Source organism: Taurulus bubalis (genome assembly GCF_910589615.1).
Source record: "Taurulus bubalis genome assembly, chromosome: 16".
Classification (NCBI taxonomy): Eukaryota; Metazoa; Chordata; class Actinopteri; order Perciformes; family Cottidae; genus Taurulus; species Taurulus bubalis.
In genome coordinates this window covers 14,481,736-14,625,914 of record NC_136604.1, presented here as the reverse complement: position 1 = coordinate 14,625,914, position 144,179 = coordinate 14,481,736, and the positions used below count along the sequence as shown (strand labels likewise).

Genomic DNA, 144,179 nt, shown 5'->3' with positions numbered 1-144,179 from the left:
GTTTTCAATGTCTCATGTGATAATATTTTGCAAAGCAATTGTTTTACCCAAATCGATGCTAATGCATCATTGGCCACCAGGAGGCGCTATCGCCCAAGCTTTGTGGATGAAAAGGACTGACCTGTAGGGTATTCACTCCAACTCAACTGGAGTCTTATGGACCTGTTCATTAATTGAAATGTTGCAGCTCCGCAAGGCTCTTTGCTGTTCAACTGAATAGAGATTTCATTATGGTCAGTAAGATCTCACTCCAAATAAAAATAAAAATATCAAAGCTGCTTCAACCATGCCTATTTCTACTGAGCTTTTCCTCACTGTCTCCTCCCTGCTTCCCTTTCTCTCAACGTCTTCTCAAGAGTCCGAGGCTGAGGGGCCAGAAATGGGGTGAGGCGCTGACAGATTTTCGTTTCAAACTTCTTTTTTTTCAGCAAGTGAAAAGAAGCAGTCGTGGATTTGATGTCAGAGACTGAGATGGACGCCTTGATAAAGTGGGTCTGGCTCGCAGAGATTGTCAGCCTTCTACTTGGAAAAGAAAACAGAAAAGGCCCTACATAAACAGAGGAAAATGGCCCTGGCCGAGCAGAAAAACAGATCCTGTATGAGGTGACCTGGTAGCTTTGGAACGATATCAGCTCAGATGTGCTTGGCAGAAACACACATATGTGCAAGCCATTATATGCAGTGCTACAAATACGTACACAATTATCCTTATGTGTTACTTTGAGGAAGAAAGTGGAGGGACTGAACCATTTTTGTGCTTTTTAAGCATGCGGATATGTTTGTTTTCTGGCCTACCGTGCCTTTTTTCGCCCTGTACCCACTCTGTTTCTGTAGCTATTGTGTCTGCTTCACTTATGGACTCCCCTCACCCTATCTCCCTCTCCTCCGTCTCGCTTCCCCTCCCTTTTCTCCCATATCATATCCATGTATTCCCCCAGGAGCTGATTAAAAGGCTTTCTAGCAGGGTGAGGGGAGAGGAGGAGCTGGGGGGACGGCAGCAGAGAAGAGTGGTCCTTATTACCCCATATGTCTGGACAGGAGAGGGTGGAGTGGAGGTCCTCTTCCAGTTAATCAATAGAGATACCGTACTTCTACACTCTCCGTGTCTCTCTGTCTCTCGCTCTCTTCCCGTGTCTCCTCTTCCCTCCTCCCTCAGACTCTCCCATTAGCGATAATGTGTCTGGTATTGACACTGCAAGGTCTGGGTACTATGACAGAAATACAGTTCTGCTCGGTGAGGCCGAGTTCCACGTCAAAACTCCGTGGTCAACGAAACGACCTCACTCATCGACTTGCTTTTGAACCAGGTTGATTGTGTGTTACATCCTTTCATTGTTGGCCGATCACGATGAGATTTACCACAAAATCAGTGGAATTGATTTCAAAAGCAATTCATCTCCTTCTATATGTTTGGTAACGTTAATGATACATTTAAAGAGATTATAGTGTATGGAAATTGCCACAAGGAGCATACATTTAGTATTTTAAATACGTTTAAGATGATTTGCATTCCTCTAACGAGAATATGAATGTAAAAACATTACAATTGATTATACTGGCACTTTATCTCAGCAAGGTACCCTTGATATTTTAGTATCTTCCAGGAAACTGATGTGTGAGTAACCCCTTTTATCCCATTAGCGATTGATTTTCATGGCCACTAGCTGACTTTTTCCATATTCATATTCTTATGGTGGTTGAAACATTGTTGGTTCAGTAATTTGAGATAATTGTGTAAGAAGCTAAAACTGAAATGTCTTTTAGTGACATTTGTAAGTACTCTCAGTTGTTCGTCTTCATTTTGATTTAATTTATTGATCTAACAAACACTCTGCATGTGACCATGTATGAGCACATATTTTTTGATAGGCCACCAATAGCATTGCAGTCAAGATTATTTTCGGGTAAAAGAGGAAAAAAGTGCAAGATTATTGAGCAAGTAAAGCAGTGTAACTTTAGAAAGAACAATATGGAGCAACTTATGAGTGGTAATGTGATTACCAAACGCAAACTTGCATATGAAAAGTATATTTAAGGTTAACGTTTGGAACACACCATTGTTGACTAGAACAGGGGGGATCCCTATATGTCCCCTGGCTCGGCGAAGGTCGTGCAGGGCCGTAGGGTTTCAGATGCAGAGACTTCTGAGAGATGCCTGGGGTAGCAGTGGGGAGAACGACCTCTGACCTCGCTGACTCGGTAACCCTTTGGGTCACAGAGGGAGGGGCCGGCACTACGGGGGATTGGCTGTAATTGATGTAGGGAGGGGGGCCTGTGGGGGCTGCTGGAAGCAGAGAGGGCGAGAGAGATGGAGGGGAAACCTGAGGCCCCAGAGAGAGGCAGGAGTAGGAGAGCTGATGAGGGCTCTGGTCTGTGTCCAGGGGTCTGTGGTGCTGGTCTGGATCCTGTGGGAGGCAGATTAGGTGAGATGACGGTAGATCAGAGCCTCGACTGTCCAAACCGCAGACACATCTTATTAGTTGAAGTGACTAGTTAACTAAGCAGGAAAGAAAATCTAAATCTTGCATTATTTAAAGATAATATAGTATGTCTATTAAATGCAAAAAAACTTGAATTTCCTTTTTGCCATATGCACTTAATAGTCTTTAACTGCTAGTATTTCAGATTAATATATCTCTTATGTTATACTATTGAACATTTTCAAGTATTTCAGTGTTAAGAACCTTTGAAAAGACTAAATAACCGGAGGGGTTTCCACTTTGCCACATTCTCTGATAATCACCAACGTACATCTGTTCTCTCTAAAGTCCTCTTTCCTGGACTGTGAACCCTGAGCCAAACAAGTATTTGCTGTTATGATAAGACTGATTTATCCGTAATCAGACACGCAGTTAAATCTCTCTCCCCTCTTGAGGTAGTTGTCAAAGGATTGAACTCTTTGCTAGTTTTTGGCAGAAAGTCACAGTTGCTCTTTCTTCAGCCAAAGGTCAAAGGGCACGCTGGATTGCTGGGTTCTGGGGAGGAGGGGTGGACAAGGGAGGCAATGGCTGACAGATGTTTACAGAGGCCTGACTGCACTTCTGTGACCATAAGAAGGGAGAAGGATTTGTACTTGTACTATATCTTACCACTACCATCTCCACTGTAAAGGACATGTGGTGAACGCTCTTCTTTTCTGTGGCAAAAACACTGGGCTCCCCTGTCGGCCTCCTTGGCCGCCAACCTATCCAGATGGCCTGCGTCTATCTCACCAGGGGCCTGGGCCGAGTGGGTCCCGTGTAGGCCCCCTATACCATCCAGCCCATCGATTTCTACCCGCCTCAGTGTGGACTGGTTCCTTGACTGCCCCTCTTTCACAGCAACAGGATTCCTCAGCGCTCCGTGTTCGAGCAGGCTGCTCTCGAGTTACCAGCAACCCGACGCAGATCGTGTCAAAGTTGTTGTTTTAGAGCACTGGCTGAGGAGAGGGAAAATGTGTACGATGTTTGTGAGGGAGAGAGATTCAGAGTTTCCTGTCCACATCATAGCACTCTTGAGAATTCTAGTCCTGTCACGGCGTCGAACATAAACATGTCCTCCTAAAGCTATAAACACAAGGTCGAAAAAATAGTTTGGAGGTGTATTGGTGTAAGATCCGTGTGGCTAATCCGGTCTGTGCTTTGGGTTGCTGCTCATCCTTATAAATTGTGAAGGAATTCAAAATGTCCACGTCATGTCAATTTTCATTTTACAACTCCCATTTGGGCCATCGCTTAATTTTCATTCCACTCGTCTTCACTTCGAACGCTTATTGAAAGGGAAAGTTTGGAATACAGTGATTTAGTTTTATTGTTGATACATTCACATAACCTTATAGCGACCCGGTTTTACAGATTGTGGTGTGAGATTAAGCAAGCACGCATATCAATGATGATGACCCTGATTTGCCATGCTCGACTAGGACAAAACAGATGGTGTTATGAGGGGAAAACAATTTGGCTCGCAGAGCATGTTCTATACTCCAAGACCACTGGTTCGTTAGGCCACTGAGATAGTTTGCATGTTTCCAATCCTCGTATTTTAGGGTAGAAAAATAGCAAAGAAACAAAGAAACTAAGAAAAGTAACCACTCAGCCAGCTGGATCAGCTTAATACAGGTCTGTCATTGCTATTTTGTTTTGTGCATTCAACATTCATTTAGTTTATTTTCCCAGAGATGGTTAAAGGGCCCCAAAGAATATGTTGTAAAATGAAAAGAAGTGGAATGAACGCACCACTTCAATAGAAAGTGATAAAATCTCAGATGAAAATAAAACTAAATTATGATAAATACCTGGAAAGGATTTAAATGCATAAAAACCGGGAAGGTAATTTTACAAGCAGGCAATCCAGAGTATTTGTCCTGCCTGTGATGCTCCATTATTGTTCTTACAAATCAATTTGAACGGGAAATGCATCCAATAAATAGAAACATAACTTCAAAGGTATTCATCTGCAGTTGTAAAATGATAGGCTGCAAAAGCACAGCCCTCCTTTCTTGTTTAAAGCAACTGATCCCCATAGCTAATACCCATGATGGAGCACTCCCTGTGTCTCTTCAGCCTCCATGAGTGACAGCATTGTTCAAGTGAGAGGAGGTGTGTGTGTGTGTACTGGGGACACGGTGCTGGTTTCACAGGACTGTGACTGGTGGAGTGTAACGCTGATGAAGACTTCATCCAATCTGCTGTGTTCATGATGGGAGAGCAGAGAGAGTGACCCTTATCCTCCCCCGAACTTTCTGACCCCACAGTGTTATCACTTTTATTCCCTGTTCTTCTTCTTTCAGTTCCCTCCTCTTATGCTGCAATCCACTCACACAACTTGTGCATCTGCACTTCAAGTCAAGTCAATTTTATTTAGCCCAATATCAGGAACCTGCAAAAAAAGGCACCAAGCCGAAAAATGAATGCTTAAACAGTCTCATTAGTATCCGCTTCAGTGAGGTTTTAGTGTCCATTGATGATGTAGCCCTGTAGTAAAAACACTGTTGCATGCACACCGTATGCACAAATGAAAACATGCACACGCGCAAACGCGTAGCGCCATCTATTCCCACACCTCCCTACAGCATTAACACCCTTTACGCTAGCACGTAAGCATTAGCCTTCATGGCGTGTATATCAGCCCGCCTTTGTTTGTGAATGGTAATAGAGGAGCTCCTAAAGGGAGATGGAGGGGGAATAAATGGAGGATTTTCAGCTTGTTAAACGGGGCATTAGAGGGCTTGTGACTGGGAGGTGTAGGCTATAAAACCCAACGGTTCGGCTGCACTCATGTTTTAGTGTATTGGCTCATGGGCTGACAGCTTTGCTGTTTGGGTGTCGTTTTGGACCATGCCTTGGGGCATGCTTTACGCTGCTCATTTGGCTAAGGGGCACCTTCAGGACTCACCGGAGGCAGATTTAGGGAGAGACGGAGCCCCACGGAGACTGGCTCCCCTGCACCAATCTGAGTGATATAAAACAGGGAGCGTAGGAGGAATGTATATGTCGCTCTCGCACTTCATTTCTTCCTTCGAGTATCTCAGTTTGTCTTGTGGTTTTTTCTTTCATTTGTCTCTTTGTTGTCGCAGGTTTCTTTCTGCCTCTAAGCCAGATGTAAAGCTAATTGAGTTAGCGCTAGATATGATTTGCTATCAAGGTTTCTGAGAAACAGGCAGACATGTGTTTGAAATCTGGACATCTAAGTTTTGTACAAATGCAGAGGCATACATGTGAGCCTTCATGCATGCGCGCCCACACGCACGCACACACACACACACACACACACACACACACACACACACACACACACACACACACACACACACACACACATTTATTATGTTTCTCCATGAGGCCTGGAGGTAATTTTAGGGGCCCTTAAATGACATAGGCTGCCATAATGATATCCGCATGCTGACATATTTTCATATTTTCAATGAAGTATTCTTCTTGTCTGTTCTCCATATAGCACCAAGCCATCTGGAATAACAACATTGATTTAAGCTGCAGAACCAGGGATGAAAAACAGATGAGGGAAAGAGAAGGAGCGAGAAGAAGAAAGGAACAGAGAAGGCTGTACAAAAGGCTTGCTGCTCTCGACATGTATCTGCGGTGGAACATTCCCACTCAGCAGTTATTACGAGAAATCGCTGGTTTTGTTTATGCCGTATATCATTTTTATTACTCCAAAGGTCAGTATCATAAGAGTACAGATTTACAGTCATCGGCTTGATCTCATTCAGCTCATACGTCAAGACATACAATTCAGAGATAATATCAGTAACCCACCCGATAACATCATATGAATAGCAGGGGGCTCTTTTGTGAGGAGCAACCTCATGTGATCCGAAGGAGATTTAACTGTTAGCAACAGTGTCCAGGCAACGAGTCTGAACCCTCGGAGCGTCCATGCGAGGCATTCAAAGAATCTGTGGACTGTCATGGTGTCTGAACAGCCTCCTGGTTGCGTTCGCCAATGCACAAAACTGTCAGCCGGCAACACATCACAGACAGAGGCGAGGACATTCAGCAGAGCTGCCCATTTTCTACAAAGGATGTCTGCATGTCTGTGTTTGATTGGTGTAAACTAAAGAGCAATGAGGTTATCCAAAGACAATTAACATTTTTCACTCTGTAATTATCAACGTATATAAATAGGACAAAAACAAATACCAAAAACTAGCTTTTCAAAATAATCTTCAAAATAAGTCTATTAAAATTGAGAGCAAAAAATATCAAAAGATGGATAAACTGAGTGCACAACCTGTTGGCAGTTTACCAGGCAAAATCCTTTAATCTGTGTTGCTTAATGTAGTATATGCCTAATGGTTATATCTTCTTCCGCAACCTTTGAAATGTTGCCTTTTGACCCCAATACAGGAAATCAGAGACAAGCGGGTGAGTAATCAGACCTCAGAAGCAAGAAGAAGTGAGGAGAGAGAGGGATTTCCTCTCTAAGATGATACAGTCATCCGTCATAATAGCTGTCACAACGGTATGGTTCAACAGTTCCCATTTCCCTATCTGCTGTGTATGTTTGTGTGTAGTATTTGTCTGCAGCAACACACATGTGAGACGGTCTGTATGTACAAGTTTGATCTTATGGCATACAGAGTAATAACAATACTGGTACCTGCTTTGAGTAGTGGAGGAAATTAATTATTCTCATCCTTTTCTTAAGTGAAATTAACCAATACGTCAGTGTGAAATACTCCACTATAAATCCACCATTCAAAATGTTAATGTACATTTATTATCATCAAAATGTATTTAACGTATCAAAAGCTAAAATGGCCCCTGTGAGAAGTATATTATTGTAAATAACATTTTGGATCATACATATTGATACATTTATCCAGAACTTTGTAGCTGGTTTAATGTGAAGTTATTATTATTATACTGTTGGGCAGTTTAATTTCTAAAAATGATATAGTATATGTTTTGTACGTACATTTCATCAGAGTATCAACATAACTAACTACACTATAGCTGAACATGCATATAGTGGAGAAAAAAAGTATAATATTTGCGGAGTAGAAGTGTAAAGTAGAAAAGATTGTACCAGTGCCTCCAAAATGTAAAGCATTTGACTGAACATACTTAGTTACAGTCCACTAGTGCTTAATCAATATAATCAGTGGTTCAAGAGGTAATCAGATCATTGACTTTGAAGTCATAAATAATAATATAAAAACTAGCAATACCATTTAAGTACAACTACAAGAAGTATTGGCAACACAAATATACGTAATGTATCAAAATCCATCCCAGTCAGTGTAATAATATTGAATATTCATTTTATAACTATAGCTGTGTAATAATGGAATAAAAAGTACAATATTTCCATCTGAAAAATAATGAAGAGGAATTAGAATAAGTAAACCTCAATTGCAATTCAGCATAGTACATGAGTAAATGTATTTAGTTACTTTACGCCACTGTATATATTGTAGATCACATGTTGTGATCATTGTCAAAGCTGGCAATGATCACACATTTGAAACAAATCTTAACTGTAGCTGTAGGCCTACATAGCCATGACTGAAACAACTTTTAATATGATACCATTCATAGTGTCAACTTCTTGACAATACACTTCATTACAATACAGTGAAGAAAACTAATTCATTGTGTGCCCTTCTCAATCAAACCCTGATTCCTCCCACACAGTTCAAGTGCACAACAGGAGCTCACTTCTCTCTGGCTTTAGACGTGCAGACGTCCCAACCAAAACGCCGCATTGTGCTGCGTGGACCAATAAAGAGTGAATCGAACACATGAGAAGAACCAGAAGTGTTTTTCAGTTGACAGTCACTTCATCATTATTCACGAGACGGGCCTTTGTCTGCTTTGTTTTAGTGGCCATGTTAAATTAGCTCAAAACAGATGGGTGCTGTCTCGTTGTCAAGCCCTCTCTATGAGAGCTATGTGTGTGTCCTGTGTGTGCGTCTGTGTGTGTGTGTGTGTGTCGGTGTGTGTAGGTAAGCGAGACTGGGTTTATCCCTCTCTACATTTGTATGTGTGGCTAATTACAGCGACAATGTATGCACAAATCTGTCTTTCCTCTTTGGCTGTCTAACTGTCCAGCTGTCGCATGTGCAAACGTGCATGTGTGTGTGTCTGTGTGTGTTTGTGTGTGTGGTCTGGTGTGCAGATGTCGCAGGGTTGTTGTCCTGCCAGTAACAAGGGCTTTTGGGGAGCAAAGCGGAGGGGAGGACAGCCAAGGGATTGGCAAGGCCGTGATGTGCGATCCACAGGGAGTCAAGTCGAGCGCCTTGATGTACATGTGTGTTGTTCGGCGGCAAAAGGTGTTTATGGTGTCTCATTTCCATAGTTTAACATGTATGTTATTTGTCACACACACAGTTTGTGTATGTATCCAAACCTGATCTTGGATGATGTCATGTGCAGCTGCTGCGTGGCTGACAGACAGTTTCCGCACCACAACATGGGGCCCTATGGTCCGCCTGTCAGGCCGATTGACAGGTGAAAGACACCAATGAGAGCCAGCCATCCCTCCCCTTAGGAGCCATGGCGCTGAGTGACAGCCAGTAAGCAGCCAGAAAGAGCGTCTATGAACCTGAAAGTAATCTCTTTAACTCTCTCTTTCTCTTTTTCGGCACTGCTCTCTGCTCTTTCTCCTTCTTCTTGGCCTCTCCCTTCATCTGCCTCGCTTTGGCTCTCTCGCATCTTCTCAGCCTCCTTTCAAAAAGTCTCTCTTTCTTTCTTTCTTTCTTTCTCTGTGGGTATTTTTCTCTTCCACCGAAGTCCTCTGTCTTTTTTCACTGTCTTTCCTCCTCCCCTCTCTTTCTCCCTTTCACTCTGTCTGTCACTGCTCTGTGCTGTTTTCTATCACTGTGTCACTGAGTCTTAAGCAGCAGCTTGACTGCCTCTCACTTCTGTCTCTCAGTCCAAACTGGGGTGGAAAGTGGTTTAACTTCGAGTCAAAATAGGCACAGGGTTGTGTGAGAAGGACTTCGTTCTGTGTGTGAGTGTGTGTGCGTTTGAGCGGTAGAGAGAGAGCATGAGTTACTGTGTACTCTTCTCTTCTCCTGTCCTCAAGACTGCAGACTTTTGCATTGACCCACTCTGAAGACTCTTTTTGCATACATGGGTGGGTTATTTTTATGCAGTTGATTTAAGGAAATCTTGCAGTGAGTTTCTCCACCCTTACCCTCTGGGACTCCACCCTCCGTTCCATGCCCCCTCACCGGACCCACAGTAAGCCCACCCAAGTGCTTTTCAGCCTGGCACTCTGCCCGCGGCCCACACACCCATCTGACCCCGTAGCCACAGGCCCATTGCCCCGGCCCCCTTTGCACCCGTTGACCCCTCACCTCTTGACCCACTGTCCCACGCTCCCTCTGGCTTTTTCTTTTGCCACCTCAGTCAACCATCACCACCCGCACTGGCCTTCCACCCCTGAAATGTACAGAAAAAGCTTGGAAACATCTGTTTTGTACATGTGCAGCACATATATTTGTGTGTTTTATATTTATTAATATGTGCGTGTGTGTTAGTGAAGGGGTTTCCAGCCGTGTTTAATGAGGCCAACAATGGGAGAAAATCTGTCTCTCCACTCTGTCTCTTTCTCCATCTTTTTCTCAACTTCAACTCTGCCTCCCAACCTCTTTATCTCAATATGTTTCTGTCTCATTTGTCTATCGCGTCCTTTCAATCCATCTTCATCTGCGTCGCGTCTCACTCGCTCAGTCAGTCAATATATGTGCCTCGTGAACGTTGATGTGTCTCCCGGTGAGTCTCTCGTTGTCTGTTTCTGTCTTATTCTTTGTTGTTTTTCTCTGTGTGCCTTCCCTTTGCCATGTGAGAAACTCTTAAGGGCCTTTGTAACGAGCTTGAGTCACTTCCATGGTGACCGGCATTGACTGACAGCTCTTACAGAGGTCTCTTCATGGTAGGGCCCGGGGAGGGCATGAAGGAATGTGTGTGTAAAATAAAGAGAGAGTGTGTGTGTTGTTGGGTGCCTTTTTACATCTGAGCATCTACACACATACATGTGTGAGTGTTTTCTGCTCACCAGTGCCAGCGCTCATCCTCTGGCAGGTTCATTTTTCTTGTCGAAGGGTTGCTGTGATGTTTATCTCAGTGACATAGACAAATAAACCAAGGCAGAGTCAATCTAAACTGGGCCTTCTATGGTTCTGCAAGTCTGCTTGTTTATCCTCCATGTTTCCTTTGAACTCCAGCCCCCAAACACACATTGATACTCTTACGTGATTAGAGTAAAAACAAAAAAAGACACCCAAAACACCTAGGATTTCATCTGAAGAACAATGGTGGGGTTCATCCAAAGTTGGGTCACCATTTAGCTCTGTGGCGGAGGTGATTCAGACCTGCTCAGCTCCCATGCAAAAAGAAAACCCTTCAGGCACTATCTCGGAAATCGGACAAAATGAAACAGAAGGAAGCTTTTACGTGAGTATTTTGTTGTAATTATTTCTATCTTCAAAATGCTTTAAAACAGCAAAAGACTCTGCACTTTATCTTGGCTGGACTTTTTCTGGAACAGGCCTCATTATTCTCTGTCGGCCATTAGAGCCAAATATTTGAAGAGTGATTTTAATCAAAACGATAACATCAATTGCTCTGCGGAATGGAAAACAGAATTGTTGAAATGAAAGGCTATGCTGTAACTACCTTAAGTGGACTGAATGATAACAAGAGGCGGGACAGGACATGGTCAGAGATTGACCTTTTGACTGACAGGAGCCCCACGGTTTGATGGACAAACACGATGGACCTGTGGAGCTCAAGAATGTCAGCTTGACTTTAAACTGCAGATCTGTTTCATTTTCCACATTTCTCCATGTCTGTGCAATGTCTAAGAGGTGGAAATTTGTATCGGTATATCTCGCATCAATCCAAGTCAAACATCAACACCCTGGCAGTCCGAAACTCAAAGCCATAAAATAACACATTCCATAGCACCCATTGAGAGGGCTTGAACTACTGCAAAAACATTCAACATATAGGGAAACTACAGAAAATGCAGCGATATTTTTAAGTATTGAAATGATCTGGAAGCGGGAATAAAGCAGGTCTTTGCCTCCTCTTACATGAAGCTTGCAAACCACATTACCAAAATACCCAACTGTCGAAAGAGTGGATTATTTTGTGGTAAATGGCTGACAATCAAAGTGGTCATACGTCTTTGAAAAGCAGCAAGGAAAACCATCTCAAACTGGCAGTACTAACAGCACGCTGCAGATTGATGGTCATTCATTTCAGTGTTCCAGTTTTCAGTGGGAACCTCCATCATTTCAAAGTAATAGTCACAGATGGGCAAACATGCCAAAGGGAGACGCAGTTCTGTGTTATTTATATTTTTCGGTTGATTTCTTGATTGTAACGTCTTTTTTTAAGTTGGAAAGCGTCCTTTGAAAAGAACCAGCACTTTTCCTTGAACAGAGATGGAGTAAATGGCAGGCATAAAAAAAGAAAAATGGATGACTGCCATGGTTTCTTTAAAGTGACAGCCTGCTGCTCCATCTCTCTGAGCTATCAATCTCCGGGGCATCCTAATTATCCATAATTGGTCATAATTGGATTTAATTGGCTTTGATTGGCTGTAATTGGGGCGATGGGCTAATCTGATTCAAGATCAGAGGACTAGGGGTCCTGTGTGGTTTGTGAGTGAGTATTCCCTCGCCCCTCCGCTGACCCAAGATGAACACATCAAACGCTTGTTTGTAACACAGCTGATTGCTACCGATCATTGCCGTGTGATTTGGGAGGAGAACTAAATAACAAGTTTGTATGTGTTTATGTTGCTGGCTACAACTTCCCAGATAAAGCTGTGAGTTTTTTAAGAATTCCAATGGCAAACTACTTCCTTACATAAATAAATCCCTGCTGGGTATGAGTACGCATCATACATGTAAGTGCATTCATGCGTCCAAACACACACACACACACACACACACACACACACACACACAAAACGACCTCAAAGAGAAACTGAGAGGGTGTTAGATGGCAGGAGAGATCGTAAGTAAACAGTAATGTAATACAGCACTAATTTGAATCACATTTTCCTGCCCAGAGCTGCTGAATTCCTAATTGTGCATGAAGCTGTCCAGAAGTCATGCTGAATTATAATATCCCGGACAGAAAGAGTAAAGTGACTTGCAGCATTTTGATTTGGTCTGATGAGGGACTTTGAGAGGAGGGGAGGGGAGGGACCCCTACATGTGTTTGCATTGGAGAGAAAAATCCCTTCTGCCCTTCTTTCTGTCTTTCTGGCTCTCACTGTCTTTTGTTCCTGATTTCGGTGTCTTGACAGGCAGATGGAAGCTATTACACTGTAATAATAAACCATGGGAGGAAACCATGGGAGAGACGAGATGACAGAGATGCAGAAGGGGAGATCTTCAGAGCGCTCACGGGCCAGCACACGTGTCGATCGGTCCCGCAGATCAGCGCCTGTGCTCATTTCCATCACCGTGACGGCTCAGCCCTACATCGCACCACCGGGAAAGAAATGGAGAACGTGGCCTCTATTGCCAAATGTATGCAATCCCTTTTCCAGAGATGTGAGATCATTGATCACAGCGTGATTAGGTTTGATTCCGCGTGCAGATGTTTTACACTTTGAAGCCTGATCCTGAAAGATTAACACATTTTCTTTAAAACAACAAAGTCATTTATCCCACCATCTTTCCAATCTCCGTGGCAGGTGCTGTATGTTTTATTTAAATTTTTTCCCGTTTTGTGCTGCGGTCAGGCTCTGACAGTAGCCCTGTCTCTCGCCCTGTCTCCCCTCAGTCACAGTGTGTTTAACATCTGCCCCGTAGGCCTGTACCTCTCACAGCCTTTCAGCACCCGTTGCTGCTCGCTCGACATCGCAGCGCCATGGTGCTCTGCAGTCGCACCAAAAACCAAAAGCCCTTATAGCTGCAACTCAAGTGTCATTGTTGTTGGCGTCACGATCAAACAGAGACTAGTGCTTTTATACTAAAACCTGTCAACGATCTTAGAGAGAGCAGCGAACTGGGTACATGTCAAACTGTGACTGTAGGACAGATCTAAAGACATCAAGCACCTGCATGAAAAGAAGTAGAATAATGATGGCATCAAAAGGTGAAAAAGTGTTTGTTGAAAATAGAGAGAAGTGATTGGAGCTTGGGGGGGACAGAGGTTGAGTGGGTTAATTTGTAGCGTGTGCTTACGCATGAATGTCAGCATATGTGTGTGTATGTGTAAGGGGCAGCTGGTCCTCGGATGAGGGAGAGAGCCATCATCCAGAGGCAGGCCCCTCCCTTGAAGCACCGCACCCTCCCCCTCGCCTCTCACCTCTCACCTCTCACCCCTCACCCGAACAGCAGCATAATACGTCTGTTGAAGGATCAGGGTAGGCAAGGCTGCTTTCTGCTCGCATCAGCATCCTCTCTGTCCTCCAAATTGCCTTTGAAAGCACTTAGTGCCATGTGGGGAGGGGGGAGGAGGGGGGGGGGGGGGGGGTAAGGAATGTTTTGTTCTTTTTCCCATGTTTGCAGCATTTGCATGGCAGAGACACCAACAATGAGTGACTACAGGACGTGTAGAAGCTGATGTGTGCAGCTCGTACTGATATCCTCAAGGTTGGGTCAGTTAACAGAAAGCTTATTTTTTTAAGGTGGTGCGATTACACACATTATCATCGGAAAAACTGAGTAAACTCACAATTCGTTGTAGAAAGCCACGAACTGAATCGAAGATTGGTCTGCAACATGATTGTATTCCAAGGCTCTATTACTCCACTATATGAATGTATGGGGATACAAGAAGAAACGAGAGGCCTAAAAGAAGATATCAGAGAGGTGGGTTTTTAGATCAGTCAGAGAAGGACTCCTCTCACTGCACATACAGTCAGCACATTAGTTGTTAGCCAGTTAAAGCTAACATCTGAACAATCAGGGCATTGGCTGTTTGGCAGAAATAAACTACAAAAGTAATTAAGTGGCCAAACTTAAACAAAAAAAGGCAAAAATGTGCTTTTTGTTCCATTTGAGCAAACTTCAGTCAACCTTTCAACGATTCAGCAATGACCTTGAAGGATCACTAAAGGCCTTGCATCGCTTGGAACAAGTTAGTTTGTATGATGTGTTGTCTGACCTCTTCTGAAGGCCAATATTTCCAGTCATGTTCGTTCAAACTCAAAGGCATGAAAAACCTTGTCCTAGAGCTGCACTCTGTTCAGATAGTGATAGTGGTGCACACTTTGGTACACTCTTTTGCCCAAGAAATTCACGTTGTTGCACTTGTTTCTACACACAAATACTGATGGAAGTAGTTGTGGGAGGAATTAAAAAGTTCAAATCCTGCCTACACCACTTCCACACACCTGACCAATCGCTGCGTATGATAGTCGGATTGTCAGTTTTAGAAAGGTTGTTTGGAATATTGTCAGAAGAGGGTTCTTGGTCTACAATCTGATAAACTAGTATACAAACATGTCCTATTTGGTGGAATACAAATTTAAAGGGTATTTCTTACACAGAACTGAACACACCAGTTTGTCGAAATGCATCAGAACCGAATGTGCCTCCACTGGCAATCATACAAACTGACATTTGGGCTTTTACCCTATCCTTGTCTGCTTTGTGTCCCGGGTCCAGGGAGTCACTGCAGTCATCACAGTAAAACAACCATGATTTCACCCAATATTCCTGTCATGTTTCAACAGGCTGTTTATTAAAAACCCTCAGCCTGCCAGCAACCGCACTGCACACTCTCAACCAATGCGCCCTCTTTCACATCACAACCGTCGCTTCCAATCTCTGTCTTTTCCCCTCGTTTCATGCTACGGCTCTTATTTTCCTTCCTGCTGTCCCACTGGTGGTTTCCTAAGCATGACATCATCACTCAGCGCCCGAGTGAGGGCTCGATGACCCATGGTGCACTTCAGTTGCAACTCAAGTTTGACTTGTGTGAAAGAAAAAAAAGAACATTCCTTCGAAAATTTTATGCAGGGGTGTTGAGTCATGGACTGTAACCGGTGTGTATTTCTGTCACACACATCAACAAGATGTCCATCACTGAGCTCAAAACAAACACACAGGAGACTACACCTCCTATTTAGAACAGGATTAGACAATAACTGCATTTGGGAATGATTTAGGATGGGAATGGCGGTTTTCCTTTTCCTCCAATTACTAGATGTCTGATTGGCAGTGAGGGCACAGGGAGGCCAGCTGCGCAGTATCAGGCAGGCACTTCCTGGAACAGGGTTTCCTTCCGGCTACGACAGGGGCCTCAGCTCTGATTAAAGAACAGGAGGACAAGGAACACCTGAAAGAAATAACATGCTAATCAGACAGGAGACATGCATGTCCATACACGCTTGCAACAACACGAGGAAAGTAACTTGTCATCAGCAGAAACACGCAACACACAAGCATACAGCCTTTAATCAAGATGGGTTCTTCTCTTGCCAAATGTTTAACAAATACTGGTGTGTGCGTGGGACTGCTCAGCTGAACTTGATTTCCCAATGCCTGCTGCTCCGGATACCACAAAAACACCCTTTTGGCTCCATTGTCTGCCTCGCAAGGAATTCCCAACCTCTCCCATCGCTTGATTAGCACCGATTGCGTGATCCTCGCTCGACTGTCAGACTTTCCCCATGTCGAGAAAAACACATGTTGTTAACGTGTTGTTAGCTTTGAATTACAGCTCCCGGGAACCACACGTCCTCCCATTTTCCCTCTAAGGTGAGCAGAGGTGCATGGGAAAAATCTGGAGATTGAAGAACATGTTGAGGTAGAAATGAACGCAGAATGGTTTAGCATTTGGACAATCCAATGCAAGAAGAGGCAGGCATGCAGCCCCTCAGACACACACTGTGGACACATGCCCACATGTGGGCATAGACACTACGTCAGTTTACGAAGCTGCCATTCGTTAATTTCCTAGCAACTGTGTGTCTATTTTGCTGTGATAGTTTGTGTCTTGGCGGGATACTGCTGGATTAAGACGATGGAAACGTTCTGCTTTGGACCATGTCCGTGCTGCGCTCTGCAATTCCTCCACATTTCCCCCGTTCCGAAGGCTTTTCTCTGTCTTCCCATATTGCGATTTACACCTCTTCCTTTCAACTCTCAATCGTTTCATCCAGCCATATGGTGCCCCTTCCCCACTGAGCTGAGTTGGCTACTAACAACCCACAGCTGGGCTCACACATCCATTTATTCTAAAGTTAGTAGAAATAGCCAGCAGCAAGTGATCCGCAAGTCTATCTCTCAAATGCTTAGCTTGAGAGACAGCATGACCTGAGGGTTGTGGTGGCACTGGGTAATGTTGTCCTAGTGTTACTTAGGGCTTGTCGGAGGCTGATCGCTGGCAGATGCTGTTTGTGTAATGGCAGAAGGTCACAGCAGGGTAAACCAGCGGCGACAGGAGAGCTACAGATCTGCAGAAAATAGAACAGACGTTGTTGTTGCCATGTCTAAGTCAAATGGAGAACATAGAGCAGGTCTCTTCGGTCTGGAGCTGAGATCCGAACCCTGGTTCCTTCTCCTGTCAGGACCTCGGGCCTGGACACTGTCAGCCACCGGAGGCACATACACACACACACACACACACACACACACACACACACACACACACACACACACACACACACACACACACACACACACACACACACACACACACGCACGCACGCACAGTTTTTAGCTGACTGAGTCCTTGTTGGAGCCCTTTTGCACATTTTAGAACTGTTTCCCTAGATCCAAATCTAACATGTCATGAGGCCAGAGGATTAATTGTTAATCTTAACAGCCGTCATTATCTGGGATAATTCTAAATTCCTTCATTTTCGCCTGCCAGCACATGTGGCTTGTCCGTTTGACTGCTGAGGAGGTCCAGAACACTTTCTTTCTTTCTTAACTTCACCCTTTTTCTTTCACTTTAATTTTTTTCCCTTTCTTTTTGTCTCTCTTTAGGACTCTGTCTCCCTCCTGTTGCTTCCTGGAGCTAATTTTCAGAATGATTTCATGGCCACAGAATGTCCTAATTGCGGAGAGCTGGTCTCTTTCGCTGCGGGGCTACTTTTTAGGCCTGCTATTTCAGTGTGTGTGTATGTGTATGTTTTCAAAAAAGGGGGGGAAACCAGGTTTTGGGGTGAGTCGGGGAGTTTTAAGGCCGGGGTACCTGTCATTTTGATGGACGTCTGAGGGACCTGACTGCCCTTGCGCCCCTGACCTCCTTCTCTAGCCCTCTACTGCGCCAACATCTCACTCTGTCAGACAGTTAAACCCAGGTGGGGGAACAAGATGTGTGTGTGTGAGCGTGTGTGTGTGAGTCTGTCTGTGAGCGTGTCTGTGAATGTGTGTGTGTGTGTGTGTGTGTGTGTGTGTGTGCGTGTGTGTGAGAGAGCGACCTAGAACACAAGCTTCTTTACAAAGAAACCCCGAAAGGACAAAATAGCACAATTAAACTCTGCTCATAATGTCTCAGGCAGAGCCATAAAGTAACACAGGCCTCTTTTTGCATGTTTTGCACAATATTATGAATTCCCACTTAATGAAATCAAAGAACAAGAATTCCCATTATCATCTCTCTTATGTAATTATGTCATTTGGAGTCGAGTCTACGCATTCGGTTCACTTTTTCCCATCGCTCAGTTTGAAGGTAATGAGTTTTGTCTCATGGCTTATGCAACAGTGTGTGTTCATACGCGTTTCTTCACGTGTGTGTTCTCCGCGTTACACGCCATTATTTACACACGCTCTTTCTAATTTCACACTTCACACGCTTTCTGTCATCGGCTGGAAATAGAAAAATGAAAAAACAGGCGGCAGCGGTTGATGAAAGTGAAATTGAAAAATGAAAAGAAGTCAGGACGCTGGGAAGGAGGGAGTGCTGTCGATGGCTTCGCCCTCGGACGCGTGATGGAAACCAATCACCGTGAAAACAGCCTGAATCAGCAGACCACATTGAAACCCTTGCAAACACACACATACAGTAGATGCACACGCCTCGACACACACACACACACACGTTACCTCAGTATTGCTTTTGCCTGAGATCTGTGCTGTTACATCAACGCGATGGGTTTACCCAGCTGCACAGAGATTCCATTAAACACACACAGTCAATCTGATACACAAGCACGCACAAACACGAAACCAACACACCACAGCAACCACTCAACTGTACATATATCCTTCCATGTATTTTCTGTGCAATATTCTGTGCTTTTTCTCTTTCTCAGTCTCAAATCTGCTTGAATTATTCTCTCGTTTTGGCCTTCCTTCATCTCTCTGTCCTTCCCCTCCTCTTTCTTACCCAACATTTCCCTGTCAGATGGTTGTGGCAGAGACTCGCGGCCTAGTGGTGGGGGTCCTGTGGTGAAGGGAAAGAGGGGGGGGGGCTGTCCATGTCTGAGCCTGACAGGAGCGGGGCTGCCTTTACACTGTCCAAACGGGCCGAGCCGTCACTCCTGATTAGCCTTCGTGATGCACAGAGCCAGGGAGTCGGGGTCTCTGGAAGCCATTACTCAGCCAGTGAGTGAGTACCCTGTCCCCTCCTCTCACCCTTCCAACCTTCCCACCACCACCCGCCCCTCTGGCTCAACTTAATCACTCACAGCTGAGGAGAGCTAGTGGAGGAGGAGGAGGAAGACGTGGAGGAGGGAAAAGAGGCAGAAGCAGTAGGAGAGCAAAGGGGCGGAGTCGTGGCTCAATCAGCAACAAGTGCGATTGATTCCTTGTTGAACGCATGACTTTTCATTCCCATCGAGTGCCTGAGCAATCGAGCTAGTGGAGAAAATACATCCTCATTATTCAATTAGGGATGGCAAAATTAGAGTAACCTTCTGTCTTTTTGTAAATAAACTAGTCCCTTGGTGTAAGCAGTTTATATCCATGACCTTTTGGCTATTCTCAGCAACAACATCGAGTGTGGAAAATATCCCACATTTTTGGACCACCCTTTGAGTTGGTTCGGTCAGACCCGTCGCTGATCATTTGCAGCAGCATGGTTTGGCTGTTGATCAGTCTGTGAACAAATGTAAGACACATTTAGCTTATTCAGCAGTCATAGAACATATGAAAAGATATTGAATAAACCTTAAAATTATAAAAAATAGGATTGTACTGTATATCGATTTGCAAGTCAACGTACCTAACATTGCCAGGCAGTGCGTTAGCGGGGTGATCAGACGGACTCGGCTCTGGAATTGGACGTGCAATGTGACTATTAATATTTTGCATTAGCCGGGTTGAATTTATTATTTGGGATGCCGTGGCGGGCTAATCAAGGAGGCTAGGTGGTGTAGAAATGGAGGAAAACCTCCGGACCCCCGGCCAATTATGTATCTTTCCAAGTTTTCTCCCCCACTTTAAAACATAACCAGGCGCCTATGAGAACACACACACACTGACACATACTCACAACAGGCCCATTTGCCCCCCGACGGTGAGCTGCCATGTTCTGTGAGAGGAAAGTCTGCCTCACAGGAACAGGAAATGAAGGAGTAGACACATACACAGGCTGCCTTGTGTCACCATGGGTACCAGCCGAGACACACACACACACACACACACACACACACACACACACACACACACACACACACACACACACACACACAGTGGCCTATGTCCACCCTCAGCTGGAGCTTGTTAAAATCGAGACTGCTGGGCCAGCTTGTCTTTGTCAGAACTCTGATGCCACATACAAGCTGATGGTCGGGAACTATTTGAATGTGTGTGTATGTGTGTGTGTGTGTGTGTGTGTGTGTGTGTGTGTGTGTGTGTGTGTGTGTGTGTGTGTGTGTGTGTGTGTGTGTGTGTGTGTGTGTGTGTGTGTGTGTGTGTGTGTGTGTGTGTGTGTGTGTGTGTGTATCTGTGCAGACTGGCAACAAGGCCAAAAGATGCTGAGCGATGGTGACACGTCAACCACAGGCCTCCGTGTTTTCCCGCAATCCCTCTCTTCCGTTAGCAGCTATACCCATGATGGCTGCTGGGTGGGCACGAGTCAAAGCGAGAAACCCGAGCCTTCATCAAACACACACTAATCAGCCACACGGGCACAAACAAATCCTCAGTTAGCTAAGATCCACACAGAGATCAAACGCCCAATAGCCGCCCGGGAAGCCAATATTCAGGCAAAGTTTGAGCTTCTAACTTTTCTTCTGATATCAACTGTGAAAGTTTTTCTGGAGCTCTTGTTTGGTGAGAGGAGACCATCCTACCCAAGAAAAATGACAGCATCAGTTGCCCAAGTGTGAAAGCTCTCGAACAGACATAGTAATTATGGCTACTCCGTTGGGACAAAAGGAGGAAGTAGTGTCTGCAGAAGGAGAACGGTCAGGGTGGATAAATGGGACAACAACACATTGAAATAAAACACGGGGGACTGCTGTTCCGTCTCCGTTTCCTATCATCAGTCAACATTGGTTTCTTTTAATTGTCCTCACCTAATCTAATCCTAGGTGTTGTTACAACAATGGTCTCCTAGCCTTAAAAATGTATTTTTTTCACCCAAACCAAGAGCTTTCCCTAAACCTTACCAGGTCACTTCTGTGCCGGAATCCTTACCACACTTTAATCATATTTGCTGTTATTTTTCCAACAGCAATTTAAAAAACAAAATTGTTGGAGGACTTGTTGGGTAAAAAGGTGGACAATGCCTCACGTCTGCTTTGATTCAGGGACACCTCACATGAACGAGGAGGGGGGGGATATGTGGCTCAGGAGCTGAAAAGGAAGACACGTCTGATGATGGATCACATTCCCCGCTCGCCTCCACCTCTAATCTTCTGTCTTCTGCTGTCCTTTGCCTTTCATCTTTGAAGTGCTGCGCCCAGGTGTAGAGAAAAAGATGCGTTTAACTGCGTGTGAGAGAGTGAGACACCCACAGAGCGGCAGAGAGGTGAATGAAAACATTCCTCACCTGTCGGCGGAGGAGCACGGTTCAGCTGACAGCTTATAAAGTGTGACCGCGGTTCAGTTTGTTGCTCTTTGGGGTAATGGTTCAGCAGTCAAAGAACGGCCATAAAACTCCGAAAGGGAGGCACCCGGGGAACAAGGAAGATTAAAGGAGGAGGATGGTTACGGAGATAGAGGACCAGAGAAAGGAAGATTGTTTATCTTCAAATTCCAAATATTGGACAATTGAATCACCCACTTTCATGTTAATTATCTTTAGTATCTAGCCACGTCGGAATCCATTTAGTTTCAATCCATCTACAATATCTTTGAAAAATCTCATGAAAACACTTAATATCCATTATTGTGAACAGAGAGGCAGGTGAATGTTTAGCCCCTTAGTCACTTTTACACTTAAACCATAATAATAGGAGTCTGTTGCTGCTTCCACAGTTCCATTAATGCCATGCAGAAAATCAACTTAAAGGTTATATATTGTTACAAATTTCAAATAATAAAAGTCCTTTCCTCTCGTCTCTCTCTAGGGGTTACCGGGTAGACAGTGTCCCCGGCTCGCCATCCAATTAGTGCAGAATTTGAGCATTGTAACGAGCCTGGGGGGAATAAGGGGAGTTTGATTACAACACCTAAACCTTCCTGTTGCCCCCAGCCGTCACCCCGAAAGTCTCACTGACAGCCAAGTCACAGCTGGGGACAACGGTGTAAAATACTACGGCCCACATTTGTGTTAAGTACAATTTGTGAATGAGCAGCCACTGCTGTGAAAATAGGGGGTACAGTTTTTCTACATTTTGTCAAGCATTGTTTGCATTTATTATAGTAAGGCGTAGAATTAATCTTTCAGAACAAGAGGCTTATTGAGGGAGCTGCAGACAGAGAGTGGGAAAGAGAGAAATATACAAAGCATAAGTGCCTGGTTTTTCCTACATGCCTGTTCGTGCTTCAGGCTTCATTTGGAATGCATGGCGTAAAAAACATAATAAACGCAGGCATTGAATCATTCAACAGCGCTGATTTGCTTGGCCAAACACAGACTTGGGAGTTTATTTGTCTCTGTTGTAGGGAATCAGAGGCTTGGAGAGGACTGGATTCAGTCATCCCTGTTAGAAACATGATTCAAACACACGGCTCCTACTATTTGGAGAACTTTGTAAACAACATTGTAAACATTGTGTGGGTGATATTTGATTTCCTACCGACATGACATGTTTAATGATTTCTGAATTTGTTTCAGCACAACTCTCTGATCAGACCACAGAAAAGGATGTAAAAGAATAAACTTCTTGTCAAATGTAAATCTGGACAAAAAGTAGGGCGACCCAGCTTCTCAAAGTTGATCCACTAATAGCTCACACACACCACGTGGCTTTGTCCCCTGGACGTGGCCCAAACTCCTGCAAACTCCAGGAAAAGATCCGTCAGATCATCTGGGAACGCTGCGCCCTTAAAACGACTCCACCTGGCCACCTCGCATGTCATCGTGTTCCACCGTAGCCCCAATGTGATACCGGCACCAAAGGATTCTGTTGATGCCAATATTATCCTCAATGTCAGCTCGGATCTGCTGTCAGCCTTTTACTAATGCGCAGTGACAGGGGCCCCGCTGTGAGGACCGCACTCTGTCTTCTGATCGGGCAGCCAGATGGACAGCTCGGCAGCAGGAGGGGACCCGATATCAGTGTCAGCAATCAGATCTCACCCTCTGAGAGCTTGTTTGTGTGTGTGTGTGTGTGTGTGTGAGTGTGGGCGAGAGAGAGTGCACAGTGCCAAGTGATTGTTGGGAGCATATGTGCTGACGGCGGCCAGAGTGTGTGTTGAAATGAAGATTAATGAATAAGAGACCTGAATGCATGTGTGGGGACGAGACGGGAGGGTCAGCGGACGCATGTCAAAGAGTGCACAAACTTGAGCTTGTGTTTACCTACAGTGTGTGTGTGTGTTAGTGTGTGCCAGGTTATACTGTATCTTTAAGTTTTCAACACTCCTTGTCCCACAGCTGTGAGGTGCAGAGTGACATGAGAGAAACTCACAAAGCTTCACTACAACCGCACGATTCAACAAGTCCAAAGAGTCAACTTTTCTTCTGGGTGTGGTGTGTGTGCGTGTGTTTGGATGTTTTTGTGAGTGAAAAGAAAAATGAGATGATTATTTACATGTGTACATTTGTAACAATTTCAACGTCAAACTCATTGATTGACAAGTGAAAAGTCCTGGCTGAGCCACATCTATCAGCAAGCAGAGAGAAAAACATATGTGTCTTCAGATACAAAATGATAACTTCAGCTCTAACAGTGAAAGAATGAACCAGTCTGTGAGAAAATTACAGCGAAACTGATTTTTAAATCTTTGGCAGATGTAAATTTGGAATAATGCTGCGAACCGCTAAAAGAAGTAAAACTACATTGCTCACACAAAAAGTGTTGTGAGAAGATGAGTTTGTATCTTTTAATAGTGCACAATAACAAACAATCACAAAGTGTGTTTGGAAATTATATCACTAAACATTTTCATGACCTATTTTGAGTAGTTTTTTGATGCATGGACCCCAACAAAATTAGTTTTCCCAAAGTTTGAAAACTCACGAAGCAAAAATTATATGTTATCAATCGTTATTGATCAATTTCCAATTGTATATCTCCTATTTTTAAGATGATTACATTTTTTTCAAAACAGGCCTGTTCAGAACTGCTTGGTCTCCAGTATAGCTGCGCGGAGCTTTCTTCAGATTCGCTCATCCAACCAACGTCACACTCAACTCAACTTGAATTGCCTGCTTGCCTGGCAAACTCACGGCGATGATGAGGTAGTCACTGATCTGTTTCGGGATTTTGTTACCTTTGGACAGAGCCAGTCTTTTTCCCCGGACAGAAATGAGCGCGGTATTGAATTCTCATCCAACTCTTGGCAAGAAAGAGAATAAACGTATTTCCCGTAATGTTAAACTACTCCTTGAAAGACAAATACAGTCTTGAGATAATCACATGTCCAATGTCACGGTGCTTTACATCAGCTGTGGTATAGCTGCTCACAGCTACGTATGCAAGCTTCTGAATGTTAGAAATAAACTTTCTGTACCTCTGTATTTTCTTTTTTGTTTTAAAATCTTATCTTTGAAAAACAGTTTACTTGTGGAAGGACGTGCACTCTAAGGATTGCAAAGGGGGTAAAACGTTCCACTCATACTGAAGCTGTAGCCTGTCTTTTAATTGTATCAATGAGTAGAAGTGTTGACAGTTACAAGCCAAAAATGAAGTACTGCTTGATGCCTGTGTTGTGTGCTGGATCCACAATAAACATGTCCTTCGACTGATTAATATCACAGCCTGTACAAGACAGTTTGTCTCAAATGACAAAAGACAGTAAACCGAGACAACAGCAAAAACAAATGAGCAACACCAGGGACATAAATACCGAGACGTCAACACTCACAGCAAGACACTGACACAAGCCTTATGAGGGTTGGAGGCACGCAACATAATTATGAAGTACAGATGTATTAGTCAAACTTCCCCACCCCTCCTTTCAACCCGTGTGTGTGTGTGTGTGTGTGTGTGTGTGTGTGTGTGTGTGTGTGTGTGTGTGTGTGTGTGTGTGTGTGTGTGTGTGTGTTTGTTGGGAAGTGTGCATGTGTTTCCCTGACAGCTCTTCGTTTGCTCTCTCGTCCCGCCTTTCAGCCCCGGCATTGATAGATGTGACGGTGCGAGGCAGGGAGTGAGAGCATCTACCCTTTTCAGCATCAGATGGCTCTATTGAGAAGAAGAAGCAGGGGAATGCCAGGCCTCCCCCCCCCTCGTCCCACCCATTCTTTCTGCCCCTCCAGTCAAGCGGAAGAAATCGGAAGTCCACTCTCCAACAGAGAGCTGGGACTAGTTGAGATGCTGGCTCTCACTTGAGGCTTCAGGTTTAGCCATCACATGTGTACTAATAAATCAGCAGTATTAGTCAGATTTGGTGGTTATCCTTTTCATCACTCAGCAGCTGAACACAATGCATTCTCTCTGCTGTTACCTGAGAGATCATCTATATCTGTTGTGCTCTTTTTTTTTACGTCTTCCCTTTTGTGTCACTTTGCTTCTCTATTCATCTGTCTGCCCTTCAATCTATCTGTCAATCCGTCCATTTATCTGGCAGCATCTGTCATTTCTCTTGTCACTTAAATCATCCGTCCATTAGGCCATCCGTCTTTCAAGCTGCCCACTCGTCTACTTTTCAGAGCGCCCCTTATTCATTCATCTGCCCATCCTGCCTATTGTGCACAGTGACAATGCTTTGGCTGCCGCTCTCGACTTCTCTCTGCCGAGTTATGGTGACAGACTTGAAGTAGAAAATGGCGTGCTTTTACACAGATAAGGCCAAACACGCACCTGTGCGTGTTGCAACACACACACACACACACACACACACACACACACACACACACACACACACACACACACAAACATGGAGCTTCCCATGACCTTATGTACCTGTTGTTTTCAGCTTACATGCCAGGTGAGCCGCTGCTCTTGAACCAAACTCTCACACTGCGACATAAACAGGTTGTGTAACTTCTATGAAGTGAATTGAGCACTGGGTGAGCAGAGAGGAGGTGTGTGTGTGTGTGTGTGTGTGTGTGTGTGTGTGTGTGTGTGTGTGTGTGTGTGTGTGTGTGTGTGTGTGAGTGTATACATGTGGTTGACAGGGGGGTTAGAAGCCAGGGGCCCTCTCTCAGTCTCTCTCTTTAGCGGGCGAGTGAAATACAGGCCTGGTTGTCAAGGTGACAGGCCCTGACAGCACACTCCAACTAAACCGTCAACAGCCTTTCACACACACACACAACACACAACACACAGATCTCCCTCTCTTTGCTTTTACTCCCAACACACTGCATTACCTTTTTCTCAAAGTCTTTTTCTCCAGATTTCTTTTCCTCCTGTTGTCGACTCTTCTGCCTCTTTATATTTTCCTCTGACTGCAAGTTCATACTTGGCAGCAGCTCTTTGCACACACAGATTGCCTTCCCTCAAGCTCAGGCAGGTTTGCACCACTCAGAGCACTTAATGTGTATTTAGATTTGCTTGTGCGAAGAAGCCGGGTGCTGCTATTTTGCAAATCGCCCAGGTGAGGGTGTTGAGAGATGAGAGAGCTAAGTGAGAAATCATACAGCAAAGGGAAAAGGAGAACGGCGAGTGACTGAGGGCAATATATTATTATAATGTTTTGCCCTTCAATCATTTATATGTACCCATCCCATCCAAGTCCCTCTCGTCATATCAATGCTCTTTACCGCTTGTTCCCGTGGTTTGTCTGTTTGTTTGACAGCTGGGAGGTCTCCCACCATGAGGTACCTGTCAAAGCCTGTCACAAACCTCTTTCTGCCCTGCGGGTACACACACACACACACACACACACACACACACACACACACACACACACACACATACACACACACGCAAACGTACAAGACAAACAGAGAAGGAGTTAAAGGAAGATTTTCATGAAGTAAAGCACACTGAATATTGTTGCCGCACACAGAATGCAATTGTTGATTGTCTGTCCATAGAGCACATGGTTTCAATATATTTCAATCCTTTTTGCCTGCAGATTGAATATAAACCCACAACTGTTACCACAATGGCCAAACACAGTAGCTTGCTGGTTTTAGTTCTCCAGAACTGCTTCTCAAAGAGGAGTTTATTGTATCGTTGTTAGTAGTTTTCTACTGGTTACGTTGGAAAGGTTCAACCCGTCTTCACTTTCACGAGCAGGAATGACATTCCAGACTCTTTGGCAATGATTGCATACAATGTAAATCACCAGGACATGATTTGGAACACAGATGTTGACTTTTCTGATGGAACAAGACATAACAAATAACCACCAAATAAATAAGCAACATATTGGCTCAATTGAATACAAGTGTGGTTTTTTGCCGGGTCAATTTCCAGTCATGCATTTTGCCGCTAAAGCAGTTGTTGATTTGCTGAAACCATGAGCGGTCCTTGAGTATAGAGTCATAAATTAGCACAACAACGGGTCCATGTGGAGAGCAAAATGGGCCATCTCGAAACTCACCAGCTATCGTTTGGAAAACATTTAGTATTTATGCTCTTTTTTTTGTTTATCCGCATTCATATGCAGACATTTGTTTATACAGATTAGCTGTATTCATCGTTTCTCAACTCCAACTTCATTCTCACATCTCCTTCAACTGCAAACAATGACAGGTACATGGAAGAAGAAGTCTTGTCATATGACTAATAGTCGATTACTTCCTGGTGAACTAAGAAATTCAGTAACACCTACTATTTATAATCTGACAATAACCATCTGACCTTAGTCATTGTTCTGAAAGTCTTATTGTACTGTACTGGCCTTCATCTCATCAGGCCAATACACAGATGTGAGGCTCATGCTGAATTGATATATGATGCTGATAAATGATAGTCCAACACAATCCTCCAACACTTTTGCGTTCAACTAACATCCAATGTGAATGATGCAACTCTATATAATTAGCTTCTTTATGTAAATATTTTTTTTTAACTTGTTTGCCAATGCTATAACGAGTCCTGGGTTCCTTTTAAACCTTTAACCGCTTCAAGTTCACCTGAGCCCCAGGAGTGAGCTTTGTTGGCTTTTAGGAACCGGTTGACTGAGAGACTCCTTCGTTAATCTGAGGCCTCTGACAACTGCCTGTCAGCAACTGAGGGGGATTTCCACACTTTCTGTGTCTGGTTGTGTTTGAGAACAAAACCGTTCATTAGTGCGAGGCATAAATTTTGATGCGGGATCTCTCATCAGTGGCTGACTTGACATTGAGCGTCTCTGAGGTAATTCAGGTGTTTCCCTATGAGCTGCATGCTCATAAATTTAAGGCTGACAGCACAGTTTCAAGCATTCACCTGTGTATGTAAACAATCCTCACTAAATCAATTTTAAACGGAGGATTAAAACATTTGCTAACCTGTCTGCACAGTGACAGTGAGATCAGAGAGGATACACAAAAGATTTAGGCTGATGCGCAAATGATGACATGTTGCAATGACGTCTGATACAGTTTAATTATAGCTGCTAATGACAGGTGTTTGTCTACACATTTAACTAGGGCTAGATTGGTGTGCTAAAATGACAAAAATCTGAAAATACGTTACCTGTTTTATCTTTTTATTATGCAGAACAACGAACCGTAAGCACCATTGACATATTATCTCCTTATTAAGTAGATATGGCAAACATGTTTGCAAACAGTTGCATATCTGCACATCGAGCTGACAGACGAACATAAGCATTCACTGAGAGTCAAGTTTCTGATGAGTGTAAGTCCAAAATGCACTCTCCTTTTTGCTCTTTTTTGGTCTCTACAAACTCCTGAGGGAAACATCTGGTTCTTAAGTTGCTAAATGCTCCAATATGTTCACCAGCTTGTTGCTGACTTTTTCTGCTGTTTGATGCTGAGCAGGAAACGTGGGTTTTTCCACAGAAAGCTGCTGCCCGGTGCTGCTGAGATGATGATTATGAAAGTGGTGAGACTGGATTGAAACTCAATAAGTAAAGGTATAAAGACACAGAAAAGCTCCATAAATCTGAGAGGAACTTCAGCGCCGAGTGAAAGTTCCCTGGAGGTTCATCTATGAGTGACTTCTTTCACATTACTCATAGTCATTTTATCCATTGTAAATATATAAATATTGATTAGAGCAGCTTTAATCAGAATTTCAACAATAACAAATTGGCCTCTGTGCATCATCTGGCAAGATCTACTGGCTGGCAAACTGGTCATTGACCAACCCGGTATGGAAATCTGATTTTTGTGAACCGGCAATGTGTTTTTCCTTCCCAACACGGGGAGAACATGTTCAGTGGGAGGCAGCAGTGAAAAGGACAGTTTGACGGTTGCAACTTGAAACATTTGAAATCGCTCAATCGGGATTGGTCAAGGCAGTCCACTGTACCCGCTTTACCAGGTCTCAGGAGGATACACATTTTATATTTTTGTTTATTTGGAAACCAATAATTTGATTTCAAGTCCATGTACAGATCACTTATTCATACATTAAATATAAAAAAATGTATAAACTGAATTTCAAAAAACACATGTTGCCGCGCTCAACAACACACACCTGTGTGGGCTGATCCGTTGTCAAACTACACATGTGTGTGTTAAAAGGATACATGAATGACACAACATGTGTTAACATGTCCTTGACACAGCAGGTGTGTTGAAAAAAAGACACATTCCTTCTAAGAGTGTCCAAACTCCACAGAGAAAAGGTCGGACCCTTCTTCCCTCTTAAACCCTGCACCACCAATTAACCACCAATTTATCAAATTACATTTTGAAAACAATGTGTAAGAAACACGACTCCAAATAACTGATGCTCGGTGGCTGCTGGTTGTGTAAATAAGCAACTGTTTGCTAACAAGTTTGCGATGTGAGCTTAAAGGTGGTGATATGTCAGTATTGTTATTACTTGTTTCTGCTGCCCCCAGGTGGCCCAATAAATCATCTTTGGGCCCTTTCATCGTACAGTTTTTTCTGACTGCTTAGGCACTATCTTTGAAACTATAGGCTATTTTTGCAAAACTCTACACACTAACCACAAAACCTTACACCAAACCAGCAAAACATTATATATCTCTTGCAAAGGCAAACAATTCTTGCAAAACTCTTCAAACTCTTTGAAAAACATTTGTTTTTGCGTCAATACAGTACACACAAACCATTATTTGAATAAGCACACGAAGCACCAACTACGCACTGATAGTATAAATGAAAAACACTTGTGGCTTTTGCTTGTTCTGTGTAGTAAACACACACACAGGTATCCAAATGCCACAGGTATCCAAATGCGTACAAATAAGAAAAGTTTAATTTTTGTTCCTAACACTCAAACAACAAACACAAGCGCAGTAGAAGAAAACAATAACATTCTTCACGTCCTCGTCCTCGTCCTCCTCTAATTCTCACCCCTCTTACTCTCTGTCCAATATTGGCCTCCATTGTTGTCCAAACCAAATGTTTACCTGTGGCCTATTTATAGTGCTCAAGCTTTGATTTGTAAGTGAACTCATTATCTAAAAGTGTTTTCACATGTGTCAATGTGGAAAAGCAATTGGCAAAATAGTGTAGCAATGTAGAGACCAATGTTTACAGTTTTCCTAGAAGTGTGTTAATGAATTGCAAACTGAGTGTAAAGCAGAGAACGTGCATTCAGTTTGGCACACTTGGTAAATGCATTGGCTAAAAGTGTTAATGGTTTCAGAAATCGTGCTTCAAGACTCACTGTTAGTGTTTAAGCATTCAGAAAAAACTGTAAACTGCGAACAGGCCTATAGTTCAGCATCTTTGTTCAAAATCCTAAAAAACTCAAAGAGGCTCATAGAGTAATAAGTGGGAGATATGATATGTAAATGCCAAATTCCCTGGTTTGATGCTATAGCAGATAGATGGTACGTGTGTTCATGGATTGCATGTTTGTAATTGTAATGTGCATGTGTGGCATGCACTCTATATATATCTGCTTGCGTGTGTCGGCGAGGGTCTGCTTGTTTCCATGTGAGTTCAATGCCCCAGTTGCAAATCCCAAACATAGATTCTTGAGATGCTCTCTCCCTCTACCCGCTTCACTGTCATGCTATGGCGTGACATGATTTCCCGGCATGAATATTCACCAAGCCAAAGCATAGACTTGTCATAGCTGTAGAGAGATCTGCATCTCCTTTAATCTACCACACTTTTGAGCTCAAACGATACCAGATTAAGTTTTCAGAGCAGTCACACACAAGATGAAACTAAAGTCAAAGGCTCTCAGTGTCTTTGTTTCATTTTTCCACTGCATGATGAACAGCCGCTGTTGTGCCGCACTGTGTGTGCATCTGTTCTTACGTGGTGTATGTATAGATGTTTGCATGCATCCACTCTCCCTTCTAACCGTCCTCTCCCCCCGCTGTTGCAACAGTTGCTCTCTCCTATCAACCATTGTTGGTCAGAAAACCACCACACATGTTCTCGTTCCCAGTGTAGGAGGCTTATACGAAGCCTCACACGCCTCATTCAGTCACCACCTCTATTGTGGTCATGTTGAGACCATGTCTTCATTCATATTTCCATACCCTGATTCTAATATTATTCTGATTTCAGTCTACCGTCCTGCTGTACAGGGGGTCCCCTCTCCCACTCACTCTCACCAAGAGCAGATGGCCGTGGCTGGGCTAGGCAGCGTGACTGAGCCCCTATTGTCTCTGGATGTAGCGTAGCCTCCTAGCCCAGATGGCATTTGTACCTTTTGTGTCCATGCTGACTCTCTGCAGAGTGAGACAGTGAATGCTGTCTACTCCAGTGGGTGGTAGCCCTCTGCTTGCTTTCATTAGCTTCTCTCTCTCTCTGTCTCTTTGTCTCTCACTCTCTTGTTTCTCAATGTGTCAATTCAGTCCACTTCAAATGGGCTTTATTGGCATAAAGGTTTAGAAACACTGTTGCCAAAGCAAAATAAACATATAAATGACTGTTGACCGAAGAGTCAAGTTTTGACTTATATTGATCAAAGATATGTGGACCGTAAATGTGGACGGGGCCTTGGAAGGCTTTCAACAAGATGTTGGAGGCTGGTTGAAGGGATTTATTCCAGTTGGATAGGGTTTTATTCCATGGCTCTGTATAAGTCAAGTTCTTACGCTTCAATCAGGGAAAACAGTGTATTCTTTTTTTCAATCTTTATCTGTGGCTTCATACTGTTGGAACAGAGCTGCACAACATTTACAATATTAGTGTATGCTGCACCGTTGCAGTTTCTCATAATTGACAAACAGCTCTGACCAAAAGTACACAAGTATTTGAACAGGGGTACTTTTGACCATATGTATATATCGGTATAATGGTATGTGTTGGCTGATAAGTAACACGATTGTCATACAGATCATGTAGCTTGCTAGCGTTGTACCCTGCAAGTTGTATCTTTCATATTTTGTGAAATGTGTAATATTTGTATAAATTTCCAGTGAAGTTTGCTGTAGTAGATATATTTTCAGTTTCTGATGAGTTTAAACTCTAAAAACCCAACATAAGATATCCTTACGAAAAATGCATGCTGATGTCATGTGTTTATGTTAAAATAGAAAATATAGTTATCAGATTTCTTTCCATCATTATACACATCAAAGTTCACTCTCGAACTTGGAAATAGTATTTTGACAAAACAAACTCAACTCATGGTTCACTTACCCGAGCTTTCAACTATCACAGCAGTTTCTTCCATTCATCATGGAGATTGATCTGTTGACATGAGCTCAGTGACTATTGTGATTTCTACCACATAGAACTTTTATTGCTTTGTTTTGGTTTTATTTTTTCAGGCCCACTGATTAAGACCATGTGACATGTTTGAAAGCTCAAGAAAATCTATTAAGTGCACCTTGAGTTGAGGTTGTTTTGTCACAATAATTAGATAGTATTCCGTAATGGAGAGAAACATTAAAAGTGGATTTTATGATCATCATGGGGCAAAGCCACATTATTACGTGACTTCATTATTCCACTAGTTTTATTGTTGCTCTCCTTTGTCTCCAAAGGTAAATAATGTCAGTTCATATTTATTAGTTACTTTATTAGTAGACACTAATAGCTAATTCTCCTTCTGTGTGGGAGTTTGTGCATTTGTCTTTGTGCCGCTCCAAAACATGTTGTTTTGTTTAAGTTTTTTTTGTGCCGTTGGTTCCTTGTTCCTAAAGCATGCACTTTTTCCCATGCTCAGGCTTAATGTCTAAAACCGCACAGACAGCCACACACACACAAACATATGCATGCACATGCACACATTTCTCTTGTTTGCTGGTTTGGCTGTTTGTTCACATATTCTGAGAGCAATAGAGGATTTAGGTGGTGAAGGCACTGGGAGATTATAGTGATGATCTGACTATGTAGGTATCTGACGGCTCAAATTGTGTGTGGGCACGCGCGCGTGTGTGTGTGTGTGTGTGCGCATGTGTGTGTGTGTGTGTGTGTGTGCTCCCTCTTGTGTCATCTTCACCGAACCGCAAAAGTCACATCAGTGCACCACCTCCCTGCTCCACTCATTTCCATGTAACAGCTAATTTATTGCTCAGATCAAGTCAGATGTCTAATGAATATACACATCTTTGCTAACACAGAACTTGGATGACCCCTCTCCCCCTTACACACACACACACACACACACACACACACACGCACAAATCACAGTTAGCGTGCGCCAGCCTCGTCATCGGGAGGCATCATTCATGCCCCCGGGGGCCTCCAAAGCACAATGCCAGGCTTTCGGAGCGTTGGCTAAATCCCCGTCAGAGACAGTCAGCCTGGCTGCCTGGCCGACTGTCACTTCAGCAGACTGTATTTACATAAACCTCTGGAAGAAAAGGATCTGATTACCCCGAAGAATATATACAACGCATCAATCAGCAGGGAGGGAGAGAGAGACAGAAAGAGAGACAGAAAGAGAGAGAAAGTGGAGAATGGTCCAATGCTGTGGTTTTATTGGTGCTCTGATACCTTGACACACACAAATGTGTGCATTCAAGCACACAAACACACACACATGGACACACACATACAGCGTTTTTCTGGCAGAGAATGTGGGTCCAGAGCGCAGTCTGGTGTTTCGGTTTCAATCTTCCCCTCAGCCCAGATCAAGTACACCAGCCGGCAACTAAAGATGATGTCACTATCCCACAGCTGTCCCCATCACTCAGTGCTGCACTACACTGTGTGTGTGTGTGTGTGTGTGTGTGTGTGTGTGTGTGTGTGTGTGTGTGTGTGTGTGTGTGTGTGTGTGTGTGTGTGTGCATGTGAAAAGCTCTGCTGAGGTCAAATAGGACTCTCTCCCTGTCTCCCTTTCTTTAATTCTGTCTTCTTTCAAAACTCTGGGGAACTACAGACTGTGATGAAAGCTATGGTCCAGATCAAGTTTCCTGTGCACGCAACGCATCAGATACACACACACACACACACACACACACACAAACACACACATTTTGTACACTCCAATTCTAGCTGCCGGGAATGGCACAGGGAGAGTGGGAAAGGGAGGGGAAATGAGGGGAAAGTAGGGATGCTTTTACAGGAGAACCATCACAAACCATCAGAGGATAACAGCATCTTATTTGCACATAACGTGCCACACACACACACACACACACACACACACACACACACACTGAATAGTTATAAAGCTTGAGCATATGTGGAAATAAATAGAAACTTAGAATTGTACAGTATCATACTTGATTGCTAAACTCACTCATTCTCTTTCAACAATTCTCTTTTAAACATAATTGTGTTCCTCTTCTGTGTCAAAGCAAAATACTTGTTCATAAAAATAAGTGGCTAATGTTTTGGAAATGTTTTGGAAATGTGCAAAGATACAAACATTTTGGAGAGAACTGTAGGACAAAATGGTTTCTTTGATGGGATACGACCTGGAGCTTTCACCTCTTCAATGTGTTTTGGCAGCTAGTGAGCAGTGCAAGGAGCAGCAGCATCGCTAAACTGATTGGAATACTTCTGTATATAGCACGAAATACTATTCTTAAATTCTGGATTTCTATAGATACCCCTTCTACAGACGATTGGTATAAAGGGATTTTGGAATTCCTTCCTCTGGAAAAGTTGACCCACACCCTCCATGACAATGTCAAGGGATTTGTCAAGACATGGAAACCGGTCTTAGACATGGTGGACCCTTCCGGACTGGATTTGCTCTGCCAGATTAAAAACACTGGTACCGATGCTGACTTAAACTGATAATATAACCAAGATGTACTTATGTCAGACTGGTGATGTGCAAATGTATTTATTATTTGTTGTGGTTGTCTATGTATTTTTATTTTATTTTACAAATGTACCTTTTTCTTTTGTGTTGTTGTTTTTTATTTCCATCTTTATTTTGTATTGTATCCTTAAAGTTCTAGAGTTCTGTCTTGTAAAGTTATAACATCTAAATAAATATATTTTTAAAAAAGTGGCTAAATGATTTTCAATATATTGGTGAGGAATTCGATAAGATAAAGATAAATAAAAGATTAATAAACCACTAATCAAATTAAAATACATTTAACTTTCGTAGATTCTGTATACAATACTAAAAATAATCAGTCATATTTGTTTTTAATTAATCAGAAAAGATGTCAATCTCTTCCAGCTCAGCTCAATTTTTCCTGAGAATGTAAATAGGCTCGCTTTTTAATATTTCATGTTATTTCCAAAGGCCAATCTTTTGATAAAAGTAGATAATCAACCAGATGAGCTCTTTGCATGCAGACACTTTCTTTTAAAGACAGATACCACATGTTTCAAGAACACGTCACAGATAGCATTTATTAATGTATTTGTAACATAGATATACATATAATTACACACTAACATCCCAGCATAACGGCACACTTAATAAAACATAACTACTGTTTGCTCTTAATTTATGTTGGTTAACACATCAGAGGTCGAAAGCTTCTTGGATATGAAACATGAGTGTTTATGCTGCGACTGAAAGCAGCTAAGTGCCGGCACTTCAATTCTTGAACTGAAGCCGTTTTTCGAATGGAGGACTTTTAGAGGGCTGTTTTATTATATCTGATTTAATTAAGGGTTTTGTGAGACTATCCCACCACGACAACATGGATAGCATGTCCACATACACACTGGCATAACTTACGTATAATGCAAACTATACACACATTTTGCATTAACAATGCAACAGTCTTATTCAGCCGAAGTTGGTGAACTAACCAAAGCTCATTATGTTCAAATTAAGGGAAGTATGCAAGATCTTTTTTTTAGATTTCCCTGCACTCTATTTGTGTAATAACAACACAATGTTCTCAAAAGTTTCATATCTCAATCAAAGACTATTATTCGGCAATTGAAAAGTGTTTCTTTGCACTCTATAAGGCTCCTCGTGTTTATTTTCAACCGAACCCTTTTCTTTGGCCTGCCAAGTCTGACTTCTACAACTCAGTGTTCAGACAAGCACAGCACAAAGACACATTGAGAAATGATCAGAACAGCAATGATTAATCAAAGTCTATTATTTTGTTCCTCTCATGTTATTGCTGAGCCCCACCCCCCTCGCCCCAGCATGCAACATAAAGTGAGCAGTAAATGAATCAAGGCAGCTCATGCTTCCTGTCTGTGACTCAGTGTATGAAAGTCTCATGTTATCAATTAGTGATAATGTTGAACAGTCCCATCTCCAGTGGACAACCTTTTTTTTATTATTGAGTTCTATTTTGAGTTCAGTTTGATTTATTCCACGAGTGCAAGATACAAGTGGCTCGAATGAGACAAACATTTTTTGAGAAGTTATACAAGCAAGATCTTTTTGCTTACATAAATGCAGTGTTTACTTTCTCCCTGCTTTCCTTTAAGCGCTACAGGGTTCAGCTGCATGGTGGAGAGAGGTTGGAGGTCACAGTGTAGCTCTCTGTGTGGGTGTCTAAGATGACTTTTGACCTCCAACTGGGACCAGAGAGAAGGCGCAGAGGTCAGGAGAAACACTGAGAGAAAGAGCATCTTTATGTATTCACAACTTAATCTTCTGCTTCTTATTCTCTTTCTCCCATCACTGTTAAATGTGTATATTTTGCATTAATACTATGTACACAATCTAGACCGTAACTTTAGCATTACGAGTTTATTTTCTTACTGACACAAGTGTCTTCGGGATTTATGCACCAGGGTTTTAGGATGTTTCTATAGCCCAGGGATCATGAGACTCACTCAGCAGATAAATGACCGTGTAAACATTCAAATCAGGTGACAGAATGGAAAACAATAAAATGACAGGGACTTAATTTTCAAACCAAAACAGCAGAAATGTATCTGCTGTCATCTTGTTCTGTGTTATTATCAGACAATCCCTCTCTTATTCCCTCATTTAAACAGTTTTGATTTGTCTTTATACACGGCGCATATTGTACCTCTACGTCTTTCATCACAGTATTTTGCAGCTGCAGCTCAATCGCTCATCTTCTCCACCCCCACACATTATTTATCTCTCTACACTTGAACGGACCTTTAGCATTTATAGTTTTGGGAGAAGGAATATATCTTATAATAAAAAAATAAGTAAAACATATGCTGTGGCAGATTTTTCAACCAAGCTTCTCACACTCACACAAACATCCACACAAGCACACACACACACACACACACACACACACACACACACACACACACACACACACACACACACACACACACACACACACACACACACACACACACACACACACACACCCTCTCCCAGGGCCCCTTTTCCTCCCCTCATGCTTCCCATCCTCCACCTCCCCTCTCTCATCAAGGGTCATTTTACTCAGTTTCCTGCCTGCCTCTCCTGGCTTTCCCTCTCCATCTGTGATTGGTGAATTTCAACACGTCTCTGATTGGCCGGTGCTTTCAGCGCCTCCCCTTGTTAACATTTATGAAAACACCTCCTTTTTTTGAGGGACACTCCTTCTTTCTCTTAGCTCGGCCTCCTCCTCTGAGTCCCCTCCTCTTCTTAGGTGCTCCTCCTCCTCTACAAACAGAGAACAAGGGTGTTAGAGTGCCTCCTTGTGGACGACACCTTTCACACTGAACATCATGCTGTTTAAGACTTGTACTATTTTGCTCTAAATACAACAAAAGATGAATGTCCTTGACAAAAGGTATTACACTGACTTGAAATTGAATAACTGCTTCACAGGAAATAAAAGGTTCAAGAAACAAAATAGAAAAGAGGCACTTACAAACAAATCTATAAATTCTGGACCTTAGATTTGATCATCTGAACCTAGAGTGCCATCTAGCGGTCGTATGTGTAAACTTTGACAAAATTCAGAGGTAAAACACGTTACATTTATTAAAGTACACTATGGAAAAAAAAAGAAACAAAATTACGAGTCAGTTTTTATTGCTAAACAAAAGTGCCACAAATAAAGAATTAAAGAAATCGAAGCCGGAGTCTGTTGAGTGCTCCCTTTCTTTATTAGAAAAAGTATGTTTCAAGCCCAAACTGGCTTTTCATCAAAGCTAACACAAATCCAGTTTGAGCTGCAAACTTATGTATATTCATAGGAACCACTCAACAGAGACAGGAACCGTAATTACTTAATTATTTGACTCAGCACATGAACACAACATGTGTTTTGCATACTGATTAGCTGATTAAAAGCTAATTAAATAAAATATCTGAATCATATGAAATGATTCTGAGTCAAGATAGAGTCCAGAAATTAGTGCATATCTTTATTTTCAGACAGGGCTGTAAAATGGTGCCATGTCACCATGGCAACAAATCAGCAAATTAGATATTGATGATTGCTGATAAATTTCAAAGTTTCTGCTTTTCCACAACAAAGAAAAATATTCTTGTTTGAGCTTGAGTATTATTCAAGACACGTTGATATTCAAAAGAGTCTCAGGTATGATAATCTATTTGATACTCTGATGATCTAACTTTTTCTCCTATGAAAACCCAACCAAAAGCAACAATTAATTAATGCTAACTAATGTATGTATACCATATGTATCTATTATTGCACTATGTTTAACGTTTTTATTATTTTTATTGTTTTATTCTATGTTTTTTTATTATTATGCACCTTTCACCTATAGTTAAAATCCTTATATGTGCAACACACTTGGCAAATAAACAATTCTGATTCTGAAAAAAAGTTATTGCACTTTTCGACATATTTCTTCTTTATGGAGAACATGGTCATCATAGTTCATTTTGAGGTAATATACCGTTGTGGAGCTGCTTTATGGAACCAAATACAGAGCTGAAAATAGTCCCCAATAAACAATGTACTCCTGTTCGAGTCATGTTTGCTAAAAACTACAGTACCCAGCTGTGTAGTCCCATTATTTAGCCTTTTGGATTCATGCCTATCTGAGTCTGGCTGAAAACCACTAACAGACTGGGTAAACTGGAAACTTGCAGATTAACACATTGTTTGTGTTGCTCTTCTCTTGGGACTTTTTGTCAATAACAAAAATAATGAAAAAAGGAATATTGCCAGCCTTGCTTAGAGAGAAATATTATATCGTATTAGGTTTTGTACAGTTTTACGACAGACTTAAATGGAAACTAATCAGGATAATTTATTGTCTTTTCCTGAGATGCTTTCATCGAGGGGCAGAACATGCTCAGGCCTCTGCATGTGTGGTAGGTCAAATACTTTGACATAAAACTTTCTGACATTCTGAGGAAAGAAAGATACTCCACTTCCTGTCTTTCTGTCTGTCACCAGAATCTCCTGTCGGCTCAAAGTTTTCCCTCAGTCACGTCTCTTATTGGATGTGGCCTCGGGAGAGACACAAATTCATCATCGTCCCTCACAAGAACAACACAACACAAAATTACAGCGGCCACACAAACGGCGGTATGAGGCTGTGCGTCTGTCTGACCGGTGCCACATACATCATAATGCAGTGATCGCGCAGAAATGGATTTGATCATTGATAAAACTATAACCTGTCACAAGAGCATGATGAATGTGTCTCCTTGCCGAGTGTACGGGCATGTAAAGTGTTGTGATGATGACCCGGCTGATGTCTAAGTGAAGGGGAAGATAAAACTCTACATAAATCAGTTCAACAGGGGGATAACAGCACATTCCCACAAATCATCCCGGGAATACGAGGGTGTCCCGGTCCTGGACAGGAATTCTGGGAAGGCTGCCAGATACCAGACAGCGAGACAGACAATCAATGGTGTCATTGTGGCCGGTTTAATTCTGCTTCCTGTTTCGGTCTCTTTTCGGCCTGCTTTTATTTTGTCTCTCTGTCAGTCTTCCTCTTTTTCTTGATTTGTTTTTTTTCAGGAGCTATAAGACAGAAAGATGAACATTTCAGGGAATTCTATGTCTCATACAAATACAATGAAACATGGGTGCACAATAAGTCAAAAGCATGTTACACTATGGGAGGTTCAAGGTGTATTAAATCAAACCTGCAGGGCAGTATTTCTATGAAGGAAGCTGTGTCTGTTTTCAAGCGGACAGCATGTAAAAGCAGAGAAAAGAGGAGGGGACAAGAGGCCCAAAGGCAAGAAAATGGAAAGATGAAAAGGCCGCCAGGGTGGCGAGGGATGCACATTATAAACATTAAGAAAAGAGAATTACAGTGTCGGAGAACAAGGTCTTTGAGGGAGTGCTCGAGGAACTCGGTGAAAGAACAAAGGGAGAGCTTGAGGTATAGGAAGCCCTCTGCGGATAAGACTCTGGATAAGTGTCAGAGACAGGATCGTAAATCCAGAACCCAATAGTCTGCACGCTGGGGCCGGGGTCAGCGAGGGAGAGCACAAAGAGAAGGGCTGGGGAGAGGTGGGAGATAAATAATAATACTGAAAGATAGACTGAAAACATAGCCATAAAAAAACATCTTAAGGTTGATATTGAATCACTGAAACCAGATGCTTCTCTATGCGACTGGGATACTTTTCAAACCACTGTGTTAAGGGTACTAGACATGGCAACATGGCAAACGGAAACAATGTCAGGGTCATGACGCATGTACCAAATGAAAGTTCCCTGCAGGTTGTCATTATCAGCCTGTGTCTCACACCAGACATTCCTCAAATTCTGTCTGAGTCATTTGTGCATCTAAATACACTATCGACACGTTCAGAAACAGGAATGGTGAGTGACGTCGTCGCCACTCCTGTGTTGTAAAATACTCAGAGCTGAATAGTCCAACGGTTGCTATACAATAGTTTCAATAGAAGAATTGCAGTTCTAGCAAAGAGAGACGGAGAAAATGCTGCCTGGCATTAGGTTTGTCTTTGCTCCAAAGTTAGACTAACAAAACATAACCGCAACACAGGATAGGAGCCAATTTGAGTAGCATTTGACGAAAGTTTAATAAGACATGCGATGTCTTCTGTGGCTCTAGGGGAGAATTGTCAAGCATGAAAAAACAACCCTGATGATATCATCAAGGCTTTGGCTTGGACTTTAAAAACATATTAGAAAGCTTGCATTGCAATCTGAGGAGATGGAGTTGATAGGTGTTTAAAGGCATGGACGATCTAATGCATTATGGGAGTGAAGGATACAGTGTACAGGGAAACTCGGCCTCTGCTGCATCGATTTAACCCTTCTTTTTTAATTTGTTCTTTTTTAAGTGACCAAACTCTATGGAGTGCCCCTTTAAGTTGTTACTTAATCAGAAATCAGCTTTATTTGACAATATATGTACAAGGAATTTGACTCTGGTACTGTCGATGTTTATATGAGGAGATAGCGGACCAAATTGGAAAGTAAAAGCCAAACAAATTACCGGTATGTATTTATTCAAATCCCTTGGTTAAAAAAAAATACAAATTACATAGCCATTTTTAACAGTAAATGTAGATATTTTGATCAATTTTAAACGTTTATGTCTTCAGTGGTTGTAGCTTAGGGTTGAGACACACAGGCTGGGGTCAGAAAGTATGAACAGATTTTAAATGTTAGTTTATGTCTTATTGTATTAATTGGCAATAACAAAAATATACAATACCCTTGTCCTATAAGTAGTATTGTCATCCTGGGAAAAGAACACTGAATCCTACATTTCCCACAATGTTTTTATCTTGGTTTTGTACAGGCCAGAGTATTATACATGGCCTTCAACCAGTATCTGCTCTTTTTCCCATTTTAACCATTGCAAAACATTGCTGCATGTGCAGCTCTTCATTAACTGTGTCTAAAAAAAATAGCAATGACGTCAATGATAAGGATAATGAAGGTGTTAACGTACCAATTTGCATTATATTTCAAATCAAATTACGGCTACACAAGGGATAACAGGAATGTTAGATCATATTTGAGCTATGTTCACTTTTGATTCTTTATTTTAATAAATTTAAGGGACACCATAGGACATAACTGAATGCATCAAACAACTGGCAGGTAAACGATTAAGAACAAGAAAGAAAAAAAATCTCATCAGCTAATTAACTGTATCTGATCTTTCAATGCTTTCTTAATATAAATGTGTTCCTTGACATTGCCAGTCGGATATAATTAGCAACGCCTGCAGTACAGAGAAAATTCAGCCTTAATTGTATGTGCCTCTTTTGCATGTGTATAGATTGTTAAGCCCTCTAAGGAACATTTGTAATTTGGGCTATACAAAATAAATTGAATTGAATTGAACCACATAGCACATGTGCATGGTGCTGCCATTCAGTTTTTCTATTGAACACCTATTTTTTGTTCTGTTTCCCTAAGAGTTCCTCTGGCAAAAAATACCAGCTGGTTCATTAATCAGCCCAATTAGGGCATACATGCCTTTTCAAATATATTCCCTAAAGCCAGATAATTATTGAGACAGGAATGTGTTCAGTGTATATTAGTGGTTGGAGGTATATGTGTATTGGTCAGTTTGTACTTATGTACGTGTGTGGGTGTGTCCATCACATGCGACAGGTGACGCATGTTTTCAGGGGTCTTTAATAACACTGTGGTCAACTGGTCATAAGACATGTGTCCTGGTGCTGTCCTGAGAGGACACGTCTCCTGCCGTTAACATGTTGACCACAGTGTTTCTGTCGGCGCTCCTCATGCTGGGGGGTCTTGGAGGAGCGGCGGCGTCTGACTCGCAGGTCTATGGGAAATTAATCATCAGTGATAAGACTTTGCTGAGCAGCAATGATGGAGGACACACTATGAAGAGACAGCCACACCAACAGGTAAGAACTATTTAATTGGAGATGCTTATTCCATTCGGAAGTGGGATTCATCTTGTTAGGGTTTTCCTTCACAGCTGAGAAGACTAGTTGATAATTGAAATTTTTCAAGCAAAAATGCCAAATAATCGCTCAGTAAGCTTTTTAAAAGTAAGACTTTTACAGACAAAACAAGTTAGCTTCAGCACTACTTTCCTTGTGATCATATGAAACCAATTATTATTAACTAAAACTATTGTATTGCCATACATTTTTTTTACAAGGAAGTGTATTAGACCAATACGGAAAATAACATCTTTATATAAAAGGGCAATAACTATTTCTGTTATTATTAAGAAACATAACATCTGCTATTCAGTGATAGCACATTTACACATGTCTACAGTGCAACTGTGAATACATCATTGTTTTTTATTTCACCATTGGCAAATACAATTCAATAAAATGACAACTCAGTCAAATAAATCCTTTTTTACTGGAGGTTATTTGGATAGTGTTTTAAATGTATAAAACGATTGCTATATGAAAAAACATAACATGAAATTATGTTTCCTAATTTAGTTAGGACTATAAGTAGTAAAAACTAAGGCTGCAACAAATGTTCTTGATAAATTGATCAGTCAGTGTTTCAACACAGTTTAAAAGAATTGTAAGAAGTCTAAGGTGAGACTAAGATGACTTATCTAAATTTCTTGTTTTGCCAAATCAGCTGTCTAAACAGCTAAGATTTTGCACCATAATCATTTCTGATCATATATGACAAAGAAAAGCACTAAAATCCTCATAATTGAGAGGGTGGAACCAGCAAACAATTGGCATTTTTGCTTAAAAAAAAGATGAACTGATTATGTTGAGTAATTGACTTGATCGATAATAGTTTTTGCTCCAGTAAAAAATACGTAAAAATATTTGTTAGTTAGTCAGATCTGGAGTCCAACATGTTTTTGTTTCTGGACAAAGAATGAAATCCGCAGGAGTTTGGACCTCGAGAGCTTCAACATACTCTTGACCCCCAGAACCAACAAAATCAGCGTCCCACACATCATCAAGCTCTACCCGCCCACCACCCAGCCGCTCCACCTGCACGCCAACATGCCTTTGCGCTTTGGACGGGAGAGTGTTTCTGGTGACGACAGTGGCTCCAATTCGACCCCCAACATGCCCCAGAGGTTTGGCCGGTCCTGGGAGAAGATTCAAAGGTGTAGTGAGGGCCCTAAAGTCCAAGAAACACCGAACACACTGCCTCAGAGATTTGGGAGAAGCAATCTGTATAAGAGGCTACTTAGGACTATGCTCAATGCAAAGTTATCCAACACTAGCTTGCACTGGTAGGCAAGTCTTAACCCTTTATTTCCAATTAAATGTAACATCCGTACACATGTCTATGAGTTTTGTTTGTTATGAGTGACATTATCTATGTATTCTCTTCCCACAGGGCTGAAGATTATGACTTTACAACCCGCTCAGATGAGGTGGAGATACAGGAGAAGTCCTTTAGAGGATGAAAAAGGCCAACACAGAGGTCTACTAATGTAAATATCATTGATTTTACTGTGAAGAAAAAACATAAAAATGTATAGATTAGTAAATTCAAATATTGCAATGTATCTGTCCCTTTTAATAAAGTTATATTATTGTGAAAGTGGTTTGGGTTTTATTTTTTGCATTTTTATTGAGTTCTGCTTACTTTTTGAGAATACTATTTTTTAAATCAAGACAGTTGCCTCATATTAGTGGACAGTGTTTGTATGAGGCTTCTGGTCCTTATTGAAGGACCAACAGAACCAGAGATCACACTCCTTGTCTTTATCAGCTCCTGCTGTAAGACAATAATATATTATTATTCCTATTTGTGAAAAACAATTAGCTGAGTGGAGTAAATTAGGATCTAACTAAATAAACATTATATTTTTTAAAGACAAGAGATAAGAGATTTAAAAATAAGATGGTTGGCATTGTTAGAACGATGCTTACACAAAAGTGGTACCTCTTCTGTTATATTATTTATATCCATCCAACTGAATTTTATTATTCTCTTTTCTTTTTTTTTAATCGAGCAAGCTGCAGAAAGATAATGCAACTCATTGTGACCAAGAGAGGGAGACAAACACCAACTCAAAGTCTCCACATTGAACTTGCTCCAGGGTTCCCACACCAACAGAGAGGGTACAAATCACACACTCTTCAAAGGACCAAAGGGAAGCAAAAAATTTACAGTTTGATGGATTTCATAATATTATCCTCTATCTTTATAGAAGTAAACAAGAGAGGTTAATAAAGGTGCCTGTGCCCAGGGAACGCCTCTTCCACTATCCTCAATAGTTACACTGATAAGTGTTATAGGAACGAAGGCTGCTTATGAAGAGTCTAAATATCACAACATGGCACATTTTCAATTCCTATTCCTATCTGCTCTCCTTCTTCATGGATGAGCTAAGCACTTAACATTAACAATAGCTGCATTATATTAAGGTTTGTTTCTCCTGTTGCCATGTTTGTGTGTTAATGCAGAAGACAGTAAACCTGGACCAAAGATGTTATAGTAACCACATGCTTGCAACAGAATGGCAATGAAAAGGGCCATATGTCCTTTTTTATTACAGCAGTCATTTTGATTTGATAGGAAAAGCACAGGTGTTGCTAATAACATTAACGATGGCTCTGTTCTGTGCAAGTGTCCCAGTAATGCCATTACACTGTGACAATTAATTCAGCCATCGTTAAGTTGATTACTGACACCTGTGCTTTCACCACTGTGACACAAAACGCCCTACAGCTCATATGTACATTGTGATGAAAGAGCATGTGCAGAGCTCTTATGTCCTTACCAGTGTAGGCCATTGATACATTAGTTTGTAGACACAATTTGATTATGCTTAAAGTCATAATTATGTCAACGTTTTTAATATGACAATTTAAGTAAGTCATGTAGGGAGGTTAGTGTCCACACAGGTGTCTGCAGCGTGACAGAGAGACAATTAGAGCTCACAAAGGTGACACAAAGATAACCTGTGGAGAAACTTGTTATTCTGCTTCAAACCACAATAATTTCATTTAATCCACTTAGCCCTAATAAAGTAAAAGTGGCCCATTCAGACCTGGGTTGATATCAACAAACCATCTCATTTACTTTGCCACATCAAGTAAAAATGTTCCCATACAATGTAAACATACCTGACCTGTCTTTGGAAGCCACATGGGTGTGACCCGCATACTAGCTGCGTCGTCTTCCCCGAGTTGCGCAATGTGTTTTAGCACCTTATTCAACCCGAAACGCTCCCTTTTCCTAAACTTAGATTTCGCTCTGAGTTTTCACATCCAGTCGTGTTCCTGAAACCGGTAGCTTTTACAACTGGAAGCTTAATTCGAGCCCGCAAACAACAACAATAACAACAACAACAACAACAACAACAACAACAATATCCAAGACTTTTAACAGTGGAGGAGAGTTTTACCGACTGGTACTTGAACTACACACACACATCTCGTCAGGTAGCCCACGGTAAGGTTCCTCTTTTTGTCCCATTAGTCTTGTTGTGTTTTAATTGGCTTCCTGCGGCAGAAAAAACCGCGACGTGTGCTTGTGCGCGTGTGCTTGCGTACTGTATTTGCCTACTTTACTGTTTTTATCACGCAGCCTTGTGTTTCCAATAGTTAAATGGGAGAACCGTTTTATGGGTGACAGCGATCTTTTGTCAATATTAATAAACGCACTTTTAGTTTCAGCTTTAGCCTAACATTACATAACAAACAGGTTTTTTATATAAGTCTGTTTTTCAAACCTCAAGTTCTTTCTGTAGCCTACACAATAACCCGTTTCATGACTAATTCAACAACAATCCGGAAGTGTGTGGTTACTTAACTCCTCATGTGTCCTGTAAAATCCTATCAGACCTTTCGCTTAATTATCTCACTGTCACATTCTGGTTCGTTTTGTATCTTTCCACTCACAGATTAATAGGCTGTGCCTGACTGCAGCTTGGTTTCACTGCCATCGTTTCCTCTCCTCGCAGCTGCTGGTCATGGGGGACATCGCCAAAGGAAAGAAGTCGTTTGTCCAAAAATGTTCCCAGTGCCACACAGTGACGGAGGGGGGACGCCACAAGGTGGGACCCAATCTGTGGGGTCTGTTTGGGAGGAAGACGGGGCAGGCACCCGGCTTCTCCTACACACAGGCCAACATCGATAAAGGTATGGATCCCTGTGACACATCGTACAACTAGTTAACTGATCCAGACAGGCAGAAACACGAGGGTACTTGTGCAGCCCTGGGTATTCTCTCTTTTGAAGTTGAGGAGTACAACTGCTTTTGAGCACACCTGAGAGTTGTGGACGCCTTAGGCACACACAAACCTTCTTGTTAACGTAGCCGGTTTAATTGTTTACTGGTTTCGTTGCTTTCCAAAAGCTTTTGTATTTGCAATGTGCAAAGGGAAACAATCAGCAAAAAATTTAGGATTTTTGCTGGCGATTGCATTGTTTGCACTTTGTAGTGCATTAAAAGTTCCTTCTTGCAAGTAATTAAAAGCATATAACATGACAACAAATATATCTCCAAATAAATATATTTATTCTGACAAGGGTTTGTTTTACACTTTGCCAGAAAAAAATATGTTCTTTAACCAGGTCTGTCACACAACAGAACTTTTGTTATAGTATATTTGCTCATTTGGACTGAACTTTTTTTTTAGACCTGGTCCACTTTGACCTGTTATAACACCATTGTAGCCTCGGTTGCATGGTTACTCTACTCTTAAAGGAAAGCACAGGGAAAAAAAGTTTCCATTCCTCCATTTATAGTCTAATGATTTATTTGATGCACAAATTTCATATTGTGCCTGGCAGAATTAATACCTGAGAAAATGTGTTTACTTGCTGTCTCCATGGAGCATGGAGTTCCCAAAAGTAGTCGTCATTTCTGATGCGATACCACTGAATAATCCAAGTTTCAGTATCCAGTTGAATTCTCTATACATCCGTGTAAATTTGTATGAATTTCCACTCTGTCCTTCCTGCCATGAATATAACAAATGTGCTTCTGCATGTTGAGATATGTGCAGTAATTGTGCCACAGTTGCTATAGTGCTGAGAAGCTGCTTGGTCCTTGTACACAGCAAAATCAGAAGTTTAAAATGAACATGCATAATGTTCAAATTAATACTATGCCAGTGTTTATATAATCCACTCGGGTTCAGAGTTAAATTTGGATCGTGTTAATATTTTAACTCTTTCATAGTGTTAAATATATGACACTCAGTGTTGTCTTATGACACATGAAAGTGTATTTTTAACACTAAATTGTGTATTCGTGTTTACATTAGTTTAAATGTGTTCACCCTAAAGATGTAACAGTGAACAACTACAACAAATCATTGAAACAAATGTTTCCATTTATTCCGAAAATATAGTCCAAGCACCATGGGCACAATTTAACTACATACCACAGTGAGTAAATTAAGTATTGAACACGTCACCATTTTTCTCAATACATATATTTCTAAAGGTGCTATTGACATTGCATTTTCACCAGATGTCGGTAACAACCCAAGTAATTCATACATACAAAGAAAATCAAACAAATAAATTCAGAAATTAAGTTGCGTGTAATAAAATGTGATGACACAAGGAAAAAGTATTGAACACACTGACTGAAATACTCGGTACAAAAGCCTTTGTTGGTTCAAGACGCCTCCTGTATGAGAAAGTAGTCTCATGCATTGCTTAGGTGATTTTGGTCCATTCTTCCACACAAACTTTCTTCAAATCTTGAAGCTTCCGTGGGAAGTTGTCGGATGGGGCAGCAGGTCTGAACATGCAGACTCTGCCTCTGAGCTCTGTTCTAAACATAAGGCAATACAACATTAACACCAGAGGAGTGAGAATAGTTGTGTCATTTACTTACACAAATTAGTTCATGAAAACATGTTGCTAGCCTTTACGTGTATTTTAATGTGTGTGTGTGTGTGTGTGTGTGTGTGTGTGTGTGTGTGTGTGTGTGTGTGTGTGTGTGTGTGTGTGTGTGTGTGTGTGTGTGTGTTTTAGGTATCATATGGAATGAGGAAACTCTGAATGTCTACCTTCAAAATCCTAAAAAGTACATTCCTGGTACTAAGATGCTCTTCAATGGGATCAGAAAGAAAAAGGAAAAACTGGATGTTATAGCCTATTTAAAGGACGCCACCTCCTAATACACTGAAAACACAAAACACTCTCACTGGACAGACGCATTTACACTGTACATTTAGGAGAAAATCGGTGTGTTCTTTGTTTTAATTTTGAGTTCACAATGAACAATAGCTTTAAATATATGTATTAGACCAGCGGTTCCCAAACTTTTTAGGCCACGCACCCCCTTCTACATCCCGACCGGGTTCACGCACCCCCAATCCCCCACACCTTAAAAAAAAACGCAACAGAGCCTATTTATAGCCGCATAAAATCGGACCAATGCGAGAACTGTTTGCTCACGCGTGGCGTTTGTTACAAGATTTAGTCCGCTGTATAAATTTCAGTTACACAAGGCGTTACTTTTAAAGAGCAATAAGGATGGTGAGGACACACGCACAGGCTCAGAGGCAGATTGCATTTCACATTTATTTACTTAAACACAGTAAGCCACGTAAAGAACAAAGAGTGGCACATGCATAGGCTCAGAAACAGATATAAATAAAAAAGGAGTCCATATGAGGATTTCCACATGCAGCGCAGGTGGCTCAGCCTGCAGCAAGAGAGATAGAGAGGGAGAGGGAGAAAGTGAGAGACTCACTTTGAGAGACTCACGTGAATGAGACTGCAATTGTTTTTGGCTGTTTTGTAACTCTTCCAATTTTGATCTAAAAAATGTAAGGGGCTTCTGACTTGCACTGGCATGCTTGGTGTTCAGGTGGCGGCACTGCACAACACGCACTGTGGCTTCGGGCAATCTGCATTGCCAATCCAAGTGAAGCCCAGACCCAGATAATTGTCATCATATTTCCTCTTTTTTTTCCCAGTCTGATGCTCACTCTCGTCTCCTCTTTCTCTGACTCCCGGTCGATTTCTTCTCCCGGTCTCTCCCCAACGCACCTCTCCGTTTCCCTCGCCTCCGGTTCCTCACTCTCTCTCTGTCCCTCTCCTCTTTTATTACTGATAGCTTCAGATGTCCCACCTGACAGCTTCCCTGATTTCAGCCAGTTTAACATATTTTCATGGATGTTGCTGAATGAATGAAATGACATTAGGTGCGCAAGCTAGGCTAGCTAGTGTGTACGTAAAAGACAGTCTGGCGGCCGGACCGGAAGTGCATCTATTTATTAAATTGTACGTTTTTAATTTTAAATTTAAATCTTACAAAGGGAAATTTTATAATTAAAAAATCCTACTTAATTTTTTTTTTTAAATTATGTTTAATATTAATTATTACACCATTAGACCACCATTACATTTTTCCTCTTGCGCACCCTCTAGAGGCAGCTCACGCACCCCACACTTTGGGAATCCCTGTATTAGACTACCACATGGCTGCCACACTGTGTTTGTGTGTGTGCGTCGGAGACTGTTTTTAATTATCTTATGAGTCAGACTGCATGTTGTGGGTTTTCCAGATATTTCTTAGTCAGGGCTTCTTAAAGAGGCAGCCCTCCATTTGGATTTTCTAAAAACAGAGTTGTTTACCCAATTATATCACCACCCTTTGCACAGAAACGGTTTTATTATGTTTCACACTTGTTTACTCTCATTCTGTTGTTGTCTACAGTCTCATTGTGTGAAATGGTGCTGGATTGTCTATCTTATCCTCTCCTGCTTTCTTTAAGCCAGTCGTGGATTCACTTTTAAGGTTATAAAGTTGCACTTTAAAATGAGTGTTTTGTATTTCTACTTTTTATAAATGCATGTCTATGTAACTTAAGAACAATAAGGTCAATCAAATGTATAATTTACTAGAAAAGCAGTGGGTTTTTTTTGGTTAAAGTATCGCATCTAACAAATATTTTAACGTGGTCTAATAATGGTCTATTGAATATGTGATTACATTTATATGATGTTCTTTATACTGAGTTACTGTTTTGTACTTTGAGTAAAAGGACGGGGCAATAAAATATTTCTTCTGCTTTAGCTGATGATTTCAGTGGGTCATTTTTTCCACATTTATTGTTCCCTTCCATTTTGTAATGACACATTTAGGTAATATTGTATTCATTTAATTTACTCAAATGTGTTTAGTCAGTTAGCTATTGCTATAGTATTTAACACACTACAGTAAAGTAAGCAACAACATCAAGAACATGATGGACATTTTTTTTTATTATCATAAAATATAGTTAAGTAGGACTTTGAATGAACACATATTTAACAAACCAGACAATGAGATGTGTTAGGGATGGAGTGGAGTTTAAATACACCTTATGCCATCTATATATTTGCATAGCAGATGTCTTTCACTCTTGTTAATATGTCAATAATGGGGAGTGAAGTTATCTAAGAGTGAAGTTATATATTGAATACAGATTTTTGCTATTATTTCTTCCATGAACTAAAATGCCCAGCAGATGGCACCCTTTCACTGCTGAAGAGACCATCAGCACTGAGGACATAACACGTGCCAAGCGAGTGTTGCATTCTGACTTCTACTGTTAGTGCCATCAGCTATTCAGCCAGCAGCACTGAAGTCGACCGAGAAGACACAACAGTTAATAAGCCTCTGGTCCAGACCCGCCGGGACGGAGCTGCCACCGCTGTGTTGGCCATTCAGCGAGGGGAGGGGGAAAAAAAGGTCCTCAATTGTGTCATTATTGAACGGTGGAGGGAAAGAAGCCGGTCGATAAGTGGATCAGATTTATTAGCGGTCCAGGTTGGCCACAGCACGCCAAATGCCAGAGGAGCCCCAGTGCTCGGGACTGCACACCGCACATTGCATTTAGCGCATGAGGAGCGACACACAGCGTGTCTACAAGTATAATTTCAAGTGGAAGGTAAGGTGGATCTTGAGTATTAAAAGCCATGGATGTAGATGACATTGCTTCCATTTAACGCGTCTTGACCATCCGGGCATTAGGCAAATTCTATCCGTTTAATTAGAAAAAAAATTGAAGGGAAAATGTTGAGCAATAATGAAGATATGAATTAGCTGATTGAACCCGGTGCAGCATATTTTCATCAATGTAACTCAACACACGTTAATAATGTTGTAGTTGCTTTTTCCTGCATCCACTACAGATGAAATATGAGCATACTGGAAATATTTGTGTGTATGAACCTGTGGCAGCCGAAGCATGTTACTATGACTTCTGTCATAAAGTGTCAGAAGTCATAATAAGCCTGAGTGACAGGCCCCCTCCCGATGGTCTAATTCTGGCACAAGGCTGTAGGGGGTTTGGTGCACGGCTGGAATTACAGCGGTGGATGCATCTGCTGCAGTGTGGAGCTGCAACAAGTGTATTATGCTACAGAGAGAGAGAGAGAGAGAGAGAGAGAGAGAGAGGTGAAGGGTGAAGTTAAGGGGTTGATCAAATAGTGACACCATACTGAGGAAGTAAGGAAAAGTGACAGCTGCCAGTAACTGCATTGGGCTCAGCTAAAAGTGTGTGTGTGTGTGTGTGTGTGTGTGTGTGTGTGTGTGTGTGTGTGTGTGTGTGTGTGTGTGTGTGTGTGTTTGACAGTTTTGTGTCCTGCGCTTTAGAGAGGTAAACCGTCAAGATGGATCTGGTCAAACTTGCAGTGTCTTTCCACGTTCTTCTGTGTGCTGCATGGGCCCGTCACTCTTACATGGACAGCATCCTCTCAGCCCGCTCAGGTAAGTAGTGCGAGTGAACTGTAAGACTGAGTGACTCACAGCGGGAACACATGTTGCATGGAGCTTTCAACACGGACAGTGATCACGGCAGACTGTCTTTCCTTCAGCTCTCAGGTTCCTGGATGAGCCTTTGACATTTGACCCCTGCTGTCTCATGTCACCGCCTCCGCCGCCGCTCTTCCCTCCGCCACCTCAGCTGTGGAAGCGGGGCAGCCCTGTATGCATTCACACACACAATCTCACACACACACACACACACACACACACACACACACACACACACATACACACACCCACACACACCTGCTTGCATAAATACACATAATTTAGACACATTTGCCTGCTCACAGCAGGTCTCTGATTGAAACCTTATGTGTTGTGTATATTTGATTGAAGGGTGGTATTAGCATGTTAGAGCCAAGTGTTTTTGGAGGAGAGGTACAGGAAAAAACAAAAACTGTGATACCGGGGTGTTCACCTGGACCTCCAGGACCTCCAGGACCCCAGGGCCCAGAGGTAAGGCCCTTTTCCCCAGCACTACAGGGCGCTCAAAACCTCATAGGAGCTGCACCACTCTGATTAAATCATCCATCAGGCAGTATAACAAAACGTATTGTTAAAAGAAAATGAAACAAAAGGACCTTTTATAGTATTGATGTTTCAACAAATGTACCATACTCTTTCAGAATATGTGAGCTGGAAATTAATTTTGTGTCATTTCTCAGGGTCAGGGTGGATTACCCGGCATACGAGGATCAAAAGGGGAGAAGGTGTGTGTTTTTGTCTTTATAGGTTTTGAAATATGTCTCTAGTGTTTTGCGCTATAGAAGTCTTTGTGCGTGCGTCCTTGTGTTCCTCTTTGCTCTAATGAGTACATCTCCTCTCCCCTCATTTGTCCTCCTCCAGGGAGAAATTGGACGTCCGGGGTCAAAGGTGAGCCGCTCCTCCCCTCCTGCACGTCTCGTTCTCTCGCTCATCTCTCTCTGGTCCATCTTGCATGTCCTTGGAATAATGGGATCTGGATTTCTGTCTCCCTTGTCCCCTCCATGCATCCTCAATCTCTGTGATGTGATTTGTCTATTGATGTGCTCAGAATATCCTCTGCAGCTGCTAAATGGGTCATGCTGCATTTGTCTCAGTAGTCGCTGGAACCGCACAGCAAAGCTTGATCACATCCCTGGATGTCTCCAGTCTTCCTCCGGCACCTCGCCTCTCTGTCATCCCCCTCTTCTTTCCTTTGCCTTCTTGCTTCTCTCTCTTCTCCTCTCCTTGGCCTGGCTCCATTAGCCCGTGTACTGGACTCCAGTCCTGCTGATCCAGGCTCTCCGGCACTCCACTTCTGCACTTTAATCTCCCTAAGTGCTTTGGCTCTCCATGATAAATCACTCCACACAGCGGCAGGTCCACCGTGTCTCTACAGGCTGCTGGTTTAACGACAGGCAGCTAAATGAGAGCATGCTACTAGCATGGCAGCAGCTCTGGGATACTCGTCCAGGTGTCACCGAGATGTGAGGCTGTGGTGTAAAACGTTGGGGTCTCCTCCTTGCAGGCAACTGGCGACAGAGCAAGATGAAGCCTTTGTGGCTAAATAGCAAATCTCGTTGGCATTGTTAAAACTTTGCATGCAAGTGTTTTCCTCTGTCATGTCCCATTAGGAAATCATAGGCAGTTTGACATATCTGTTTCTGAAGCTAATTAACCTGGTTAGTCTTTATAAAGGCCAGTATCTCTTTGTCATGGAAAACAGGGCCATGAAAAAAGCAACTTAACAAACATTAAACGCTACAGATCATCAGTATGTCTTGCAAAAAAGCAGAAATCAGTCAATATTTAAAGAAATAGTTGACCATTGTATTTGCTTTCTTCCCAATAGTTAGATCAGAAGACAGATAGTTGGCAGGTAACCAGCTGAGACTAAACCTGGCCAAGACATTGTTCGGCACTTAAACCTTACAGAAAAACTACAACTTATCGTCATTTTTTAAAACATTTGTACACATTTTGTTAAAACTAGACAAGATATAACATGTTAATAAATTAGCTTTACAGGTTCTGACTGTTACTTTTGGGGTAAACCAGTTTACACCTTTTTCCCGAATTGATGCTAAACTCATCAAATCTAACCAGCTACTAAATAAACAATGCAAAGGAGATTTGACTCACGATAACAAGTTTAAAATGCCCTGCTGTTGAAGATCAAACTTTTAACACTAAAAAATAAATGTGGCCTGTTACAAAATCCTTTATGTGATCTAAAGCAAGAGACTCTTTCAGCTTACTGTCACTTTTTCAGCAGGAGGAAGCTGAAACTGCATCAGTTGTTTCACTGAGTGCTGGTATTGGTTGTGTTTCTGCAGGGCCGTACAGGGGCTCCAGGCCTCCCCGGGAAACCAGGACTATCAGGATGGCCCGGTCCAGAGGGACCCGAGGTAAGTCTCATGGAATCACTCCAGGGACCGTCTTGAGATTTTACACAAATGTTTATGGAATATCATAAATACAATATGGACCGTCATGTATGTGTTGTTTTTTTTAGGGGGAGAAAGGGGATCCAGGTCTCATGGGATTACCAGGACTAAGAGGACCACCAGGGACTAGGGTTAGTCACATCTTTACAACATCATACACACAATTATGTATATGTTTGGCAAGACAGAAAAATAGTCTTTCATATTATTATGTGCTGTTATATTCCTATGTATCTTTTCAGGGTTCGCCTGGTTACAAAGGAGAGAAGGTAAGTTCTGAAGTACTTCTCACGGTGCACTTGTTTGTCATTGCAAAATACTAAATCCTTCATTACACTTTTATCTCTGTTCTTTTGTAAAAGGGGGTATATGGTGACCCTGGTGCAGAAGGACCAAAAGGGGATAAGGTTGGTAGAGAAATGTAGTTTTCTTTTATTGCAAGTCCTTAAATTGTTTGTGAAAATATTGCGCTGTGTCAAGCTCATTTATGAGCACCTCACATCATACTGTGTTATAATGGACTTAAACAAACAACAACTCTGAAACATTTTTCTCAATTACTGGTTAGAATTGAAAGCAGTGACACTTTCCTTCAACATTTCAAGCTCTCGTGAGCCCTCTATCTCAGAGGCAGATTGGGATTAAACAATCAACGAGTGTCTGTTCTGCTGAGATAATGACTTTCCTCGCTTCAAGCTCTCATTTTGTCTCTATTTAGGGTTCCATTGGTTTGCCTGGGATGCTTGGACAGAAGGTAAGAATGAGTCAATAACAAGATCCTTAATTAAAGAATCCGATTTAAACTGATAATTCCTCAACTCCTTTCCCAGGGGGAGCAGGGACCAAAGGGAGGGCCAGGACTCACAGGAAAGAGAGGGCCTACTGGACGGCCTGGAAAGAGAGGCAAACAGGTGAGGAAAAAAAAAACAAGAATGATGCACACCCTGACAGCATCCCTTAACCCTGATGTGGTGCTCTGTGCTCTGCGTCCTCTCACCGGCTAATTCGGTCACACAAGCTATATTTCCAGCGCTAAGTATAGACTTCTGTAGGGGCTGTGGGGTCTTTGGCATCTTAGATCGTCTCCGCCTACACATATGCCTCACACACACAGTGTGCCAGTGTCATGTAGTAGGTCACCTTCAGTGTATGTGTCTGTGTGTGAGTTGTGTGTGTATTTTATAATACTGGGATGTTGCCTGGTTTGCATAGGGCACGAAGGGCCATAATGGATCCCCTGGAGTCATGGGCCCCCAAGGACCCTCAGGTCAAAATGGCCATCCAGGGCCGCCCGGTCCACCTGCCTCAGGTACAGTAACTCACACACTCATGTACAATCATCCTCAAAATAGTGTATAAAAAATAACCGAAAGACTGTACCAGTCGCACTAGGGGCCATAAGAGAGACCCCATCCCTCAAAACTATAAACAAAGCCCCAAAAACGGGATTACCCGACTCCATCCTTAAAAGAAATAAACACAAAACAAGGATCAAAATAAACTACTCTACACAGGCGGTCAGAGCAGGAGACATCTTTGCCTAAGAGAGAGAGACCTCCTGAAATGGCGGCAGAAACACCTGAGAGAGAGATAATAACATGTAGAATATCAAAGTGTAGAGGAGTCATATATGTGTTAAACCCTTATCCTTGTCATACTTTCTTTTCTTTTTTTGCAGGTCTCTATCTTGTTGGAGAAAAGGGAGAAGACGGTCCTCCGGGTGCACCAGGTCGATGTGACTGTGATTCCACTCTTGGAGCTAATAATGCTCCTTTTGGAAGCTACACTCAGCGAAGTGGCCTCAATAAAGTCCCTGCAGTAAGACGCCACCGACATGAAACAGCTTCCTTCCAATATTTCCATCCAAACTGAATCCATGGTGTTCACACTGAATCAATAATTACTTGTCAGCTTTCGCTTTCTGCTGTATGCATCTGTGCAGATATTTGTGGTGAACAGTGAGGAGGAGATGGACCGCCTACGTCTAGACAACGCAATAGCATTCAGGAAGGATCAGAGGGTGCTCTACTTCAAAGATAAAGATGGATGGAGGCCCATACAGGTATCGACTATTGGTGTTGTCTAGTTGCTATGCTATGTGTTGTAACACTGCAGATTTTCAAATAACCTCAGCGTTTGGAGTGCGCTCAGTTGACAGAGAGATGTCTCGGTTGTCGTCAAAACATCAATGTGTAGCATGACAACTGAGCAAATTTGATCTGCCGAGGACGCCCATGAGATGCAGTTGAAAAGCTAATATGTTCAAGTTTATTGTCATATACATTAAAAAGTACAGTTGTACATTAAATGCAATGAAATGCATCTGCCCTGGCTCTCTGATCCTTTAAAAACTGTATTCAATAAGAATAAATAACCTAATAACTATAAGAAGACATTCTACAATAATGAATAAATAAATAAATCACTGTGGGTCATTAAAGTTCTTGTGCATTAGTTTAAGTGCTTGCTGTTCAGTAGTCTAACCACCTGGGGGTATAAACCATCGTCGAGGCATCTGGTCACACCTCAGAGAACAGGGAGGTTTGGAGCGTGTCTCCATCAGTCGGCACCATCTTGTTTTGAGTTGAGATTTATTTGGGCTATCTGGGCTACATTTGGCTGAAAGCTTAAGACACCTACAATATGTACCAGGTTATATAAAGCTTTACGTTTTCCACCTAATGAAGCCTTGTTTTAACCTCAACGCTTTGACACTAAAGCCAAGATTTCTCTACAACTTGTCCAGCCGTTACAGCCATTCCAGTCCACAGAGAAGGTCCCGGACAGAGTTGGTGTGTGTGGCGACGGAAAGGTGCAGCCCCAGCACGGAGAGGAGTGTGATGACGGAAACCAGATTGTCACTGACGCTTGTCTCAGTGAGTTACATGCATCTCTTGCTGTTGAACACATGCACACATAATGTAAAGTGATAGAAAAAAATGAGTAAAGAAGGATTTACAGACAGTGATTATCATACCTCTGTATTGTAATACAGTGTAACCAGAATTAAGATTAGACTTAATCAAATAGGCTAAGGTTATGCTTTTTGCTGCACAAATGGCACCATGCTGTCACCAACCCAGCTGCTCATGAGATGCCCCGCAGAGCTTCCGTGAACCACACAGGCTGATCCCACACAAACAGAGGATAAAAGCAGGAGGCACTGTGAAACCTTTCCTTGGTCTTTCATCAATCTCGCCCACTCTTTTCCCGCCGTCCTCTCACTTCTCTCTCTCTCTCTCTGTTCAATTAAATTAGCAGCAAAATGCTGTATTGGCATCACTGAAAAACACGGCTGTGCCAAAGCAATCAGTAACGTATTCTCTCTCCTTTCCCTCCCTTGCTCTCTTCCAACTACCACCACTACGTTCTAATCTCTTTTCCTTTCGCCACTTCAGACTGTAAATGGGCCTACTGTGGAGACGGCTACCGGCACGACGGCATTGAGGAGTGTGACGGAAAGGACTTTGGTTACCAGACCTGCAAGTCCTATCTTCCTGGGTATGTGAGGCTTTCAGTTTGCACACACCAACATATGCACAAGTGTCCATTTATTTGGGGACACATTGCTACTATGGATCTTCGACTCTATGCCAAGACAGCCCGATGCAGTTCATTTTAATCCGCAGCACATTTATACTGCACCCATCCAAGGATTGTAAAGGTCATTTGAATGAGCTGCTGTACTTTTACTGTGGTGTCACTGAAAGCATCCAGCGATGATGGTGTATTATCTTGGCACCACTTGCTGTACATTGCTTTAGTTAATCAAACAGCCGTGCCTGCTTTATACTTAAAGGAGTAGTTCAATATTTTGGGGGAAGGTATACTGACTTTCTTTCTGAGAAGATTGATACCACTGTTAATTTAGCTAAATGATTTAAAGTTTTTTCTAGCAGCAACAGTAGCAGGTACCGTCCAAATGTTTACTACCAACGCCTCTAAAGCTCACTTAACATTTTATATTTTGTTTGATTAATCCATACAAAAAACAAAATATCCTGTGACTTCACTGCTCCCTGCCAAGAAAATATTTGTAAATTCAATGTATAACCACAACTGACCATTTAAAAAAAAAAGTTTAAATTAAACAAACAAAATATAGCATGTTCATTAGTGAGCTTTAGAGGTTTTATTCTTTTTACATGTACCTTTGGAAAAGAGCGAAGCTAGCTATTTCCTTCTCATGCTAAATGGTGAACTATTCCTTTAATAGAGAAAATTGTGGACATTTTGGATTGGATACACAATCCCTTACTTGTTAAAATCATTTTCCGTGTCTTTCTGCAGGTCCTTTGGGCAGCTCAGATGCACCGACTCTTGCCTCATGGATTCCACTGGTTGCAAGTATTTCACCTGAACTGCAAAGTAAAAAAAAAAGATTGCAAAATTGAAAATTATACTTCGGATTTGTACTGAAGTCTTACCTCTTAAAAAATACCTGAAGGACTGAGGGAGCGCTCTTGTGCCTGCTCTGAGCCATGAAAAGTCATGGGAGTCGGCTTTGAATCGACTGTCTCCTCTGGAGGTTCAATTCCTTTACCGGCCTCAGGAAGCAGCTTCCTGTTACTGTCACTCCATCGGCTGCAGCACTGTTATCGACGCTGGGGAACTTTTTAATGATTTAATGATTGTATCATAAGAAATAGTTCCAATGTGTATGACTTACTGACTGTTAACACAGAACAATTGTGTATTCTGTACTTCTTTTTTAATGAGAAAAAATAGCCCATTCCAAAAGAGGCAAATATATTATTGATATACACACTGTATGCAAATCCGGGTTGTGTAAATGTGTTTATTCCTGTGCATTGTATTAGGAAACATGTATTTATGAAGTGCAATGCTGTGATATTGCATGTAAACGTGTACTCGTTGTGTACAGCGGACTGCTTTAACCAGTGCTGTAGAAGTATGGCCTTTTTCTAAGTGAATGTTTGAGTACCCGACAGGAGGAAAACAAATGTCATACTGCAACAACAGCAAGAAAAACCCCTCTGATTGTCGCAGCAGCATGAAGACACTGCTCGGTTACATCAGAATGCCTCCACAGTGGATTCAGTAGTGTGATTAGTGTATAATCTGCCTGCATGACTGTAAAGTTCATAAATCACTGAACACTAATAAAGATTGGGCTTCAAAGTGGATCTGTGACTGGTGAGAGGGACCGACTGTGGGCGTGGTTTTCTTGAGAAAAAGGACCAACCAGAAAAAGACTTCCTGCAACAAACTGTATGATGAAACGTCACTGCCACGTAGAGGACCAACTACTGCACGCGCGTCGCTGCTTCTTCTTCTTCTTCTTCTTCTTCTTCTTCTTCTTCTTCAAACTTGCTCAAACATCATACCGGGCCGTTTCTCCTGGAGGTTTGAGAGTGGCGACATGCTGCTGACCGTGCTGAGCTGGCTCTGCTCCTCCCTGCTGGTGTCTGTCAGCGGGGGGAAGCTGCCTGAAGCCGAGGTGCAGATAGAAGTTCTGCACAGACCTTTTCTCTGTCACCGAAAGTCCAAATACGGAGACATCATGCTGGTGCATCATGATGGATACTTTGAGAATGGGACCGTGTTTCACTCCAGGTATGTTTCGTGAGATTCAAGCAAGAGGGAGTTGATTAGAAGTGTTCTTGCATTACGTCACACCTGGTGGTTCCTGAGCGTTAATTAATAACGGAAGTTGGCAAACTGTTTCACCTCGTTTGGATGAAGCCAATTGCTGCACTCGCTCTTTTCTATTTTGATAAACGGTGAAGCATAGAAATGATTTGTAAAAACTTTAAACGCTAGTTTTTGTTCGCCGGGTCAGCAACGTTACGTTTCCAAGTGCACACGTGTTAAATGTCCTGGGGGACGCCTCCTTTATTAGGGTCACGTGATAAAACATTTCAAAGGGTCAATTCAGACAATAATAAGAATACAAATGTTTTTCTTTCCCTCGTGATTTTGTTTGTGCTACAGTGTTCACATTAATCCCTGAAACCAGCAGTACATCAGCAGCAAAACACAGCTTTTCAAACATGGAGTTAAGTTGGTCTTAAAGCACCACAAACCACATTCAGGCCGCATGTCTCAGTAGGTTATGTTTGTATGATTTTAGTGAGAAAATGTTTTGTGATTTGGATGAACTGACTCTTTTAATATGTGATATCTCTAATTAGTAATGTGAGAACATTTTCAGCAAGAATTCTTGCGTTTTTTTCTCGCATTATCCTATTTCTGTCTTAACACTCCGATTGATCTCAATACTCACACAAAAGAAAGTGAAATTTCAGACGGGACATAATCCCATAAAACCACATGCACATTTCGTGATGTATATCCATGTTGTCTTGGGTGACGTTCCAAAACGGAACATTTAATGAAAAAACTGATTTTGCACTACAAGGTTAAATTCAATAAAACGAATGATTACATATTATTTTAATTGCATACCTTTTGCAAATACATTATGAGATAGCCCAGTAACAATGGGATGTTAACTCTACTTCCCACTATCGTGATGTCTCTAAAGGGGGTCTGCCAGACCTTCTCACAGTCCTTCCCTTGGCAGACCTATAACACTCCTTTGTCCTCTCCACGTGTGTGTTTATCCACCAGTCGATCTGAAGGTGACAAGCAGGCGGTGTGGTTCACACTGGGCATCAGAGAAGTGATCAAAGGCTGGGATAAAGGCCTGCAGGACATGTGCTCTGGAGAGAAGAGGAAACTCATCATACCGCCAGCCCTGGCCTATGGGAAGGAAGGGAGAGGTACTGTGACTTAGTGCATCTGCATGCAAACGTCACTGCATGCTGCGATACAGATACACAGCACTGTCTTCGTAAAAGGGCTTGAGGGTTTAGAATATGTGAAAAATTATCACGTATATTATGCATGTACGTATATTATACTTTTCTGTCTTGTTTTGAATGGTTCTCTAGGACTCTCACACTGAATGAAGGTTTCATTCAGCAATATTAGTCCACTTTTTGTCAACATGGAGCATGTGAACAATGCTATGCTTTGTCCTGGTAAGCACACACCACCCTAACAATAACATCCATCACGTCTGTGTCAAACTCACTTTTACCACGGCGACTACAAAAATGGCACGATTAATGCAAGTTAAGTTTGCTTCTCATTAACACTTTCAAGAAGTGTAACTTATTTACTCACAATTTAACTCTGTGTTGCTGCATTCACTCACAATGGACATCTTTTCTGAAGTACTAACTCACAGAAACCTCTGGTGATAGCCAGTCTCAGTTTTAGCTGACCTCCTGCCATGTGGCGTTGTCTGGTTAGGTAAGATCCCACCTGAGAGCACACTGACCTTCGTCATCGAGGTGCTTGAGATCAGGAATGGACCAAGGTCGCATGAGTCCTTCCAGGAGATGGACCTCAACGATGACTGGAGGCTCTCCAAGGATGAGGTATACATAAGTGTGTTCAGAAAACGGTGGAATATGGATTAGCCACAGCCAACTGTCCAAACCTTTTTTGTTTATGGCCCTATAGAGCTAAACGATGCCTATTCAGTCCCAGGAGCTGTGCCCATCTCAGATTGTGTTGTTATAGTTTTTATCTAGTTCATTTTTCTGTCCAAACTGGTTAATCGCCCCAAAACCCCTCCGATTTAACCACTGCTCTAAACCAATCATTCACTGAGTTGTGTGGGACTCCACCAATTAAAGATACGTTAATTAAAAGAAAAATGTCAATGAAGATGACGATGACATCTCATTTAAACTCAAAATAATAAATAGACCTAATAAATAGACCGTCCCAACTTAATTGCTTATTGGAGTTGGAAAACGACCAACAGGGCCAACTGTCTATCATTGAAAATCAATAATAAATAATATTTAGGAGCACATTAAAAGCTAAATCCCAAACTAGAAGTAATGTGCAAGTGTGTTTATAGTCTTGGTGATTATAAGGTATGTTATTGAAAAATAGTATTGGCCATTTGATAAGTGCGTACCTTGTGTTTTTGTTTTTTATATAAAAAAATACCAGCAGTATCTGATTTTAGACTGTATTTTTAATCCTGCATTGTAAGGATGTACATTTGATTTGTTAATCCGTCTCCTCCCAGTACTCAACATTTCTGTCTCATTAATCGCCTGTCTCTCACTCTCGCTCGACCAGGTAAAAGTGTATCTGAGGAAAGAGTTTGAGCGTCACGGCTATCCTCCCAATGACACTCTACATGAGAACATGATGGAAGACATCTTTACCAAAGAAGATGAGAACAAAGACGGCTTCATATCCTCCAGAGAGTTCACTTACAAACACGATGAACTTTAAATCCTCATCCTGTCCCACGAACCACTTTCTCGTCTGGTGTGTTCCACTTTTCATTGATTTCTTGTGGAAATACTTTGGCACAGAGTTTTATTGTTAACGAAGTATTTCACCAAATTTGGCTGTGAAATGCCCCTTAATGGTCTTTATTTTCTTAAGAAAATGTAACCAGATCAATATAGTTTACCTTTTGAGGGTCCATTTAGGAAATAAATGGAGCTATACTTTTGTTCCTGTATGACTAACAAATCAATCATGCAAAGATTGTGAGTTTAAGTCATAAAAATGTAAACTTTACTATTTTTTTTATTTCCTATCAAGCTGTTAAGTTGATATTTGTATAGGGCAGCAGTAACTTGACATAGCAGGAAAAGCAGGTGTCACCAAGAAAATAATCACTCTTTTCTTAATAATCATTCTTTTCGTGCTCCCAGCAAGCCAGAATACAAAATACTCAGGCGCTGGTAAACATAAATGGAATGCAGCCAATATAATAATAATAATAATTATTATTATTATTATTATTATTATTATTAGAGATGGCTGAGAACAACTGTGAGAAAGGTGCATTGCACATGTAGACACTGCAATGTCAATGCTGAAATTCTTCCACAAATTTAGTCTACTGTTTATTGGACGGTTCAGTTTCTATGGCTTTACGGTTCTTTAATGAAAAAACATTCTGGCGAAGGTTGATTTGAAACGTATTTTACAACCAATGTGAATAATAAAGTCAACTTTCTTACCAAAATACTGTGGTTTATTTGGTGCTCATGCCTTGTAATACTGTACACATTGGACCAGCAGGTGGCACTGTCTTCCCAGGTGTTAGAATGTGTTAATACAGTGAGCAAGGAAAACTCATTCATTATGTATAACACCTCAGTGTAACTTAAAACTCATCCATACTTCTAAAATGTCTGTAAATTCTCTTCAACACTTTTATAGATGCACTTTGTTTTTTTATAAAAATAATTACACAAACACAGGGGAGCACCACTATATGAACCATCAAGGTTAGCATATGTAAGTATTCACATTCAGTTTATGATGAGGTTTACAGTCTGCTAACGGTGGCTGTATACAGACGGTCATAGTCAAAATGTTGCAGTAGTTGCTGCTGGACCACAGAGCTTTACCATATGTTTCAGAATGTTTCTGATTACATGCAGACTTTGAAAGTGCTACTGTATAAAGGGACATATGACATCAAATACAAATATGCTATTCTGTGAAATGCTTACAAACTGTCAAGAGTCATGTTAAATATAACTGCTGGAAGACTGTGTGTGTGTGTGTGACAGAGAGTGTGAGTGAATGTAACTTATGAGTAGGGAGAGCCCTCCTCCTCACACACATTCAAAACATTCCACACTGGAAAAGATCAGAGTTCACATAGTCAGTATAAGGCGGGACCCTGTTTGACACTCACACAAACACACACACTAAACACAAACAACACATACACACAAAGCCTGCAACCGCATGAGCCTCATGACAGTTGTGTTATTGTCACGAGGAGGAGGAGGGTTGAGTCTAACTGTCTGTCTGTCTATCTGTCTACGCGTGTGGGGGGATGATGGACAGGGTAAGGCCTTGACTCATCTGAGGTGTGTCCTAATCCCAGGTGGTGTGGGGTTCACTGTAAGAGAGCGGAAAGAGAAAGGCAAACTCAATAGAAGATACTGAAGTCATGGGTGAAGAATAGAAATAATGAGTGCACTGTGGTGCTACCTCTGTTTTCTTTGCTGGGGTAGCTCCGAGGAAAAGGCTTGAATTCATCGGGAGGCGGGAAGTCCTCAACGGGGTGAAACTGGAACTTGGATTCAAAATCATCTGCTAATATATACAGTAAAGGTACAATCAAAAGCTGCCATTTTATCCACATTTTCAAATAGAAGGTTATCGCAGGTCTACCTCCCTAATCTGCCTCTTTAATAATACACTCCTCAATTTTACATCAAAAACAACTTTTATCTTGTCTCCTTTCCTCTACAGTACTTTGATTGTATTGATGAAAAGTGTAACTCTCAGGGTCAAAGTAAATTATAGTGCTCCTATGATAATCAAACTAACAAGATATAAAGTAGATAAAACAACAAGTGAGGCACTAAAACAATAGTGTGAAAACTATATTTTATCCTTACAAGTTAGTTGTACTCTCCACTGCTCAATAGGATCATTTACTATTAGCACTACTAGCAATATTATTATCATTTACATTTGTATATATCGCAATAATATCGTTGCTGTGAATTCATTTGGCCACTATAATCTGGCGGTAAACAATCCGATATTGTGATAGCCGTAATTTGAAATAAATAAAATGTAATGAAATTACATTATTATACTTTTACTATTATATCAAGCCACTCTGGACAAGAAAATCCGCTAAAAGGCCTCTAAAATGTAAGATAAATACTGCCTGATATCTGCAAGACTCACCCAGGCTGTGCAGGTGTCCATTCCTGAGACTTAATGGAGGCAGGGGAGGTGGTGGTGGAGGGGGAGGAATGCGGCTGGACAGCTCTGTATTAGGGGCACGTGCAGGGGGAACTGGAGGAGGAGCCGGTCGACCCACACCTGTTGCCATGGGTGACAACATCAGAGGAGTCAGAAGGGTATCAGAAATTTATAAAATGTGCAACATGAAAAATACATCCACATCCAATGTACTGAGACAGCAAGATCAGATCTATACCAAAGACAATTCCTCATCTTGGTGTGCTCCTACCTACCTGCACTTCTGGGCACAGCAGGCGGACGCCGGGTCGGAGCGTTGCAGGGGTACGAGGGAGGCAGAGCGCGCATGGCTGGGGAGGGCACTGCTGCCACCTTGGGCGGGGGAGGGGGGAGCGTGGACGGGCAGCTAGGGCTGAAATAAGCTGGTAGAGGGGGAGCAGGAGGAGGGGGAGGGGGAGGAGGTCCCAGGGGGCTGTCCCGCAGGATGGGGAACCTAGAAGGCTCAGCGTGGACTGGAGAGGGGGGCAGAGGGTAGAAACAACCGGATGAGCGGTCTCCTGGAACAGCAGAGGGAGGCTGGAAAGGTGGAGGAGGCAGAGGAGGAGGAGGAGTAGAGGGCTGGGAGAGGATGGAGTGGTAGGAGTGCTGGATGGGGAGCCAGGTGGGCTTGGTGACTTGGAATGGGGGTGGAGGCGGAGGGCAGGAGGGGACGGGCGGAGGCCTGTTGGGCGGCCGGTCCTGGAAGGTTTGGGGAGGGGGAGGTGGGGGAGGAGCAGAGGGAGGGGCGGGTGGAGGCTGTGGGGGAGAGTAAGCAGGGAAAGAAGGTGGGTGCTTGCTGCTGTGAGAAGGAGAGGAAGGTGCAGAGGACGAGGGGGCGAGCGGACGGTGGACGGAGCCTCGGAGCGGCTCGGAGACACTGCTGGTGTCTGCTGGCGTGGGCGGGTTCCACAGAGGCTTCAGGGAGGCCGAGGAGCTTGATCGTGACACTTTAAGAAACACACACACACACAAGAGGATTCATTTGAGTGGTCATTATAGGATATAATCATTTAGATTTAGTCAGAGCAAGACATGTTGCACCCACCTGGCGTCTTGCCTGCTTGCTCTCTTTGTCCTATCGGCCTGAGAGTGGGGAAGCCTCCTGCAAACAGCCCACCCAAAGAGGGTCCCATGGGTGCCATCCCTCCTGATGAGGCCTGAGAAGCAGCAACACTGCTGGATACATCTCCAGTGCTAGCCTTGGGCTCTGGGGAACAACACAGGTACACATACAATACAAATGATTTACGACAATGACTTCACTGTCCTTTTGGTGTCTTTTAATCATTATTACATAAAGTTATTGTTTTACAAGACTTTATGTGCTCTGCAGGTTTCATAGTCGTGGGAATTGTGTTCTTAATTCTAAGACCCAATAGTTCATGCAGGAACATGAGTAGATTTTGCACCACCTAAATCACCTGATCTCCCTGAGTGCCAACTACACACCTTTTCACGAAATAGAGCAGCCTGTTTGAACTGGCCTGACTCCACGTACCTCACAATATACTGTAAGCTACACGTATGTTTAACTAATGCAAATGAACAAATCGTTAAAATAGTATATGATACACTGACATTTATATTAAATATATTTCAACAATCCAGCATCTTCGTCATATGTATAGAGTCCATTGAGCTGACAGTTTGTTTTATTTCCAAGGGAGGTTGTGAGTCTTTCTGGTTGAGCAGGAAAACTCATGCACCAGAGTGACTTACCAGGAAGGCTAACAGTTATAAAGTAAATGTTTCTGATGGAATGTTCACATATTACTCCCATGTAATGTTACATCTAATTGACCTTTGCATCAAAAAGTTTCAGAAAGGTTGTCCTGCAAACAGGCGAAATGTGTATTCGAATCCACACAAACTTGAAAATACTAGAGGCTACATAAACATCACATACATACATTTTTTAAATAAATCTTGTTGTCTACTGTAGATACAATGCATTTGTGGCCTTTTGTGTTTGCCACTGTATATATTGCAGTAGTTTCCTATTCTGCCTGCATCTTTATCTGTTGTAGGACATTCCTTCCTGAAGAGTCCACTTGGTGTGTGTCTATTCTTAAATAGGTCAAAGAGAAACAACATGCTCCCCATGAACTGCATTCAATACTACCTGCACCACTCTCTTTTTACCCGTCTACACTATATCACACCACAGCATCTTAACACACACACACACACCATTAAATCACCTTCCTCTGAGCTCCACTGTGAAAATGACTAGAAGTCGGTGACAGCGGACGAATGTGAGTATCGTTTAGTGTCTTAACTGAGAGCGTTGGTGAGCATGTTTGTAGCACGGTAAGAATGTTGCTCTTACTATCCACGTCGGGGGCACTGCGGTCGTTGACCTGTGTGACTTTCTTGAGCCTGGCTCCTTTCTGGATGTCGGCCAACAGGGCATTCCTTCCTCCTCCTCCTCCTCCTCCTCCACCTCCACCAGACTGGAGCTTAAGAGGCTCTGATGGACACTGCCACACAAACAAAACAAAAAAAACGAGCTTTTATGTAACAGTGACAAGTGTTTTGCCCAATATGTGTTCTGTCTACAGTCCACTTCAGGATACTAACTGTAGTGCAGACTATTTTGATAATCAATTAATAATGTATGTCTCTTATAAATAAATAAAAAAATATGTAGGCTCCATGTGGTGCTTTTTAATATGATTGTAAATTAAGTTATTTTGGGTTTTGGATAGGTGATCGGACAAAGCAAGATATTTTGACTATTTCTTTCGTTTATTTTCCTAAAGTTTTTACTAATTTCTCACAAATTATTAACATTGAATCCCAAAAAAAATCTTCAGAGAAACTGCAAACAAAAATATTAAATACTTGCACCTACTAAGTGTATTTTCAAGTTTTACTTGATCTTTCTACATCAAGAAGAGGAGGAGAACAACTGTATGGCGTCAACACCATCTTCTCAACTTCACCTCTGATCCTCAGATAAAAAGATACAAACAAAGAAGAAAGAAAGAAGATGAAGCATATTGATGTGCCCTGCAGTGTGGCCTAGTTCGCTGGCAGTGGCGACTCATCTAACATTTAACATAATTTAGGACACTGAGCGCCTGCTGTAGAAACATAACACTCTCCTGCTACTGAGAGTCTGCTGTCTGCCCTACCGTGTGTGTGTGTGTGTGTGTGTGTGTATGTGTGTGTGTGTGTGTGTGTGTGTGTGCATTACCTCAATCAATAATGTAAATAACCTACAGGTGATGGTTGATGGTCAGTGAGAAGGACACAAGTGGGTGTTTGCAATTGCATGAGAGAGAGTTAGAGAGAGGACGTCTTACTGGTGGCAGGGCAGCGCTGGGTGGCGGTGGAGGAGGCGGAGCCAGGGGAGGCGGTGGGGGGGCTGGCATGCTGAGGCCTCAGATACCTGTAGAAGACTACGCATACCCCATGACTGAAAACAAGTCGCCATCCTATTCATGCACTGCGGCCACTGGCCACCTCTTAGGACGTTTATCAGCCGCTACTGTGTGAAGGGGCACACTCGGTGACCTCCTACCCTCTTCCCTGAACAGGAAAGGCTTTCACCAGCGTACAGCGCAAAACAGGAAACAGCGAGCGCTCCATCCTCTCTAGAGAAATCTGACACATCCCCTCCGCCCCCGCCCCTGTCCTCCTGCTCTTCCCACAATGCCCTGTGACAAGACTTGGGAGAGGAACAATGGAGAGTGTTGTGTGAAAAGTAATGGACCCCTTAGCCTTTAGTCGCTCAGTGACTTCGCTGCAGTAAGTGAATGGAAAATACATTGAGAGAACTCCACAGGAAAAAGGCGTGCACTCACATTGTTCTCCCCCTCACCCCCAGTTTTTTACTGAACATGTCACAGGGTGTCTTGTGAGATGCACCGGTGGCCAACCAGCAACTGTCCAGGAACAGTTTATGTCCCAGATTATGTCACCGTCTTTCAATCTCCACATGTTGTTGGCAACTCAGCGAGTAAATGATCCACGGCAACAGTCACTGAGCTCTCCACACTTTTCTGACATCATAAATTCTTGACGAGCTCTCTCGCATGGCTGCAAAAGACTGAAGACAGAGCGAGGTTTATGCACTTTGAGGTTCTCCGTGTAATTTGCACATGCTCCTCCTGAGCAATTTAATAAAGCTCAGAACAGAACCTGTTTTTGTTGAACCTCTATCTATCTGTCCGCCTTTTTCTTTGCCCATGTGTGCATGTACAAGTCATGCCTACCGTCTATGCAACTGGCAGACTGTCCTCCGTTGCTATTTCTATCTTCATATCTATGTCAAGCAGCCTCTGTGACACCACTAGTGTATCTTTAAAGGGGACAAAGCTGGACACTGGCTAGTTGAGCCCTACTGGAACAGGTGAGTGGAAAAGCTGTTTTTCTTTGAACTCTATAGGACGTCTTGTTCAGCTGTCTTCCTGAAGCAAGGAAGATGACACACACACACACAAGTAGCTGGACGTGTCAGCTGCTGCAACCTTAACAAGCGAGTTATATACTTTTTTATGTGAATGACATGCAAACAGATGGAGACCATGGAGCCCCAGATGAGGCTGTCCTGACTGCCTTGAGTATGACACAGTACTGAATCTGTATTGAATGAGTGGAGAGGGTGTATTGCTGTAAATCAATGGATTCCCATGTAGTCTGTCTGTGATTGTTGTGTTGACAGTAGACTGCTTTTTATCCAGCACTAGCCACATTCTAAATAAATATATTTGATTTAAACATTTTAAGTTGTATAACAGATTGCACGTGTAAGCAAGAGTTAATTGACCCCCACGCATAAATAACAACAATGTGCCCAATAACACCGTGGTACAGTTGATGCACCAAGCTAGACAGTAATAAGACATTCATACGCATGTAGAAACCCTTGTCTCTCCCTTATAATAACACATTATTGTTTTGCAGAAATAAGAATGTCACTTGTCACATACAACTGTGCATGAACAGACAGCAGCGGTGTCTTACCTTATCGAAATATCTGAAATCCACCTGTTAGAGCGAGAGCTTCAGTGCGATAGACCCCAGCACACTGACCTCATAGCGCGCGCTCCACCGCGTTATTTATAGTCGTCGGAGGAGGACAACACGCATCCGGCGTTTGGGTTGACGAAAACTAAAAGTTCCACAAACCTTTCATTTCTACTTCACGTTGGTGCCCATTGAGTAGACGCTGGAAATAAAGCGTGGTCGCGCACAACGGTCTGTATAGAGAGAGAGAGAGAGAGAGAGAGAGAGAGAGAGAGAGAGAGAGGGGGGGGGTGTTGTCGCCTCAATTCATGGAGTTGTCATAAAACTTTGACTTCATCTTGAGTTACACTACATTTTCGCCCCCTTGTGTTGAAAACATCCCATTGCAAGTCATCCTGATTCAAAGATGATCAAAGATCAAAGAAACAGTTTCACTTAATGAGCTGATGATTACATATCAAAGACATCTGAGAATCATGAAGCGATTTTAAATGATTAATCATAACCCTTCTCCATCAACACCTCAAACCTAAACATCTCAAAGGAATGCAGCCTGACAGGCGTGCTCCTCCCACTAAGTGGCATAACATCAGCACTGAAGCCAGAGTTTGACCCTGCAGACACTTCGTATACATGGCATTCATTCCCTGTATTTGTCTTTTTCAGACAATGCGATAATCACACATTGGCCCTGATCATCGCCTCGTCCAGTAAAGTGACGATGTGGCAACAACACGACTGCCAAGAGGAGTTAAGGAGTTTTTCTTCTGTGTTCATGAGATTTTCTTGCAGTGGCGGGCCGTCAGGGCCTGCTAAGCCTTCTCTGCTGGCCTAAACAGAATCACGAAGTTATAGCTATGTTATATATATTTTTAATTATTATTGTTATTATTTTTTAATAATAAAAAGTTACATCTATTTCATAATTTAATTGTTTTTCACAAATACACTACATTTATATGTGCTGCGCCGCGAAGACCCAGGTAGAAAATCCACGGCCCGCCACTGCTTTCACTGTAATGTAACTGCACAAAGTTTGGATTCTTCTCTTTCTTCTATCGGTGTCTATTTTAAGACACTAAGGGACAGTCTCAAGAGGGACACCATTATATTACCCTTGCACTGTGCAAGTTGAGCCACTGGCTTGTGATTTAACATGATAATAAAGCACATGCACATAGACACATTCATGCAGTTATCTTATTTATTTATCTTTTTTTGCCTTCATTTAAGTATTCACATGGGGTCCAAAATACAGCAGTCCTGCTAAGCAAACTACATCTGGATCATACTTCTTTTTTTCTGATAACAGCTTGATATCACAATATGATTCTTACTTCAGCTGGACCCAACATGTCATAAAACATGTTGGATTTCATCCTTCATTCAAAGTATTTTATGCATCTGACTAAAAGCACCTCACAAGCATCATTTAATTTCTTCCACTAACTGATTTCTTTTCACACATAATTATGAAATAGTTTTTACACCTTCATAAATATCCTTCTAACCCTTTAGAATCGACATTTGTTTTGTATAAGGAGCATTATACGTATCCTTCATTATCAAACATATATTATTGTTCTTATAATGTAATGTAATCTTAAGGACAATGTTTTCCAGGAGCATATCACGCAAAAAAAAATTGCATTCAAGGATTGTGTTTTCTTAAAAGGTTGTGGGTCATTTTAGGAGTTGTCCATTGATGACACAGTCCGTGACTGAAACAAGGACACTGTAAGACTTTAACTAAATATTGGACTCTTACGTGTTTACAGCAATAGTACTATATCTCTTCTTTTGAGCTGTGATTATGGGATATTGTTGGCTAAATGGTTCGGTAACCATTCTGCAGAACAAATATGATCCATTTCAGATCATTTATCATTGTGTCTGTAGCCTTCTAGCAAAGGTTCATCAACAAAAATGTCCACATTTTCAACATTGGGCTAAAAGCTGAATGTTGTCATCTTCATCATCACCATCTTAACCAACACACAGCAGACCTCTTGGTATGTCTCAAGAGAACGAAGCATCTTCATGTACTCAAATCCATCTTTTGAGACAAAGCAGTCTTTGATCATCTACTCCTCCTCACCGTCACCGCATGTCCTCCATCCCCGACGCCACAGTCTCTGTCTCTTTGTCCACAGGAAGGCTGGAGCGCACCCTCCGCTTCTCCTTGAATCGACCCGAGCGTGACACCTTCATGTTCCTGCGACATGTCTGCTCGTTGAAGACGGAGTCCAGTTGGGAGTCGTCATAGGTGTCATCCTTGAGGATGTTGGAGCTCCTGCTGGAGTCTTGTTGAGACAGGGACTGGTCGCCGCTGGTCTTGGAGGCTGCGGGGTCTTTTTGCTTGTCTGCATTTTGTGCAAAAGGGTCAAAGTCCACGTCAAAGGTGTTGGATGAATTGGTCTCCTTGGAGCCTCCGCTCTTCTTCTTTGGTAGGAAGGCCTTCCACCACGGGATCCTCTCTGCTGTCATCTTTGACTGGAGGGAGGGCACTGGAACAGGAAACACACACCGTCAGTAATTCAGCTGAGATCTTCTCCTCTGCATCAGCATTATTATTTTAAGGCCCGTAACCTCATCTGTGAGGTCTTCATTTTCTGAACTATCCCTTTAAAAATGGTGCCTGCATGTCTTTGATTTAATAAAATATTGCACTGACACATTAATGTCCTAACATTCATCATGCTCCAAATTTTCATCCTCACCCTCATCATCATCACGAATCCTATTTTCTGTTTGGATATCATGATTTGCCTTCTCTCAAATTTCTCCTCTAGTGGAGATTTTCCACTGGAAAAACAAATTCTTACCAGCTAATCCTGAGAATAACCAGTATTACCTTCTCTGTAAAACTGGTTTACTGAGTCGTGAGAACAGAAGAGAAAAGCTAAGCAGTGATTCACAGGGGAACAATGTGCAAAACAAGGCTCTCGTTAACTCTTACCTGGGCTACTGTAGTGCAGTGTGTGGACACTCAAAACGACCCGAAGCAAAGTGTAAATGTCACACTTTTAAATTGTTCTGGATTGTAAATCCACAGATCAGGTGAGCGTCTTCTTCTTCTTCAGTGGTGGAGCACTAGTGTGACAGCAACCCCTCAGGAGACCGTAGCAGCAATATACATGTTATGCACGAGCCAGGTGTCTTGCCTCCTTGCATCTTCCACCTCCTTGCATCTTTAATGTTTCTCCGGTTGCTCTCGTCGAATACCCCTACTCTTCTAATGCAATTCTTAAAAATATTACAAACGAGTTGACACTTTTATAAGGAGCGGCTTTCTTTCACTGAACCAGCAGGTTTCCGCCTCCGAAACTCTCCTCTTGGAGCACCTGTCCTCCCTCCTGATTGGATGAACGCTCAGAGTCTGTCACGTGAGCTCTCGCTCAGGTGAATGTAGTATGATGGTAGGCGGGGCTTGTGGTCGCTGTGGCAACATACCCCATGGGAGCTTGCGCCTCTTCAGCGACAGAGTAAAAAAAAAAAAGAAGGGCCCTTTGTATCACCTGAACCCAACCCAAGCCAGAGAGCCAAATTATGTTAAAATTCTGGACGCCCAGTTCTTTAAGCCAGACTGACACGTTGTCATGTAAAGGAATGCAAATGGTATTCTTTACTCAATTACATGTTATTAATAGCCACCAACTATAATAGTCTGCAGGCTACTAGTGTAGGTTAGGCTCCAAGGTTTAATAGAGGCCTGAGGGGGCGTGCGACCGGAAGAAGTCAGGGGACTTTTGAAATAACTTTATTGCACAAGACGTGCAATTGTTTCTGTTGTAAGTTTATATTATGTGAGGGGAAGCAGTTTGGCCTGGCGCCAGTTTCACCTGGCTGGCCACCTGTCAAGCACGACTCTATACGGAGGTTTCTGCTGGTCCTGACACTCTAAGTCCAACTCTGTCAGTTTCATGGAGTTTTCTGTCTGTCTGTCTGTCTAAAGGACACAACAGGACATGTTCGGTTGTCATGGCGTCATCAACCCATGCTGCATCATGTAGCCCAGTATAGAGTAACATATATCCAGACATACAGATATAAGGAGACAACTCTCAGTTGTGAGTAGGATTTCTTGACAAGAAACAATTAGAAAATGTTAACTTGGGTTTGTATTAAGCTTATGGGGTAGCATTGACTAATACATTAACTGTGAATGTTTTTTACATATGTTTAATATAACTTTTGGGTTGCCAGTTTGAGAAATCTGCCCGTTATTCGTCCATAAACGGGATATTAGTCTCTTTAATAAGCTGTAATATCTACAGTCATTTGATATTAAGTTAATTGATTAATTGGTTCATTATAATAATGGAAATGGTGGAAAATGCTATTAAGCTCCACTTGGACCAGCTATTAGAGTAAAGAGCCACTTTCACAGGAATGCATTAATATCAGTAATACCTCTTTTTTTTATATGTAAGGACATTTTGCTGATAATGTTGGACTTTAACTTTAGTTACATTTGCAATACATGATTTTGAGTTGTCACAGAGTATTTGTGTATTATTGTGTTATTGTGTATTTCTACTTTTACTTTAGTAAAGGATCTAAATACTTGAATGAATATTGGTCCACATGCCCTGCATCTCGTCTTGCTGGTCTAAGCAATAAAGACAAAGCATGTGTCATGAGAAGCCAAACGTTTTCGTTCTCCACATGGTGTTGTGTAAATTATTAATTTTGATAAGAGATACCAGCTATAATGTTGTCCACGGCCTCAATATGAAAACATGATTTAAACCCAACACGCACAAACTGCAAAATGTCAGTAATACAAACCTCCTTGAAATAAGAACATTATCGAGGTGCACATCTTTAAAACACAATCACATGTTTACAGTTCATATGTAAACAAACGTTGAAGTAGCCACCACTTATACATCCTCTGAATTATAATCAGATCTTTGTAGCGGATTGGGACAAACTGTTCATTAAGTTTAAAGTACATCACAAATGGGACTATCTATTGTGTATAAAGCCAAGTTTCAAAATGTCAGCTGAGAACAAGACATCTTCCTGACCTGTTGGCGGTTTTATAGGTGTGCCTTTGGATTATCAAATGGTTTCTGTGAAAGACACGGAGTCTGAGAGCAAAATAGAAAAAGACAGAAGAAAGGGGGGAGGAATCAGGTAATGGCTTTTGTCTTTCTCCTCCAAAGTTTAGATGGAAAGTTGTTGTGGCAACAGGAATGTGAGCCGTCTCTCTCTCTCTCTCTCTCTCTCTCTCTCTCTCTCTCTCTCTCTCTCTCTCTCTCTCTCTCTCCCCTTCAGCAGCCAGTGGCCTACATACCTGGGGGACTCCCTCTCCTCATATCTCCCATCACAGTCGAAACTCTGCGGAGTCATTTCCTCTCTGCACCACACACATAATGATGTCCTTCATTGTGCATTATCCTGCACACACAGGTGAATGCAATAGACATATAAAAACATGAATAACACAGTACAGACCATGCAGAGCCAGATGACCCTTCAGATTAACGTTCTAGTGCTGCGACTAATAATTCATTTAATTGCGAATTAATCGGTTGTATCTTTTATGATAACTCTATTAATAGCTTAGTTAGTCAAATATCAGAAAATTGCTCATCGGATTTTTCCCGAGCCAAAGATGGGGACTATATTGTCAGGCCAAACGTATTAAAACCCCAAAGATATTATATTTTATTAGAAACAAATAAACACTTCCTTACATTTATTAGCAATCACATGTTTATTATTATTATTATTATTATTATTAAATAATAGATAATACACTTCGATACGTCCTGCTGTGCTCCTCACCCGCTGCCCGCATGAAGATAACTTCTTCTGGTCCAAACAGCACCAAGGATGTTATCTTTTCATATCACCTCTCAGTTTTACTCTATACCTCTCTCCCAAATCTGCTAATCTGCTTTCCTCTCCACAAACCACATTTAGTCTCTCTGAAAGGTGAGCATTAACTTCAACCACGCCAGATAAAGAAAACATTCATGCAGAGACTTAAGTCTCATTGAACGTGTTCCAGTTTTGACAGGGATTCCCTCAGGGTGAAAGCTGAGCGTTTGCCCATCGAGACTGAGAGGCATGTGTAGAATGTGTGTCGAAAACGAAGGGACGTAGAGAGACATTGCACCAGGGATTGCCTCAGGGAATGCTCTCCACCTGTATCTGTTTCTGTCTCTTCAATCCATTGCAAACTTCAAAATATATAAGTGTGTCTGACCATCTGGAGTCAATAACAAACACTTTTGGACTGCCAAGTGTAATCATATGTATTGTATTCCTATACATAGTGCAGAGACATAAAGTCAAATTTTAATCTAGCTAATCTGATAATTAACAACATGCAATAATTAATAATAATTTATCAATCTCAAAAAGGCCTGATCCTGATCCATATAAATAGCTGCTACTTTCACATTCACTAGCTGAGACAGATTTAGAGACAAACTAAACACAAAGTGACTCAGTCAACCTGTATTCGTGTTCATGTTGACGCAGATTCCCACAGATCAAATTACATGCGCCCGTCTATGCGTGTGTTTGTGTGTGTCTGTGTGTATCTGTCTGATGACGGTAGTGCGTTTCATCACGCATGTGCCCTGTGCGTATGAGTCCAGTAAGTCACTGGGACATGATGAACCTGAAAATATCCGTCACAGCATTGAACAACAGGTTAAGCCGTGGCGTGCTGACAAAGGTGAAAGACAGCAGGAAGGCAGCCAGTTTGACTGGTAGAGTCAGCTCACAAAGACCTCTCACAGGAAGTGAGCAGCTACTGTATCTAAGGATAGTAACACGCACAGAACTGGTTTACTGGCTGTCTGACAGCGCAAAAAACGTTCAGGGCTATTTAGACACCGGTTACCTCACAAATGTCCTAGATTCCGGCTCACAGCTGATGGGGATATGGGTCTAACAGAAGAGTGTTGTTCTAACTAAACAAAGAAACAGTCCATATTTGTGTGCAGCAGGCCGAGTTCTGTTCCTGTGAATGTAATGAGTTTCGATGTATTGCATTGTGTGCTAGTTTTGAGGATTGTACTGTTTGGCCGGTTTTCCACCTGTCAGAGGTATCAAACAGCGAGGAAACCAGCTGTGCTTCACTGCAGACGCTGAAGATGAAACTGTCAGGAATGCAGACTGTCAAGAACTGCTACTGGACTTTTTGTTTTTTCTTGTCTGTCTTAAGTACTATTCTCTTACCTGACATGCATCTATGCACACACACACACACACACACACACACACACACACACACACACACACACACACACACACACACACACACATATTTGGTTGAATAAACTATACTTTTGAGGACACACTGATTACATGACTAATGTGAAACTGCCCTATTTCAATTGTACCTTTCATCCTACACCAGCCTGTGTAGCCTTCACCTTGGAGACGTTCTTATCATTATCGTTCTACTCTTCTAATTCTAATACTAACATTTCCTTGTAACTGCAAAAGTAAAGACACATCACTACAAAGGCATATGCAACAAGTCAGGCGTGATTCTTTTGTGGACTTACTTTACGAAAAACCCTTGCATTTTTCCCAACAATCCTATTAGTTAGTTTTAAAGTTAGATACAACATTTTCCCAATAGCTCTTATATAGCGTGATAACTTCTATGTTGTATGTTCCAATACATAAATAAAAAAGAAAGCCTCAGTTTTTACACTTTTCCCCAACATCAAGGAATAGTGAATCAATCATTGTAGCAGTGAAAACATCCACTAGCTTAGAGAAACATGGCGATATCGGAGAGCCCGAGTGCAATCTCTGATATCTACACTTTAAAAAAATCTGACTGAAGTAGCATCATGAGCAAAGTGTGTCAAGCTGCTTCTCACAAAACAGCATGCTCTCTGTTATTTGACCACCAGATGGAGCCAAATTAGATTATTAAACAACAGTTTTTTACACTTTAGGGTATAATTGGGTGTCATCCCAGGTTGATAATCAGTGAAATATTTACCCTTCATGCCAAAGCTGCCAGTGGTACAGACTTACCAGAACCAGGTTTTGAGTTGTACACATTTTAATGTTTTAATCTAAAAAGATCTACAAGTGTACCTGGAGAAAGAGCTGACAATTAAGTGAGCGATCATTTAGACAGACATTTCAAGATGAAGCAACAAACAACATCACACCAAATATGGTATTTTATTTGTGGTTAAAGATGAAATATTGCATTAAACATCCAATCATATTTTGGTATAATGGTTGTAACAACTTTGATGAGAGAATTAAGAGTGAACCAAACAGTTAAAGTGTAGGCTGTAAAGCCAAAACAATGAGCTGAGGACACTAATTAATAAGATTAACATATTGATTGGTACAACTTTAAACGTGCGTGCGCGCGCGTGCTTGTGTACGTGTGTGTGCGTGTGTCCAGAGGAGGGCGCTGCTGCAATACGTTGAAACGCTCCACGTCGTAGAAGAAGACGTTAGCTACAGTACCGGTCCAAGAAGAAGACGAAGAAGAACACATCAGTAGAGTCCTGGCACGTTAAACATGAAGACCAACGTTACTCCGAAGATACCGGAGAGAAATATGAATATCACTTGACAAAAGCAGACTTGCAGCTCATTTCGGTAAGAAGAGGAGCTCGCATTATGTGTTAAATAACAAACCGGCATTGACTAGCCGGGAGCTTGAGCGAGCTAGCTCACCGCCAGCGTGACAAAGGAGGTCAAACTCAGTTGAAGATGATCACACTTGTACCTCTTTTTATTAGTAGACAGCTAGCTAACATTTTGGATATACCTTCCAGCTTCTTCCTGTCACCCTCTTCCGTCAGAAGACACCGGGGCGGGGGGCAGCAGCTGGCATTATGAAAGCTGACGTCGCGAGGCACGTGTGGTGATGTAACGTTAACTGTTGCCTAGTCAACGTGAGGTGTCATTTAACTTAACCGACATTGAAAACGCTCTGACTTGACATGATACTAGATTGTTCCGTGAGTTTGGTGTCATACAACCAAGAGGGGTGACGTTTCAGCTCAACTGCATTGTTGATCTATCGATCCACAAGAAAGGAGCACGTGACGCTCGCCTCATATGACAGGTGTCGGCCTTGACAGCTAACTCCTCTTGTTTCTGGTCTTTTCTGATGTCAGTCCAGGTCGCGATGGGCGCCCGCTGCTTCTTGTCCTCCGCTGCCCGACGCTTCATTCAGCCCAGTCCCGCCGCAGGACTGCTCCGCTGCTGCCGGCTGCTGGGCCCCACAAAGTGAGTTTTATCTGGAAAGTACTGGCTCTGTTCTTTGTCTGCTCACTCCTGAGGCACTGTGGAGACTGACAGCAAGGGATCTAGTATGTGACATCATCCAGGGGGATGCTGGTTACTTTACATACCAGGTGTAACAGTGTGTGTGCTAACTTAACTCATATCTTAGATTATATGTGGTGATATGATCAGCTCCTCAAATGTGTGTTGACACCCCGAAAACAAAATGTTGCTTTCCTCTGTTTATATTGGGGCAGCAGCAGAAATGTAAATGACCAACATGTGAAAACCACAACTATCTGCATGACTAGACACAATTTGGTGTGAGTTGTAATTTAGGTGAACTGGCCCTTTAAGGTTTGTTGATGCCTGCTGAGAAGGAGCGTAAAGTCCACTTGTAGTTTTTGAATATTCTACTATCGTGAATGTTTAAGATACAAAACGACCTCCTTTTATTTCAGAAGAAATATGTCCTCCAAAAGGCAAATGGACCATCTAGAGAAAACATCGAGCAACTACAGACAAAATGTAAGTTGATATTTTCTAGTTGAATACATTCATCTCGTCTGTATGCAATTTGCTGACTGTTCATCCGGAGGTCATTAACCCATTCCTCTGTGTGTGTGTTTGCCTAACACAGGCTCTGTATCCAGCTCAAATATGTGGCATCATGGATGAGTCGGAGACAGTGAAACGTTTGAGAATAGCCGTCCACCCAGACTTCAGCTTCAAAGCAGGACAGTGGTGAGTAGACACTCATGTTAACTTTCCACCAACTCAAACTGTAAAACATTGTTTTGTATCACTTTAAGGAACATTGTCACATTGTGTTGTGACATGAGGGGTTACGTTTTAGATTAAACCGCATTGTTGAGGGGCTAGGCTGTTGTATAGATGATGTATCAATCAAAAAGAAACCTGAAACAAAAAGGTTTGTACTGTGTATATATTCTCATATATGATGCTAAGCGTAAATGTCAGTTTTCAATTTTGACAGCTAACGGCGCATGTTCACTGTTTTTTTTCTGATACGAGTCCAGATCGCTTTTGCTAATGTAACTAAGAAGAAGTGAGAAAGTTACTCTGGCGTAGATGTGTTTTTAAGACTAATTTTGGGACCCCTTTAGTTGGGACAAATGAATAAAAACAACTTTGCATGAACCCTCACTGTTCTCCCCATTCTGCTGACATTGCGAAATAAGTTACCATATTAACCCTGTCTTCTTGAAACTGAAATAAGCAGGACTGCCAAACTAGGTCTAAGTTAATGCCTGAGCTTTATGAAACAGCCCTCTGGTGTCCTTGACAGTGCTGCAATGCTAATAGTAACCACACGGTGGTGGCATTGTGTTTGCTTTGCCCGACCATTGCCTGTTGGTTTTCCTTTCTCACATAATTTGGTGAGGTGAATTAAGTTTACAATCCGACACAGTCGGCATGGACAACAGCTCGAGATTCATGTTCATGAAAAGAATAGTTGTTGTTCAGGAATTTATCACGTCAGCTAAAATAAAAGTCAAAGCGTATTCATTATTTAGAGTCCTTTCTCAAGTAAGGATGAGCCAAATAGTTGGGGACTTGATGAGCTCAAGTTTGCTCGTAGATTTGTGAAGGTAACTGCCATCTGTATGCACTCTTGCAGCTTTGACTTGAGAGATGTTTGAGACTCAGTGGCTTGTTTCTAAATGTAACGCATTACATTGGGAAATTTTTTACCTTTGCAAAGTAACGTTCAGTGACTCCCTTATAGTCCTAATAGCAAGTTCATTACTTCAACTATGAGGACAGAGCTTTTTTTTCTTCTTTCCGCCAATGTTAATTAGTACCCTGCACATGCCGGTTATGTACATGAACCCATACTGTAGGTGGGCGGTAGTGGTGAGGCATACAACTGGCAGCCAGTTGCCCTGCAGCAACTGATAATGAATGGAAATAGATGGAAATCCTTGACTTTCAGTATTTCAGAGAAAAGGGACTGTTTAGTTGTTCATCTCCAGGTGGGAGAGGAGAAGGAGAAGGAGGAGGAGGAGGATGTGGGTGTGGGTGGAACATATGTGTGCATCTTCACAGCAGATCCATATTTATGAGGCCTCCGAGGCTCAGGAAGTCAGTGTTGTTGGAACATTTGCCCGACTGTTAAGTATTGCTGTTTTCTTCTGGGGGTTCTCTCCCTCTTCTCTCTGCTTGTTGATGGACAAATGCCACCACATTGGGTGTAAGACTGGGCTGCTACACTTTGTATAGATTAACTAGCAGGCAACTTTCCATCTGGTTTGGGTTTGTTCTACTTGTCTTCTGGAACAGGCTGCCACGTCAATTGAGGTCAAAGGTCACCACCCTTACCCTCAATTCAGCATGTTTTTACTCTTGAATTAACTGTTGTTTAGAAATCTGATGAGTAAGCTTATATTTCCAGTCAGAATTACATGACTTTTGTATGAAAACACAAAAACTAATGGTTATTATGTTTGATAACATAATAACCAGTAACCAGTCTGTAATGCAATGTAATGCAATACAACTTAAAGAAAGATTTAAATAATACAATAATGTCAAAACAACCTTCCATTGTCATAAATAGTATTGTCATGTTAGAGTGAAGTACAGGAGCCGATTTCAACCACTGGAATGCATATTTGTATAACTCCGGATAGTTTTAGTCCCCACAGTGATACATATTATATCATAAATACATATATAACATAACTTCACAGGTATTAGTCTGGATAATCATGTTGAAACATCCACTTTAGGATAAATAATTTAAATCGAGTTGACTAATTCATCAAATAATGAATTGTGTGTGCAGGGTGGATTTCTTCATCCCCGGCGTGGAGACGGTGGGAGGTTTCTCCATGTGCTCCTGCCCGGCTTTGCTGCAGAGGGAGGGCGTTGTTGAATTGGCCGTCAAATACACCAAACACCCTCCAGCACACTGGATCCACACCGTGGTAAGTAGAGCAGATGTTGTACCATAATGAAAATTCCCAAAATTACAAAGTGTGGTCTTTTTCCTGAGAGAGTTATTGAAAGTTACTTGGAAAGATTTGGAATTCCAGAGAAGTATATCTGGTCATCCACATGGCTGTTTAATGTTGAGAAGATCACATTGCTAGTGTGTGCACGAGGGAGACGGAGAATAAATGTGAAGGTGAGGGCGCAAGAACAGAGATGCAGAAAGAGAATGGAGCGATAAATGCTTCTGGTGTTCTACAGTTAGGAAATGAAGACAGACACATTATCACACACTTGGTTATTCTAAAAAGTGAAACAAGAAAAGGAATATGACAAATTAGATCAGATTTTTATATATATATATATATATATATATATATATATATATATATATTATTTTTTTTTTTTTAGACCTGCAGAAGCAGTTAGCACCTCCCTGTACTAAAAGATTACATTAACAGCTAGCGAAACACCCCCAATCAAACATTTGGTTCATTAAATCATAATCAGTTTCATAATTTTCTTTTAGGTGTCGTTAGCAATAGCCATATGACCCCTGATGTTTTTCAATCATGTGTAATTGCTGTCAAGGGTTAGTTAAAGTGACTCAGCGAATTTGAAAATTGCCTGCTCAGTAGTTCTGAAGTACAATTGTGATAATGAAGCTAAAAACTCAAGAGACGTTTGTGTTTGGCAGTGTGTAGAGCAAGCTGACGGGGTGAATAATGGTTGTGTGAATGCATAAATAAAGGTAATATACAAATATTATTGATGCATAAAGTTGTATTTTGTCTGCAAGGATTTGCTGCAGCTTCTGTGGTTGACGATGGGCCCTAATAAATAGCTTTGAGCTACCATGCCTTGTGTAAATATAAGTATCAGAACGCAGTGTGATGCGTTTGAGCATTCTGAGACTTCCAGCTCTCTGCTCTGGCATCGTTTGATGATCCATTTGTTTGATATTGCGCTCTGACTCCTCTCCGTGAGCAGGAATAGTGTAGGGACCACAACAGCAGATTAAGAATGCCAGCATTATTACGTGTGTGTTTGTGTGCGCTCACATGTGTACAAAAGCAGATGAATGTGTATTTTATCTGCTCTTTTTTTCTCTTCTTCTTCAAAAGGCCGTCTCTGCACAACTTGTGAAATTGCTTTCACCCATACCATAACTGATCTAAAAGTCTTTGTTTCCTGAAGCTCTTCTCCGATGTAGTTAAAGAAATACTGTATTTCTTTTATGGAATTTATTTCAAAAGGTGTATTTCAGCTACTGAGCAAAGAGAAATGTGTCTAAATTACCCAATAAAGTCTGTCTCTCCTCTCAGTGTGCATTGGGCTCTCGAGTGGACATGCGTGTTGGCGGGGACTTCGTCTTCAACCCGGCGCCCTCCGACCCCTCCGTAGATTTGCTGCTGGTGGCCGGCGGCGTCGGGATCAACCCCTTGTACTCAATCCTGTTGCACACAGCCAGTCTGCTGCATCTCAACCATGCTTCTGGTGGGCGGGACTACAAGATAGGCTCTGCTCACCTCTGCTACAGCGCCAAGAACACCCAGGAACTGCTCTTCAAGGTGTGTTTTTGTTATTTGACAGGAAGTTTAGGACAATGACTTTTGACTTCTGGATATCTATGTGTGTAACGACCTGAACTACCTACCGTCTGTTCCCAGAGCTCCATCATCGAGGCGTGTCGGGAGTTCCCTGACAAGCTCTCATGTGACCTCCACGTCACGCAACAGAGCACAGATGTCGACTCGCACCTCCAGCCATTTATCAACAGTAAGCAATGCCCATACACGTGTACACTTTTCTTTGCATGCAGGGATGATTTAGTGACTCACATTCTGCCACAGCCTGTCTTTTGTTGATTTATCTCTGTCTTCATGTCGACTAGGTTCTATCAAACCTCTACGTGGGAGACAAAGAAGGGAGTCTAGATTAATTGATTGACTTCCCTTGTGTCTCCACAGGCGGGAGAATCACAGAAGAGGAGTTGCGGGCTCATGTGGACCCACAGAGGACTTTGTGTTTCCTGTGTGGGCCCCGGACCATGATCGAAGCACTTTCAAAAACCCTCATGGACTTCGGCCTCCCGAAAGATAGAATCCTCTTCGAGAAATGGTGGTAGAACCTTTTATGGGGTACGGTGAGACTGGAAACCAAGTGAAATATTCCAGTGACAAAGGACATTTAAATGAGGAAGTTCACCCTCTGATCCCTGCTACTGCAACCTCTGCCTGATCCGCGCTGGGACCACCCACTCTTAAGCGAGCAGCTGGCTCGAGATGAGTTTAATTTCTTATAAAGGAGGACTGCGCAGACTGTAAAATCTCAATTTAAGCATGACATCATTCAGCTCACTGCTGAATATTACAACAAATCTGCAACTGTGTGTATGACACATCATTTCACAGCTGTTACACATCTTTGTCTCTGATCTCATTTCCCGTCTGTATTGGCTTGACTGAGGTTTTGCTCAAACAAATTAAGAGGTGCTGTGAAGTCTTACCTTAAATTTTAACCTCAATGTTCAAGCAGTAATGCAAGCAATCCATGAAGCAATAATTTGTCCTTTTTCGGAAACACTTCCTTGCCAAGAGTTGGATGCGTAAAAGCTCAGTGTAGAGTGTAAAAATGACACGTTGTAGATTTATGGGGCGTTATGTGCTAAACTATATTTAGGAAGCCTCTACATCCATACAAGAAATAATCCGACACATAACTCCCCGTAAAAAAACTGCAGCACTGCTCCTTTTTTGTTTTTTTTTATGGACGAAAAAAGCAAGATATAACATGTTAAATAGTCAGCTTTAAGCAGATTTTGTAAACGTCCAGCTTCATATTTAACAGACGGATATCTAACTCTATGCAAGAAAGTGAATAAGCGCAATTCTTAAAATATCAAACTAGTGTTTTAAATCACCTGGGCACAGAAAATCAGTGCAAACTAGCAGTCAGTCCTATTATTTTACACGACTGACTCATTTTCAGCATACTGCCGCTGACTTGATCATGTGATCTTAGAAGTGTTATACTATATGTATGTGTATATATATATATATATATATAACTCAGAGCTATTTATTTGCAGAACTGAAGATTTTAGCGTTGGTTGCCTGAGTTTGACTGAGTTACATTGGAGCGATTTGTTTTTCACATTTTATTCTCATGCAAACTTCACACCTAGTGTATTTTTAGAGTGAAACACCTACCAATCTCCCACATATTGGCCAGTGTCCCTGCCTCTAGCACACACTCGTACATGCACAGTGCTTATCTCGCATGCACTTTTTACTCAATCACACATCCACATACCCATAAACGAGCGTAGTCTCAGGGTGGCGCGAGTGTCCCATGGTGCACTGTAATGGAACCTCCAGGTGGTCTCTGAGGGGCTTGGATCACTGAGCATCCCTTGGAGATGGTTACGAGCATCTTGTTGTCGCGTCCCAGTGGGGGTTACGCGGTCGAGACTCATTTCCGAGTTGTTTTTGCGTTTCCTCCTCATATGAGGAAAACAGTTTGGGCTGATGTGAGATTTCAAGGAAATAAAATAAATTGAGTCAATCTGTTTCCAAACACTTTATTGACTTCTGCTTTTATATAAAGACTCACATGTTACACTACTTAGACATGACACAGGTGGTCCAGGAAATAAGTAATAAATAGTTGAGTTCTAAGTCACCCATTTTTTATTTTTTTTTTTCAAAGAAAAAAAAACATTTAAATGTCAGTTCTCCCAAATGACAAAAATAATTTCCTCTTGTATCTAACAAAGCAGATATTTGGGTTTGAGATATCAGCCTCTGATAATTCTGCTAACATGACTCTGGATAATCAGCGTTTATAGGAACGGTTTTCTACTGAAGGAATAGTCAGTAAGAAATGTGTCAACCATGTGTTCTGAGTAGCTGTTTTGCTTCTCATGTATTTAACGAGCACCACAAACAAAATTCCTTTCACTTCCATTGAATTGAGGTGAAGAAAGGTTTTGAGATATCCATCTCAAAACCTGGCCAAAACTACCTAGATTCAACAAGAGCTAATGACGTAATACTTTTGTAAATTACATGAACTGAGCCTTCAATGTTTAAGACCAATAAAATTGTAGCATCTCATATCTCAACGTGTTGAAGAACCTACCGATACCAACAGAACTGTTAAACTAATCGGCTGAAATACATTTCTTACTACCAAATTTAAGGGATCCTCATCAAAAATGTTTGTCTGAGTTGCATTCAATTAAATATTTTAGAATTTGAAAATAAACAGCACAGTATTGAACGAGGACAAAAGACAAATTGCTGTAATGCAATGTCTTAGTTAATTAACTTGATACTTATACAGGCTATGTATCATTCAGGCTCTAATACAATGTACTCTGTCCCTCTTGCCCAGATTTTAAATAATATACTTTACGTATAAAAATACAGTGAGCCTTGAAATCAGTACTCCCTTTTTAACAGTTCTATTACAAGAAAGAAGTCAAATACAACATGGGGCAAGAAAATAACACGATATGCTTGCACTGGAGACTTGCTCTAGGTTGCACTCCATTAGCCTTGAACTGTTTCATTTCATATAAGGATACATCAAATAGCAACACGACCCAAAGCAGAGAACTGCACGACACGTTCCCGTACATGGGAGCTACAACCTCAAAGACTCGCAACCGTGTTACCGCCCGAAACAGAGCCGACTGAAGCGAAGGTAACGGTACGTGATGACTAGTAACAGATGGACTGACCACATCTGGGTCGGAACCCAAAAAAAAAGTTATTTTAAAAAGCATTTTTTTCTGTAAACTTAACAGGCCTCATCCTCCTGCTGCTTTGTGCCCAATGTGTCAACAGACACCGGAAAACAGCTGCTGTTTGATGCGCTCCTCCGTCTTCAGCGCCTCCTTGACCCCTCCGTCATCTCTCTGACACACATCTGTCCATCTCTCCGACTTCTCTTGCTCAGACAGAAGGATGTTATCAATGTCTGTTTCCTCCTCCTCCACAGAAGCCCTGCTCCCTGAAAGGTAGTAGAAGCCCCTTTGATGCCGTGCATCCTCTTCCAGCTCCTCTCTCGCTCCTTCGCTCCAGTCGCTGCCCCTGCTCTTCCTCCCCTCGGCCTCTTCTTCCTCCTCCTCCTCCTCTTTTGTGTTCCTTCTCAACCTATCCATCTCTGTCTCCATCAGTGGGGACATGTTCTCTCTCTCCTCTTGTGTTTCTCCAGGAGATTTTTTCTTTGCCTTGCTGCGACCCCTGAGGTTTAGCATCTGAAAACAAATAGATGGGCGTGAGACAGTTTTGCACTGAGTGCCGTGTCTTTTTCTTTCCATCTCTTCAGACACCTGCCAAACCACAACAAAGCCTCTTTCGTTGATGCCTCTTTCCTGTACAGTGTACGGTCGACTCTTTGCCTATTATTAGACTTTTCCTGAGCGGTTTCAAATGTGCTGTACATCCCATATTTAGTAACAACTTTTTAATGTCACCTTCTGTGACATGCAGCTCATATCCTAAAGGCACAACAGACACAAGTGACAGATGTGCTGCAAAGATGGAAGACAAAGGGGAACAAACCTTGAAGTCTTTTCTCTTGCGCTGCAAAACGGGTCTCTGAAGGAAGAGGATTTGCTTGGTCGACAAACTCCCGTCACTGCAGAAAGAAGAGAGCAGCACTTTTACTACTGTCACCTATTATGTTATAATCTGAGGCGCTCGCATGTCGCTACTTGTATTGAAATCAAGTGTCTGTTCGCCGCGGTTGGTAAAGTGACAGGTTACAAGACAACAGCGCATCAGCGACTGTGTTTTTGTTTGCAGCTCCGTCGGATTTCAAAAGCGGTTTCATGTAGGGATGAGCATATGATGGTGATTTGTCAGATCTCGAACCATCTGTCCTGTTTTTTTTGTTTGTTTTTTAAAGATACGCTGTCAGGCCTAATCCCAAAAAGAATGAAAGTGTTTAAGACCAAAGAATAATGACTCTAAAAATCAACAAAGCAGCACGTAGGTGATGTTATTCAAAGTGATGCAATATGAAGGGAAAGCAGAGGACAGGTGAGTTTATGGTTATAACAGTACCTGTTTGTCTTGACAATGGGTGTGGGTAACACACACATCAGCCTCCATCCGTAAGGAGCCAGAGATTGGAGCAAGGGGATGTAGTCCGTCTTCACCGCGACACCCTGGACATGACACAGAAACTCACTCAGACAAATACAGTGCAAACGCACACGAGAGAAGAAAAAGGAAAGCACAGTCCCCGTGCAGGTGGGCAAACTTAAGCTCAGCCCCAAGCACATACTTTCCCTTCATCTCAACTCTTATGTAATGTTTGCCAGGAACGAGCGAGGAACAAGACACAAAGGATTTCTCAAAGTGCACATCTTCACCAGAGTATTAAAAACTCAAAAGACCCACATCGACAACGGTCCACTGCTCAACCACGATGGCATCGTAGGAGGCGTTTGTGGTCTCCTCTGCAGAGCTCTGGAAGATGAACACACTATCCACAGATGAAACCCCATTGTCTGGAGGAGTGGGACAAATTAGAGACAGAGTCAGATATACAGAGGAGGATGTATGCGAGTCAGACAGGAGTTACAAGCTCATCTCCACTCTCCAATCTCTCACTATTGATCCCCTGTTACCTTCTGCTAAAGCCGACTTATTGCACGGGTGACTGAACAGTGACTTATAGTATAAGCCGTGGATTTATGGCACATCAGTCCATGCATATCATCCATTACCCAGTAGCCGAGCAGCGGTTTCCTCTTGCCAAGAACTAGTGGAACCAGTGAAAGGTGAGGCGGTGCGATGAAATAGATACTTTAAAGCCACAATAATCAATATGTTTATATTAATATATCAAATAACTATGTGAAAGCGGTGATACTGGTCACCAATCTCATATTACAGAATATGTTAGCTTCTTTCAGGCCTTTGACTTTACTGCTTTGGTTCAATCTTCCTGATCTCATCAACCGTGTGTCCAGCCGCAGCAGTTAGCTGTTTCCAGGAAAACCAATCATGAGTTTTTCTGGGAGGATGCAAGAATTAATTTAGCTGCGCCGCTGGATCTGACTTCACACTCATGCTGCCTACATTAAAGTTGTACACTTCATGGTACATTTGCCACCTTTTTATGATTTATCAGGCTCTAAATGTAGGACTAAAATCACATCATCAGCAGTAGTTCACTGCTATGGCCATGAAACACACCGTTATCATCTCCAAGGTGGAAAAACCCGTCGACGAGGTGCGCACCGCTGGTGAAATGCTGAGTCATGTGGTCGAGCCAGTGTGTGTCAACGTCCGTGACTAGCCCGGCTTCCTTCTGTATTAACAGTGGCACCCTGAGTGAGTAGAACCTCATAGAAGTGTTCAGCTCCCCTGTGTGGTTGTACAAGGCAAAGAGTTGCATCCCTGAAGGCACACAAACAAACAAATCCACAAATAAGACACGGAATAGAACTTTATTTCAACATTATGATGACTTGGCCAGTGACCCCGCGTACAAACCGATTACTTACCGCCTTGCGCTGGTGGTGAAGTTGCATTCTTATCCTTCTCTGAACTCTTGAGCCGGATATGGTTGTTGTTGTGCGTCGTCAATCTGCTCTGCCCATCTGTGGAGCTGGACTTTCTTTTGTGGTTTCCGTCCAGCTCAGGAGAGCTGGGCCAGCTGTCGGAGCTTGAACTTTGTCCTTCTATCTGGTTGGAAAAATTCAAATGTTTCTCTGTGGAGTCGTTGAGGTCTGGTAGATGGTCCTTTTTCTGTCTGTTGATACCAGCAGCTTCTGGAGAGCTGGGACGCCGCTGGTTCCCTTGGGCGTCTGTTGGGTTTTGATTTGAACACCACTGAACTGTGTCTACACTGGGCTTGCTGTGATTTTGAAGTTGGTTTCTTGATTCTAGTGACTCTTTGAGGCTGATCTGCAAGGTCTGGATTTGCTCATTGGACCCTTCTCGATAAAGCTCTAAACTCTGTATGGGTTTCAGCGGGCTGAAGTCTGGTTCTTTTGGGTCGTCGTCCGGTGTGTTATTTTCTACACCTTCAAGATCGAACTCCTGAGGTTCAAAGTGATGATGGTCAGGTTCGGTGTCATTATGATGTGGCTCTGTAGGGTCGGTTGGGCTGTTGTTGGCGCTGAAGGGGTGTCGCCGTATGGGTGAAGGGCTTGAATGTAAGGAGGATAGCTCTTCAGGATCCCAGTGCCCCGAGTAGCAGGGTCCTCCACCCGGCTGCTGGAGAAAGCCCACGAACATCACTCCTTGCTCCGCTACGTCCTGGATCTGTAGGTGTAACACAGACAATAAACTCTATTCAAAAAGGTTGGATTGACACATTAATATAAAAAGGATGTCATTCACAGCAGCACAAATAAATTTGCACAGTCTATGTATAGTCAGACAAACGAAGCCTCATTTACACACAAACAAAAGGCTGACGTACGCAGAGTAGATATTCTGCAAAATAACAACCTACCTAATCATCTGCAAAGATCAAATATTCAAATGACAAAAGGACCTCATTATCTCAACGCATCCGTGTGTGTACGAGTGTGCCGCTCCCTCCCATGGAGCTCTGGCGGTTAATTGTCAGTTGATATTTGGGATGACAGTTTGAGACAGGCTCAACGGGAGAGAAATCAGATTGCAAACTACCTCCAAACAATAATGAGACGCATCTTCCCCCATTACCCCACTACTTTTGATACTTCACTCATCCACACACACACACACACACACACACACACACACACATCACATATATTAACAGTCTCTCTATTACCATCCAACACACTCGCAATTACACAAAGTCACGGCGCTTTATCTGATGAGTGTGTTCAGAGACAGATTGAGAGTGGGTGGGATAGCGAGTGCTGGACAAATAGAAGTATAGAATTTCAAAACTGGACACACACACACACACAAAACCAGGCTGTCACTCTGTCTGTCGGTACCGCTCCTGGGTTCTTATCTCGAACTCTCTCTGGCAGCTTGTGATCTGATTGGTTATTCATATCACGCTGCCGAAGCCTATCACATTATATTCAGTGATGTGCATTTCCATCCAATCAGGTTTCCCTTTGTGCTCCATGTGTGTTCAGATGCAAATCTATTCAATAGAGCACATTTTCATTTCCCATTGTGGGACTGTTGCAGAATTCATGAGCACAGAGACTAAAAGTGAGTTTTACAGCTGATAAATGCCAGTGATGACGCTGTAGTTGGCAGGGTATTTTAGGGTCAAGTCTCATTATAGTTTACCATAACTTCTGTGACCTTCCATCCATTATATCCCTCCTCCTTCTGTTTCCTAGTTACGGGTTAGTGCGCAGTGGCACAGGAGCTGCAACTAGTGGGGATTCAGTGTGTTTTTCTCATTTATTTCCTCCCCCACCTATTTTTTCTTAGAGGAAGGGTTACCATATGGCAAATACAGGCAATTAAAGGCAGTTGCCTGTAGCCCTTTAAGCCCTGTAATGTTCCCTTCACTGTCACACCAGTGTTGCATCAACATGGGAGGCACACACGAAAACAAGTGTGGAGACTGAGCAGCAGGGAGGGTATATATATATATATATTTTTTTTTTATTTTTATTTTAAAACTTGTAGTCTTCAACACCAACTGACACCAACTTTGTTTTTAGTACCACAGACTGCAATCCCTTGCCTCATGCTACCTTAGAAAACTAACAAAAAGAGCAGTAGTATCAGAGCTGCATCCCTTTTACTCTCACTCAAATAGTGTAGATGATAAGTGTAGATTTTAAATGTCTGTTTCCTTCATTGTAGCTGCATGTTTTCACGCAAAGGTCTTTCCTCAAAGCTATTAGCAATATTAAGCCCTCTACCCTTACCATTACAGACATAGTGCACACAGATTAGGCTGCTGGGGGACATCTAGGATACACTGAGCTCCTCTCCCCTATTCTCTCTCTCCTTCTGGATGAATGCATGTCTCTTCAATGCCCATTACTAACTATATTTCTTCCCGGGAGCTTCTGTGCTTTCTCGCCTCAAGTTTCCATGGATCGTGGCTGTGTCTGGAGCCGGTCTTGCCTCCTGCCTCCTGCCTCCTGCATCCCTGCTGATGCCCCTCCTCTATATCACCTGCTGACATGGATCGTGGTCCATGCCTACTACTCATTATATGAATAATTTCTGTCATATTCATTGAATGTGCTGTAACTCTGTTAGGTTGTTCACTCTGGTCACATGACATATTTTGCTTCTGTCCATCCGGGGAGAAGGATCCTCCTCTGTTGCTCTCCTGAAGGTTTCTTCCTTTTTTCCCCATGAAAGGGTTTTCTGTTTTTTTGGGGGTGTTTTTCCTGATCCGATGTGAGGTGCTGGGACAGGGATGCCGTATGTGTACAGATTGTAAACCTCTCCGAGGCAAATTTTTGATTTGTGAGTTGGGGCTATATCAAATAAACTGAATTGAAAGATCCTATTTGAACTACCCTGGTAATTGCATTTTGTTTAAGTATATTTTATCCCCCAGACATATTGTGTAGTTTGATTGATTGTAAAATACTGAACTCACCCTCTTGACATAGCTCTGGATCACCTCTGGGTCAGCAGCCTGATGACCTGCCACGCACACGTCTGTCTCCAGACGATGTCTTGCCCACTTCAGTTGGCTTTTCTCTGAACTGTAGGGTGAGAAATGAAAGTACTTGAAAACATATTCAGTATAAAGCATCCATCATATGCCAATTAGTTCAGTTCAATTCTGCTCCTAACCAGAAAATGTCAAATGTGATCATATAGTTCCATTACGTTTCCTTTGGGTTTGTTTCTTGTCCATTATCACCGGAGCAGTTCCATCACCCAGTAACATTACAGTCTAAATGAGATTCTGGCAGACGTGCTCATGTTCACGAGCACTCATTGACCCAGAATGATCACAGCAGAAACATAATGTCAATTCTGGTACAGTCTGAATTTTCCATTTAAGGGAAGCACACATTCACCACCATCACAATAGACTTATTAGAAAGAGAGAGGGACTGAATTTCCTTTTGCTCCCACTGCGAAACACCATCATAAAAGGAGTATTCAGATACGCCTCTTCAGATTTGGATTGAGGTCAGTGGGAAGGCCGTGGTAATATCGTGTGCTCTGAGGCGTGAGTGACATTCTCAGCTAGATTTGAAACAGTAGATCTGTCAGATTTGGTTTCTTTCATTTTTAGGGTTTTTGATTAAAGGGGATGGCAGAGATGGGGAGATAAAAGGCGGAGTTAAAGGGGACGGAGGGGGGTGAGGAGGACAAAAGAAAAGGGGGGACGGCCATCACTGAAGAAAGCAGATGAAAGGATGGAGAGATGGTTTCTCTCTTTCAGCGTACCGTTCCCCTCTGGCGAGCGCTGATGATGCAATCAACCGTCTCCACGGTGACAGGTGCCAGGAAGCAGCAGGACCACTGGCAGGAGGGGCATCAAAGGAGCAGCCCCGGCACCTGCCTGTGCACTAGAGTGTGTGTGTGTCGCTGTTTGTGTGTGAGTGAGTGTGTGTACTATAAGATACTCCTTGAATTCACATTACAAAGAGTACACTGAACACAAGAGGATGCCCCAAAACTGTAAGCTAAGCAAAGTAATTCCTTTAATTGAAGAGTGTGTATAGAGTGATGTGTATAGAAGGTTACATATGTGACCATAGTTTGTCTGAGTAAAAAGAGACTGATTCACAGGGGTCCCCATCTCTATACAATACAAACATTTCTTCATCAACATTTCTTCCTAAAGTTTAGTAAGATGTTGGAAGGAGTGTGGATTATTTCATGTATTGTAAATCACTGACATATGGTGTGTAAAGTGCTACAAGGAATACAATACCCTAAGAGCTTTATGGTACTTTATTTCAAAATAAATTGCATTCGCAAGTATAAATATTTGATTCAAATACTATTAATAGCAAATAAAGATGCAGCTCTGTGAGGCTGGATTTGGCACAGTGTTGCTTCGAGCAAATGCTAACATGTGGATGTTTAGCAGGTATGTTTATCTTGTTCAGCCTGTTAGTTCAGCATGTTAGGATGCTAACATTTGCTCGCTGGAGATAAAAATAAAGTACAGTTGAGGTTGATGGAAACATCATTAGTAAGTATTGGGTCATAAACCAAATAATTGGACCAATTGAAATTATGGCCAGAATTTGGCGCTCACTGAATAGGGGTCACTGAAGTTATTACAATTCAACCTGAGGGGGGAATTAATGTTTGAACCAAATGTTAAGCCAATGAGGTATGTTGATTTATTTCACAGCATGAATGAAAACTTTGACCTGCTGGTAGTGCTAGATGAAAAGTCAGGCGATTACCAAAATCGCAGGATTTATCCACAGGGAAACATGAATGAGGAAATCCATCCCATAGTTATTGAGGTATTTCAGTTTGGATGCAGCTTTCATGGCTAAATGCTATTATGAGGAATTGGGAGGAAAAATAAGTATGAATGACGTGTAAAACAGACTTCCTGTTTCTTGAAAACATGACGTGTCCTGAGATAAAACCGGGCCAAAAATGGGAAGAATGTACATTGTTAAAGACCCAAATCAGAAAGGAGCTACAAGTTAATCTACCAGCTGGCTGTAGAACGTCTCTGCATGTAGAATATGGTTTCTTTCAATAACTTCCATGAAGAGATGCTGAGAATAAAGCTCAGCTGGCTTGCTGTACCAGAGCTGATATTAGGGAGGAATGCAAATAATGCTCTGCTCAAATATGACTGAATATTAGTTTTCACCAAAAAAATAACTGGGTTACAGAAGAGATACACTGCATGCGGTGTAGTCCGACATTATAGTATATTATCATGTATAGTCAAAAGGGAAAGAATTGGGACAGCAAGCTAAAGTTAGATTTTTTTTTGTGGCTGACTCATCTGCAATTAATTTTACATCAAGCGAAGGAGGTGAGGTGCAGAATTCTGCTCGTGGTAATGGGTCTCAGTTGGCTTCCATGTCAAAACAATGAAATTGCAAAAGGCTGCTACCTACTGTCTGAAACTGGATGCAAATTAATCATCTCATTTATTTTAATCAATCTGCAACATGCATCCTTAGAGTGAAAAGTGGTTTATTCTATAAAAAGGTGGCACGCTGGTGCCGGAGACCAGCATGTGTTTAATTTGTGTACCTTGGCGTCTCTCGGACCAGCACGGCCCGGTGCAGCTGGCGCTGGATGTGTGCGTGACTAGGGCCGCAGGGATGGACAAAAGGGTGGACGGCGACCAGGACGAAGCCCTGCGCGTAGAGTTCCCGGACCTGAACCGGCAGCTCTCTGACCGAGGAGAGACAGAGCACCGACGACACCGGCACTTCTGGAGGAAGGAGAACCGGTGAGAGGAGGGAGGGAGAGAAGAACAAAGACATGGGAAATGGTCAAGACATGGACATGACAGGTTGCAAAAGAGCCTGGGGGAAAGAAATAGTAGAGAGGAATTTAGCAGTGGAAAAAAGCTGGAACAAAGAGGAAAAGGGGAAGAAAGGACAAAGGGTGTGAAGAAACAAAGACAGAGCATGTTCCATTATGATAATTCCCCTTGAACAACAACACATGGCATCTTCACGCTAAATCTGAAACTAATTACACCAGAACTATTAGCCTCACTGTCACCAGCGGTCTAGGCTTTTTAGAAAACACACATGCGAAGAGATGCATACATATGCATGCTGGAAAGTGCGCTTTTGAACACACACTTATCCATATCACAGACACAGACTAAACGCATTTCCACTTGCACTAACAGGCAGTTGAATACACTCACAAATGCACACACACACACATACTGTACATCAAACGGTTGTAAAGACAATGCTATCACATTGCCTGCTTGGCTGTGTGGCATTAGCAGCAATCGCTAACATAGAGCCGGTTCCCTTATTACCAAACACAATTGGAGAAAACCTTTACTTCAGTGGAAAATGGTTAGAGGAGCTTATCGTATGGGAGAAAACTGTCACGGTAAATCCACAAGGGACAGCGCAATGTTTGCGTGAACCGCCCTCTCAGGGGTCGGTGCATTGTGGTAAAGCTCCTGCTCTGTGTAGGGGAACACGTGCATGTATGGCTGTGTGTATCTGTATCACTGAGTGAAGCCAGGTGTGTGCGAGAGAGAGAGAGAGAGAGAGAGAGAGAGAGAGAGAGAGAGACAGAGAGAGAGCGTGGAAAATGAGATGAGAGAAGTGAAGAAAAGGGAGACACAGAAAGCGAGAGGCAGTTAGCAGAGGGGGGGGAGAGAGAGAGAGAGAGAGAGAGAGAGAGAGAGAGAGAGAGAGATGAGGCTGTCTGTTTGTGCCTGAATGCTTGTCATCCTCTCCCATTCAATCTCATTTGCATGGGTCTGGAGAAGAGAAAATAACCTGAATAAATTAACTAGACCCACAAACACACAAACACACACACACACAGGAGAAAAAAAGATGTGCAAGCCATCTCATTTTCAATTTGTTCTCCATCATCTAGCGTGTTCACACACACACACACACACACACACACACACACACATATATATGAGAGGCTGGCCAGCATGCAAGGGACACAAGCACATGAACACACATCTCTTAAACAATGGAAAAAAAATACAAAATAAACTCCCTGAGAAAATCCGACCATCACATCATCTTGGCATAACTGCTTGGAACCAGGAGAGACTTTCATCAAGCAAACACTTAAACGGGTGTCTGTGGGGACTTATCAAAAGCAGTACACTGATGATAATAATAATAATAATAATAACAGCTGGAGACAGGGGTGGGGTGGATAACAACGATCCTGTCACCGTAAACAGTCATTAGCTGTCATTAGCTGTGCACGGCTGGCACTCATCCACCGACAAGACGCAGGCAAAGCATCGCAGCTAATTCAGGCGAGGCATACAGAAGTTATTAGGGTGTTATGCAGCGCTTTGGGTTGGGAAGCAACTTCATTTATACTGTCTGCCACAGTGGGACTTAAAGGGAGGCTGCAATTCCGCCTCAGAATGGGAAAATGGGAACGGCTCAGGGGAGAAAAGCCGGGTGGAGGTTTATAGTGCCAGCTAGTGAGGTGAGGGGTGTTATGTGCAGAATGCATGTAACTGTGAGGCTTGGAAAAGTTAAGAAGAAGTGGAAGTTGCCTACATGTGTGGGTGAGAGAGAGCAGACATGACTAGGAACACATTTGCATTCCTACATGCATGTTTAAAACGGCAGATACAAACACCCAAGGGTGCATTGTTTCACGGACACTAGGCGATGCCGAGCGGCTGTCAGGCCGTTGATCCCCGCTCTGCTATTTCCGTCTCCACCCGGAGCTTTGAACACATCACAGCCGCCGTGTGTTGCGAGCGACGCCTCACTGCTTGACCCTGGATTTCACCAGCTGCATTCTGGGTGTGAGCGTCATCCCCTTACTGTAGCTGGTTGAAAGGACTTCTTATTAATTCCTTGCACAAAATCCCAGAATGTCTGACTTTAAAGCATATTCTGCGGTGTATGTGTGCCCCAGTATCTCAGTGTATGGGCCATCTTTCTTTTCGCCTGAGAACGAGAAAGAAAGATTTTGCACTAAGCCTGCTAGGTGATGCATGGGGATTACTCACAGCCACCCCAGAGGCTTATCCCTATGCTTGCTGGAGGTTCACGTTTATTTAAATAGCCTTTTAATGACTTGCAGAGTTTTTAGGGGAGGATATGTGCCAAAACAGTGACTATAAAATAATCAGCTTCCTGGACCCAAGAGCTCCCCACTGCTTTTGGGAATGCACCCGTGGGCTATGAGAGAGTTGTTGGTCAGCATCTGAGCTTCGTCAAATGGGGTCTGATCAGAAGGCCCGCTTCACAGGAAATGTCTGACAAGACTGGCTTGCAAGTACAGGGGAAGCAGGAGAAGACAGCGTGGCACTTCAGGCGCGATACAGTGCCACGGACGTGTGACGCTGCGAATCTCTCTGCCATCTTTGCCTTTCTCTCAAACCAATAACACTGAAACTGCGTGTAGGAATTATCAAGAAAAATGGTTTAAAGTCAGATCAACAGCTTCAACAATCTTTCAGGAAAAAAATGAGTATGCCTGGAAAAGTGTGTCAGGCAGCAAAGATCTCGCAAACTGATGGATTTGTGCTTCGCCTGCTCTCTGAGCCAAATACTTCAGACAGATTCCGAGAGAATCTGTCTGAAGATTAACCACATAAAGCGGAGGGAATGTAAATCAGTCTCTGTCAACAGAGGAGCTATCCATCATAGCATTCAGGTGTTGACACACATAAACACAGACATACTGTGTACCTCCAGTCACAATAACCTTGCCCACAGGTATACAGTAGCAAAAAAAGCCACACAAACACACATGCCCACACACACTGCTGAGCATTAGGCACATGTTGTAAGTTTTAATGAGCCGAGTGGGTCTCCGCCTCTGCAGGGCGGCAGAAAGTCATCAGCAGCGTTCATCTCCTCGCTGTCTGCTGCAGAGACCAGCGTTAGTCACGCAGCATCACACCTAACTTACTTCCTCACACATCCTCAAGATTCCTGACTCCCGCTCGCTCGTTCTCACACCTCCTTGCTCTTGAGACACTCCGCTTGCCTCCTCGCTCCAGACCTGACTAACACTCGCTGGTATCTCTGGTTTTCATGCACCGTTCGTTTCTTTCACCTTCTGTTCTCTGTCACAACTCCTTGACTTTATTCTCCCTCCCTTAAACTTTTCCCGACCTCTTTTCCGGCATGCTATCTGCCTTCTCCATCTCTTCTGCTCATTATCGGAGCACAGCTTTGGCACAAAGGAGGGTTAAAATGTCACACCTGGCTGTCACATTTCTCTACATTCATGTCACGGTATCCAATCAGTTTTAAAATGGGGCTGATGAAGATCATGGAACTTACTGTAAAGGTGGCAAGGTGCAGCAGATTGGTGGTTAGAGTCTAATTATTCAATTCTGTAGAAAAAGACATTAGTTTGGAGCTTAAAAACAAATAAATGGTCCATGTGTGAAGCAAAGGCCAAATGCCAGAAACCACGAACATATTTTTTCTCATCTTGCCCGTTCTCACCACAGTGTTGCTCTGACCCAGAGTGAACAAGTTGGGCTTATTCACACGGAAATATTTTTCAACTAAAGCACTAACTGCAGTTAGAGCAACACTCATAAAACAAAGGCTGCCTCTTTATTAACAGCAACACTGTTTCTGGTGAGTTTCATCACTCGCCAGTCAAAGGTCACATGGTTACAAACCACACTGTACTCCTTCCTCTTCATTCTCACCACTAAGCTCCTCTCCCTGAGAACACAACTGAGTTTAATAAACAGCCACCTAGTATCACGGGCACCGGGAAAAATATATTTGTTTTTCATTACTGTGTAGGAGTCGTCAAGTCACGCTGGCAGGGAAATAATATCACTAATGGAAGCCAAATTGAATTAAAGCATGGATTTGACCGTGGGTTTCCTCAATGTCATGGACTGACATACAGATTCCTCTATCTGCCTCCTACACACACGCACACACACACACACACACACACAAATAAATAAATCCCTTTGCTGGGAATGAGGTCTCTCAATCTCCACAAACAATCAGATAATCCTTCAGGAATCCTTCACTTCTCTTGGTCTCTCGATCACAAATGGAGAGGGAGGAAGGGAGGGAGAGAGAGACAGAGACAGGCATACACCCACCCACTCACAGACACACACACATACATACATACATACATACATACATACACACACACAATCAATTCACAGTAGCTGTGTTTATCCTAAAATAGAGTATACCCATCTTAAGCAGCTCAGGTGGCGTCAGTGAGTTTTACCATATAAATGACCTGCCTGTCGGTTGAAAGATAACACTAACTCTGTTGACTAAGAGCTATAAAGTGTTTTTATGTGATCATGAATGAGCCTCAGTCGCTGTGTGTGTGTGCGTGTGGTCTTTCTCTATCTACAGTACGTGTGTGCCGCTGCTGCCCATGCGATTAGACAATTTATCTGCTCCTGCCTTTAGCAGAGAGAAAGACGAGCAATCCTCATGTCTATTGTCTGTTTTGGTCACCAGCACCATTCCGAGTTGCCAGATCTCTCTCAGCCAACACTACAGCCTAACCAATTTGCCAAACATAATAGGGCTGGCTGAAAATGAAGCCGACTGGCAAACAGACCATTGCCACTTGGCTGTGGCATTCTGCCTGCTGTCTTCTGTTACAGTGTTGCATTTGGAAACGCCTCTAAAAAAAAAAAAAAGGACTTCAGTGAGCTACTCGTCGGGTGATGGAGAGCAAGAGCAGACTTGTAGCAACATTAAGCCATAAGGCAAAAGAGGTGATTTTTTTTATATCCGCTTTAACACTATCTGTTTCTCTTCCTCGGCTCTCTTTTCCCTCACTCCGTCAATCCCTTCTATCTCTTCACAGTCCACACCAACACAATGGCAGAATTAGTATTTTTAGAAACCCGATGCCTCAAGAGGATTCTCATCAAACATTCTCAAGACGCCGCAAGCATGCACACACACACAAACAATCATACACTCCCATGATATTAGACACACTATTTTTTATATTCACAGAGACACACACAAGATTCAAAGTAACACACATCAGCTTTAGTGTGTCACTGTGCGAGGGAGAGGCAGGGGGAAGTTGGAGGGCATGGCTTGAGCGTGCACAATATAGCTGAATCTGAGATTTGGAGAACTCTTTGAACTCTCTGCAACAGGAGCCGCACAAAGACACAACTTCAGCTTGTAGGCCACTTTTCGCCCTCAAGATACTTACAGTATGAAAAATATACACACACACACACACACACACACACACACACACACACACACACGGAGTTGCTGACCTAAACGTTTCATTTTAACTGCTTAAAGTTGGAACAGCAACTGTGGCTATTTTATGAGTGGAACACACAAACGCTCAGAGCTCAGGATGGCGACGCAGCGCAGGGTTCAACAGAAAACAGGAGTTGACAACCACACTCATAAAAGAAAAAGGTGCTGCAGTAAAAACAATTCCTTTGAATTACGGCCAAATGTGAAGGCACATTCCTCGGAGGTTGTTTCCCCCTTCTAGAGTGGAACTGGGAAAACTGGGAATCAGATCTGCTGCGTCTAATGACAAGATTTGTTACTTTCATTTGTTTATGAAATCTCCCCCTCTATCTCACACTCATTCACTACAGAACATAATAAACACTCAGGAAGGTACTGTACTGTGACTGATTTCAGACACTAATGAATCATCATCATTTTGCCGTCTTCAGAGCACTGCATTGTGGGGATTATTTTGCATGAAATAGCATATAAGAGATGCTACAATATTTGTTTAATCGTTGAAATTTGTCAGGGCGGCTTTGGTTTGACTTTGCCAGGATCATCCGCGTTATCATCAATCATCTCAGACATAAAAGGAATATGTTAATAAGCCATAAAAGAATAGATGACCATAAATAAAACATTTATCTATCCCAGTTAAAGCTATAAAACAAATTGGTTCAAATGCAAGATCGTCATACTCATTTTTCGTGTCCATCATCTTTGACGGAGAGATGATACAAGAAGAAACAAAAAGCACATGACTATTTCAAATATGCAAGTGTGGGAGAAGTCAAGTCACATTAAGTTCACGTCTCACTGGGTTTCAAGAGCCCAGCCCAAAAAGGAAAAACGTTGCACATAACTAGGGAACTGTACCATTTTAAGTGTTCACAGGAGAACAGTTATGCAGAAACGACTGACATTACATGGGCAATCTTATTCATACCTTCTTTCCCCAACAGGAAATCCAGGAAGTGGTAGGTGTATGCCACGCCCACTTTAGTCTCTACCTGTGGCCGTCGAAGGGTGGAGTAGATATTGCCCGGGCTTCGCCTCTCTTCTGCCTTCCGCAACTTAGGAAGCCTACACCCCATATCTCTGTGAGAGAGGAGGAGAGGAAAAGAAGATTAGATATGAAAAGACAAAAACTGAGGAGGGTGCTCACAAAGACTCGAGTGGGAGACATGTAATTGATAGAGTTTCTAAATATACAGAACACATTAGCAATTCCAATAGAGTGCGTGTGAGTGTGAGTGTGTGTGATAATCACACACAAGTCTGAATGATATTGCTCACGTGCAAGCTCAAGCTGCGAGAAATAATGTGTTTATCTAACTCTCTCTCTCTCTCTCACACACACAGACACTCACACACACATACACACGCTCCAATAAACAGAAATATGAAAGTGTCATCCATTACCTGCTTGGTGGGCTGTGATACGGGCATCTCCTAATCAAATAGGGCTGATTGGGAGCGACATGTTTGATCGGAATGAATTAAAGCAGAAATGAGACTGATTTCCTGCCCTGTCAAGCAAAGCGACAGGAGACTAGATAGACGGGGAACGAAGAGGAGAGGAGCGACACTAAGCATGTTTTACTGCAAACACATTCATATGTTGATCCAAGGGTGGTCTTGAAGCCCACATAAATATATGTTGTCTATTGTAAGAGTTTTGCAGACCGTGTAAGGACCAGTAGATTGAAAACACAATTTGGAGGGAGCTTGAAAATTCCTTTTAAATCCCTCCCCCTGAATTTCAACTGGCAATTTACACCCACATATTTGAGTTGTATGAAAAGACAAACAAGTATGGTGGTTTTGGGTTGAAATGACAAATAGGTGGAGGGTAGAAGGAACAGGAGAGAGATGGGTAAAGGACAAGAGAAAAAAGGGGCGTATCCAAATATCGTCACACTAATCAGATGTGACAGCGCTCGGTACCCTCAAACCATCTCCACACTTGTGCTTAATATCCCCGTCTGCCACGGCTTGTAAGAGCCACACGGGGAGGTGCGCATCTGCGTGTCTGTTTGTGCGAGTGTGTGCGTGCATATGTCTTCCCCAGAGGCAGGTCTATATCTGCATCTCTGTATCTGTTTACGGAGCATGGAGAATGCCACAGTACTGTAACTCCCATTGGGCCAAGTGCACAGACATTAACTCGGCTAACGATCCTAACAGACAGACATTACGCCCGGGGTGTGTAAGTGCATGCGTCTTTGTGCGTGCGTATGTATGTGTGTGTGTGTGTGTGTGTGTGTGTGTGCACACACATTTGGTGACTTACAGCTTTGATTGCATGGTATACGTGCATTTCGAAAGGTTACAAAGGGCAGCATCTACGATACATTTTCATACCTCCCTCATCTGTCTCGAGACAGTACATTCTGTCTTTTTAAATTTTGCAAAGAACAAGCAATTAGGAGTCATTATTCTTTCAATACTGCATGCTCTTTCATAATGGGGACAAACGAGGAGAGACAGGGTGGTGACGCTTCCGGAGCAGGAGAGAGAGTTGCCGTGTATCTTAGATCATTCCTCCCACCAGCCTCCTCTCTCCTCTTGACCTGTCTGCTCTCTTCTTAAACTCTCACACCATTTGCTCTTCAATGTGTCATCACTCAATTCTCTGCTCTTGTATGACCCGTGGCTTAATCACCTCTTTGTCTTCGGCCTCTGCTCTGCTTCTGTCAGCCATCCTTGATTAGGACAGCTCCCTTCTTTCTACTGCTACAATGGCCTTGATTAGTCTGACAGTAATCTAGTCATTTCTTGTCACTCCCTTCTTCTTTTTTGGTCTCTCCAGTCAAATCCCAACCTTTCCTATTCCATTATCAGTTAATCCTGACTTTTACTTTCACCCTCATCTCCCCATTTTATTTCCTCAACATCTCCCCAGTCTTTCCCCTTCAATCCCTTGCCCGAACTGTACCGTCTTGATTCTTTCATTTAATTCATCACGATGTCCACTTCTGCCTTCCTCGATCCTCCCCGTCCTTACGTTAGAATGTTACATTGTATCCCTCCACACTTACTCCCAGCCCTTCAACCCTCTCCATCCTCCTCCCCGCTGTCTACCCAGTCCTTGTGTCTGGAGGCACAAATTCACAGTCAAACTGCTCCCCTGCCGAGCCTCTTAATTCCCATAAAACTATTACAATGTCTCCTGCAGACAGCCAGCCAGTCATGTAGGCTATGGGTTATGACTAAGTTGGTTCACGTCGATCCACTCCCAAACGTTTCCCCTCCAGGGCTGTGCTTTAATACGCTCTGTCTGCAAGAGGACAAGGTTGATGTGGAAATGTTGAGCGGGCTTAATCTCTGGCTGGTTAGAAAAAAAAGAGAGTCACAGGTGGAGCATAGTGGAGAAAAATGTGGTCAAAAGATGATAATGATGATGGCTATTTGATAATGGGCATGTGAAGAGCAGAATATGGGAAAGACAGGCGTGTCTGGAGAGCCATTTACATCATTCTATCAGTGAGTATTTCCGTCGCTCCACTTTCTCAGCCTTTGCTCTTATATTTTAATACACTTTCTACCCTACCCCAATGCAAATTATCTACATTTTCAAAACTGTCTTTATGCATAATGCAGTGCTAAAAAATCGTAACAATTTGGAATAACTCGCTTACTATTTCTGCTAGTGGCAGTTGGGTTTATTACTCTCAAATAAAACCTGATTGGTTCTGGTCCTGGTCTTGCCTCGCCTACAGCTTTACTGTTTTATCCAACATCTCACCATTCTTTTTATTGTACGCCGACGGTTCTGTTTCAAAACAAAAGGCCTCGCTTAAACCGCTGAACTCTGTTTGCTCGGTTTAGAAGCAGATCTCTGTAATTGGACACAACATAGAATAAAAAACCAAGGTGGTTGTAGTACCGGAGAGACTCCAGTGCCTTCAAGACTCAAGGCCTTTTTGCAACATATGAGGCCTTTTTCTCTACATGTTGACTTCAAACAGAATCTCTCACTTTCTCTGACACAAACACACAGACAGAAAAAAGGCCTTGACAGCAAAAACATCAAATTAACGGGGAGAGACGGGGAGAGAGCGAGAGACGCATGAAAGAAACGAGAGAGAATGGAGTGAAGAGGAAGATAGACAGGGAGAAGCAGAGGGCTTCTCATTAGAGAATCTCTTGTAACCGAGCGTTTTGAAATGACAGCGGATTTACGCGGAAGCATAATCCGTCTGCGCTATGCCACTGCTCTGCTACCTCCCGTGCCACTCGGGGGGTGGGGGGAGGGGAGGTGATGGGGCGGGGGTGTCTGCTTTCCAAGGGGCAGCATTCATCCGCTGCAGAGGGAGACCTAGACAGTCACAGGCTTGGGGGAAAGTACAAGTATAGGAGGCTTTAATTCACATGTGTAGTCTCTTCCGTCTGAAAACTCTCCACTGTCCTCACATCTACAATGTACTGTATATGATAAATACATATTTGAGCTCACTACTGTGCCGACTAGCCACAGGTAGCAACAGCTGCTATGATGAGAAACCAGCCAGCAATAATGACACGGATTCTAAATGCCCTAGAACCTCTCAATGTTTCTGTACTGCCAATCAGTATTTTCTGTGGTCACGGTTTGAGTGTGGTTATGCAATTTGAAGCATCTCATTGAGGACGGGCTCAGCAGACAAAACGCTACGCTGCTCTATGTATCCAAACCACAGCCTCCTATGAATTATGTTCTTAATAAATCTGCATGAGCATTAACAAAAAGGGGGGAATGCCAGAAGTGTGCCATTCAGCAAAATTGTACATGAGTGGAGGTCAGAGTAAATATGTGCACTTGCTTGTCTGATTTCCTAAAAAAAAAGAAAAGTGGTTTCAGTGGGCTTTTTTATGAGCCAGACCTTAACCAGTGTGGCTGCCACACACAGATGAGTTGAATAAGAGATTATATATATTGGATATACATACACATATGGATATACCAAAAGGCCCAGACTCTCTGGCATCATCGTTGACTGCAACTGCTGCATGCCACCAGAGAAAGAGTGTACGGTTTGGTTTGCTGCGTGTAACATAACCTCAGTGTGTTCACTTCCTCACCTGGTACACCAAACTGATTTGTAGCAAGCGTTAGCTGATAAAACTGTCTTTACTGGCTTACAGTCTCTTTTATTATAGGACTTTATGGGCATATTTGGAAGCCATCATTCTTACTGCTTGTGAGTACACTGTCTATGCAAAAGACATTTTTAAAGCCCATCAGCAGTTTGGCTCTGAATTATATCACTTTTTATAGTTGCGCGATTGTTTGACAGTGAAAAACACTATGCCAATGAAACCATTGCATTATTATTAATTCATCATTACTGCCTTATATTGGGAGTGTTTCACTGCGTTTCAAAATTGGAGGTGACAGACTGAGGCCTGGGGAGTGGGCTTCCCTCCCACTGGGTTTCTATAGGATGCGGTTTGGGGGCAAGAACAGAATGAGGAGAGGGAGAGGAGGAGGGGGGCGACAGACAGAACGAGCGAGGAAGACAGACGAAGAGCAGACTGGGAGCATGTCAAGTTGCCTGGAGGGAGGTGTGTTTCCCGCAAGCAACAAAGTAGTCACCTCAAACGGTGTTTTAATGAGGCTGCATGGGAGGATAAAAACTAATTATGACGTTGATGTATTGGTCGGTTGCGCAGCTCTTTGCACATCCTATTTTACTCTAAAAAGAACAGTTTATCAACAAAGGAAGACCGTTTGGACTGGGGCATCAATTTACTAAACCCTTAGGTGGGTTCTTAAGGTACTTGAATCCATCATTTAACATTTTAGACATTTAGTCTTCTAGGATATGGCCTGTATAATAAACTGGATGTCACTCACCGCTAATGAGTGCTTTTTAAAGTGCTTCCAAATAGATTCCAAGCTGTATGTTGAGCACCCACACATGACCATGTAACTAATTGATGCCCCTTGCATTTTGTGCGTGCAGCGCAGCTTGAAATTACATGTTTCTGGTTTCCCCCTCTTTGGTGCGTTCAGGCTCAGCCTCTCCCCGCACTCACACAGTCTCACAACAACACGTGGCTGCTCGGTGCTGCCCGTTCACGCCGGTAGTTTAGTGAACGGGAAATGATACATGGCAGGTCGCTTACGCACCAAACCTTCCTCGTTCTCACACACACACACACACACACACACACACACACACACACACACACACACACACACACACGCGCGCGCGCGCGCGCTCCATCCCCCTCTTCCATCTGCGCTCGACACATTTACTCCATCACGCATATCTTGAGTTCAGTGCAACCTGTGACAGCGAGCAGAGGGCTTATTCATTTCGTTCCGCCGCGAATAACAAATGGCACACAACATCACACAAATCAAACGACTGGCTGAACGTCTAAACCAGGAGGATTTCTCTCTGTCACAAGTGTTTTATTGTGAAAGGTTTCCTGAGACTTCTCTGTGACTCCTGACGATATGCAGTTAACTCTCATTTTAAGTTGTTTTTCTTCTCCCTAAAGCTGTGATATCTCACATTCCACATGTGAGGACACTCACATGGCCCAGTGAGAGATACGTTATATGGAAATATTACATTTAGTTCCAGTCACTCATTGGCAAACAGTCATAGATCAACAATATTATTTCTGTAAGTAAATGTGTAGATTATGTTTTTTCAAAGAGTTATACTCACCAATCAAGTCGTTTCCCGTTTGCGAGAAGTGTGTACCGGGCTGAAAGCTTCCTCACACTTGAGACTGTCGGTGTGCGTCCCTCCTCTCTTTAATGTCTTTACTGTCTGTCCCCGTCGAGGCTGCTGGAAAGAGACTCACATCAGGTCAGGTGCTGCGATCCAATGGGAACAAAACACGAATCCTCCATTTAGAAACTACAGCTGACTGCTGCTGCTCTCACGGGCTCATGATACACACTCCGTCCTACCTCTCTGTCACCAGCGTGTGTGAGGAGGAGGAGGAGGAGGAGAGGGAACTAGAGGGCGCTTCACACTCATCCTCTCTCCTCCCAGTTGTTTCTCACCCGCTGCTCGTCAGGTTCGATACTCTGAAACGATATGAATCTTATTGTGGGCGTTAAAATGATAAAACTAACTCAGTAATGGCAACTTACTTAGAAAAGTAAGGACGAAAATGCACAACAGATAAGCACTGTTTTACATTTTTTTGTTTTGCCTTGATAGTCAAAGTGGTAAGTTTATGGTACAGTGTTTTAGCTACATGAGGATGTGGGTCTCCCATCAAAGTTATTGGGGTTGAAGGTGTTTTTCAAAAGGTCTCCTTTGGGCAATTCATATTTCATAAGTAGCTATCCAGACTTATCCATAATTCAAAAACGTCTGACTGGGGTTTAGTTGGGTGGGGCTGTGTGGTCACGGGCTGGACAGGACACCCTGGGGAGCTCAGTCACACCACCAGACTGTGACAAAAACAAAACGCTCTGTGACCAAGAGATGATGGGCTTGTTGCCAGGGAAGACAACCCTGACTGCACAGCAGCAGCCGCTGACAGGCTTTGGGGGCTGGGAGTGGCAGAGGAGGGCACACCGAAAGCTCCACGCTCCAATATCCTCTCCAGTTCCCAAAAATACAGAACCACTCTTCAAAATGATGCAAAGAAACCCAAGAGCTTCTCAAGTTTAAATGATAACATATTTAAACTTTTATTTATTTATTTTCAAACAAAGAAATCCAAACCCTGCAAACAAACACAAACCAAACAGAGCAGTGACCAGGATCTCTGAACAAAACAGTTCAAGTGATACAATCAGACATCTGATTCTGAGACCCTCGAGGTCAATGCCACGACAAAACTATGTGGAACTGGGTCAAGAGAAGAAAAATGTGTGACGTACACCAAATGTGCATTGCCAACCATACAAATATAATTATTTAGTGTATACATTTCACAGAAAACAAATTAAGTGCACTTACTGAAAATAATATATACATATATATATATAAAAGCACCATTGTCTACTCTTACAATGACAGTAAAATACTTTGTGCAAAATCACCTGCGACTAGATTAAAACCCAGAGAAACAACCAGTATAAAGTGAACCATGTACAGTGAACAATTTCCCCCAAAGAAGCAGAGCACTTTATTTGAAATCATGTCCTTCATTTTCAAAGTGGATTAAAGCGGCCTTCCACTGTATTTCCTTCCAAATATAAGTCGATCGACGAGTAATGGGAAAAAGAGATTATGCCGTGATTGTACTTGAGTGTGAACCGTTTGAGAAACACCCAGTCACAGGATGGGACGGTTTAGAAACACAACACACAGATGATCAGTGTGCTGCAACATGCTCTGTGGAACTCAACTTGGAAAGTCTGTCGTTTGACCAAGACAAGATATCAGTCGTACTGATGAGGCGCAATAATGGGATGAAAATTGCGGTTCATTTACTGCCTCAATCGACACCCAATTAAATAGAGCACAAAATAAATGAGTGTTTGAAATTAATGGAATGACGAAGTGCCCGTATACTGTAGTAGACAAGTTAATGACATTTCTTAATCAAAACTGAACTGGAATTAAAGTAGCATTCTACTCCAACTGCTGAAAAAAAAGAAAGAAAAAGGATTGCTGTCAAGACATTGTTACAATATATATCTATATATTTATAAATGCACCTTTAAAGTACACAGAGCCCTTGCAGAGGCTAAAAAAGCCTCAACCAACCAAACAAAGTAATTCCAAAGATAAATAATAATACATACATAGGCACAAAGGGTGAGCTTAAAAGTCTTTTCAGTGTTTTCTTTTAGATAAATAACAAAGGAAAATAAACAAAAAAACAGCTGGTATGGTGAGGGTGCTCTGCTCTTCCTGTGCGACGGTCACTGTGATCCATGTGGGTTAAAAGCGGTCTGACCACACAACCGTGGTCCATACCCGTCGTGGTCAAAGTGATTGTGATCAAACTAGTACAGTTAAAGTGGACAGTTCCAGTAGTCTGGTGTTAAAATGGGTCTCAAAAATTGAGGGAAGGAAAAAGAGGGGAGGGTAGTCAGGAAACAGTGAGAGACGTCGGGTTGCTTCCAGCCGTCCAGAACATCAAGACATCATCCTCTCTGCATTTTGATTCACTGTAGCATGCATCTAATAAAAAAAAAGAAAAAAAAGACAGAGGACAGAAAACCACATCACAAGTTAAGAACAGTTCCCTCATTCAATTACACACCACATCAGGATTAGTCTTTTAAAAGCAGTGTTTTCCAGATAAAAACTATTAGCAGGAGCAAACAAATTGTGTAGCAGCTAAACAGGGATAGGCAACTATGTGCAAGAGAGCTCTGACAGAATGCAGGTTTCTCTTCAAACCACACACTACAACGTAAAGTAATTTCACTGCACTGATGAACTACCTTCTCCCTGAGAAAGGGTGAGAATGCTTGCAGATGTTTGGTCCTCTGTGGCCCATTGTTACCTCAGCCCTCTTCCCAATGGACAAACAAAATCACTAACAGCCACTAACATATTTCTTTTGTCTATAGTGGGGAAAGTTTGGCCGTAGTCACAAGTATTTAAAAGGCTCCAGCACTGGTCGGCAGTAATGAAAACATGACACCCGGTCCGACAAGCTAATTTGATATACTTTTTCCCGCTCCAACATCGTTCCAGATTAGTCGGCACACCGTTTGAAGAGAGACTAAATAAATAACTAATACAAAAAGAAATAAACATAACATTTCCACTTTTTGTTAACTAACCCCGTTTTCCTGTTTTGTGACTTTCGACATGACACACCAGAAAATAAAACAGAAAAGCATAATTGTCTATTGGCAATGGGAACGGGGTCCATCACCTATTTTTAGCAGGTTTTCTCATGTTTAAACATATACATGTTAATTGTGCTTGTATGAGGGAAGTTTGTTTGAAGTACTTCTTACCTGGCAGGAGGCTCAGTGGCTACAGCACAGTCATCATGGTCTGGACTCCACAGTCAACAAAGCTCTGGAAACAGACATTAACATAACATTACAAAAAGATTAATTGCCAACAGAGATGTTTCAAAGACATAAACATCTGCCATAACAAAAAACTCATTGTTGGTGCATAGTCCATTCTTCAGAATGTGAACAGTGGTCATATAACACCACCTTGTGGCTTGCATGAACATTGCAGTTTGAGGACAATTTCTTGCCACAAACACTACTGAAAGATAAATAAATAAAATACACAAATACAACATGCCCTTTTGATCCCATGGATTTTGAAAGGCTCTACCGACATGGTCATCCCACTGGCCTCACAAGGTCCTCAAATGAGAAGTGATTTGCGTTCCTTTGAAACTTAATGATACTGACTTCTATTCCCACTAAATTCACCTGATTGACAGGCTGTGTCCTCTGGTCCTCCATCCAGTGAGGGGGAGTGTACTGTGTGTGGGGGAAGATGGGTCAGCGGTGAAACAGATGGCAACAGACAAAGCCAGATTCGCCTCTATAGGAGATTGGGGGTGTGGAGTGAGGGGCATGCAGGGACAGGTGGATCTAAGCCAGGCTGAACCCTTCAGCTCACATGCAGGAGAATATATGCAATGCCTTGGAGACCTTGTATGGGATGCTGTTAACTAATTAGTACAAGTGTACCTGGTAGGCGTAGGCATTCTGTGCGTAGTTCATTGGCATCTGTGGGATCATGACCCCTCCAAAGTTGGAGTAAGAGTATGGCTGCAAAGAGAGACAGACGGAACACATTAAACCTCAGTACATAGAAGTATGTTCATCAATCAAACAGTGCTTAAGAGATGTTAAAACATATACTTAATATCGTGAAACCAACTGAAAGCCTGCAGCAATAATCAACGGTTTCTAATGCAAGCGACATTGCAAGGATTGCACTGTAACTGTTAATGTCTGTATTATCTAATTAATTCACCAACTTGGATATTATTAGCAAATGCATTAATCATGCCATAGCCAACTTTATGTTGTGATATCTTTTCTAGTAAATTCAAAGTAAATTGATAGATTGTTCTCCACCTTGCACCTCTATTCTTGGCTGTGATAATGAGCCAACTTCCCCTCAGAGAAAAAAAAGATTTAATTCATTTTACATGGTGTAACTGGGAAAATAGAGAGGTGTGTGTGACAGCATTACTTCCGCCTGCTAAAAGGACATTCTTGATAGCTGGCTATGTGAGTTACCTGATTGTAGGGGGGGGCTCCATTGAGGATGGGCGAAGGTTGTGCCATACCCCCTCCCATGGGTGAGCAGCAGCCGCAGTAGAAGTACTGAGTGGGGCTCATCCAGGGAACCGGGCCAACCATACGGGACGGCATGGTTCCTGGATGAAGAAAAACACAATACAAACATGACAAAACAGTTTGAAAGCATATTAGTGCGGAGATCTTATATTTTCACCACCAACCAAACATGCAATGAGGTTCTTCGTTAGTGTATCAGAATACATACGAGAGCTCCTTTCTTTCATGATGGCAGGGCCCAGCTTGAGTTTCCGACCCTTAAAACTGATCTGTTGCTATAGTAGAAATATAAAGAGGAAATATTACTCTGTTGCAGATAAAAGGCAATAGAAGGGCAATCTGACAGACAGACATCCACTCACCTCAATGATTGACTGAATGTTGACATCTTCATTGAAGTACACAAACCCGTACCTAAGAAAACACAAAACAACTCGGACTAAAAAGAAACTCAATGACTGAATACCGACAACCAGTGAAAAATATGAAATGAATAAATTTGAGCTCAAACCAAGTTATAAAATAAGCTAATGAATATTCATAGAAACTGATATGCAAATAACAAACTGCCCCAGTTTACACCCACACTTTCACACAAGTTAACCGACAAATACAGAGAAAATTACTAAAACAATGTCTGTATTCATGATTCATGAATAACTCACTGCAAATCACATGAATGTTATACAATAATACACAAATGCGGAGTTGTTCATTTTCTCACCCTTTGCAGATCCCGCCACGGTATGTGATAATTTTTACTTCCTTAACAGCACCATATCTTCCAAAGAAGTCCCGCATTTCATTTTCATCCACCTGAAGATCAAAAGTAATTTTAAAGTGAAAAACTGGATTTTAGTTTCTCTACTTTACCATCTTCACACCATTATATTCTGTTGAGGAAAAGCAAAGCAGTGCACTTATTCCCAATGTGCAGTTCAAGTACACTAAAACGGGGGTTCTGTTCAAGCCTTAGGTAAGTGCAGATATAATGGTTTTGCATGTGCCCCCCTTTTGTAAATTTAACTAAAAGCATCAATATACTGCGTTTAAGTGGTAACACATTCACAAGTGCTAGGGCATTGAAATTCAAATTTACAGTAGAACAAAACTTTCAAATTAATTCATTTTTGTTTCTGTAAATGTGTGGGCGGCAAGAAGGGAGTGAGGCTTTTTCTACTGAGATATATACACTTGACAGCAGTCTGTTACCCAAATGTGTGAAAACCCAGATTCTGATAACACATTGATGCTTTTCCAATTATTTGTCTGCCTAGGAGTTAAGCGAATCAATTGCATGGTTTCACCCTCAAAACAGAAAACGAATAAGCTTAAGACACAAACCAAAACATCTATCGATTAGGCTGGCATTAGAGCTTGTGTCCCAAATTTGGAATGGAAAAGTGAGTTGTTCAGTTTTATCAAGTGTTTTTTATTAACTAAAAACATTTGATTTTACCTTCATGTCAATCCCACCAACAAAGAGGGCGTTGGGCGTCAGTTTGCCCTCAGGAAGAACGTAGCCATTTGACAACTTCAGAGAAGGTGAAGTCTGGCTGCTGCTCCTGGGCTTTTGGACATCCTAACAAAACATTTGAATTATTTAGTTGCATGGTAGGAAAACGCCACAAAACTGTCTCACTGTTGTTTAGGGATTACACTTCAATGAATATCTATGGTTAAGTACAAATACCTACAAGGGGACGGATTGTGCTGAAGGCCCTACATTCACCTTGACAGCCCAAAATCCCGATGTTTAGGCGATTTATGACGTGTAGAAAAATATATTCCGAATAAAAACGTTACTCTCCACCGTATGTGCATGCTTAGTAGCGCAACTTCACAGGGAGCAAATATCGACACAACTCCAGCAATAACGGTAGACGAATGTGAGACGCATGGTCGTGGTGGTGCATGATGCTAAGCTAAATGTTAACTTTATGCTAGCTAGCATGAACTCTAGTTAACTTAAATTGACTCCAAAAGCAAACCTCGGTATGTCCGATGGTGGAGAAGCGACACAGTTAAGGAAATAGTATTGAAACGGTCGGCGACAGCCCGTTAATGTTAGTTGTTGCTTGCTGAAATTAAATATAGCTTACTGAACTAATGTTAGCTACCAGTAGATAGTGCGCCTTTTTCGGTTATCAAGGCGAAGTTTCCTAATTAGCGTGCTAGCGCTCATGCGCGCTAACGCTAATGCGAGTAGAACATACTCAGCTAACTGCTAGCTAGCACAGTAGTTAGCACGTTGATAAATAGCATTAAGTCAACAAATGGCTTCAAGTACACAAAGCTGTTGTCCGGCTATACTTTTAACAGTGTATTGTAGTGCACATTAAAGTGTCGTTGAAACTTACCATATCTAAAATAATTAAAAATAATAATAAGTTAACCAGATGCACTTCAATGCGGCGTTTCTTCTGTCAGACAGCAAGCACCTCACAATGGCCGAAACCACGCCTCGTGCACATGACTAATCCAACTTCCTATGAATGTTAGCTATATCAAGTTCCATTTTAACTAGTTAGCTGTTAATTATGTCCCTATTGTCTTTACTCAATCTCATGCAAATGTAAAACAAAAAGCTGTAATAAAAAAGTATTTCAAGGCATTGTCCTGAACAATGCATGCATAATTCCTTCTCAAATGAAACATTATACTGTGGGACTTTGTATATTACTAAAGTACTTTTAAATCAAACCACATCCTTCCTCCTTAACTGTGATATATTGTTTTTGATAAATTATCATTTAAAAGGCATAGAGTCCCTTTAGGTAAATTTGAATGAAATGTGAAAGATGTGAGTTGATGACATATTTTTCTCTCCTTGCACTTTCTTCCTCTTTCCATGCAGTGCATGCACGTGAATGAAACTTCATGTAAAATGACACTTGGGCTGTAAACAATAGTAATGTTCCACTTGATATCTTTGTTATGGGTTAAAATAATGTTGTACAGCTGGTTCCGTGAATATAAATTGATTTAATCAAGTGCCAAATGATTACAATTACTGTTTAAAATGGATGGTGTGCCTCTTGATTAGTTGTATAAATTCTGCACAATTGGGCCTTCTGAATGCCAAATGAATGAGCTTGACAACAACAAGGGAGAGTGTGGTTTACAGTATTTTAAATCTAAAATTGTTATATTGTGTCATATATGTCATATTGTATTCAACTGCATTTTTTTTTTACTAAATCTGGATTAAATCAAATGTGGGACGCTGAAATAAGATTGCATCTATTTATTTTACTTTGTATCTATTATATTTGTTTGCACACAAAAAATCAAATATATGATGTGTGCACAAAGACACATAAATGCAAACACACTTTTACCTACATAAACTCAGTTACAGATCCAAAGTAAATATATGTGAGTGGCTACCTGCAGAGGGCAGAGGCCGACTGCAGGACAGTGATGCTTGCAGGTAAAGCATCGGGTCGACCCAACAACACAACCCGGAGTCTTGTTCTTGTTGTATCGCCGCCCAGCTGTTGTGACCATTTTCCGATAGTAACGGTGGTTGTTGGGTTGCCACAGAGACGGTCCTGGATGAGATCAACAGTGACGTGAGGCTTTTCAACGCGTTGACGGGACACACTGAACCCTCAGTATCTTGAAATAGTTTACGTTGTTTGTACATTGTTCCGGTTTAACCCACGTCCAAACTCTGCTGGGCAACTTTCACTGCTGACGGACACAACACGTTTGAGCCAACGCTGCGAAATGAATGAAATCCTGCCGATATCCGTCATAACTTTACATGGTCTGTAACGGATATTAACGGTAGGTCACGACCGTGTCTTTCAGCGTGTGTTTACGTTACTCTTTAACTGTGAGGTTATACTGAAAGGAAAAGTATGTTTTAATTGATTAATCCAAGGTGTCGGAATGTGTCTTCTCTCTCACAGAAACAGCTGAACAAGATGGAGAGGCTTCAGCAGGTAAAGTTTTAACCTCACGACCTAGTGAGCGTGTTTCCGTTGAAGAGACGTTGAACGAATATGGTCACCGGTGAAAAGACGTCATTTTAATGTGCAAATTAGAGTCAAACGAAAGTGTCAGTGGTTACACAGGTGACACGGTTTGTTTATTGTCGTTGTACAACACAGGTTTGTTTGTTTGTGTTTTGTCTGAACTACAGATGGAGGATGACTCCATCTTTAATATGAGTCAGAGCAGAGAATATCCTTTCCCCCCCCTGTTGCCCGTCGCTTGTGATGCAGAACCCTCAGAACTGTATCAAGTAAGAATAGCAGTTACTGTACCATATGACACTAAACAATTGCTTTATAGAAACCAGTTAAACACATGAACCTTGACGCTAACATACGTCATCCTAACATTCAACTATTTACAGATAGTCTTGAGGCACAGTCATCACCCACCCATCCTCCAGATCCATTCTTGGACACTAGCAGCTCCCTTTAAAGAGCTACGTCACCACCGTACTCCCAGTGAGTCTATTGGTAATAACTACAGTCCCCGGGCCCAGGATCTTAAGATTAATAAACTCCAGCACAGACGACAAACTCTCCGTCAATCCTTGACAAAACCAAGAAGGCCTTGTATCCTTTCATGTTCCTCTAATATCAAACCCAGGTCTTTGTGACTAAGGGAAGCCTGTCTGAGACTGTCTATGTTTGCAATATGCTTTCCTTTTCTTTTTTTTCATTCTAATTCAAAATGTGCTCTGGAAACTTCAGAATATATTTTGATCTTAACCCAGCTGTTAGCATCAACCCCATCTGGAAGGAGACAACGAATAACACCAGGACGAAGGTTATTATGCCCTTAAACTTTAAAGCAACACATTTGAGCACTAGCTTATCTTTTATAATGTTCTTTTGCTTGAAGCACTTCATCTGATTCGTTCATTCTTTCACTGAGATACATCTTATCATGCTTCCCTCTCACCTAGGCCAAAGGCGAGATCAAGTAATGAAGAAATGAAAACTGCCAGCAGCCGACCCATAAGTCCTGAAGAGCAGCTCGACATAATACATAGCCGAGAGGAGAAAATGAGGGCCAAGCAGACAGAACCTAGCGAGCGAGACCTGGAAGCAAGTATCAATTAATTCAGTAATGGACGTGTCAGTGGCTGATTAGAATCATTTGAGTCACCTTTTTCTGACACATTATTGATCTTAACTTTTCTCACACAGAGGTATGCATACTATATTACCAGTGGTATCCCCAGCTCTGTGCTATCACCCCATCCATCCCAGCAGATGATGAACATCATGCGCCTGCTGCCTCCCGAAACGGAGGATAGTAGTAAAAATCTCAAGATTATAAGGGCAAACATGGAAGAAGAGGTCAAAAGAGAGTATTTCCTCAGCCTCAAGCAGAGCATAGGTATAAAACAATAACGTGTCCGTGAATCTTTAATGACAGTATTGCTTTATTTGGACATTCTAAGCATGCGCCAGTATCACTTTAACATTGTTTTTATTGACCGTCTGACCAAAATGAACTCAGAACTCAGAACTCAGCTTCAGCTTTACTTTATGTTTGCTGCGATCTACGTATCTGTAAGCACATTAATCATAAACAAATAAGGATTATTTAAAACATATTTAGAATATGGGTTTGGTGCTTTTTTTCATTAATATTTCATTTGCCTTGAAAATGAGTTTTGGTCAATCTGTTTAATCTATTTTGTCTTCCATGTGGTTCCTTGACAGTGGACTACATTCTGATGGACCCATCTGAGTGCCAGAGACTGTCCATATCCAGCATCCCCAAGCCTTTTCCCAGGAGGGTGATCTGTGCGCCAGTGCCTTGGGCAACTAGTTACAAGGAGGTCTACATATGGCAAAGCCAACATCTGTTTACTGTCACTGTCATGATGGCCCTACTACAGAAAGACTGGCTGAACAAGTAATACAGGAGTGTGCATTCAGCAAGATGATGAACAATGTGTAAATTTGAATTTCACAAAACAGCACCTCTGCGTCTAAATACAAATGTTTTTAGGAGAGGTCTTTGTAGAAGCTATTTACTTTGGATTCTGAGTTTATGTAGGTAAAACTGTGTTTGCATTTATGTGTCTTTGTGTACACATCATATGTTTTATAATTTTTTTTTTACGTGCAAACAAATATAAGAGATACAAAGTAAAATAAATACGTACAATCTCATTTCAGCTTCTCATCCTTGAGATTTATTCGACTGGAAGACCTTTTCTCAACCAGCGTCCCTCTCCTGCCATCTCAGTTTGAAGAGTTTGTCCAGAGACGGTGCCAAACCACAAGAGATGAACTGGTCCAAAAGTGAGTACTGCCAACTTGCCAGTCTCTCAGTGGTACCATAATGTGATTTCCAGACTTAATGTTGAAGAATGTCCTTTCATTGGCTTGTACGAACACAACAGAGCTAATCCTTCTGTTGGTGCAGTCTCATATTACCACCTTGTCCACTTTGTCAGCGCCATGTCAGGCTGCCTTTCAGGGGATTGCTTTACACACTGCCTCACTTTAGGATTCCATTGCATCCTTTGTTGCGTGCCTGTTGTGTAGCCTGTTAGAACATGTAGCTGCCCTGTAGGATGGCTGGCTGCCTGACTGAAATATGAGCCACTGCAATTTGTAGAAGCTAGCTTCTATTTGTTTATTTCCATGTTAGAAAATTGCACCTGCTTGGATACTATTATTCTGCAGTGTCTCAGGCTCCCATGCCATGCCTCCAGATCCAGAGGGCATTAAGTGTCTCTATGGGGTTGTGTTAACGGTAATAAGAACCAGGGAATAAATAAAGCAAATAATACCTGCAGTAACTAGTGCAGTCAGTAGAGCTTTCATCATGTAGACATCATGGATTTGAAACAGAAAACAGTGCAGAAAGCGCTTCAAGTATTTCATCATCACACATGCTCTTGGAAGCAGATTATGATTACAGAAATACCATTTATGATCACCAGTGTTATGTGACAGAAAGAAAAGTAATTACAAAATAGCTCAAACTGAGCTCACAATTATCTTCTTTCAGGTGGCTTCCTCGGTGTGCTTCGCTCATTGAGGCCTCCACGGACCTGTGGTTGCCCCTCATACCCCAGAGTGAGGAGGAGGCTCCAATTATTGTCCAGCAGCTCTTCAACTGTGTGGCTGCTCTCATGTCATTGCAGCTGCGAAGCTTGGTTGTAGAATCATTACAGGACCTGTTATATTTCTTCACTCAACATGAGGTTTGGACAAAATTAGTGATTGTTACAATTTTATCTCTTTGAAATTACTGTCAAATTTTGAGAGCGGAGTTCCAGAATCTACTCTTGCTGTGTTCTGTGTTCTTCAGGACGGCAATGACTTTGGCGAGGTGTTTGATGAGATGAAGTATGTTCAGTCTCAGGTGCTACTGGTTGAGCTACAGGTGAATGAGTCTCACATTGACTTTAGGCCAAGCTTTCAGCAACTTTGGGAGCTCATCCACAGAGGCTTCATGGAAATCATCAAGAGTGCTGAGAAGCTCCTAAGGGTACAGTATTCCCTGAGAACCACACGCTTTGAAAATCAATTATATATTATGCAATGCTGTTTCTGTTTTTTTATACAACCATAAACATAATGTGATTTACTTTTGCCAGGTGGAATGTGTCCTCTTTCCCTATTTAAATAACTTTTACCTACGGGCCGTCGGTCCTAATGAGTCGCTGGTTACAAACCTAATCAACAAAGCCAAAGACATTTTCCACAAGAACATCGTGGGACCTGAGAAGTAACGACACGTGTTGAATTTATGCCTTTCAACTACTCTAAAGTACTAGCAAGTGTAGAGGAGCTGCTAATACTACATCTTATTTTTCAGGTATTTGAGCGTATATCAGCAATACAGCAATCTACTGGACCATAGAGCAAAGCAGGAAATCTCAAGTTTTCTCAAAGAAAGGCACTCGTTAGAAGAATTTAGAGACGTAATACAACTTTTCCATCTAAAATCTACACAGAACACTTTCGGTTTTCAATTGGTCTTTGCTGTCTACCAAGTCCTCTCTCCCTATTTCAATCCTCAGAAAATTGAGAGCATTAATCAGTCATGGAAGGAGATTGCCTCACTGCATGTCACAGTGCCCTTGTCCATGTTTTGTCTGTATGCTGGCAAGCTGAATGATGACCTGTGTGACCGTGCTGAGAAACTGAAAGAGAAGATCATAAAGTTTGAAGTGGAGGAGAACCGAGAGCTTAATAAGGGGTGAGGGGAAACTCCTTAAACTTTTCTAACACGAACAGCAGAAAGTGACGGTGACTTTGTTTAGTTTAAACGGCAAATCAGCTCCATGTTTACTAAAATGTTAAGAGAGAGAACGTCAACTACAAACATTCTTTTCCCAGGATCTGTCAAAAGTATGAGGATATTACCGAGACCATCAGAAGCTCCCCAGAAACCACAGAGGAGTTGGTGTCTCTCAACAAGTACATTCAAGAAACCAGTGATGTGACCATTCACAAGCTGATAGATGAAATAGATGAGGCAACATACCGCCTCAGCTTCCTCCTGGACTATGCCACTCTACCCTGTATGTATAACCTCTCATGGTATTTGCAATTACAGTTAAAAGAAATTACATGTAATCTACAGTAATAGCACCATTCAGTAGATGACATATCTTTTCATTTGACTTTATCTATGTAACAAAATGTAGCAAAAGTTGTAATACAATATATTAATAATTTTTCTTCTATTTTTTTCTTTTTTCTTCTAGTTGATGACTTGAGGCTGAACTCCCGTGTTTTCCAGTGGCCCGATGGGATTCTGATTGAGCTTGAACACAGCAAGACTCATCTGACCACTGTGAAAGAACAGGCTCAGGAACTCCTCCAAAAAAGGTTTTTAAACATTTCACACTCTGTCTCACACAGGTGTCAACACCCACAGCTGAATGTGATGTTTTCCAATGGTTGGTCCAAAGAGCATCCTACCTGAGAATTGTTTGGCTCCAAGAATTGCAGTAAATTAGTTCAAACTAATATTTTAAAACATCCCTTTACAGTAGGCTAAAAGTCACTGACATCTATAGGATCAACTGCTTTAAGAATCCCAGAATCTTTTCCTAACTGTTCAGAAAGTGTGTCTGTCGTCTGTGATGCACCAAACTAACTATCGTGTCTCCAAAGTCAACAACTGAAATGAAAACTGTTACCTCCATTTGATTATCTCAGGATATTAGATTTTGAGCACATGCTGCAGGTTGTGGACAAGGAGATACGGGCCTTTAAGAAGAAGGAAGTGATGAACATGGAGGAAATGAAGAACAATGTGAGACATCTCACGCAAATCACTGCCAACCTGGAGGCGGCTGTCACTGAACTAGAGGTAAAATATGTTTTAATATGTTTTATTATTATTTTTTTAATTATTATTATTATTTTTGTATCCTCAATTAAGAGTTTTTTTTTTTTTTTGTTGGTCGGGGAGGGAGTTTGTTCACAAGAAGAATGATACTGTTGACTTGAATGCTTGGGATGGGAAAAGAAAAATGTTAAATGTATCACAATTGCACTGTTTCTTTGTGTACTTGCCTTAATAAATAAAAAATATTATAATAATATGTTTTGGATACCACAAATACGCACATGGTTATGCTTTTGATTTCAAAGCTAAGATACCCAAGCAATATGGAATATGTTTATACCACTGATATTCTACAGGATATCAACAATGAGCAGACTTTGTTGGAGATTGAACAGAGCCAGTTCCCAGTGCTCCAAACTCTGATCGTTGACAAACAGCCATATGAACAGCTCTGGACCACAGCACTAAACTTTCAGGTCATGTCAGAAGAGTGGATGAATGGTATGTATGTCAGTTTCTCAAAACTACTGTGTGACTGCGCAAATAACGACTAATGGCAAACAGCAAGTGCAAGCAGGATGCATAGCTGTTTTCTCATTGGTGTCCTTCATTTATCATTTAACGCTTAGGTCCTTTCCTTACGCTGAATGCTGAGAAAATCTCTGATCACCTTGACATGATGTGGAGAACCACTCATAAACTGACGAAGTCTTTCTCAAATTTTCCTGGGCCTTGTTTGGTGGCCAAAAGCTTCAAAAGCAAGATAAACGAGTTCAAGCAGCACCTACCCATCCTGACGACCATCTGTAACCCCGGCATCAAAGACCGTCACTGGGAGGAGGTCAGCTGAATTTTTTACATTACATTTAATTTAGCTGACGCTTTTATCCTAAATTTATGTTTTAGTTTTATTAGATCATCTGAATGAAATCCTGTGTTAGATTAACTTTGTAAAGGCCAAGTGTCCTGCGTCTCCAGTGATCCATGAAGCTAATGTGAATAATTTACGATCCCTTTGTCCGTCTCCAGATTAGCAGTATTGTGGGCTGTGCTGTGAAACCGGATGTGAGCAGCTCACTGCTGAACATGTTGGACATGGGGCTTTCCGAGTTCTCTAATAAGTGAGACACTCTACTGACATTACACTGTGTTGGAAGACATGCAAGGAGCAAAATGAGTGTACTGTGTTCAGAGGAAAACCTCTTAGTGACCCTCATGGAAATATTCAACAATAGCAGAAGGTGTTATGTTATGCCTCCGCACCGGTGACAGGCGTGGCCAGAAGTCTCAAGGTTGTTTAGAATTGATTCGAATTAGGTTGTCAATGGTCAACACCTTTTTGGCCATAACTCAATAATGAATATGTTAATTATGACATATCACGCAAATGTCTAACAGGATACAATTATGATATTTTGGCCAGTTGTGGATGTAAACTGCTACATGACTGGATGGCAGAGGCAAACAACCTCAAGACAGTAATTCTATTTTGACCTCTGTCCTAGGTTGGAAGATATTGGAGCATCGGCTAGTAAGGAGTACTCTCTAGAAAAATCTATGAAGAAGATGATAAGTGAATGGGCTGAGCTCCTGTTTTCTTTCACTCCGTACAGAGATACAGTAGGACAAACACAAATATAATCACATACATTCACAATATACATACCACAAGGGGACTGTCGTTGTAATTCCTCCAAAGAATTGCATCTTCAATGTTGAAATGTTACAAGAAATTGACATGTTGGTTATGTTGTTTTACACTCTAATTGCTCATGTATATACATGCAGAACATTGATATCAACTTGTATTAAATACATTTTATATTTCATCATAGGGTACCAATATTGTGTCAGCAGTGGATGACATCCAAGTGCTTCTTGATGACCACATTATTAAGACACAGACCATGCGAGGTTCACCTTTCATTAAGCCAATAGAGACTGAATGTAAGGTAAGACATGACACCACAAGTCACTCTTAGTCACCTTTGTACTTTATATGAAAAAGCCATCATACATAATATTAGTTTGTGTGGTTTTGGAAGTATGTGTGCGCCTCTGCCAACGAAAGCCACAAAGGTAACTCTTGTGTATCTGATAGCAATGGAGCAGATGGGTATGCAAGCACAATTTCATGCCAGAACAAGTCAGAAAATTACCTGTTCTGCATAAACACAAACTCAGCTGTGCCACTCTATACACCAGTGGAAGTGGATTTGTCATAAAATTACCATAAAAGACTTCGAATAACCAGTTTTAGGAATGCAGGAAATTTATTTCTTCAGAATGAGGTAGGCTTTTGTAGGATTGTTGTTGCATTTTGTAAGCTATACTTTGCTTTTATCTATGAGTCACAACAATAGCTTGTTGTTGCTATACTTCTGTTATTCTCACTATTACTTTTCTACGCAGCATTGGGAGGACAAGTTGCTGGGTATGCAGGAAATCCTGGACTCCATGTTGAAGTGTCAATCTACTTGGCTTTACCTTGAACCCATCTTCAGCTCTGAGGACATCATTGCCCAGATGCCTGAAGAGGGACGCAAGTTTGCCATTGTGGACGGCTACTGGAAGGACATCATGGCTACGGCGGTAAGATTCTCTTGAAACACAACTTCTTGTTAAGTTTTGGGAAAATTCAGTCTCACGTGCAATGCTTCACCATAATGCCTTTGTGATTTCACTGGTCCAGGTTAAGGATACACATGTGCTGGTGGCTACAAGTCAGCCTAACATGCTGGAACGGCTACAGGAGTCCAATGTGTTTTTAGATGACATCCAAAAAGGCCTCAGTATCTACCTGGAAAAGAAGAGGCTCTTTTTCCCAAGGTTTTGACCACTAGTACAATACCTAATAGTACATTAGAATAGTCTGGACACAAAATTACTCCTCAGGGAGGTTAAAAATCGAGTATTATATTTCATCTCTCCCCTTCATCTTCATCATATTTCCAGGTTCTTCTTCCTGTCCAACGACGAGCTGCTAGAGATCCTCTCACAAACTAAAGACCCACTATGTGTGCAGCCTCACCTGAAAAAGTGCTTTGAGGGCATCGCCAAACTGGAGTTCACTAAGGACTTAGAGATCATTGGCATGATCAGCTCTGAGAAGGAGACTGTGACCTTCACAGAAAAGATTTATCCAGCTCAAGCCAACGTATGGAACAGACAGTATTTTTGTACAGTGTAAAATAGTTGTATTATACTGTGTATGTTTACATTAAATTGATATATGTATGTATTTTATATTTTGAAACTTTGTTGGACATAACATGGTGGATATTTGTGGTGGACTGCTTCTCTTTGATTTTTAGGGCATGGTAGAGAAGTGGCTGCTGCAGGTGGAGAACCTTATGCTGAGGAGTGTTCGACATGTCATCCATGAAGGAGTGATACAGTACACAGATGTATTTGGGCATACTACTTTGTTTTTGACTCTATGATGGACTTGACTGACAATAGATGTAGGCAAATCATTAGTAAACTGGAGACTGGGTTTAATTGTTTTTATTTACATTAAACCATCCATTAATTCTTTGGAGCAGTAATACAAAGTAGGATGATACAATAAAATAATTATCATTATTAGCATTTATTTTGGTTCAGATAGGTATGCACAGTTTTAAAACATTTTCTTTACTGTGTAATATTTTATCTGCTTGTGCTGTAGTTGCCCAGGAAGAAGTGGGTGCTGCAGTGGCCTGGCCAAGTTGTCATCTGTGCCTCCTCCATCTTTTGGACAACTGAAGTATCTGAAGCCATACATACCAACTCTCTGCCTGTCAGTACATCCACTGATAACTTCCACAAAGAGAGACACAAACTTCTTTGCCCACAGATGTCATGGTTATTAGACTATAGTCTAACCTGCCGACTGATTTTCCATTCCACCTGCAGGCCTATGTGGAGAAATGCAACGCTCAGATTTCTGACATTGTGGAGCTGGTGCGTGGGAAGCTGCCTGGAGGGGCAAGGATGACCCTTGGTGCTCTTACTGTTATAGACGTTCATGGTAATGTAGACCTGTTCTTTTAAAGGGATCAAATATGATTTCTTGATTACATTTAGCTTGCAGAAAAACTCATGCTCTTTCCTCCTACTAGCTCGAGATGTTGTGGCAAAACTGGCAGAGGACGGTGTCTCCTCACTGAATGACTTTGCGTGGCTTTCTCAGCTGCGCTACTTTTGGGAGGATGGAGAAGTGATGCTGCGCATGATCACCACTTGCTTGAAATATGGCTATGAATATCTGGGCAATTCCCCCCGTCTTGTCATTACACCGCTTACTGACCGCTGCTACAGGTGACTTACTTATGTAATCCCATGGCTATGGATGGAGAACTGCAAAATACAATATCATATTAAAAATGTTATTCTAACATACTGTAACTTCTAAAATTGATGTAAAAAAAAGTGGAGTTCTTTCACTGCATTATATTTTCTAATAACTTTGTGCTACACCAGAACTCTAATGGGGGCTTTGAAGTTAAACTTGGGGGGAGCTCCTGAGGGTCCTGCCGGCACTGGCAAGACTGAGACCACAAAAGATCTGGCAAAAGCTTTGGCAAAACAGGTACACCAAATGTTTTTCAGTAAACACTGATCTGCATTTTATATGTGTTTTTATTTGTGTCCGTTTCTGCACATCTGCAAATTTCAGCAATTTCCCGTATCTCGTCTCGTCTCATCTCATCTTAGTGTGTGGTGTTCAACTGCTCCGATGGTCTGGACTACAAGGCCATGAGTAAGTTCTTCAAAGGACTGGCACAGTCCGGAGCGTGGGCCTGCTTTGATGAGTTCAATCGTATTGAGGTGAGCACACAACCTTTTGTTATACTGGTCAAATCTGTGTATATGCGGGGAATCAAATGACTGACATACTCTATCTGCTTTAATTGAATAGTAGCTCAAGTTTCATGAACAAATAGTCTATTATTATCAGGATTAGTATTTGGTTTGTGTTGTTTTAGTTAAAATGCTAATGATACAACTTTAGTGGTCTGTTTGGCCTCTCGGATAAAAAAATCACATTAAGTTTGCACAACTACACAATAACAAGACCTGTTTTCCTCCACCACAGACGCCTTGCTAAGTTTAGACAATTTGCAACTCAGCAGGATACAGAGAGACTGCGTTTGATTTGGATTATGTTAATACACTTTAAAATGTCCCAACAGAGGATAATTGACAGATTGTAACACATACAAAACACTGCTGCTAGAGGTGTCTAAAAATAATTGAAATTGCAAATTGTAACTCTACATTGCACTGGCTTCATTTTTAACAGAGTCAAGGAAAAGCACCGTATCAGAATATCCATTATCGTATTTCCTGTCTTGAGGTCTCTCATCCTCTATTCTAAAATGTGCCATGTAAAAGAGCACCTTAAATTTGCAAACCATGATTTACATCTACATGTTTGGCAAACACACCTCTACTTATGTTGTTGTTTCATTGGCTCAAAGAAAAGCTCCCACTTGAGGAGAATAGTTAGCCTGCAAAATGTAAGCTTGCGATTGAATTACAATCCATTTCAATATGCCACATTCGCATCCTAAAATTCATACATAGATAGAGATTAGGTTTATGATGATGGTCTGATGATGATGAATACTATATTGTTATTTTTCAGTCACAATGCATGCCAGTGATTGTGTCTGATTTAAAGCAGTTACATTAATGCATTTTACAAATGAGTTCACATAGTTTTCTCATGTGTTCGTGTAGGTGGAGGTTCTCTCTGTGGTGGCTCAGCAGATCCTCTGCATACAACAGGCCATTGCCAAGAATCTAAAGACCTTCCTGTTTGAGGGGACGGAGCTGTCACTCAACCCAACCTGCTCTGTGTTCATCACCATGAACCCTGGTTATGCTGGCAGGGCTGAGCTCCCTGACAACCTGAAGGTACATCCCTTCAGCACTATAGCATAGTCCTAAACATGACCCATCAGAGCAGAATCTGATGATGTGAAAAAATTGGTAAAATGTAAAGAAAGAATAAGATGCTAGAACTAGATGTACACCCATCACTCTTGTCTTGTAGGCTCTTTTCCGTACAGTGGCTATGATGGTGCCAGACTACGGTCTCATTGGAGAAATATCATTATACTCAATGGGCTTCATTGAATCTCGCAGGTATGTGTGAACGGTGTCTTGGACAAATTCATATTAGTAAGTATATTTTTTCTGGGCTAGATTTAGCTCCCAGTTGGTTCCTTCACCAAGCCTCATACATCTAAATTCCAGTCTGGCCCAGAAGATCGTGGCCACCTACCGCTTGTGTTCCGAGCAGCTGTCCTCCCAACACCACTATGACTATGGTATGCGAGCTGTGAAGTCTGTGCTGACTGCAGCAGGGAATCTGAAGCTGAAGTACCCTGAGGAGAATGAGAGTATGCTGTTGCTTAGAGCGCTGATGGACGTCAACATGGCCAAGTTTCTGGCACAGGACGTGCCACTGTTTAGGGTGACAGATTTTGAAGCAAATACAATTGTAATTTCTAGTTTTTGTTTTTCCTGTCAATTGGTTTATTAATTATTCAGTTCAATTCTCCCTCTGCTGCCCACAGGGTATCATCTCTGATTTATTCCCAGGCGTAGATCTTCCAAAACCAGACTACGATCTTCTCCTCAAGGCTCTTAATGACAACATTGCTAAGCTCAACCTCCAGTCTGTTCCATGGTTCATTGGTAAAATTATTCAGGTACCAATGAGGACTAATACTTTGCAATACTAAAGACTCATAAAATATGTTTTGCTCGTTGTTATTGACCATTTCACAGTTGTAAAATTAACCCTTGTGTTGTCTTGGGGTCAAAATGACCCGTGTACGAGTGTATATGTATGTGTGTTGATGGGTCATTTTGACCCCAAGACAACACGAGGGTTAAACATTCCAAATGTGTCCCAGTTTATTTCCTGAATGACATAAGCCGACAGGAAGTAAACATGGAACTGTGATAAAACGGTATACTTATACCACTTTAATGTACTCAGACTGTGATTTGTGATGATGGATAGGTGTATGAGATGATGTTGGTACGCCATGGCTTCATGATAGTAGGAGAGCCTCTTGGAGGAAAGACTTCTGCATATAAAGTTCTTGCTGCTGCCCTTGGAGACCTTTATGAAGGTTGGTATTTCGATGAATATTTATCTTTTAATTGCACTATTTTTTCGTTTTTCTTATCATAAATTGACCCCCAGCAAAGATTTCTCATTTCACTTTTTCAGCCCAGTTGATGGAAGAGTTTGCTGTGGATTACTGCATTATCAACCCCAAAGCCATCACCATGGGCCAGCTGTATGGCTCCTTTGATCCAGTCAGCCATGAGTGGTCTGATGGTGTGCTGGCCAACTCCTACAGGAATCAGGCGATCTGCACCTCGGAAAATCGACAATGGATAATCTTTGACGGGCCAATTGATGCTGTCTGGATTGAGAACATGAATACTGTGCTGGATGACAACAAGAAAGTACTGGCCACTTTTATGTGTTTAATTCAATTGTATCCATACATTCATAGTTTTTGTAAAGGATGTCCCTCTGATTTATAGCCTTTATATAAGATGCCTCTGTCTTGTTCACTCTACAGCTTTGTCTAATGAGTGGCGAGATTATCCAGATGAGTAGCAAGATGAGTCTGATCTTTGAAACTGCTGACCTGGAACAAGCCTCTCCGGCTACCGTCAGTAGGTCAGTAAAACAGACAGATGCTGCACCAGCAACTGTAGTGTGTGTGTGTGTGTGTGTGTGTGTGTGTGTGTGTGTGTGTGTGTGTGTATATATATATATATATATATATATATATATATATATATATATATATATATATATATATATATATAGAAAGCACACATTTTTAAAGGTTAAAAGTTACTGTATTGTGGTTTTTGAGTGTAACCATCTGCCTAAAAGGTGTGGTATGATCTACATGGAACCTCAGCAGCTGGGTTGGTCTCCTTTCATTGATTCCTACATGAACACACTGCCTGAAAGCCTGAACAGTGAGCATAGAGAGCTGGTGAGATCATAAACACACATATCTGAATTGACTCATTGATGGTAAGTTTTTGTCACTTTATATCCCTTGAGATGTCATATGATGTGTCTTATACCTGCTTCTTTGATCTTTTGTCCCACAGTTAGTGGACCTGTTTGATTGGCTAGTTAAACCTTGTCTGGAATTTATAGACAGGGTGTGTCGCTTTGTGGTTCAAACATCTGCCATTCACTTGGCCTACAGTCTCATAAAGTTGTACACCTGCCTGATGGGTTTGTAATAATTATATTAAATTGACCATTAATGCATGTTTCTTTTTATCAGTGTGAGTGTATGTGTTAACGTTCCTGTCTTTACCCAGAGGAAATGTTTGCGTCTGGAGCCGATGGCACCCAGATGTCCAGCCAGCAGATAACCATGTGGCTGCAGGGTCTGTTCCTATTTGCGATTGTATGGACTTTGGGTGGAACCGTCACCGGGGACTGTCGTAAGAAGTTTGATGTTTTCTACCGCAAACTGATCATGGGCATGGATGATGAGCACCCTCGGCCTAAGACTATCAAACTTAAAAAGGACAACATCTTCCCTGAGAGAGGTCACAAGATTATTTCACGTATATAGTTACGATACCAATTACAAAACCTGCTTCTTTAATATTAGTAATGCATGAGGTTTTCTTATTTTTTTCCAGGCACTGTCTATGACTACTACTTTCGTAAGGATGGACAAGGACAGTGGAATATATGGACTGATTCAATCACAATGGAAGAAAATGTCATTCCAGCTGCAGCCAATGTGAGTGTGTTTATATCACAGAGGTTAACTGCTGCTAAAGAGGTCACCGTGAATGTCCATGTTCACTGAAACTGAAACTTAACCTTACTAGGTGTCAGACCTCATCATCCCAACTATGGAGACAGCACGTCAGCTGTTTTTCCTGCGTACCTACCTGGCACATGAAATACCCATGCTGTTTGTTGGGCCCACTGGCACTGGCAAATCTGTCATCAACAAAAGCTTCTTGGTAAAGCTGCCTAAAGAGCAGTACACCCCAAACTGTATCAACTTTTCTGCCCGAACCTCAGCGAATCAGACCCAAGACATCATCATGGCCAAGCTGGACCGAAGAAGGAGGGGCGTGTTTGGACCTCCTGTGGGAAAGAAGTGTATCATCTATGTTGGTAAAGATAGACACAAATACAGCATAATCCCATACTGTTGGATCAAACAATTATCAGTGTTTTCTAGTCATTCATGTTATCTCCTCTACATAGATGATCTGAACATGCCAGCGAAAGAAATCTATGGCGCCCAACCCCCAATTGAGCTGTTAAGACAGTGGATTGACCATCATCACTGGTATGACAATAAGGACACCTCCAGAATAAACATAGTGGATGTGCTGTTCTTGTCTGCAATGGGGCCTCCTGGTGGTGGGAAAAATGACATTACAAGTACGTTTGAATTTTTTGTTTTTTTGTTGGTATTAGTAATTTCATTAAAGAAAGCAGCTGGTGAAATTGACAAAATGTTTCATATGCTAGGTCGCTTCACCCGCCACTTGAATATCATCTCAATTGATTCCTTTGATGATGAAACACTGACCAAGATATTCAGCTCCATTGCTGACTGGCACTTCAACAAGGGCTTTGATGCTACGTTCTACAGGTAACTTGCCAAATATGTATTATAATGTCAACCAGTGGTAGAATTATTTAAATTGTCTTTGTCAGAAAGATTTACTGTATTTTGACTTATGTCCAAGGCTCGGCAAGATCATGGTTCAGGCCACCATGGCAGTCTATAAGGACACCATGGACAGCTTCCTCCCCACCCCGTCTAAGTCACACTACATCTTCAACCTGCGGGACTTTGCTCGAGTGATACGGGGTGTGCTCTTGACACCACATACACACATGCAGGTAAGAGGGGAAACAATAGTGACATATTTAAGTTAACTGTTCTCAATTGAAGTATCTCTTCCTCATGTATGTTAACTGTTTATGTCAGGATGGAGACAAACTGATCCGCCTGTGGATCCATGAGGTCTATCGTGTTTTCTATGATCGGCTTATTGACGAGGAAGACAAGGAGACATTCTTTGGCATCGTAAAAGAGAGAACCTCAAAGTTCTTTAAGCAGAGTGTGGAAAAGGTACATATATGATAAGTGCACACAAACACTCAAAAAACTATTTTCACTTCATTAATCTGCATTCTTTTCTCAAAAACTAATGACAAAATATGACATGTCATAGATTAAAAGCGCATTGCAAAAATATGTGTTTAGTAGATTTGCTTCAAATTTAGTTTAAAGGTGTCAAATCTGAGATTGGGAGCATTTGAATGACCTATTAATGGCTCTCAACATGTCGATGGCGAGCTGGCAGTTAATAGCTAACAGGTGAAAGTGCTGACAGAACCAACAGTGTTTACCTGAGGGGGAACCAAAGGGTGGGTGCTACGCTTCCACCACAAGGCTTCCTGCCGGGACGCCATTATCAACTGTAACTACTGTAACAAATCAGTGCAGAGCAGAGCAGCGGCTGTAAGCTAGCCGGTATGCACTAAAAGAATGCACGGCCAGCCCAACTATGTCAACAAAGCAAGGAGAAGCTTGAATAAGAACACACACAGAGGAAGAATGACTATATCTGCTCAGGTAGACATTATTCAACTATATCAGCATGTTAAATACAGGGTTTCTGCTTTTAGATACATTTTGTCCTTCAATAACTACTTCTGCATCCATGTGCTAGTGCAGACGTACAAATCTAAAGAAGTCATCTCGGTACAAAACAGCACTGCAGTCGCTGGGTTGTCTAGGTTAGTGTGTTGGTCTTGTTTTAAAACTGTCTATCTGTTGTTGTCTAGCTCCTGAGCCATCTAAGCACAGATGGCAATGTAGCATCTGAGAGCATCCGTAGCTTGTTCTTCGGTGATTATGCCAAGCCTGATTCTGATGTTAAGGCCTACGATGAAATCACAGACTTGTCTGCCTTACAACAAGTGATGGAGTTCTACCTGGATGAGTTCAACAACAGCAGCAAGACACCAATGTCCCTTGTGATGTTCAAATTTGCCATTGAGCACATTTCCCGCATCTGTCGTGTGCTAAAACAAGACAATGGCCACCTTCTACTCGTTGGCATTGGCGGTTCGGGGCGTCAGAGCGCCACGAAGCTGTGCACCTTCATTAATGATTACGTCCTGTCCCAGATTGAGTTGACCAAGAACTACAGCTTGTCGGACTGGCGTGATGACCTGAAGCGGATTATGCTTAAAGCAGGCATAGAGGGAAAGAACCTGGTGTTCCTGTTCAATGACAGCCAAATTAAGGATGAGGCCATGTTAGAAGACATCAACATGCTGCTCAACACTGGTGATGTGCCGAACATCTTTGCTCCCGATGAACGTGCTGACATCATAGACAAAGTGCAGGGAATCGCCCGGCTTGAGGGCAAAAAGATTGATGCCACTCCGCTCTCAATGTACAATTTCTTCATTGACCGTGTGAAGGCTAATCTTCACATTGTGCTAGGTAGACACCTTTACTTGTCCTTTTTCTTTTTCTTTTTCTGATTGAAGTTTTAGTAAGTAACTACAAATTATTGGATTCAACAGCCATGAGTCCTATTGGTGATGCATTTAGGAACCGTCTTAGGATGTTCCCCTCCCTTATCAACTGCTGCACCATTGACTGGTTCCATGCATGGCCAGATGATGCTCTGGAGATGGTGGCCCACAAGTTCCTAGAGGATGTGGAAATGGACAGTGATATCAGACTGAAGTAAGGACATAAAAAGAATGCCGAAAAGTAGTACTCGTTCCATTTGCTTAAAAGTGGCATGGGCTTAATTTCATTTAGAACTGTGTAGTATGCCCAATTTCTTTTCTGTGATCTCAGGGTGGTGGAGATGTGCAAGACCTTCCAGACAAGTGTCGGGGAGATGTCTGAAAGGTACTTCTCCAGATTGAGGAGACACAACTATGTCACACCCACCTCCTACCTTGAACTCATCCTCACTTTCAAGACTCTGCTCAATGCAAAGAGGAATGAAGTGGATACTGCGAGAAACCGCTACAATATTGGTCTCCAGAAACTGGAGTTTGCTGCATCTCAGGTGATGCAACCTGTCAAATAATATCTCCATGAATGTCACCTTGTTTTTCTGGCCAAATGAATGGTATAGACCCATCATACTATGTCCACAGGTGTCAGTGATGCAGGAGGAGCTGACCGCCTTGCAGCCAGAGCTCATCCAGACCTCAGCTGACACAGATAAGATGATGGTCAAGATAGAGGGTGAAACTGTGGAGGTGGACGCGAAGAAAGAACTTGTGTCTGCTGATGAGAAAGTTGCGAATGAAGCAGCAGCTGCAGCTCAAGCCATTAAGGTATTAATGTATTTCCAAGGATATGAAATATTTTGCCACTGCAAAATGTCCATAATATATGTAGTGTTCAAATCTGTTCACGTATTTAGACACAGGTTGTTTGTCTTTCAGGAAGAGTGTGAGGGAGACTTGAAAGAAGCAATGCCTCCGATGATGGCTGCCCTGGCAGCCTTGGACACATTAAAACCTTCAGATATTACAGTAGTTAAGGCTATGCAGAACCCACCAGGTCTAGTAAAACTAGTTATGGAGTCCATCTGTATCATGAAGGGCATCAAACCTGAGAGAAAACCTGATCCTAGTGGCTCAGGTGAGAGCACAGTTTTGACTGAATGATTTCTATATGGCATTATTCTTATTGACAAAGGTATTGTGCGTTTTCATTTAAATATGTTGCAGGTAAGATGATTGAGGACTACTGGGGCCCCTCGAAGAAGCTCCTTGGAGACTTGAAGTTTTTGGAGAGCCTCAAAGCCTATGACAAAGACAATATTCCTGCCGCGAACATCAAGAAAATCAGAGACAAATTTGTGGACAACCCTGAGTTCCAGCCCTCTATCATTAAAAATGTCTCCTCGGCTTGTGAGGGTCTCTGTAAATGGGTGCGAGCAATGGAAGTGTATGAGCGAGTAGCCAAAGTGGTAGCCCCAAAGAAGGCGAGACTAAAGCTGGCTGAGGATGAACTGGCTGTACAGATGAAAACGTTGACAGTGAAAAGAGCTGAGCTGAAAAAAGTGGAGGACAGACTGCAGAGCCTGAATGATGACTTGACATGCATGATTGACAAGAAGAATGACCTGGAAGACAACATTGATTTATGTTCTCAGAAGCTGATCAGGGCAGAGAAGCTGATTGGAGGACTGGGTGGGGAGAAGGACAGGTGGACAGAGGCTGCAAGGCAACTAGGGATTAGGTATATCAAAAGACACATGTACTGTATATTAATCTTCACAGTCATGATGTGTAATATGCCTGAAGTTTGTTATTAATCAGATTGGTACTATATTTCCCCTCTGCAGATACAACAACCTGACAGGTGACATACTCCTCTCTTCAGGAACTGTATCTTTCCTTGGGGCCTTTACTGTTGACTACCGTATAGAATGCCAGGAGCAGTGGCATATTCTGTGCCAGGAGAAAAAAATCCCTTGCTCTCAGGATTTAACCCTCAGCAACACTCTGGGTAACCAGGTGTCCATCAGGGCATGGCAGATTGCTGGACTGCCAGTGGACTCCTTCTCCACAGACAATGGTATCATAGTGTTTAGCTCCCGCCGGTGGCCCCTAATGATTGACCCTCAAGGTCAAGCCAACAAGTGGATCAAGAACATGGAGAAGGCAAATAAACTTGCAGTCATCAAACTGTCTGATGGAAAATATGTGAGAGTTTTGGAGAACTGCATCCAGTTTGGAACCCCAGTTCTTTTGGAGAACATCGGAGAGGAACTTGATCCGGTACTTGAGCCTGTTTTGCGGAAGCAGACCTTCAAGCAACAGGGTGTGGAGTATATGAAAATAGGGGAGAATATTGTGGAATATTCTAAAGACTTTTTGTTCTACATGACCACTGGACTGAGGAACCCTCACTATCTCCCAGAGGTGGCTGTAAAGGTCTGTCTGCTGAACTTTATGATCACGCCACAGGGCCTACAGGATCAGCTTTTAGGGCTTGTAGCAGCCAAAGAGAAACCTGAGCTAGAAGAGAAGAAGAACCAGCTCATTCTGGAGAGTGCTGCCAACAACAAGCAGCTCAAGGAAATTGAGGATAAGATTTTACAGGTGCTCTCCTCCTCACAGGGGAACATCCTTGAGGATGAGACCGCCATTGAGGTCTTGTCATCCTCCAAAGTCCTCTCAGAGGGGATCTCAGAGAAGCAAAAAATTGCAAGTGTCACAGAGAAAGAAATTGATGAAACTCGCATGGGTTACCGTCCTGTGGCCGAGCATTCCTCCATTATGTTTTTCTGCATCTCAGAATTGGCCAACATTGATCCTATGTACCAGTACTCCCTGACCTGGTTCATCAATCTCTACCTGTATTCCATTGCCCAGAGCTTGAAAAGCGATGATATAGAGGAAAGGATCTACAACATTGTTGAGCACTTTACCCTCAGCATTTACAAGAATGTGTGCCGCTCTCTTTTTGAGAAGGATAAAATGCTTTTCTCCCTGCTGCTCACTGTTGGCATCATGCAAGGGAAAGACCAGGTTGACGACCAAGTCTGGCGCTTCCTTCTAACAGGTGGCATTGCTTTGGATAACCCTAACCCCAACCCTGCTCCAGAGTGGCTGTCTGACAAATCGTGGTCTGAAATCGTCAGGGCATCCAAACTTCCAAACCTGGATGGTTTCTTTGTACATGTCCAAGACAATGTGTCAAAATGGAAGAAGCTCTATGATTCAGGAAAGCCCCATAAGGACCAGTTACCTGACCAGTGGAGTGAGTTGGTTGGAATGGACAGAATGGTGGTAATCAGGTGCTTCAGGCCAGATAAAGTGGTTCCAGCAGTGCAGGATTTCATAGTGGATAACATGGGACAGGCTTACATTGAACCGCCCACCTTCGACCTGGCAGGGAGTTACAAAGACTCCAACTCATGCTCTCCTCTCATCTTTGTGTTGTCGCCAGGATCTGATCCAACTGCAGGTGATTAATCAAAGTATTGTGGCCTTTCTACATTTTAACACATGATTGCCCCAAACCTTCTGTAATCTAGAATTAAATACAGAGGGAAACTTGTTTCAGAAGTGACGGAAAAAAAGTGGTTTTATGTTTGGGTGCCAAAAGTTAATTACAGTATTGAATTGTTTTTTCAGGCCTTCTGAAGTTTGCTGATGACCGAGAAATGGGGGGCGGAAAGACCCAAACCATTTCTCTCGGGCAGGGACAAGGACCCTTAGCAGCTCAGATGATTGACAAAGCCATCAAAGAGGGTACCTGGGTGGTACTGCAGAACTGCCACCTGGCCACCAGCTGGATGCCTGCTCTGGACAGGATCTGTGAGGAAACCATCACCCCAGAGAACACACATCCTAGCTTTAGGTAACAGACTCTCTACACAGTTATTGAGTTTAACTGAAACGTGTTCTTGCATGAGGAAGACAATAAAGGCAAGTATATTTTCTTCTCTGCAGGTTGTGGTTAACCAGTTATCCATCCGACAAGTTCCCAGTCAGTATCCTGCAGAATGGGCTGAAGATGACCAATGAGCCTCCGAAAGGAATAAGAGCCAATCTGTTGCGCTCCTACCTGAGCCACCCTATCTCTGACCCTGCCTTCTTTGACAGCTCCAAGAAGCAGGTCATTTGGCAAAAGTTCCTGTTTGGTCTCACCTTCTTCCACGCTCTAGTACAGGAGAGGAGGAACTTTGGACCTCTGGGTGAGACCTCTGTTTGACCTTGGTGTGATGATGTGTCTTCTTTTTCTTTCTTTTTTTTTACACTGTATCATTTTAATGTAAGGTTTTTGTTTTTTAAATTTGAAACATTTTTGGAATCATTTAATATTTATTATTGTTCCAATATTTTTTATTTAAGTTAAAACAACCCTTTTGCAGGTTGGAATATTCCCTATGAGTTTAACGAGTCTGACCTGAGGATCAGTATGAGGCAGATCCAAATGTTCCTGGATGAGTATGAGGAGGTTCCACTGGAGGCCCTCACTTATCTTACAGGTGAAAATGATATAGTTGCAAACATAGCATGACATTAATTATATTGTATATATAAAAATATGTATTATACCTCTCAACAAACACAAAACAACAATCTGCTAGGGTTTCTATTTTTTGTTTTTGCTTTAATGATCTTCATCTCTTCTCAGGGGAGTGCAACTATGGTGGCAGGGTGACAGATGACAAAGACAGGCGTCTGCTGATGTCACTTTTGTCCATCTTCTTCAGTTGGGACCTGATACAGCAGGAGGGTTACCATGTGTGTGAGGGAGATCTGTATTATGTCCCAGCTCACGGCCCCCATCAGGTACTGTCAGAGCTGCCATAAAGCATCTGTCTTCTTATGTCATGATGGTCAAAATAAATTCAGGCTTGCACTTCAAATAAACACAACAGCGACACATTTCACTGATAGCCCAGAGGAGGATTGATGAGTTTGAGCTGGAATGAAATCTCGATCGTTTTTGGCCTCTGGGTGTTGAAGATCACTGCTAGAACTCAAGTACTTCTTTAATTATCCTACCTAATAAAGAAATATGTTTTCAAAAAGTATTTTCTTTTTTCCAGACCTATGTTGATTACACACGCAGTCTTCCAATTTGTGCCGATCCTTGTGTGTTCGGACTTCATAGCAACGCTGACATCACAAAGGATAATCAAGAGACCAATCAGCTCCTGGATGGAGTCCTGCTGACTCTGCCCAGGCAGACGGGCGGCGGTGCCAAGTCTCCTCAGGTTTGCACGGCCTTTTCTGAAGCACGCAGAATTTAATTTTACACTCTTGGCTTCTGCTTATTTCTCTGAGGAAATACTACATGCAAATGTGTTGTCTCATATTCATGCTTTGTTTTGTCGTCTGTCTGTGGTTAGGAAGTAGTAGATGAGCTTGCAGAGGACATTCTGTCTAAGCTGCCAGCAGATTTTGACTTAGAAATAGTGATGGATAAATACCCAGTCACGTATGAGGAGTCCATGAATACTGTTTTGAGGCAGGAAATAATCCGCTTTAACAGGTAATAACAACTTGTGTTGCTATGCAATTAAATATTAATGTTGGTTATTCATTGCTCAGTTTGTGCAGGACACACAATTAATACTTAATGACATTAATCTCCACACTTGACAGACTCACTCATGTGGTGCGCGTCAGCTTGGTAAACATCCGTAAAGCTTTGAAGGGCCAGATCATTATGTCTACAGAGCTTGAGAACGTCTTCAACAGTATGCAGGTGGGCAAGGTGCCCGCTGTGTGGGCAGCCAAGTCGTACCCTTCTCTCAAGCCATTGGGGAGCTACGTGACTGATCTGTTAACCAGGCTGCAGTTCCTACAAGTAAGAATTAGGATTGTTGTTAGTTTTAAAACCCATGTATTACATTGTGTGTGTAGTAAAGCAACGCTGGTTGTATGGAAAATGGATGACATCACTTTCTAAAATGGAATATTCTAATACCTATGCATGTCATTGGCTGTCTGTCTTGACAGGATTGGATAAATGATGGCCCACCGACAGTCTTCTGGTTCTCTGGCTTCTACTTCACCCAGTCATTTCTTACTGGCGTGGCTCAGAATTTTGCCAGGAAGTATACCATCCCCATAGACTTCATTGGCTTTGAATTTGAGGCATGTAATCATTTTTGATAACCTTTCTCCATGTTTTTGGTCATATTAAATCATAATAATTGGAATATATCGGGTGGATACTCATGCTCAGAGTTGTGTTCCAGATAACCAAAGAGGAGACCCATATGGATGAGAAACCGGAGGACGGGGCCTATGTTAAGGGTCTTTTCATGGAGGGGGCCCGCTGGGACCGAGAGAACATGGTCATTGGAGAGTCCTTCCCCAAGATTCTCTTTGACTTGTTACCCATCATCAAGCTCAAACCGGGAGAAATGGCCAAGTTTCAACATGAAGACCTCTACGTTTGTCCAGTTTATAAAACAAGCGCCCGCAGAGGGACCTTGTCCACCACTGGTCACTCCACGAACTACGTCATGTCCATCGAGCTGCCCTCTGACAAGCCAGAGAAACACTGGATTAACCGCGGGGTGGCGTGCCTCTGCCAGCTGGATGACTAAGAGTTAGCATCAACCTATTCAATATTAACCAATATTAAAACACTGCATATGCCAAAGAAATGTATGTCTTTGTATGCCAAAGAAGGACAGATGTAAACCGAAACAAGTAGAGGATTTAAGCTTGGTTGAAAGCCTACATTGGTAACAATGACCACAATTAAAAAAACAATGTCATCTTGAAAGACTATTATGTCTTGAAGGACACAATTGTCGCAAATCCAGCGTGATTTATTGGGGATGGAGTTTACATTTACTTTAAACTGCAGTATTTGTATTATTTTCTAAATTAAACCAAACCAAAGGTGCATAATATATACTAGCTTTGAGCTAGACAGTAAATATAAGTATTTGTGTGGATGTAGAGAATTTATTTGAAAACCTAAAGATATTATACTTTGTGTGGAAAAACCTATTCATTTTAATTTGTTTCATACAGACTTTAGCCACAGAGCTAGTAACTTGAGCTAGTAACTTGTGGAATTGCATTATGAAAAGAGCTGGTGCTGATATGTATTTGTAAAGATGTATTACTTTACTTCATAATATATATATATATATATATATATATATATATATATATATATATATATATATATATATATATATATATATATATATACACACACACACACACACACACACACACTGTTGAGTTGTGTATATATATATAAACACTGTTGAGGTGTGTGTGTGTGTATATATATATATATATATATATATATATATATATATATATATATATATATATATATATATATATCAACTCAACAGTGTGTTCTGATAGCAAACACTAGATGGCAGCAAAGGCAAACCAGTATTCCACGGGGGTCTGAACTGGTACCCACATTAAAAACGTCTGCTCACTACATCCTCACTGGTACAGTCGACTACCATTCGTTTATTAGGGTCCGAGCGACTGACGTAGTCAGTCCCGAGAGGACCCTATTGAAATTGCTGGGATTATTCTTGATTATTCTGATCCTTATTTTTGAACATTGGACTGCTTTTTGGGGGACTTGTCATATTCAAAAACTCACCAAATTTGGAACGTTTGTCAGGTCTGGTGAAAATAGACATCTATTAAAGCCGGAAAGAAAAGTTCCAAAAAATGGCTCTCTAGCGCCCCCTACAAGTTGGACTGGCGACGCCCCTCGGCCAGAATGTTTTTTTTGATTTGAAAAAATTCACACATGTCCATCTCCACCTGCTCTACAAAAAAGCCTCTCAGACCCATAAAGTCCGCCTGTGACTATTTTCCGCCATCTTGGATTTTGTGAAAAACACATTATTGTAGCTTATTCCTAAACGCTTGGACCTTTTCATACCAAACTTGGTACTTATCATCAATGGTACTGGATGATCAATACTGCATTGACATTTCTTTTATATCTCATTGCGTTGAGGAGATATAAACCAGTCAACCTCTTAGGGGCGTGTCTTGTTTTTAAACACTCATAACATTAAAACTATTTGGACAAACGACTCCAAACTTGGGGTATATGTGCACATCACATCCCCTAACTTGCAATAAATCAGGCGTCCGATTTGAACAATAGGGGGCGCTACAATACTCCGGCCAATTTGCCATTTTCGGCCCATTTATGCTAATTTTAGCATATATTTGCGCCAAATACTACTCCTCCTACAAATTTCAGACGATCAACTTAAATTCTGTTCTAAAGTGAAATCAAGACCCTCAGGAGTATGCCTTGTGCTCCGTGCGTGTTTTCACTTTTGGGAATTGACGTTTACGGGGACGCAAAGATGCGCCTACTTTGAGCTAACCGCTATATGAGAGAAAGCTGTTGTAACTCCTCCATACATGATGCTATTACCCCAATACTCCTCATACATGATACTGGTCCATGCCTGAGGACATGTACATGACAAATGTTCAGATTGTCATAGCGCCACCTACTGGCAAAAGTAAATCAGCCAAACGGCATCGGATTTACATCTAATTTACATGACCTGCTCTACTCTTCACGTAGAGAAACATGATGCCAAGTGTATGTTGCATTCTCTTCATGCACAAAAACACTCTTCCTGTATGGGCAGCCATTTTGGGGAAATAATTTACTCAGCAGGCATTTTGCCATTGTCATTTTCTTAACACCATTAGTCAAGTTAGTCACCATGAGATGTAAGTAGCGCCGTCCGCTGCACCTTCAACATCAATGTGAACAATCAACCTTCAACATCAATTGTCAACATCAATGTGAATGTTCAATCTTGTCACCTGCCAAAAGCAGAGACTGGTATGTGAAATGTTCACACTTGAAACCGGTGTCCACTGTTTGAACTGAGTGAGTCGGCGACATGCCGGCTACCCCAAATGTGCCGGGATAAGCGAGGACCTGCTCACAGCTGCTCGCAGCTTTAATTTATTTCTATATTCTAGCAGCAAAAAATGTGTGGTTTTATAAGAAGTGTTTTGAGAAACAGTACCACTCAAATATAATTTTTGGGACAGGAGTTGACAAAATATCTTGACTGTGGTGCTTTGATAATGAAATACTGATCTTTAATCCTGTCATCTATCACACTGAAGACAGTTTTGTTTCCAGATTAAGGGCCGAGACATTTTGTGCAAAGTAAGAGCAGACATGGATGGTTGTGATAAGTGTGCTGCCATCACTGATGGCTGGGAGTGAGTTATTGCCTTTCTCTGCATACAGGCCATTATATCACGGGACGCAAATCCCCACAGAGCCTTTTCACAATGGACCTAATTCAACCAAACTCATGTGAGGGGAATGTGTTTACATTAAAACCCCAGTGGTATAGTTTTACATACTGAACCCTATATCACATGGTTGGTAAATGTTGCTGGCTGATGCTGTATTAATGTCAGCACTGCTTGATGCACTCTGCAGTCAGCACTTAACGGGTCCAAACATAATTTATCAGACATCTGATTCAGCTTCTGCATCAACAGACACCCTAAAAGGGAAGAAAATACTGCAACATTAAATCTATTTATTACAAAATGCAGTGGATAGGCTCCATCCATGAAAGATGCTACTAATTTATGGTATGTTGAAGTTACACAAATTGTACATCTCCTGGATCTCACCTGTAGGGACCCTCTGAAGTCACGACCTCAGAGTTCAATCTGACTCCAGTTGGATACTGTTCTCAAAACAGTACGTCATCATCTATCTCCCTTCAGGCCTCCTTCCACTAATGTGTAAATGTCCTCCAGAGAGAGCCTCCTGGAAAGCTACATGATCATTTACCTCTCAAGAAAATGAGAAAACTAAATTGCCAGGAGAAGCAAAACACAGACATATCCTCCAACATTTTACGAGAGTGACACATCTGTTTACTCAGTATTACATTGCAACAATTCTACTTCAGTTCTCTGAACAAGGACGAAGCTTTTATTGCAAGTTGCTAAATTATGTTAATGTTGAGCTGACAATGAAATGGAAGAACCTCCTGTGTTTTCCGATAAAGTTCTTCCAAATGATGAACTCTATATGAGACTGTCTTTTA

General features: G+C 42.1%; 10 protein-coding genes across 13 annotated transcripts; 6 read left to right on the top strand and 4 right to left on the bottom strand.

The window, feature by feature from the left end:
* Nucleotides 1-42,867: 42,867 nt before the first annotated feature.
* On the top strand, nt 42,868-44,539 carry npvf (neuropeptide VF precursor; the record flags this gene model as incomplete). The annotated part of the gene is made up of 3 exons (XM_079232123.1): nt 42,868-43,029; nt 43,987-44,354; nt 44,462-44,539. The coding sequence occupies 3 exons, from the start codon at nt 42,868-42,870 to the stop codon at nt 44,529-44,531; spliced, it is 600 nt and encodes a 199-aa protein (XP_079088249.1). The 3' UTR covers nt 44,532-44,539.
* A 1,925-nt stretch (nt 44,540-46,464) lies between these two features.
* On the top strand, nt 46,465-51,121 carry LOC306748587 (cytochrome c-a). 2 transcript variants are annotated; one of them, XM_079231767.1, is made up of 3 exons: nt 46,465-46,528; nt 46,980-47,217; nt 49,069-51,121. In XM_079231767.1, the coding sequence occupies exons 2-3, from the start codon at nt 47,049-47,051 to the stop codon at nt 49,212-49,214; spliced, it is 315 nt and encodes a 104-aa protein (XP_079087893.1). In that variant the 5' UTR covers nt 46,465-46,528; nt 46,980-47,048; the 3' UTR covers nt 49,215-51,121. The 2 variants fall into 2 exon arrangements, with proteins under 2 accessions (XP_079087893.1, XP_079087894.1); XM_079231768.1 differs by having other exon boundaries at nt 46,504-46,528; nt 47,040-47,217.
* A 1,580-nt stretch (nt 51,122-52,701) lies between these two features.
* On the top strand, nt 52,702-60,396 carry LOC306748873 (uncharacterized protein; the record flags this gene model as incomplete). The annotated part of the gene is made up of 17 exons (XM_079232103.1): nt 52,702-52,798; nt 52,906-53,015; nt 53,195-53,314; nt 53,524-53,568; nt 53,705-53,731; nt 55,156-55,227; nt 55,335-55,397; nt 55,509-55,535; nt 55,629-55,673; nt 55,985-56,020; nt 56,097-56,177; nt 56,479-56,575; nt 56,945-57,084; nt 57,209-57,328; nt 58,013-58,142; nt 58,665-58,767; nt 59,557-60,396. The coding sequence occupies 17 exons, from the start codon at nt 52,702-52,704 to the stop codon at nt 59,624-59,626; spliced, it is 1,383 nt and encodes a 460-aa protein (XP_079088229.1). The 3' UTR covers nt 59,627-60,396.
* A 133-nt stretch (nt 60,397-60,529) lies between these two features.
* On the top strand, nt 60,530-63,574 carry LOC306748610 (peptidyl-prolyl cis-trans isomerase FKBP14-like). The gene is made up of 4 exons (XM_079231814.1): nt 60,530-60,843; nt 61,861-62,012; nt 62,548-62,675; nt 63,394-63,574. Exons 1-4 carry the CDS (start codon nt 60,650-60,652, stop codon nt 63,550-63,552), a joined length of 633 nt encoding a protein of 210 aa, XP_079087940.1. The 5' UTR covers nt 60,530-60,649; the 3' UTR covers nt 63,553-63,574.
* A 1,470-nt stretch (nt 63,575-65,044) lies between these two features.
* wipf3 (WAS/WASL interacting protein family member 3) lies at nt 65,045-69,428 on the bottom strand (the record flags this gene model as incomplete). 2 transcript variants are annotated; one of them, XM_079231792.1, is made up of 7 exons in its annotated part: nt 65,045-65,191; nt 65,284-65,388; nt 65,995-66,132; nt 66,288-66,998; nt 67,097-67,258; nt 68,381-68,531; nt 69,360-69,428. In XM_079231792.1, 7 exons carry the CDS (start codon nt 69,426-69,428, stop codon nt 65,151-65,153), a joined length of 1,377 nt encoding a protein of 458 aa, XP_079087918.1. In that variant the 3' UTR covers nt 65,045-65,150. The 2 variants fall into 2 exon arrangements, with proteins under 2 accessions (XP_079087918.1, XP_079087919.1); XM_079231793.1 differs by having other exon boundaries at nt 65,284-65,385.
* A 2,794-nt stretch (nt 69,429-72,222) lies between these two features.
* On the bottom strand, nt 72,223-74,247 carry LOC306748611 (uncharacterized protein). The gene is made up of 2 exons (XM_079231815.1): nt 73,985-74,247; nt 72,223-73,532 (listed from the first exon to the last, which is right to left on the bottom strand). The coding sequence occupies exon 2, from the start codon at nt 73,510-73,512 to the stop codon at nt 73,126-73,128; it is 387 nt and encodes a 128-aa protein (XP_079087941.1). The 5' UTR covers nt 73,513-73,532; nt 73,985-74,247; the 3' UTR covers nt 72,223-73,125.
* Nucleotides 74,248-79,510: 5,263 nt separating this feature from the next.
* On the top strand, nt 79,511-86,776 carry oxnad1 (oxidoreductase NAD-binding domain containing 1). Of its 2 annotated transcripts, XM_079231801.1 has the most exons (8): nt 79,511-79,629; nt 80,154-80,265; nt 80,724-80,790; nt 80,903-81,006; nt 83,072-83,213; nt 84,543-84,788; nt 84,888-84,996; nt 85,188-86,776. In XM_079231801.1, exons 2-8 carry the CDS (start codon nt 80,165-80,167, stop codon nt 85,343-85,345), a joined length of 927 nt encoding a protein of 308 aa, XP_079087927.1. In that variant the 5' UTR covers nt 79,511-79,629; nt 80,154-80,164; the 3' UTR covers nt 85,346-86,776. The 2 variants fall into 2 exon arrangements, with proteins under 2 accessions (XP_079087927.1, XP_079087928.1); XM_079231802.1 differs by lacking the exon at nt 79,511-79,629 and having other exon boundaries at nt 80,152-80,265.
* Nucleotides 86,777-88,063: 1,287 nt separating this feature from the next.
* On the bottom strand, nt 88,064-108,712 carry rftn1a (raftlin, lipid raft linker 1a; the record flags this gene model as incomplete). The annotated part of the gene is made up of 11 exons (XM_079231790.1): nt 108,697-108,712; nt 102,978-103,129; nt 96,366-96,549; nt 93,769-93,877; nt 91,268-91,508; nt 90,746-91,048; nt 90,435-90,638; nt 89,634-89,743; nt 89,295-89,398; nt 88,791-88,866; nt 88,064-88,483 (listed from the first exon to the last, which is right to left on the bottom strand). Exons 2-11 carry the CDS (start codon nt 103,123-103,125, stop codon nt 88,064-88,066), a joined length of 1,899 nt encoding a protein of 632 aa, XP_079087916.1. The 5' UTR covers nt 103,126-103,129; nt 108,697-108,712.
* A 3,255-nt stretch (nt 108,713-111,967) lies between these two features.
* Nucleotides 111,968-114,699, bottom strand: dazl (deleted in azoospermia-like; the record flags this gene model as incomplete). Its single annotated transcript, XM_079231816.1, has 8 exons — nt 111,968-111,978; nt 112,353-112,428; nt 112,617-112,697; nt 113,175-113,314; nt 113,443-113,509; nt 113,597-113,648; nt 113,959-114,050; nt 114,694-114,699. 8 exons carry the CDS (start codon nt 114,697-114,699, stop codon nt 111,968-111,970), a joined length of 525 nt encoding a protein of 174 aa, XP_079087942.1.
* A 2,467-nt stretch (nt 114,700-117,166) lies between these two features.
* On the top strand, nt 117,167-140,716 carry dnah3 (dynein axonemal heavy chain 3; the record flags this gene model as incomplete). Its single annotated transcript, XM_079231668.1, has 58 exons — nt 117,167-117,184; nt 117,385-117,486; nt 117,601-117,778; nt 118,928-119,123; nt 120,231-120,426; nt 120,534-120,713; nt 120,823-120,953; nt 121,044-121,149; nt 121,249-121,427; nt 121,568-121,752; nt 121,939-122,062; nt 122,396-122,549; nt 122,885-123,029; nt 123,158-123,369; nt 123,558-123,649; nt 124,034-124,148; nt 124,364-124,480; nt 124,941-125,120; nt 125,221-125,357; nt 125,484-125,685; nt 125,843-125,935; nt 126,199-126,309; nt 126,426-126,540; nt 126,632-126,830; nt 126,993-127,101; nt 127,227-127,340; nt 128,256-128,432; nt 128,572-128,663; nt 128,775-128,994; nt 129,098-129,232; nt 129,550-129,661; nt 129,763-130,004; nt 130,124-130,224; nt 130,447-130,552; nt 130,674-130,803; nt 130,893-131,126; nt 131,223-131,326; nt 131,418-131,712; nt 131,806-131,985; nt 132,076-132,199; nt 132,297-132,453; nt 132,542-132,685; nt 133,405-134,071; nt 134,155-134,320; nt 134,438-134,654; nt 134,746-134,928; nt 135,040-135,238; nt 135,328-135,841; nt 135,948-137,575; nt 137,746-137,971; nt 138,064-138,308; nt 138,486-138,602; nt 138,752-138,909; nt 139,170-139,337; nt 139,473-139,615; nt 139,729-139,933; nt 140,086-140,223; nt 140,328-140,716. 58 exons carry the CDS (start codon nt 117,167-117,169, stop codon nt 140,679-140,681), a joined length of 11,571 nt encoding a protein of 3,856 aa, XP_079087794.1. The 3' UTR covers nt 140,682-140,716.
* Nucleotides 140,717-144,179: the final 3,463 nt, after the last annotated feature.

Bases quoted from the DNA above. Each gene is read 5' to 3' on its own strand.
- LOC306748587 (XM_079231767.1), top strand. From the start codon at position 47,049: ATGGGGGACATCGCCAAAGGAAAGAAGTCGTTTGTCCAAAAATGTTCC. The intron at 47,218-49,068 runs GTATGGATCCCT...TGTGTGTTTTAG, and splicing joins ACAGGCCAACATCGATAAAG to GTATCATATGGAATGAGGAA.
- LOC306748610 (XM_079231814.1), top strand. From the start codon at position 60,650: ATGCTGCTGACCGTGCTGAGCTGGCTCTGCTCCTCCCTGCTGGTGTCT. The intron at 60,844-61,860 runs GTATGTTTCGTG...TTTATCCACCAG, and splicing joins GGGACCGTGTTTCACTCCAG to TCGATCTGAAGGTGACAAGC. The intron at 62,676-63,393 runs GTATACATAAGT...TCGCTCGACCAG, and splicing joins GGAGGCTCTCCAAGGATGAG to GTAAAAGTGTATCTGAGGAA.
- LOC306748611 (XM_079231815.1), bottom strand. From the start codon at position 73,512: ATGACAGCAGAGAGGATCCCGTGGTGGAAGGCCTTCCTACCAAAGAAG.
- oxnad1 (XM_079231801.1), top strand. From the start codon at position 80,165: ATGGGCGCCCGCTGCTTCTTGTCCTCCGCTGCCCGACGCTTCATTCAG. The intron at 80,791-80,902 runs GTAAGTTGATAT...TGCCTAACACAG, and splicing joins CGAGCAACTACAGACAAAAT to GCTCTGTATCCAGCTCAAAT. The intron at 81,007-83,071 runs GTGAGTAGACAC...TTGTGTGTGCAG, and splicing joins AGCTTCAAAGCAGGACAGTG to GGTGGATTTCTTCATCCCCG.